General features: G+C 42.7%; 4 protein-coding genes across 10 annotated transcripts; 2 read left to right on the forward strand and 2 right to left on the reverse strand.

Moving 5' to 3' along the window:
• Nucleotides 1-2,827: 2,827 nt before the first annotated feature.
• Nucleotides 2,828-9,924, reverse strand: CRYGS (crystallin gamma S). 2 transcript variants are annotated; one of them, XM_030329362.1, is made up of 3 exons: nucleotides 8,644-9,924; nucleotides 3,628-3,870; nucleotides 2,828-3,190 (listed from the first exon to the last, which is right to left on the reverse strand). In XM_030329362.1, the coding sequence occupies exons 1-3, from the start codon at nucleotides 8,773-8,775 to the stop codon at nucleotides 2,918-2,920; spliced, it is 648 nt and encodes a 215-aa protein (XP_030185222.1). In that variant the 5' UTR covers nucleotides 8,776-9,924; the 3' UTR covers nucleotides 2,828-2,917. The 2 variants fall into 2 exon arrangements, with proteins under 2 accessions (XP_030185222.1, XP_030185224.1); XM_030329364.1 differs by having other exon boundaries at nucleotides 4,340-9,924.
• An 86-nt stretch (nucleotides 9,925-10,010) lies between these two features.
• TBCCD1 (TBCC domain containing 1) lies at nucleotides 10,011-31,333 on the reverse strand. Of its 6 annotated transcripts, none has more exons than XM_030329355.1 (9): nucleotides 31,102-31,333; nucleotides 29,451-29,588; nucleotides 26,015-26,393; nucleotides 22,284-22,439; nucleotides 17,987-18,353; nucleotides 15,698-15,884; nucleotides 15,052-15,549; nucleotides 13,830-13,980; nucleotides 10,011-11,422 (listed from the first exon to the last, which is right to left on the reverse strand). In XM_030329355.1, the coding sequence occupies exons 2-8, from the start codon at nucleotides 29,516-29,518 to the stop codon at nucleotides 13,851-13,853; spliced, it is 1,785 nt and encodes a 594-aa protein (XP_030185215.1). In that variant the 5' UTR covers nucleotides 29,519-29,588; nucleotides 31,102-31,333; the 3' UTR covers nucleotides 10,011-11,422; nucleotides 13,830-13,850. The 6 variants fall into 6 exon arrangements, with proteins under 6 accessions (XP_030185215.1, XP_030185216.1, XP_030185217.1 ...); XM_030329356.1 differs by lacking the exon at nucleotides 31,102-31,333 and adding an exon at nucleotides 26,897-27,054 and having other exon boundaries at nucleotides 29,451-29,569; XM_030329357.2 differs by lacking the exon at nucleotides 31,102-31,333 and adding an exon at nucleotides 26,897-27,054 and having other exon boundaries at nucleotides 29,329-29,569.
• Nucleotides 31,334-31,672: 339 nt separating this feature from the next.
• Nucleotides 31,673-54,285, forward strand: DNAJB11 (DnaJ heat shock protein family (Hsp40) member B11). Its single transcript, XM_030329832.2, has 10 exons — nucleotides 31,673-31,978; nucleotides 34,692-34,848; nucleotides 39,238-39,335; nucleotides 41,035-41,167; nucleotides 44,641-44,783; nucleotides 45,554-45,636; nucleotides 46,542-46,599; nucleotides 52,599-52,710; nucleotides 52,956-53,115; nucleotides 53,827-54,285. The coding sequence occupies exons 1-10, from the start codon at nucleotides 31,911-31,913 to the stop codon at nucleotides 53,889-53,891; spliced, it is 1,077 nt and encodes a 358-aa protein (XP_030185692.1). The 5' UTR covers nucleotides 31,673-31,910; the 3' UTR covers nucleotides 53,892-54,285.
• Nucleotides 54,286-70,475: 16,190 nt separating this feature from the next.
• On the forward strand, nucleotides 70,476-77,754 carry AHSG (alpha 2-HS glycoprotein). The gene is made up of 7 exons (XM_030330261.1): nucleotides 70,476-70,781; nucleotides 73,113-73,223; nucleotides 73,596-73,680; nucleotides 74,052-74,215; nucleotides 75,068-75,169; nucleotides 76,303-76,386; nucleotides 77,032-77,754. Exons 1-7 carry the CDS (start codon nucleotides 70,569-70,571, stop codon nucleotides 77,356-77,358), a joined length of 1,086 nt encoding a protein of 361 aa, XP_030186121.1. The 5' UTR covers nucleotides 70,476-70,568; the 3' UTR covers nucleotides 77,359-77,754.
• The last annotated feature ends 25,464 nt before the right edge of the window (nucleotides 77,755-103,218 follow it).

Here is a 103,218-nt window from a genome sequence, read left to right on the forward strand (position 1 = left end):
CACCAAGAGACAAGCAATGGAAGGAACAGGAGATATTCTGCCTAGAAATGAGAGTGTGGAGACAGACAGGAGGGATCTTTAAATACCTAAAGGGCTATCTTGGGAATGGAGAACTAGACGGAAAGCAGAACTGGGATCACAGGTTCAGAATTATAGGAAGCAGATTGACTCTATGTAAGCAACGTTTTCTGATATTCGGAGCTTTCCAACAAGCCAAGATCGGGTACTGGTGGTCCATAGGCTAAATCTGGCTGCAGACACATTTTGTCCGTTCACAGTGTCTTCTGAAAAATTGTACTTAAATGCCCTGCCATGGGACACATGTCTGCAAATACCAGAACCTGAGCCCTGTGCTCTTTGTCCCATGTCACTCAGGTGTAACTTGCCCTTCAAGTATTGGGTTGACTGATCTAGCAAAGACAAATACAGGATGCACAGTTAAATTTGAATTTTAGACCAATGACAGATACTTTTTTAGTATAACTACGTCCCATGCAATACTTGGGATATATTTGTGCTGTATTTATAGTTCGTTGTACCCCAATACTTGCGATTTACTAACACCATCCCATGTTCAATCTGGAAGCCTTACCCTGGAGTCCTTAAATAGGAGCCCCTGATGCTGCATTTTGAGGAAGTGGGTTCTATCTTTGGGAGATATTCAAAGACTTAGAGGAATGCTAGGGATGGAAACAGCCCTAAAATGGTCTAAATATGCCCTTGCCCTATTTTCTTGAGATCCCCTGTTTCACAGAGACAAAACAATAAAAGCTAGAGGGAGATAATAATTCTAAATAACAACCTGGGTGCTACTCTGGGTGTGCTTGGCAGGTGGGACTCTGGCTTGTGCTGTAACAGCAGAATGTTCTAGCAGAACTGGGATGGATTGATAGATAAAGACATAAAGTGTTTTTGACCTCAAATATCAACTGCTAGTCAAATTCTTAAGTGCAAGCCGATTGATGTGTGTGCAGCTGGGGAGAATGGTGGCAATCCCTTTCTGGATCAGGGCATGAGCCAAGAGGCGTCTAACATTCCCAAACGATAATTCTGTTTTCTCTGTCAAAAGCCATCTTCTATTTCTCTGAGACTGGGGTAAGTCATCCTGACACTTGTTTTCCTATCCTGCTGCCAGAACTGCTTTTCTGGTTGTTTTGAACAGACCGTGACCGACTCACCAGGGACTGGAACATGGCAGTGGTTGACATGAAAGCAGAAGCTGGCCCTCATGCACTGTTACCACAGCCTCAGTTTCCTCCGCAGAAAAGGAGGGGCAAGATCTCGGAGGTCATTTCCAGAAACCGGGCCGCTGAAAGTAAGAAGTCGGTAGTCTTTGGTCATCAGCTAGCCTTTCTGCATCCTCCTCCTGATCTCTAAAGAATCAGGATGTTTATGTTCAGTGGGACTTGAGCGAGCATTTGGTCCAACTCCCTCATTTTGGAGATAGAGCAGGTTCGCTTCATGGTGGGTGACCGGGTCCAGAGCTCTTTGTGCCTCAGTGGGTGGCCTCCCCTTCACCCTCTATGGTTCATCTTGTCTCCCTCCCTTACTGAAATTTCTCAAAGTCCCTCACTTGAAACTGAGAAAGTGACCAAAGCCACGGGAGGTTAACAAAACGAAAATCTTTGGGGGAACACTATGCGGTACCCACTAGTGTATAGACTGAAGTGCACACAAAGGCAGCATCGTCAGCACTTCTAACTTGGCCTTTTCTGGGAAGGCTCCCAGGAGACATGGGCCCCTACCCTCCCTTTTAAAGTTAGGCACGTCCAGAGCCTCCCCAGGTTCACTCAGATGCTCATGAAGTATCCCTAGTGACGCTGGGTTTCCTTAAACATCCTCTTCCTCAAGATTAAACAGATACAATCTCAGGGGTTACTCTAAGTGAGTAAAACTCAATAAAACTCCATTTCAACTATTGTAGTTGGGACAAATTATATTTCTTTTTACAGAAAGACTGAACTTGAAGTTGAGAAGTAGCTGATCCAGGAACCCCTGAATCTGAAGCAAGAGCCTTCAGGTGACTCATGACTCCACCATTTTCTAGTGATGGCTGTTTTCATTGTCGGTTCTCTCTCTTTTTTTTTTTTTTTTCTCTTAATATTTACTTTTGAGAGAGAGAGGGACAGAGGATTCTAAGTGGGCTCCATGCTGATAGCAGTGAGCCCATTGTGGGGCTTGAACCCATGAACTGTAAGATCATGACCTGAGCCAAAGTCAGATGCTCAGCTGACTGAGCCATCTAGCACCCATCAATGTCCATTCTTGATAGGTATTCTGTCTCCTCCATGAGACCTTCAGGGGACCCTGCCCTTTCCACCTCTTAGATTCCTCAAGGTCTTGTACTTCCATTATGCATACAGACCCCAGGCCAGCATGTGTTGAATGAATGAGTTGGAAATGAAGGGAAAGACTAGGAGCCGTGGAAACATCAATATCCTGGACCAAACTCTGATTTGGTCACCAGCTGGTGAACTTGGGCAAGCTTCTAGTTTCTCTAAGCCTCTCCATTCTTATTTGTAAAATGCAAATAAACCACCTCTCCTACAGGGCTGTTGTAAAAGAGAAAATGGAATAATGAAGGCACCCAAAAAGTAGTAGCTATGATTACCTGTTGAATCAACATAAAACTTAAGCAAGGAGAACCACCACGTGGCAGTCTGATTTTCTAACTTCTAATGCGGTCCCATTTTGTCTGGCGCAACGTCCCAGATTGGCAATCTGAAGGATGAGTTGCTTTGTGTGGCTGCCCTCTGTGGTGGGCACTATTTTGCCGGTCCCTGAGAGTGTCTAAGAAGAGGCATTACAATCAACAGTGGAATGCATGCCAATTGTTTTTATTAAGGATGTCTATTTGGATGACAAGGCCAGCCAGCAGGTGGCCCCCAGGAAACAGCTTGTGGCCCCATCCCTGTCATTACTCCACGATGCGGCGGAAAGACTGCACAGCTGGGGAAGCTGCACCCCAATCGATGGGCTTCCGGTACTCCTTCTTGTCCAGGAGGTACTGCCTGCCACGATAGTTGGGTAGCTCATAGAAAATCCAGGCACCCTCCAGCACCTTACTGGAGTGGACCTCCCGCATGTGAAACTGTTCCATAATGGAAGGGCAATCTTCAGTGGTTTCATACATCTGACCATTAAAATCTCCTTTCTCGAAGATCTGAATCTTATACTGGCCTCCACCAGACTGAAAAAAACGACACAGGAGGAAATAACAACAGTTATGGAAATCACTGACGGGTCAAGAACTCAGAGAACAGTTTGGTTCAGAACCCCCAATCGTGGAAGTTAAATGATCTGATCTCCTCTCCTTTTTTGGGTACTGTGAAAACAGCTGACGTTCAGTAAGAAAAACTTAAGGCCTTAACGTGCTCAGGAGGCAGAGAGAGTGCTCTGGAAATAATTAGCGGATTCAGTCTTGTGATAGACTGACCTAAGGTTTTATGTGAGCCTCAGCAGCTAACAAGAGAAAACACCCCATTAAGGGGTAGGAAAACTGTAAGAAAATGTAAAAAAAAAAAAAAACAAACAAAAAAAACGGGGCAGGGGGTTAGGGGAAAGAGAGATGGAGAGAGCCAGAGCAGGCCAGCAAGCGAGAGAGAGTGCAAGGGGGCCCAGGCTCACCAGATGAACAGCCCGGCAGGAGCTGAGGCGGTCGTTGAGGCCCATCCAGTGCTGGTATTCAGGGTACTCGCCCCGGGGTAAGATATACATGTACCCGGCGAAGTTGGGCCTCTCGTACACAGCCCAGGTGCCTCCTTCCACTCTGATGGAGTTGCAGCGACTCAGGTACATGTGGAAATCTGCGCAGTCGCAGTCACAGTCATAGTGGCGGCCTTGGAAATTTTTGTCTTCATAGAAAGTAATCTGAAGGATGGAGCGAACAAAGAGAAGAACTGAGGAGCTGGGGGCTTTACTCGTAAAAAAAAAATAAATAAATAAACAAAATAAAATAAAATAAAATAAAAATCAAGAACACATTGCCCGCTGTAGAAATCCCTTTGTCTTCAATTTTGAGGGGTAAAAGTATAGTTCTATCTCACCTCACAACATTTACCTTCTGGCAGACAATTGTAGTTGTCAACTGTAGGAATGAGAACTTTCTGAAGGCTTAAAATGAAGCAAAACAAGAGTGCTCTAAGAGAAGCCGGTAGTTTCAGACCCAAGTTCACTGCTTCCTCCTTTTTGTTCCCATAACTCACTGTACTTACCACATTAGAAGCTAAATTGCCCACTTATACATCTCTCTCCCATCAGACTCCTACCAGACTTCTTCCAGGGGCAAAGACCAAACCTTATTTAAGCTATGGACCCCTGGACCCAGCGCTTGACAAACCTTCAATAAACGTTTGAGGAAGACGAGTGAGTTCCAAATGCAGAAATTCATTAGGTGCCATGGAAGATAAAGAGAGAAAAATAAAACATAGACCTTAGCTTTAGAGCGTTTACTTTACATGAATATAGAGCATACACCTGACAATATTTTGTGTTCCGCACTATTATTTTTTTGCCAACAGGGTAGTTCCAAAGTAACACGATGGCAAGTCACAAACGTGGTTTGCTTCAAAGTCTTACCAAGTCTCTACCACAATCTTTGGGGTAAGCCTGAGACCTTGGATGGCCTGGCGGCACGCAGCCCTGAAAAACCGGAAATGATAAACCTGGCCTCTAGAGCTGCATCTCTCCAGTCGGCCTTATGACTTCCGGCAAGCTAGCTCTCTGGGCTCCAGCTTCACACTTGTCAGAGCTGAGGACCAGACTAGATGGAAAGCCCTGGCTGTGCAGTAAAACTTTTCTGTTTGCAACAGGAGAGGAGTCCCCAGCCACTCCTGGGGCTTCATGAAGCAGGTTCTGAAAACCACTAGACCAAATGGACTACAGAGTTTGTCCCCTCTTGTTCTATAATTCCACACTCCAAGATGAATGCAAGTTCAGAAGGGAAAGTGAAAGAAATCACAGGTGTCATGGAGTCAAGCACTTAATTTCCTAGAGTTACGCTGCCACCTCGTGGCTAATTTGCTTTATCGGCTTCAAAGGAGAAAATGTCAACCATTTTCATATGAAAGGAGTGGAGAGCCAGGTAGCCTTGAGAGGATTTTTGAGGTGAAGATTGAAAGATAAGTAGAGGGTTTCCAGGGGCAAAGAAGAAAGGATGGCCTGTTCAAAGGAATAAAGGAATATGGCCCATTATAGGGACAAGTGGTTCATCAAGCTCGGTGCATATGGACTATGTGGTGAAGTATTAATAGGAAATAAAGCCAGAAGACACAGACGGCATGCTGGAATCTCTTTGGTGATTATGTGCGAGACGTAAGGTAGTGGTTCGTGCGTGGAAACAGGTGGTTGCCGCGGGTATGTGAGAGATGGGGCAGGCCGACCAAAAGGCAACTGCTGTATAAAGGACATTGAGGAAACAGTCAAAAGAAACGTAGAATTTGGTGACTAATCAGGTGTAATGAATGAGGGAGAGGCAGACACCAAGAATGATTCGTAAAAGGGCATAAAACCTCATTGTTTTCTACCCCAGGTGAGCCTTCTAGATGTAGCCTACTGATGGGTACTTCCTTCCACCCTAATCCACGCTACTCTCTCCACTCTTCCACTCTTGTATTTCTCTCCACTCCTGTATTTCCTGTTCCCTACAAGCTTCCTGAGCCCTTCCCACCCCTAAATCATCTGCTTCATCTCCTTTCTTCCCCTTCCAAATATCTCTTCCAGCTCCATTTCCCATTTTAGCATAGCACAGAGCTGGAGACACACGGTACCCCAGTTTATAGATTAGAAAACAAAACTGCAGCACTAGCTACTAGCTCAGTGACCTTGGATAGGCCATTGAACATCACTCTAAAGCTCAGACTCTTCATTTGTAAAACTGGATCACAGTATCCTCTGCGGAGGGTTGTCCTGAGGTTCCATGGGAAAATGCCTATGAAGCACTTAGTGTAATCTGGCTCATAATCGCCAATAAACTTTTGCTACTGTTGGTACAGATGAAGAAGTTAAATGCCTTGCCTAAGGCCAATAGCTAGGTACAAGTTAGGTGCAGGCAAGGGAGTGGTTGGCAGTGCAAAGCTCCCGGTTAGTAACGTGTGATTCATTTTATCTTATCTCCCTTTGCGGTCTCCTGCCTGCACAGCTAGTTCTGTGCAACATACAGCACTTACTCTTTTAGTAAGGGAACAAGACTGATCCTGAGGCTGAGATGCTTTTCCCAAAGCCTGTGGAAAAATCTTTAGGAAAATCAAGGTAACTTCTCTAAAAAATAAAATAGATTCTATATTCCTTAATTCAGCCTTAATTCAATTTACCTTTGGTTTTTTGGTCAACTGTTTACCATAAAAGAGCCTTTGCAAGGGCTATGCTGTAGAAATAAAGTTAATATCACTTTTTCTTAGTTCAGTGTTTCCCACACTTAGTGCCCACTGCACATTTGCCTGGCTAACATCTATATTGAAAGGTGGAAAATACACGATGTTCTAGAAGGCAACCTTGCTGTCTACCCTCTGGCAGACTAGCCAACCATCCCAAGGCTGAAACAAAGTACAGTGTTGCCATGGAGCCTTTACTGAGCTCCAGAACCAAACTCTCCTTTCAGCGGGGGACCTTCCAAATCTCAGAGCCCAGAGAATGTTGTACTTCTACTCAATTTCCATTTGTAGAAGGACCATGACATCTACTGTATAGTCAGCTGAGATTCTTGGGCAAAAAAAATTTATAGAAAGGCTAAGAAATAGTGCAGGAGATTTCCCTTGAAATCATTACAAAATTCCTCTCCTTCCCGCTTAGTTCTTGAAAAGTAGCCTACCAATCCAATACAATAGAAAGAAAAATGCCACGTATTCCAAAGGTAACAAAACCAAACTTAGTACCATGCATTGTTTTTGCCAATCCCATAACTCTCTGATTAAACTTCTAGTAAGATGGAGGGAAAGGAAAATGCAATAGACAAAGGGTAAGAGATAACTTGCTCCTTTGGCCTAGCAAGCAAGTTAGTTAACCACGCGAACAGCCCAGCTACAAGAAATAAAAGAGAGCACACTAGTACTACTCTGGAAATCTTTGAAAACGGGGGATATATTCATCTAAGGGGGTCCAGTTGTAATAGTCTTACATCAAGGCACACGGATTTCTCTAAGGACTTCTAATTCTTTTCAATGGGATTTGCATGGCATACTTCCAAGAACCTCAGAGCACTAAAGACACGGTCTCATTTTTTCTCCCCAAATCTTTTAGATAACAAGTATGATTATTCTATTTTCCAAGTGGAAAAAAATCAGGCACTAACCAATTATGGAACGAGTTAACAGGTGCCTCCTGACATGACGTGATGGGAAATATTTGCTGTTGCCTATGTAACTTTCTGGCCAAAGATGATTAGTCTGAATCTAAACACGAGGAAACAATCAGGTAAATCCAGATCTCAGGACTTTGTACTAGACACCTGGTCTGGACTTAGAAAAATGTCAGTGTCTCAAACACCAACAAAAAGTAGAGTGACTGTTTCATACAAAAGAGGCTAAAGGAAAAAGTTTAAAGAAACATGGCAACCAAATGCAATGCACGGTCCTTGATTAGATCCTGTATCAGGGGAAAAGCCAGCCATGAAGCACATTTGGGGAAGCGACTGGGGGAAATGTGAATATAGTCTGAATATTTGGTATTTATGACAAGTTTGGGAGACAAGATGGTATTATGTTTATATAGGAGAATACCCTTGTTTTTGGAGAAACGTGACTAAGTACTTAGGGCAAAAGAATTAAGCCTGCTATTTATTGTCAAATGGTTTAGTACAAAGAGACAGAGAGACCAAATATAGCAAAATGCTAACAACTGGAGAATATAAGTAAGGGATATAGAAGTATTCATTCAACATTTCTTTTTCTTTCAAGATTCATCGGGTTTGAAACTTTTCAAAGTAACAAGTTGACGGGGGGTGCTGTGGAAATCAGGCACTGATGGCTTTGCCTTAGATTCACTGGTGAGCAGAAGAGCTAAAATAATAGAATGAAGGTAGATACCCTCATTTCTAAAGCCCTGCCTAAAAGATCGATTTCTGGTCCAACAACTGTGAATCAAACATTTTAGAGACAATTTTCCTAACGTAAATAAGCACTTTCTTTCAGGAAAGGGATAAAAATAACTGCTTGAATGAAAGGGATATATAGGATTTAATTCACTTGATTAGTCTTTTAGGACATCACTGATGGAGTCTAAATTTCACAGAGCGGACTTTTAACTGAACACTAAAAGTTTTCTACTCCGTGTACTCCTCTTATCAGTATGTCCTATTCCTGTGGAAATTCATAGAATAGGAGTTGCTGGAAGGCAGAAATCATGATGATATGAACACATTATATACCTGTACAATACTGAACATGGTAACACACATAGAGATAAACCCTTAATAAACTGTTGGGTAATTTTGCTACAGTAGAAAATATAATCATTTCTTAACCTTCTCTCCTATTCTCAACCTTTAAAACACTATCATACTTACCTTCAGGCATAGAAGCAAAAGTTTTTCTCCACATTTCTTTCGATGTATCATTAGGTACATTGGAAAAGAGGAAACATTCCAAAAGAAAGGAAACACTGGAAAAGAAAGTGGTAGGCTAAAAATCAGCATGACCGTTGACTTACCTTGGTTCCAGATTTAGACATTTTGGTGCATAGATTGGTTTCCCCAGTGCTGAAATCCGGAATAGCTACAGAGTTAGAGGCACAGAGACATTTATACTGGGCTGGTTTCAAATCAAACATTTGCTTAGTCATGAGAATAGGATCCAAAAATTGAGTCAGTCATTTAGAGGCTATTGATGGTTTCTAGAAAAACAATTGGGATTATGAAATAAAGGAAAGCTTCAGTACCCCTTCTAATGCTTACCAAGCCTTGCTGCATTATAGACTTTGCTGAGTCAAGGCACCAAAACCCAGCCAAAGTTTTCAAAATTAAAAACAAAAAAGTCCCTCTTACCTGGGCAATTTGGGGATTTCAAGGTGGCTGCTTGCTAGAAAATCAATGTCTTTTTTTTTTTTCCTCCAACAAAGCTTGCAGGAGTAAAGTCAAAAGGCCACCCTCTAATACTGAATAGAAGTAACACGTTCCAAAGCAACGAAATTTGATGACTACTAAAGGCAATGCATGATCTTGTGTTTGAAACTGTTACTACAATGGACATTTTTGGGATGATTAGCAAAAATTTTAATACAGACTATATATTGTGCCACTGTAAAATTTCCTGATTTCATTCCATTTAAGAATCTGTACTATGACAACATGGGAGAATGTCTCTTTTTAGGACATACAAGCTAATGTCTTCAGGAGTAAAGGTTTGAGATGTCTGCAACCTACTCTCAAATTGTTGAGCAAAAATACTACTGCTGTCTAGAGTGGCAAAGTGAATGTAGTAACACATTATCAAGTGGCAAATCTGGACAAGGGGTATGTGGGGAATCAGACTCGTGCAATTGTTCTTTAAGTTTGAAAATTTTTCGAGGCACGCACACGAGCTCTACTCCATAAGAAAGGGCTCTACAGTATACAGCCTGAGAGACAGAAAGCTACTGTGGAAATTATGATTCTGCAAAGGTTTAGCTAAGCCCAACCTGCCACCTGCTAGGTGGAATTTTTCTGCCATGATATCATATGGAGACCTGTTTAGAGAACATTTCTTGGCGACTATTACACCTCTGACTTTTAGAATGAGATTACCTTTTATGTAAATTCAAAGAAACAACAAATCAGTTCTCCATTTTCATTTTCCTGGTCAAGTATATTCTTCTCAAAAGCCCATCTTCCTCCTGTTTCTACTAATAAAGCTCACCAACAAATGGGATGCCCCAAGACATTATGGTCAATTCCAAAAATAGCAAATGTACCTTGACATGAAGATTATTGAGAAACAAATTATCAAGTTATGTGCTCAGCTTTCTGAATTTGATAAACTGGAAAGAAAGTATCTAATACCATGAATTTCATTAACCAATAATTTCCAAAACACACGTGCAAAACTCCAGTGTTTCTTTATTGAATTCTCTCTTGAATTCCATCTTAAAATAAAAACTATGAACCTCAATTAGAATTAACACACATTCTGAGGGTTAATTTCCACTTTAGAAAGAAAAGATCAAGCCCTTTTTAAATACTAGTTTAATGACCAGTGAGCATACGAAACCATGTTTATCAGCAGATTCACGTAATAATTTAATAATTATTTAATAATTTAATAATTATTTTCCTTTATCTTAAAGAATATAGCTTTCCCAATCAAATGTAAACTTTATTTTGATATCATATCAAAGAATGACATTGGGAATTGCAAGGGAGCAGAATGCATGACCCCAAAATGTGCTACTTTAGCATGTAGATTATTTGGAGCTGAAGGCAAACAAGACCCTGCAGGTTCAAGAAAAATTTTTCCTCTCCCTTAACTATCTAAAATAATTGAGACAGGGGGCCTGGCCCAGAACGGGAGCTACTACCAGAGAGAACTTTTAATCTAAATGACTCATCTGTAGGACAAGACAAACATCTAACCGCCACACATCTGCTCTTTTTATCCTGAGAAGTCCCCTTCCTCAGGCCCACATCCCACCCAGTCCTTAGCTCAGGGTGGCATAGTAGCCATAACCGCCTGACTTATTCCTGGGGCTCCTGTCCTTAGGAGGCTCCCATAGATGTGTAATTAGAATTGTTTTCCTCCTGTTAATATGTCTGATGTCAACTTAATTAGTCAACTAGCCAAAAGAACCTAGAAGGATGGAGGAAAAACTCTTTCCTCCCCCATAAAACCTTTTCTAAAATTGAAAGCAAAGCTCTATCTTTTTCTCAAAAGGAGAAAATTACTTTTTAGAGTTTGCTTATTGAAACTTGGAAGCACAAAATGAAAAATAGGGGTTTTACACAATTTCATTGCTTCATACTTTTAAGGACTAAAATATCTTTGTATAAAACTATCTCTGCTATACTTATACACCAACAAACTATACTTTCATTCCAATTATTTTTTAAAAGGAGTAGCAATTTCCTTTCAAATAGTTACACAGAACTATAAAACTCTTATTTAACTCTAGAAAGGATGAGACCCTTTCGTCATACAAATTAAAATGTGAAGTTTACTTGCAAATCTACACTCCATCACTTTAATATTAACGTAAATACGATGAAATTGCCTTCATCAACTCCTTCATTTTGGCAACACAAAGATGAGCTTCCTGATGTTCTATAAACAATGTTTATATGATGGAAGTTCATCTAAAATTCAACATAAGCAATAACATATGAGTGTGGAATGGAAATCAAGGAATGGTCTTAAATAGGAAGGAAAAAGCCCCAGTATCTCTTAAGCAGCAAGAGCATCTTCCCAGTTTAGTTTCAAGACATGTACCATCATCCATTCATCCTCCTGTTTCCAGAGCCCTGAAGATAACAAAAGAAAAATATTAATAACTTAATTTCCTGTTGCCTTTCTGCACATAAGAAAAAACTTGCATTTATAAAATCATACAAATCAAGGTCAGATGACAGTTTAGAGTGATAAGATACATAAGGTTTAAGGTTAATTATATTCTTCTGAGGGTCATATTAGTTCCTAATAGAAAAGACAATCATATACAAACATGAAAAAGTGGCTGTCTATAGGGATTAGTCTAAACTAAGATTTACCTTCTTCTTTCCAAAGGAAATGGGAATTTTATCAGATTTCCAATTCTTAATCTCAGCATTTATTAAATACTATAAAATTCTTTTTTTATAAAAAGTAATACTTCAAAATGCAAACAACATATAGACAATAAAGAGTAAGTTTTTGCAGTTTTGGAAAACAGTTCAGCAGTTCCTAAAAAGGTTAACCTATGACCTTGCAATTCTACTCCTAGGTATGTACCAGAGAACCGAAAACACACATGCACAAAAACACTTGTGCACAAAAGGAACACAGCACCATTCACAATAAACTTGAAAACAATTGAGAAGGGAAATGCCTCAAATCTCAGATCGAATGATGAACAGATAGACCTCACTGTGTTTATCTAGACACTGGAATATTATTCAGCCACAAAAAGGAATGACCTACTGACACATCCTACAACACAGATGACCCTAAGATCACGATGTTAAGTGAGAGATGCCAGGCACAGAGGTCACACGTTGTAGGATTCCATTTACAGGATATGTCCAGAGTTGACAAATCAAGAAACAAAAAGTAGCTTACTGGTTGCCAGGGACTGGAGAAGAGAGAAGATACTGGAGGTGGAGGAATAAGGAGTGCCTGTTAACGTGTACGGGGTCTATATTCACGGTGATGAAAATGTTCTGGATGAAAGTTGCACAAACTTGTGACTGTATTAATAAAAGCCACTGAATCCTTTACTTTAAAAAGGTGAATTTCACGGTATGTGAATTCTATATGAAAAAAAAAATTAAGAATGTTTTCTTTCACCCTAGACGTCTAGCCTTGTTCCTCAAAGACAACACTTTCAGTAATTTCTTTAAACCCTTTCAGAGGTTTTTAAGGCATGTAATTAGCACATAACCATGTGTGATAATCCCTTTCTTTTTTGAAAACACACAAGGCAATATTCTACTCCTCCTCTTCTGCCTTCACCGCTCCAACCCCCCAGTTTAGAGATGATTCAGTATCAGCACCCACAGATATACCTTTATTCTTTTTCTTTTTTTCCTTAAGTAAGTGCCATGCCCAGCTTGGAGCTCAATGTGGAACTTGAACTCACGACCCTGAGATCAAGACCTGAGCTGAGATCAAGAGTCGGACACTTAACTGACTGAGCCACCCAGGTGCCCTATACCTCATTCTTTTTAAAGATGCATTCTAGAACATGGATGAACCAATTCATTAGGCACCGGCCCTCTACTGGAAAGCATCTGGGTTGTTTTCCAGTCTGCAGCTATTTCAAACAATGCTGTAATGAACTTATTTTTAAAAAAGATCTTTACATAAATGAATGTATCTGTAAAATAAATTCTAATCAGTGAAATTGTTAAATTGGCAAATTCTAAGAAGTGAACTTGCCAAGTCAGAGATTGTGCGCATTTAGAATTTTTATTTTGTCAAACTATCCCCCCAAAAGTTTGCACAAATGTCCACGTTTTCCAGTGGTAAATGAAATGTCTTTCTAGTGTTGTATACCACCTTTGGATCCTTGTCAATCCAATAGAGGAAAAAACGTCTCTTAAATTACTTATAAGTAAAAGTGAGTATCTTTGTGTTTGTATTTTTCTGTGCACTATTTATTGACATCTTCCTTGTTTTTCTGTTATTAGTCTTTAAAAATACTTCAAAATAGAGAAAAGCAAACTAATCTCTATTTTAAAAAGAGTATTTTATATTTGGATTAAATTCAGTTCTGGTAAGTTTGTCTGTATCCACACTCCTTCAGTATTCAAATCTTCATTTGGATTAATTCTGGTAATTTATTAATGTTCATAGGTGCCACTAACAAAAATTCGCTGACTTAATTGATTTGTGTGTAGGGTGATGGGAAAGATGAAAGATGTGTTAGAAAGGTGAAAGAAAACAAAAGCTATGAATGGGGAAAGTAGTATCTTTGGAAGTACAACCTGTATTGGGCAAGAAGCAAAAAGAGTAAAACTTGCCCATTATATTTGCCCAGTATTCCATAGGCTCCACTTGGAATATTTTGGTTGGTCTTCTCACTGTAAAATGCAGTAAATATGGGTATGTCAAGTCTGTATATGCTGGTGGGAGTGATGGGGGAAAAGTGGCAGTGGCCAGTAACCTAATATTCTGTACAGTTTTTTGGCATGCTTCTAAGATTTTCCCAAGATAATTTGTTCTAATGCCCACCAGTGTTTCCACGTAGGAGTCTTATCCTGCTGCTTGTTTGGAGCCTGCGGCAGGGGGCACCAGACTGTCCAGCTGTTGGCGATGTCCTGTATTAATCAGCCACTCATAAAACTTGTTCTCCACGAGTACCTGGAACTGCTTCCTCTGATCCCTAAAAGTGCCGTCAAGAGCAAAAATAATGTAAGAACACTGGTTCACGTTCATTTTCCTCCAGGTGATTGTAAAACGCTTTAATGGGATAGACATTAAATTGTGTCTAGTTATCCAAATAACTGCTCTATTGAGTTCTGTACATTGGAGCACTACCACCACCAAAAAAAAAAAAAAAATATATATATATATATATATATATATATATATATATATATATAGGTCAGATACAATACATTATATATAAAAGTATTCTGCACACTCCTCAGCTTCTATCCAAATGGTGCTCATTCTTCCAGATCCAACACAAATTCTTACTTCTTCCATAAATCTTCCCTGACTACCCATGCCATGTTTTTTGAAACTATGTTAACCATACAGTGTGTCCCTGGCTTCCAGAGTTCAAAGACTAGTACCTTGAAATAAAATTTTGTGGTGAACATAATAAACCATAATCATCTACTATCACAGCATGTAATCTAAAAATAAGATATTTTAGCGCCCCAAGTTTAGGATGGTTATAATTCCAGAATAAAAGACAACATTTTAAATGGATGAAATTTAGCTTTGTTTTAAAACACTATACTTATTTTTCACATTTTACGGCAGATTAGGGAAAACTTTGACCAAAACTAGCATCAGTCCTTGGAGCAGCATTAGGAATCCACCCCTAGAGAGTCGGTCTGTGGTGGATGCCAGGAAATCTGATTTCTAGCAAGCCCCTTGGATGACCTTAACACACAGCCAAGGTTGAGAACCACCGATAGAGGGTAGAGAAGTAAATTAAAAACTAAGCCGATTCATTCAAGTATTGGATTATGTGGCATAGTCTATACATGACCTTTCATTTATAGAGTCCTTTATCTGTCAACAAACTTAAGCTTCTGAAAAGAAGCGAGTCTAATTCTTGGGCCTCTAAGTGCTCCCATCTCCCAACCAAACAGCCTGGAATAGGGACCTTAAAAGACACACTCTATCTTTCTGATTACTTTACCATGGCTGTAAACATGTACAGATTAATTTTCCCGTGGAATTTTATATAAGGCAAATTCTTCCTCTAGAAAACACTTACTTTGTCAAACGAGCCTCCTTCACAGTTTTCTGCCAGATTTGTATCTTCTGCTCTCTTTGACGCAGTGCTTTCTGATATGCATACGGAAGCCCCCCAGGTATCTCTGTCGTATCCCCTTCCATTTCAAAGGGGATAATAAATACATAGAATTCACAAGGTGGTAAGAGTCGGAAGACACTTGTGTCGCTGCTCTCTCTGCACACAATCATTGGATTATCCCAATAGTTAGGCACTGTAGCAAGGCCGGTCCTGGCCATGTGATCCTCCAGCATTGGATAATGGGTGTGAAAAGGGGCCAAAGTTACTGTCTGGTTTCCAGAGAGAATAAGTGGGCGTGTAGGCGTCAGAATGTGAAAGACGCAACCTGCCGTGGAAGAGATGGACAAACGGTGGCAGGCAGCAATGACTTTAATGTTGTCACAGCTATGGAGGTGAAGAGCAGTCTGTACGGGGCCCAAGACAAATGTGCTATTCCTGCACTTCTCAATGGTCACAGATCTGTAATGTGAAAAAAATCAGGTGAACTCCCCAGTGAGAATAAGTGAATACTGTGCTACAAAACTATTCTCTGATAGCAAAATCAGAGAACTAGGACAATCAGTCCTAGTCCAAAGAAAACGTCAGAATATCAGAACACTGTGCTTACCGTAGGGGAGACAGCAGATATATAAAAGATTCGTTGCAACGATGAATCTTTACGTGTGCCCCCACCAGAGTATCTGAGCTCTTGGCCAAGGTCTGCTTGTAAACCTGGCTCATCACCACCATGCGGTGCATCCTAGGGGCCACATGAGTATTACAAGCAATCTTAGCTCTTTTGGTCGTCCCTTCAACTATGTAAGAAAAATATAAATAAATGAGATAGTTTCAAATCAAAACAACCATATGAGGTTACATATGTCTATGTGTGTATACGGGTCTAAAATTAGATACATACAAGGTTTGGGAAAATGTTAGATCTGGGCTTTGGGTAGGGAGGTGTTTGCTATACTGTTCTCTATGTTTCTCAGTACGTTTGCGATATTTCATAATTTTTTGTCATAAAATTTTTTGAAACCTATAATCCATTCAAGATTGCCTACAGATCTAAGGTTTGTTTCATGTGTAACCATTCAAGTAATACACCTAAGTTCATATGGCCAGAAAGTGACAGAACTGGCCCGACTCAAATAACTCAAGTATCTTCTCCAAGTTGACTCAATTTATCATCCCAGTCCTGAAATAATCTCTTTAAATTGCCATAATACTAATTTCAATCCCCTCCTCAGCTACTTACCACAGTATTCCATGAATTCTATTTGGATTCAGGTCTTTAATCCCTAGATCATTAGTGACTGAGAGCATATTTTCCTCTCACACACAGTGCCTCACACACACGGACACTTAAAACATCTGTGCAGGGGTTACCCTCCTAACACAGTTTCACCATCGTGTGACTGGCTTCTCAGACTGTGCTTCCCTGCAAGCCATCAGGATACCCTTGTAGATAAACGAATACTGGCCAAATAGGAAGAGGTCACAGAAGTATGTGATTCTTCTTTTTTAAAAACAAAACAAAAAAACAACTTACTGCTTCCTTTTATTAAATAAGTAACACATGGTTATTGTAGAAAAATTTTAAATAGTGGCAAAAGAAGATAAAAATTATTTGTGATCCTGTTATCCACCACCATTAACATTTCGGTATAATCCTAAGAGATTAGCTATCCTCTTTTTCCTACTAGTGACTACTGCTAACATCTAAACAACTGCTTGAGCCTATATTCTTTTATCAACACCAAAAATTTATGTAGTATGTCCTATATATTTATGGCACCCTCAGACATCTGGAAGTCTTTGACCTCCTCTAGAGCAATAGCTTGGTTAGACACGGAATTCTTGGGTCACAATCTTTTCACTCAAGATTCTTTTTTTTTTTTTTTAATTTTTTTTTTTCAACGTTTATTTATTTTTGGGACAGAGAGAGACAGAGCATGAACGGGGGAGGGGCAGAGAGAGAGGGAGACACAGAATCGGAAACAGGCTCCAGGCTCTGAGCCATCAGCCCAGAGCCTGACGCGGGGCTCGAACTCACGGACTGCGAGATCGTGACCTGGCTGAAGTCGGACGCTTAACCGACTGCGCCACCCAGGCGCCCCACTCAAGATTCTGTATATGTTGCTCAATCGTTTTGTTTTTTTGGCATTATAAAAATTTGATACAAAACTCATTTTTTTAATTACATGGAGCCTATTTTTTCCTTTATCTTTGAAATTCAGAGATTGTGGGAGTATATTCTAGTTTTGGGGGTTTTTTTCACTAATTTTGCCTGCAATTTGCCTCAGTATAGGCACCTACTTCTTTTTAAACTTCCACCCGAACCCCCTTCTCTTAAAACTTCTACGTGGGCCAGAAGTCATACGGCACCCGAACCTATCCTGGACTGTCAGGAATAGGTATTTGATGTGACCAAGGCCAGGATTTTCTTTACTGTAACTTGAGTTTTCCAATTTAGAAAAATCTAATCTGTTTGTGTCTGTGTGCCTAGATAGGACCCCATCTCTACACCAACTGTCTGACGCTGTAACCGTGGAAAGGCCAAATGCTGCTGTGGTACATGGAAAACAGGAAAGCCTTAAGCAAAGGAGCATGTGAGAGGGCAAGGGAGAAAGAGTCTGAATAAAGAAGAGCAGAGAAAGAGAGGACTGACCCAAGTTGGAACTCCTGTTAACTGTAACCACAAAGATCCAGAATCACAAATCAACTCTCTGACTCTTGCTGCCTTGACAGGAAAAAGTCATAGACAAAAGAGAAATGTTCCCTTTTCTTCTCTCTTATAGTAGCAATATTTTTCAGGTCTTCTACAAAAGATGTAGGACTATTAATACACCAGAAAACACACACTTCCTTCACTTGTCATCCAATTTTTAATATAGATGAAAATACTGAAAAATACCTTGGTGAGCCCAAGCCAATTTCTTTCCAGACTTGAGGCAGGCAGATGTACCAAATGGATTCCCAGTCAAACAGGTTCTCAGCCAGGCTTCCAGCTTGTAGAAAGAAAAGGTCTTAGAGAGCCTTGAGAAGCCACTTTCTGCATGTAGTGGTTGCCACAGTGCAAGTTCATGAAGTGGATATATCTTCCTGGCTCCACTGACTGTACCTTCAATCAGAAAGCTGAGGGCCACAACAGCTTCTCGAGAGACGAGACTACTATGGGTCGAATGAAATGATGCAGTGAGTTGTTCTGGATCTAAAAGCAGCTCAAGGAGGTCTGACAGATGATCATAGACAAATGCTTGGTGACTGTAATCATTCCAGTTCTAAAAAATATCAAAATAAAGCACACTTAACAAAGAGATTCTACAAGACCTGTATTTTAATTGCTTTTTATTTATATTTTGCCTCATCTCCTAAAAAGCATTTAAGGTAGCAATGTACACCTCATAAAGATTTTTTAAATATATGTGATAGGTATAAACAGATTCTCTGCCTTCTTTGGCTAATTCAAAAGTAATACTAACAGCTAATCCTTAGTGTGTGCCAACCAGTAAGTGTTATACAAACCTTAACATATTTAATCCTAGCAACAATCTTGCAAAAGATGCCATTACCATGCGCACTTTACAAATAAGGAAATGGAGATAGAGAAAGGTTAAGAATCTTACCCAGGGTCACAGAGCTGGTAAATACTCTAGGTTTCAGATCTAACATTCGATGAAGCACTGGGTTTCCTTTTTTTAATTTACTTTTATTTGTCATTTTGTCTATTTGAGAGAGACAGCAGGGGAAGCGGCAGAGGGAAAGAGGGAAAATCTTAGGCAGAATCTTAACCTTAAGAATCTTAATCTGACTCAGGGCTCAATCCCAGGACCTGAGATAATGACCTGAGCTGAAACCAAAAGTTGGATGCTCAACCAACCGAGCCACCCAGGGGTCCCATGTTGGGTTTCTCTACTTACCTTCTCATACTACAGGAGGAACTTCAAATACCACTGGATGAAACAATGTAACTGATCTTACAGTAGCTAGATTTAAGACAAGTTATAACTTTTGGAATAAGCTTGGAGTTGGCAGATGTCTCAGTGACTTGGCTCATTCATTTGACAGATATTTTGTGAATATCTCTTATGTGGTATGAGCAGTGTTAACTGATGAATTATGCAAATTGGCTACGACATAGTCTTGTCCTCAAGGAACTCAGAGTCTATGTAGTGAAAAAACAATATAAGCGAGCAACTATTACACAGTGAGATAAGACCTAGGGCAGAGATCTGTGAAGACATGCTAGGAGCATGAGAGGAACAAGGAACTCCCCTTGGGGAAAAACAATCATTGTGGAGTGCTGTTTGAACAGATTCTTAATTCACGCAAACATATTTTTAAATAAGGCTTAGGCCTAGGGAACAGCATATGCAAAGACCCATAGGAATAAAATTACCTGCTGTGTTCAGAAAACTGGAAGTTCTGGGTGGGATTTAGGAAGCATGCTGGGAAGTGTCAGGTAAAGTTAAAATAGTAGGTAGGGACCAATCAGGAAAGGCCTGTAGGAAACCCTAATAAAACATCTGGGCTTTATTTTGTGTGCCAGGGACTTTAGGGCTATTTTCTAAATAGCTGTACCCTTTTTTCTTTTTAATAAATTCTCATTTGGATACCAAAGAACATGTTAGGGGCACTTGGATGGCTCAACTGGTTAGGCATCTGACTCTTGGTTTTGGCTCAGGTCACGACCTCATGGTTTGTGAGTTCAGGCCCTGCATCAAGCTCTGTGCTGACAACACGGAGCCTGCTTGGGATTCTCTCTCTCCCTCTCTCTCTGCCCCTCCCCCACTTGTGCCCATGCGTGTGTTCTCTTTCTCTCAAAATAAGTAAATAAATACTTAAAAATAAAAAAAAAAACACGTCAAAGCAGAGCTGTCACTCTTCATCTCTCTTATTGCATCCTCCTCACCCATCGTAGGCCCTGAGGTGGCCCCATGGAGCACAAGATGAAAACAGCAGTGACAATGATAATTCATTGATGGCAGCTTTGGCAGGAGACAGATATAATCCTTCTGCATTTAGAAAGTCCAGTGTAGTGGGTGGGGTGCAGATTAAAAGCAGAGTGACCAGGTAGGATCTAATTATGGAAGTCAAGGTCCCCCCACCTCCAAAATGTCATTATGGTCTATATAAGAGGAAGAGACAGAGTTTATATATATATATATATATATATATATATATATATACACATATATATTTAAAGATTTTATTTCTTAAGTAATCTCTATACCCAACATGGGGCTCGAACTCACAATCCTAACATCAAGAGTTGCATACTCCACTGACTGAGCTAGCCAGGTCTTCTGAAAAGGGACAGACTTTTAGAGTTATTTTGGAGGCAGACTCGGGAAGACTTGACAAATAACTAGGTACAGGTGCTGAGAGAGTGAGCATCTGAAGCTGGTGGTAACTTGAACTGGCATAGAGAATATACGTTGATTTAAGTAAAGGGAGATTTTACTGTAGGCACACGTGGTCATCTCCCAAACTGAAGTGTAGGTAGGCCTCATAACAACTGGAACTGGAAGGCTACCTTAAACCTGGTTCTTTCTCAGAGGCCGATGTCTCTACATGTCTGTTCCATTCTACTCTTTTTCTCTGATTACCTCAGTTTCTAATCCCTCATAACTCCAGGGCACTCATGAACATGGTGGCTATTCTGGTACCAATATCACTTGAGCCACCAGCTCAAGCACCCCTCACAGACTGGTAACTTCTTCAGTTCCTGGGGCTACTGATGGGGCCAGGTCATCATTTCCAATTAGACCAATTTCACATACATACCTATGAATGGGTTACTCTAGTCAAGGGTCCATCTCTGGTCTAATCAGTTGGGAAAGGTCATGCTATGGCACAAACTAAGTCACCATTTACTGGTGCTTACTATGAAACAAGTCTCATGCTATTATATTAGTGAATTCTCACAGCCATCCAGAAATGTGCAATATCATCCCCACTTATCGAAGAGAAGCCAAGGCCTAGAAAAGTTAACTAACTTGCCTAAAATCATGTGATACCAAGTGGCAGAGCCAATTTGAATACAGACTACAGATGGTTCAAAACACCGTCTCTATACGGTACCCACTCAACAGGAAATACATGTGGAAAGAGCAGACAATTATTGGTCTTTCTAATACATCTGGACTTGGGCATTCTGAAATTAAGGTATAGATAGGGCATCTGCGTGAAGAGGGGAATCTAAAATGCAGACAAACTCAGGAGTCATTGAGATATATAAAGTCATGGGAAGAGAAGAATTATGTTTAAAGAATATGTCTAGTGTGAGGGGGAAAAAAAAAAAAAAAGACTATGTCTAGTGAGAAGACAAAATGGCCCCAGGCAGAATCCGGGGGGAAAAGCAGCCTGTCGGGGCCAGGAGGGGAAGCTCATGAAGAAGAGTGAGAAGGAAGAATTAAAAGCAGAACCAGGAGGGAATAGCATCATGGAATATAAGGGCGGCCAGATTTACTCGAAAAAGATTATAAAAGTACCAAATATCAGAGAGGTTTTTGTTGTTGTTGTTTGCCTCAGAACAATTTGTGTGTGTGTGTGTGTGTGTGTGTGTGCCTCAGAACATTTTTAAGGAACCTGCGCATGGCAGCAATACTGAGGTCTATGTTTTCCTTAAAGTTCTTCAGAATACTTTTACATAAACGGGTAAAACCATTTCAGTTTTCCTTACAAAGACAGAAGAAATAACACAATTTCTAAAACTCACAACATGAGGCAGTTAAATTTAACTTCTAGGTCATCACATCATATAATATTACATAAGCATGCTAAGCTTAAGCATACTGAAGCACATCATTTAAATATATGAGAAGATATTTTTACAGAAGTTGTGTCAGTAGATCTCAACATACTTTGCAAACTCTACATCTTTTCATTTATCCTACCTTAGTCAAATAAGTAGATTCAAATTCATTGACATTTGCAAAACTGAGAATTCTAATGAGAGTACAGTGAATAGTTTGCCCAAAAATCATGCAATTTTTGGGTCACCAAAGGAGCAGAAATCACCTATTTCGACTAAGACTGAAAATATTTATTTTGTTTTATAATAAGGAAAAGAAATGAAAAAAGCAAAACAAAACAAGCATGCCAGCAAATGACTGGCTTATATAAGTAATCCTAACACAATTTTTAATGAAGACAAATCATCTTCCTCACAAATTCCCTTTCAGAGGAGACCAAAATTTAAACAGTACCTTATTATGGCAACTGGATTTTTCAGCCAAGTCAGGAGACTGAGATCTATTTCTGGGACTAGGCCACTCTTCTCCAATCAAAGATGTCCTCAGGGAAACCTTGTTTAACTGCTGTATATATAAGAAGAGCAGAAACTGTAGGGTGTCCACTGAAAGCTGTCCAAGAAGAAAAGAGATGATGAACACATGTCTTTAAACCACACCAGTCCAGGGACACCTGGATGGCTCATTTGGTTAAGTGTCTCTCTTTTTTTTTTTGATGTTTATTCATTTTTGAGAGAGAGAGAGCACACATGTGCGCATGAGCAGAGGGAAGGGCAGAGAGAGAGGGAGACACAGAATCTGAAGCAGGCTTCAGGCTCTGAACTGTCAGCACAGAGCCTAATGTGGGACTCGAACCCATAAACCAGGAGATCATGACCTGAGTCGAAGTCGGACGCTTAACTGACTGGGCCACCCAGGTGCCCCTAAGTGTCTGACTCTTGATTTTGGCTCAGGTCATGATCTCATGGTTCGTGAGATTGAGCCCCACATGGGGCTCTGCACTGACAGATTCTCTCTCTCCCCACCTCCCCTCTCTCTCTCCCCCCCCTCTCTCTCACAACCCCCCTCAAAATAAATGAATAAACTTAAAAGAAAATCACATCAGTCCGTATTCTACAACTAAGTAGACATAGTAAAATAAATTCACAACAGTTTGCCGATCTTAAGAACAAAAGTGTAGAAACTTGCTAGCATTTGATATGTAGGTCTCTGATACCCAGGAGTTCCTAAAATCAATTAAACTGAAGTCACCTCCCTTCTTGGAAAGCTATGTAGCATCTTTGGCTGTAGACATTCTCTCCCAAAATTGATGAAGTGGATAAGATGAAGTACATACTTTTAAAAAATATATTATTTCAAAAGTTTAAAATTATAATTAAAAAAAAGGAAACACTTTAGTCATTTGAATAAATAAATTAATGGAAGAAAGAAGAAGGAAATTTCACCAAAATTTGGAGGTTGGTCTAACCTAAGACTCACAGACTTATCAACAAAGTTTAGGGTATCAATGCAACACTTGAAATTGTATGTAATTTTTTGGTGTATGTACATTTTATAGGGGGGTAGGACTCATGTTTTCATCAAGTTCTTCAAAGAGTGTGTGACTTAAAAAAATATCACTGGTCTGATAGAGGTTTATAAATCATTTCGTATTTGAAAAAGGGTCTGGTTTGAAGCTCAGGACTTGAAGTTCATGATTATCCTCAGATATCCATTCCCATGCACATACAGGAGGCACACAAAAGTAACACATCTGGTACTATAGTTATAGTATAGCTGAAAATCACTCTACCTAAAAACTTAAAAACACAGAATCTCAGGATCACCTAGACCTACTCAGTCAACTGTCAATGGAACCCCATGAATCTACCTATTAAACGTTTACTTTCTTAATCAAATTTTTTGAGATAACTGTAGATTTGAGATTACATGCAGTTGTAAGGATAGAGAGACCCCGTGTACACTGTATTCAGTTCCCCATCTTGCAAAGCTATAATATAGTAGCACTACCAGGGGACTGACGTTGGTGCAGCCAAGTTACAGAACATTTCCATCAACACAAGGATCTTGCATGTTGCCCTTTTATAGCCACACTCACTCCCTACTTCCCCCTCCCACACCCACCCCTTCCTTAATCCCTGACAATCACTTATCTGTTCTCTATTTTTGTCATTTCAAGAATGTTATATAAATACAGTATGTAACCTTTGGGGACTGGCGTTTTTATGCTCAGCAAAATTCCTTGATTTTCTACATATGTCCATTGAATAATTATATGTTATCATTATTCCTTCATATACCTTCCTATTCAAGAGACTATAAGATCCTTGTCTTTTTCATTTTTCTATTCCTAGTAATTACCATAGCACATAGCACATAATAAGCACTCAAAAAATGTGGAGCTTCTTGAAGGTTTCATTCATCTCTGTATCCAGCATCCACTACTGTACCTCACACATAGTAGACACTCGATAAATGCTTAATTAACAAATAACTATACTGTTCTTTATCTCTTGGTTGCTTGCAACACTTTCTTTCAATTTCCAAAACCCTGTTTAGACATTACCACATGTGGCAGAGAGCGACTAGTACTAACTAAATATACCTTTGCTTTTCTTCTTGGGCACACGACTACATAGTATTTCCCAGCCTCTCTTGAAGTTAGACATGGTATAACCGAGTTATAGTCAATGGAATGTGGGTGGATTGACATACACTATTGACTCTCCCAAAAGAAATGGCAGTAAAAGACTCCGAGACCCTAGAGGACATGGCTGGGAAAAATTGTATCATGCCTGCAATTATTCATTTCCACATCCTCCGGGAGGCTTTTGGGTCTGATACATGGCCATAGGAGTTCTTTACCTCCTGTGAGGTAGTTTATCTCCCCAACTTCCTGATTTTAGACATGGACATATGACAAAGCTTTAGCCAATGGAATGAAAGTCACTGCAGTCTATGTCACATCAGAGCCAAAGTTTAAGAGGCATTGTGAGCTTTCTCCTGCTCTGCTGCTCTTCCCTTCTGTCCTAAGAATAGGCATGACCAACACAGAACATGTTTCTTCGGCCTGGGTCCCCAAATGAGGAGACACATAGAGCCAAGCCGTCACCTGGAAGAGAGGCCTAGCTAAAGTGCAAGCTGCACATAGAATAAGCAAGAAATAAATCTTTGTTACCGTAAGCCACTGGAATTTCATTTTTGTTTGTTTTTAACTGCAGCAAAGCTAATACAATTGTGGTTCCAAAAGACAGATGACTAGATCCCTGAGTTATTGCTTGGACAACAGCAGCCTACAGATCCATCCAACTGGATGCCCTGTGGTATACTGCTGCTTGAAGGAGAAATAAACTGTTAACTGTGCCAAGCCACAGAAATGCCAGGATTGCTTATTACTGTAACGAGCCTACTCTGATTAATATACTTTCTCTGCGAAGTCTTTCCTGATCACCGGAACTAATCACTCTCTTCCCTATTCTATTTCTGCCCTTTACGTTACACTTTTACTAGTGTACATTCTACACTATCAAATAGCACTTTTTCACACACCAACCTCCCCTACTACACTATGAGCTCCATGAGGGCAGAGATGCTATTCCAATCATCTCTGAATCCCAGCACATAGCAGATGCTTACTTAAAAACAGTCGGGTGCCCTGACTGTAATTTATCAATGGTTCATAAGCACTGACTCACCTTAAAATATTTTTAACTTTCTTTGAGAGAGATAGGGCATGCACGTGTTCAAGTCAGGGAGGGGCCGAGAGAGAGGGAGGGAAAGAGAATCCCAAGCAGGCTCCACACTGTCAGCGTGAGCCCAGTGCAGGGTCCGATCTCACAAACCATGAGATCATGACCTGAGCAGGAATCAAGAGGCAGATGCTTAACTGACTGAGCCACCCAGGTGCCCCTCACCTTAAAATATTTTTAAAGTCAATGAAACTATTTGCTTCTTTCATTTGCTGTGTTCTTGTAATGTTTTGGAAGTAGGTGAATAGGGATTGCTAAGTAAGAGCTAATTCATTAAATACCACCCAAATGGAACTGTTTAAAAAAAAAAAAAAAGGCACTTTGGGATCACAATGATCATTCACCTAAAACCACACACTGCACAGCTAGTACAAAACTTACAAATAGTTTCTTTCTCAAAACAATGAAACACACATACACATACATATACATCTATACCTGATTTCTTTGCTTTTCGACTTCATCCTCAGACATGCAGTTGGACAGAAGCTCGGACCATTCCAGGCGCTCTTCTGGTGTCTTCACTGCAAGACTATCAAATATTTCAAAGTAAAGCCACGCCAGATCCTTGGCCAACTGCAGCTTCCCACATGCAATGTGCCTCCACGTAGACCAGTACAGGCGTGGGTAAGCCCCCTCTGTGGCCCGGGTTCGCACATAGGTGGATATCTTCCTGAGATAGTGAAGACTGAACTTGGATGGAGGGGGGACTTGCAAGGCACCCACTATAAAGGGTTCTGCTTTCACCCAGAGGAGAACTCCGGACTGATCCATATTATCTCTAAGGACATCTGTGTGAAAAGACTTCTTGGCATACCTACGAAACAAAAGTTTTTTCACAAACCAAGTTGAACAAAACTCATTTATGCATTTTTTTTTATTTTTTTGTTTTGTTTCACTTACATGGCTTCTTTAAGGTGACCCCTCCCTTAACTATTTTAAGATGTACTAGGTCAGTTTAAAAAGCAGATCTAGTTCATCAACCAAGAGCAGAATTCTTGGTCAGATCTCACTCCAACCCATTTGAACAAGAAAAATTTTGTGATGAAACAAAATTATCTTCCTTGAATTGTTTGAAGTGGTTGTTTTAGGAAGAGTGTAAATGCATGAAGTATGAGTTCCTGCTCAGGAAAGGAAGAAATGAGTCATCTCTTCACAGGACATCTTTGCCTGCCCTGAGGGGGAATGGTAGTCAAAATAAGGGGGATAAAACTTCCAAGTCAAATCACTTACACATAGAGGATGGAAGGTTAAAATTTTGGATGTTAACTGACATATAGTTCAATATGAAGCACTAACATGAGGCAGATGAATACTCACACAAGCATAGGCTGCAAAAATAGATCATCTTTATTCTCTGTAACAGTGAACCCGTTCTGGCATATTCTTTGTGCTTAGTTCAGGTGCAGTGTTTTTAGATTTTGCTTGTTGGTTCTTGGTTTTAACAACAATATACAATTTTTATGGGATAGTTCTAGCTAAAAACAGAAGGGGAAGAAATCACCCACTGTCCCACCATCAAAGGGAAACTAGTTAACATACTCTTGTGTTTCCTTTCTATCTCTTTTTCTACACAGACGGGAGGTTAGTTTTTGAATTTTCAAATGTGCGGTAATACCATATATACAATTCTGTTATTTTAAAAGTTCATAGCACTCTAAATAAATGTACCCGCATGTATTCACCTGTTCTCCTATTTTCAGACATTAAGTAGGTTTAAAAGTTTTCACAAAAACAAGGCACGCAAAATACTGATCATTGTTGAAGCGGGGTGATGAGCACATGGGGGTTTATTTACCTATTCTACTTTTGTGTATGTTAAAATTTTCCACTATAAAAAAAAGCTTAAATGTAGGTGAAGGGTGAAGGGGATTAAGAGGTACAAAATTCCCAGTTATAAAATTAGTAAGTCACGAGGATAAAAAGTACAGCATGGGGAATCTAGTCAATCATACTGTACTCACTTTGGTGACAGATGACACCCACACTTGTGGTATTTTTGTAATGTATATAGTTGTCAAATCACTACGTTGTACGACTGAAACTAATACAATGTGTATCAACTATATGTCAATTAAAATAATGAAGAGTTTAAATGTTATAATTAATGCTATATTACTATCTTTCTGTGTATTTTCTGCACTATGATTATTTCTGGGAAATTTTTCAGATGTGCATTTGTGAAATGAAGTAAATGACATTTCTAAAGCTCCTGATACATATTCCCATTGCTTTCCAAGATGACTGTATCAAACTGTATCATCACTTGACCAAGGGGTACCACTTGACCATTGAGCAATCCTCAGCATTAAAAATATCACTTTAAAAAACCTTCCTTATACGACTGGTGGAAAATGTTTTATTGCTATAATTGTATTTTGCCTTTCATTCCAAAAAAGGCATGTGTCTTTGGGGAATTATCTGCTCCAAAAATAACTGACATCAGTCGAATGCTTAATACCTGCGAGGTAGCACGCTAAATATTTTTCATTTTCACCTCCTTTCGTTCTCTCAACCACCTGGAGATAATATGATTGTCCCCATTCTCAGATGAGAACACTGAGGCTTAGAGAAGTCAAGGGACTTACACTCTTAAGTTGGCACTGTTCTGGATCAGAATTCAAGTCTGTCTGACTTGAGAACCGTGTTATTCACAAATGTACTTTAGGAACCCAGTTTGGGAAGAATCTCCGAAAACGGGACTGGATCCAGGAGAGGATTACCAGAATGAGTGACCTTAGATGTGAGGCCACAAAGGGCCAGGTAAAGGAATGTGGGAGCATGAACCCGAAAGAAGGGGGTGAGAGGCTAAACGACAGCTGGCTTCATACAAGGGAATGGCTTAGCGTTGTTCTGAGTAAAAGAGATCGGAGTTAATGTGAGAAAGATCTCAGTTCGCCCCAAAACGGAAAGCGACTGCTCTGTGAGATACTGAACTCCTGTTCCTGACGTGTGCGACCAAACGCCAGGGTACGAACTCTCCATTTAACTGCGAGACTCCAGACGGCTAAATTCGTAAACAAACAAGGGCTCTGTGGCTCTCAAGAGCAGCCCCGGGGAGGGCTGGGGTTGGGTTTTTCAGGCGGGGACAGCGGCCTGAGACCACAGAGGTCCTCTGGGGGCTTCGCCGACACCTCCGATGTTGTCCGGGTTCGGGGCCGCACCAGCTCCCCGGCCGGACTCTGGGAACCGGGATGGCCCAGCCGACAGGCCCCGTAGCGGGCCCGAAACCGGGCCATCTCCAGGGCAGCCTCCCCACCCTCCCTCCCTGGCGCCGGCCCGCGCGCAGTTACCTGCGAAGGCACGGCCGCTCCGCCGCACCCTCCGCGTGCCGCCGCGCCCCGCTCACCCGGCCCAGCCCCTCGCCCGCCGCCTCCTCCACTGCGCAGGCGCCAGGCCTCGCACCACAGAGAACCGGAGGCCCACGCAGCTAGAGCGGCCGCCAGGTTCTCCCGCGGACTGAGAAAAACTCGGCTGAGGCCGAGAGTCCCCGGTGCTGGGACCTGGAGCCAGGCCTGGCCGCTTTCTGGTGCCGCGCCTCCCCACGCAGGGAAGTAGCAAGTTTTTTGTTGCTCCACCCAACCAAGGTCAGCCAGTAGCTGCTGGTAAGGTCAGCACGCTTTGATCAGTAATATAACAATGACAGTTTACGTTTGTAGTGTTTACTAGGGGCCGGCAATGTGTAAAGCACGTTTATGTGCTATTATCTCAGTCTTCCCAAGAGCCCTTCAAGTTAAGTACACTTGACTTACTGAGAAGTAAACTAGAGGTAAAAGAGGTCTAAGTAATAGACCCCTAAGGTCACACAGCAAGAGAGCTCCCAGGATAGAAACCCAGGCCGTCTGAAGCAACCCCCCAGGATTAGCTCCTTAACTTTGTTAGCTGTCCTGCCACGTTAGGGCCTTCACGAAGCTTTTTTGGATTGCACCCTACAGAAGACATCACTCCTTCCTCGAAGCCTCCACGTAATGATTTTTAGCCATTTCCTGGTTTCTTAGTTCGTTTATGGCCTCTATAGGTGTGGGAGATACAAAAGTAAATAAGGCGATAAAATGCAATTTAGTTTCTCTTTGATGTGGCCTCCCCTATTAGGCGTTTTCCTGAAAGCAGTAACCTTATCTTCCTCTTACCTCTATGGGTCAGGAGACAGAGGCTTTGGATTCAAACAGATCTGGGTGAGAATTCAAGCCGCACTTCTACCTTGAACAGATTCTGTCACCTCTTATGCCTTTGTTCCAACAGCAATGATTATTGAGCACAACTGTGTGTCTGGCACAGTGCTAGGCACTAGGACCACAGCAGTGAACAAAATAGATAAGATCCTTCCTTTTTTGGAGTGTATATTTTAATAGGGAGAATAGATAATATGTATTAAGGAAAAAATGGACAATTTCAGATATTAATAAGTGCTATGAATTTGGAGGGGGAGGTAGGGGGGTCAATGCTGAATTTGAGCTGAGGACTGAAGAATAAGCCATCATATGAAAATCGCAGTCGAAGCAACTTTTACTCTGTGGCAGGCTTCATTCTAAGGTGCTGTTCTATTCAGGTGTGAACAAAACAGTCCAGGTTCATGCTGTCTTGAAACTAGCATCCAGTTGTGTGAGTGTGGGGGATAGGGATGGAAAAAAATAGGATGGTGTAAGAGTAAGGGACTCAGTAGGGGCTGTTTTTGATTGGTTGGTCAAGGAAGTCTTCTCTGAAGTAGTGACATTCCAACAGATTTGAGTGGAAAAAGGAGTCACCCATGTTAAGAACTAAGGGAAGAGTGCTTCAGGCAGAGAGAAAAGCTAGAACAAAGGCCTTAGGGAGGAATAAGTTTGGTGTATTTAAAAAAGAAAAAAAACCAGTTTTGCTGGAACATGGTAAGGAGTATACTAGGTGCAGGTACAGATCATCTTAAGCTTTAAAAATTCTTTTTCTAGCTTTCTTGTGACATATACAGAGTTTTACAAGCTATCATAAAGAGTTGGGGTTTTATTTTAAATGCAGTGAAAAGCCATTCGGGGCTTTTGAGCAGGGTAAGGACAGGATCTGATATGTTTGTAAAATATCATGGGGATGGGGGTCAGGAGTGAACACGAGATACTAAAATATTAAGAGTGGAGGCAGGAAAACCACTTAGGAGGCCTTGCCAAGTGAGAGATGATGTGACTTGGCCCTGAGAGGTAGTGGAGATGTACAGGAGCGGAAAAGATTCAGGATACAGTTTCAAGGCAAAGATTTGGATAGGGGACACAAGGGGAGGAATCAAGGTAGACACCTACAATTTTGTCGTGAACAAGTAGGTGGTGGTGCAATTAATCAGATGAACAAAAGCAGGTGGGGCGAATCAAAGAGTTCTCATAAGTGTGATGATAGTTATTCGTTGCGTGTTTACTGTGCAAGACGCTGTGCTAGACGGTTTACAGCTTTTCTCCCTTTAAAGTTTCACAACATTGCCAGTAAAATGTTTTGCCTCAGGTTTGTAAAAATAAAGCTTAGGCTAGACTGGGGGGGGGGTATGGGAGGGGGGATGTTCTCACCGCTAAGAAGTGGTGGAAGCCGAATCCGAACCTAAGTATGTCTGCCTCCATAGCCTCTTCTCCGAGAAACCCAGGCAATTTTCTTCCGGGATTGTTCGAAGAGGGTAAATAAATTCTCCTAAGCAATTCGTCCGCCCTACGTTTGGCGTAGAGTAATTGTCTCCGCCCATTCCTCCAAAGTCCCTCTGCTCCCGCATCCAGCTCAAAGCTGTGCATGAATGAAATTCCGAGACTTGTAACCGAGGTAAACCCTCCCTCCCACAATTGGGCAGTGCTGCAGGAGGAACTTCGTGATTGGTGGAGAGTCCGAGGAGGCGGGCGGGGGGAATTCCTATACCTCGGGTGCCCTCGTTTGGCATCGTTTCGCCCCGACCTCCTTTTTACGTAGATTTCTACGACTCGCCGCTACCGGGCCTGAGCGGATTCCTGCGGCGGCGCGATCCTCTGACGTTTTCTCTTCTAATAGGCCCGGAGCTGCGGCTGCAATTCGGAAGCCTAACTGGCCGCCCGCGCCTCCTCGGAGGTGAAGTGTACTGCGCTGATTGGCTGCGAGGCGCCGGCCGCGTGTGATGTCCCGAGCAGCGATTGGCTCTCGCCTGCTAGGGGCTTCTCTCCCGGGGACTCGGGACTCCCGGGAAGTGGACTGGCAGGGGAGGGGGCGAGCTAGCTGTAGCTCCGGTCCGAGGAGGAGACCCCGGTGTGAGGCGGCCTCTCAGCGCCGGGTGGGCTGGTGAGCCGACTCGGCGGCGGCGGAGTCTGTAAGGAACGCGTGGGCTAGGGACCGGCACAGAGGCCGGCACAGAGAAACCATGGCCCCGCAGAACCTGGGCACCTTCTGCCTGTTGCTGCTGTACCTCCTCGGGGCCGTGATCGCCGGGTGAGGAACAGGCACCCGCGGGCACGGGGCCCGTGAGTCGGTCAGTCTTGGCTGGGGTAGAGGGAGCGTTGCCAGACTGAGGGAGTGGAGAGGGGCGTTGCTGAGGTGAGGCGGTGGGGGCAGAAGAATGGCTGGTGTGGGCCAGGCCAGCGGGATGGAGAGGAGAGCAGTGGGTGGCTCGAGTGAGAGGAGCTTAGGTCCAGAGGCCCTTAGAGCTAGAGTTGCCCAGAGGAGTGGGATTTGGATGCAGTGCCAGACACACTGTGGGGGTGGGGGTACTGCTGAGCTGGATGGAAAAGGGGACCATACAGTGTTGAGCCTGCATCGAGCCATTGGAGGGGCTGACATTAAAGTGGGTGGGTTATTTTGCGAGTCTGAGTGAAGACGTGAGAACAGGTAGGAAAGCCATGCTGGGACTAGAGGAAATTGGATTGAGGGAGCAAGGCAGACGCTTTGGAGAGTTCTTGAACTTCCCAGCTTCTTGAGATAATTGAACCTAAGCTGTCACCATGCCTCACTGTCTCTCTCCATGGTACATTCTTGAGAAGCTGAATAATCTTATGAGCGGGAAGAGCATTTCACCAACAGGTAGTGAGCTGGGATTCAAGACCACCCACCTCACTTACGAATTATGTGACTCTGAAGGAACCACCTAAATTCTTATCTGTAACATGAGGGTAATAAGGTTCCTCCTGTAGGAAGGGAATAGGAGCACCTGAACTCTTAAGGATCCTTCCATCCGTTTAGATCCATGATCTTACAAGCCTGGTGACCACGGGATATGATCTGCCAGGCTCGTATTTTAGAATGTGGGGAAATAGTAAAGTCTTAGCTTCTAACAATTCATAAGTTTCTCTAAATGGAGGAGGTGCTACTTAACAAAGCTTTAAAATTGAAACTGCTTGTTATTTCTTAAAAGTTTTTTTCCCCCGTGCACATCTGCTTAAACTTTGTCTTCTTTATCTTGTGAAACATTTCAAATTTCTTAAAAATTAACTTCTTCTAGGTAATGCTTGTTTTTCTTAGTATGTTTTTGTTAGTACTTAATTAAAGCAACACATACCCTAAGATATTTAAACAAATGTCAGTATGACTACTGTTAATTCTTTAGCTTTAAACATCAGCCTTTTATAAAGAAGTCTTTTGGGAACTGTAATATTGATGCTAAACTATGCCAGTCATCTTTTCCCTGATTTTTTCTGAGCTGTTACTTAGCCATTTTATATTATTATTATATTTATACTATTATATTGTTATTACATCACATTATTATTTTTGTATTATTCTAAGTGAGACGCATTCTTTAAACAGCTCTTTTGTTATTAATTTTAATGAACCTTTTGATTTAGTCCTTGTCTCAAGAGATGTCAGATGTTTGCAGATTTTTGGGAGGAGGCTAACGCATCTAACTTTCATGGAATCCCTTGGGAGTGACCATTTTACAAACTTCTACATGAAATGATTAAATGACTTTCCTAAAGTGGGACTAAGAGCTTATGGAATAATTTTCTCAGTGTGGTGGCTTATATCACCTGGCACCCCAATGCATTTTATCCCCACTATGTTTTAAAATCACCATCGCTGCTACATTAGTGTGTCCATTGTGAACAACTTTCCCATCCCCTTTGTTGAGAAATGCATTTTCAGAATAACTTTCGGTGGCTCAAGTGACTCTGCCAAAAGGAGTAGGTGTTTGTGAGCATGTTTATTCATTTCATTCAGTGTATATATATATACACACATATACATATATATGTACATACATATATATATATACAGTGTGTGTGTGTGTATATATATGTATATGTATATATATGTCTTCTATGGGCTACAGTCCCTGCCCTGAAAGTTTATTATACTCTGTTGTATCCATTGGCCCTTCTTGCAAAGATTCCTTTTGTAATTAATTTGGTTCAAGCATAGTCCCGTGCAAGGTGGTCAGTGGTCAGCCCTTATCTCCCACATACATATCATGCCATGTGTATATTTGTAGCTGCTGAGACTTACAGGCTCCTGTATGTGGGCTTCAGCAGCTGTCTATAATTAAGACTTGACCATGACAAACTAGTATAACTACTAACAATGACTGCAAGATTGATACTTCCGCTTTTAGCAAAAAAACACACAACTCATACATCCAAATAGATGTTATTCTTTCTTCAGGGCTCTTACTGGATTTTGGCTTAACCTCCATGTTAGCCTCTGAACTTAATTTCAGTCACTTCATGTTTAACATTTCAAACAAAGCTACTACTAGAACATTTATGCGATGTAATCTTGTAAAGAAAATCGCCCTTTGAGGTTGTCACTTGACCTTTGACAGCCAGAAGTCATTTAAAGTCACTAATAGAGGGAATGAAAAAGGAGAGTTAATTTGATTATACGGTTATTGGTTGAAAGTAACACATATGACCATAAATAATAGTTTTCTTGCCTGAAGATAGTTTTAAGAGAAGTGTACCACAGATGTTTTGAATAATTTCAGCAAAGTTCAAAATGTACGTAGGCTGTCATTGTGATTGCTTCAATGTATAAGAACTCGTTACAAATTCCGAGGTTTCTCTTTGTAGTCATTCTTTTTTTGTGCATCACGTGTATGTCTTCATTTTCCTACCTCTTCGCTCATTCACAGACCTAATGTAAAGGAAAAAAATTCACTTTGAAAAATGTAATGTATACTTCTTTAATGAAGTACCCTTTCCCTACTCCCCAGGCGAGATTTCTATAAGATCTTGGGGGTGCCTCGCAGTGCATCTATAAAAGACATTAAAAAGGCCTACAGGAAACTGGCCCTACAGCTTCACCCTGACCGGAACCCCGATGATCCTCGAGCTCAGGAGAAATTCCAGGATCTAGGTGCTGCTTATGAGGTGAGTCAGTAAAAAGGATGAAATAGGAATGAAACCTACAGTTACAGAAAAGACAGTGTAACACAGAGTAGCACTCCTTTCTTTCAGGTCACTTCTTTTTCAAAATAGACAATGGGTAAACGTAAAATCAGTGTTTGCTCTTATATTGTACATTAGCGTTAGCATACTGCCCTTTTCTGACTTTTCCCCAACAGTATTTGTTTTATTAAGGGGGGTAATGTTGAAAAAGATGAAAGAATGATTGATAGATTCAGGAGTAGACTGATCCTCAGTCGATCAGTTTGAGAGCTAGAGCCAGAAATAGAATCAAAATCTGAATGAAGATTGCAAATACACATGCCCACGTGGACCAGACACACAGCGTGCAGGGCGGTTATAAGATAAAACATGACCGTGGCTACTCTGCCTCCATGTTGGGATTCCCTATTAAGGGAACGATGAGGACTGTGACAAACTAAAGCCCTCTTGCCCCCTTTCAAGGGAAGCTGTTTTTCAACCCCAGCCAGTTTTTGCCATGTACAAATGGAAACATGGTGTTGCCATTTAAAAAAAAACATGGTGTTTTTATTTTAAATTAAATGAGAAGTCATTTAATTTTTCAGGAGAAGTGCTAATCCAGATTTGTATGTACTTCTTTTGACTGGAACATTTTTGTAACTAATTCGATTTAAAAATTTCTTTTTTGTGCCGATCAAACAAAACACAGCTACAGTTTGCAATTTGCAAACTAATCTGGAGAGGAAGACACTTTCAATATCATCTCGTTTAATCTACACTAGGTCACCATAAAATATAGAGCTGGGTATATTCTTATTTCCATTTTCTTTTTTTCATTTTTAATAACACTGAGGAATATTTGTTGAATGCTTAATAAATTATATACTATTTGAAAAATTTATACACAGATTCTTTCAACACTATGGTGAAAAAATCTTATAAATAAGTTCTGATAATCTTTTGTCTATTTAAATTAGGAATTAGCTCTTTTTTTTTTCTTTTTTTTTTTAATGTTTTTATTTATTTTTGAGACAGAGAGAGACAGAGCATGAGCAGGGGAGGGGCAGAGAGAGAGGGAGACACAGAATCCAAAGCAGGCTCCAGGTTCTGAGCTGTCAGCACAGAGCCTGACACGCTCTGGGGCTCGAACTCACGGACTGTGAGATCATGACCTGAGCTGAAGTCGGAGGCTTAACTGACTGAGCCACCTAGGTGCCCCAGGAGTTAGCTGTTTTTCATGTGCTGCAATTCACCTTTCCTCTAGAAATAGATTAAGAGATCAGGGTAGGGAGGGGTTCCAGGTTTAATGAGGTATAGTTGACAAAACTGTAAGATGTTTAAAGTGTATGTCATGATGATTTGATATATGTATATATTGTGAAAGGATTCGGCCCATGTAACTAGCACGTCTGGCACCTCACTTACTTGTCTCTTTTTATGGTGAGAACATTGAAATTCTGCTGTCTTGGCAGATTTCAGTTATACATTCCAGTGTCGTCATGCTAGTCACCATTGCTATTTTCTAGAAGGACACAGAAAAAAATAAACTCTGGAAGTTATGGAGCTAAAACTTTTGAATTCAAGTTAAATCCCTGGATAGTGAGAAGGCTGGAAACAAATCTGAAAAATACTTTAGTAGTCAGAAAAACCCAAAAGGAAGAGATCCCAAGGCCTAAATTAAAGAATCCACTGACCTGAAACAGTGACTTATACCTAGGGGAAACCTAGGCCTAATGGGGTCCCCCTTTTCCTGTTGATACCTTCAGGGATCCTATAGGACCAAAATTCCTAACCTGGAACCCACAAATAAACTTGAGAGCGTTGGTGGACTCTCTTAAATTAGGCAGAACATTTTGTTTCTTGCTGATAATATGGATTCCATATTTTGCACTGTATTTCCCATAAATATTCCCATTGTTTGCTAGGAACCCAATAATCCAAAATATTTTTTAGGGAAGCTGCTGCTAAGAATTTACCATGTTCTTTCAAGTCTACCATATTCTTTAGCTATGACCTAGGCAGGCTGTACATAAATCATTCATGAGATTGAAGATTATTTAACTCTAAGAACCTTTCTAGTCACTAGGTCTAATTTTCTTTTTTCTTTATATCATTCATTTGATTGCCTTTGGTCGGTAGATAAATTAGTGTTCACGAATCAAAATCCCAGTTAAGTTGAAGAGTCTTTTGTGAATAGAAATTTGTCTTCTCTACGGAACTGGGGTTACTGTTGGCATTTTAATTAGTTGAGACTCTAGGTTGGTTGGCCAGTCAACTAAGAACTTTTCTTTCTTTTGAAATTAAAATAGCTTCTAAGACCATGGAATAAAATTGCATTCCTTAGAAGACAACTGAGGAAGAAGTGAATTATAATAGATAACTTTAAGGGTAGTTTTTTGGGGAGGGTTATTACAGAGGCCTCTGCTGTCTGTAAAGAGACTGACTTTAAAATAGTTTTTGTTTGGGGGTTTTGAAATGGTGTTTCTTTTAGACCCATGTGTGGTATTCATTTCTTTGCAAGACCAGACCACAGTAGACTTGGAAGTAAAAATATTGAAACTGCAGATCACATGATGATAAGAATTTTGAGGTTTTGTGTTGTTGTTGTTTTTAAGTGAATTCTGCCCATTTCTACTTCCCTAAAGTAGCTTTTTTATTTTTATTTTTTCCTTTTGAGGATATTTACCAAATATTCCTTTCCATGTGGTCTATCATAATGCTTTTAGTCAAGTACTCTGGTCACTTTTGGACTAACCCATTTGTCTTTCCTTTTAAGAATGCTTTCTCTTGGGGCACCTGGGTAGCTCAGTCGGCTCAGGTCATGATCTCACAGTTCATGAGTTTGAGCCCCACATCAGGCTGTGTGCTGACAGCTCAGAGCCTGGAGCCTGCTTCAGATTCTGTGTCTCTCTCTCTCTCTCTCTCTCTCTGCCCTTCCCGTGCTCACGCTCTCTCTCTCTCTCTTTCTCTCTCTCAAAAATAAACATTAAGGGGCGCCTGGGTGGCTCAGTCGGTTAAGCGTCCGACGTCGGCTCAGGTCATGATCTCACAGTCCGTGAGTTCGAGCCCTGCGTCGGGCTCTGTGCTGACAGCTCAGAGCCTGGAGCCTGTTTCAGATTCTGTGTCTCCCTCTCTCTGACCCTCCACCATTCATGCTCTGTCTCTCTCTGTCTCAAAAATAAATAAATGTTAAAAAAAAAAATTAAAAAATAAACATTAAAAAAAGAAAAAAGAATGTTCTCTCTTATATACACAATCTCTTTTAACATTTAAGATAAATTTAGAAAGATAAAATATTTTAGTGGCTCCTTACACATCATTCAGCCCTGAGCCAGAAGTGTGTCCTGTTTATATATGCTAGTCAGGTCTTCCCTTTCTTTTGCTGAGTCAGCAAGCCCCATCTACTTCCAACCTCTTTTCCTGAGCCAGTCCAAGTATGGGTTTGAAATAACCCTTCAATCTGCTGTCTAAACAGAAGTTTTAAAATGACAAAGAAGGTATAAAGTTATTTAACTGTCAAAATTATATGTGTGCAAATACTTCAGATTTCTCTAAATAGATGGGAAGCTTTTTCTATCTCTCTCTCTTTCTTTTTTTTGGGGGGGGGCATGTTGAAAGCAAATTTGAAAGAGTATGGAAGCTTATTTAGTTTTTATATTCTTCAAATGGGTCCAATCTTTTCAAGCTGTGAAATTGACCTTGAGCAGTCTTCATAGAGCAGTGTTTTGTTTTGTTTTTTACTTTCTGTAATTCAAACTCAGAAGATTACAAACTTAAACATACACATGTCAGAGAGCATTCTTCCACAAATGGATTTCTAGATACCGCCCAAAATAGAAAAGGGAATGTGAAAATAGAGCAGGATAGACCCTTCTGAAGGGCCATTTGAGAGGGGTATATATGATATGGACATGTAGGTAGGACTGAGCAGATTTTCATGCTGTCCTGATTTACTGCTTCTATCACTAATGGCAATCTGTCATAGTCCCATCCTAATTTATGGTTCAGAGAGCTACTGCCTCATACAGGTTAACTGCACGAGCACAAGAATCACACTGAATGGGAAGTAACCCTGAGGAATTCATCTCCCCTCTTTCCTGTCACTGCCCTCACCTTCATAGCCACGTTGCTTATCTCATATGGTTTTTATGTGACTAGACGAATTTTGATAAATTAAAGACATGAGTTGAGCAATGTAGAAGTTCCAAAATGAACAGTGCATCAAAGAATTTAGTCTGCCAAAGAAAATGTAAACATGCCTTAATACATAGTGGAAACTGCATTCCACAAAAAGCTTGGACCCAGTATCAGAGTTTAAAAAAAAACATGAATGTACCTTCATCACATCTTGCCAACCCCTGATCTTTTCCTCCACTGGCTTTTGTCCCCCAGGTTCTGTCAGACAGTGAGAAAAGGAAACAATATGATACTTATGGTGAAGAGGGATTAAAAGATGGGCATCAGAGCTCCCATGGAGACATTTTTTCACAGTAAGTAATTTGCCCATCTGCAAAGTATTAGTGTCTGAGAATGGATCATTCGGTCATTGTTAAAGATGTATCCCTGTTGCCTGCTTCAGAAGCTTTTGATGAAGAGTACAGCTCAACTGATTCTTGACCACAAGGTCAATCATCCTCCTCCTTGTGGGAATATACTCTTCTGTTTTCATAAAGCTCTAGAAAATACAGGTTCCTGTCCAGCCAACTGAATCAGTCAAGTCACCCTTGACAATGTTGGGGGCACTGTATGTTGTCCCCTCGCTGTCTTAGAATCTGCAAACCATTAATGAACCGAAATTATTTCTTATGAGCAGAGAGAGAGCTAGAGATTTCTATTCCCATACCCAGAACTGCCTCTTTTTCATCCTATCAACAAGAGAGACAACTACAATAATCGGCATTGGTGGAAGGAATTAGAGTAGAGGCTTTTTGTCTCCTGTCGCACGTGGCTTTCCAGGAGTGCTGAATGGCTGGGATAATAAACACCTTTCCCTCCCACTCTTTGAACCCCTCTTTGTTGAGCATTTGAATTTTTGTGTGCCCTGATGATGCCATATAAGATCTTAATCTGGGGTTTCAAATCAAGGTATAAACAAAAAGATGTTTGAGTATGCTTTTCTATGGGGAGAGGGTTTATTGCTTTCTTTAGATTCTTAAAGGGTTTTGTGAACCCTTTCCCAAAGAAGGTAAGAATCACTGTTGCACACAATAGTCTCCCCCATCTAGTATTTGGGGGTGACAGTAGATTTTTCAGGACTTGTGTGGGTAATGTGGTTAGGAAATCCTTCTCTTCCCCAGGATTGATTTGGTTGTTTTAGCCTACTAGGAAGTGTCCCGTTCCCTTGACAATTAGAAGTGATACCTAGGGATGCCAGAAAGAGAGAAAACGCCATCTATACCACTGCCCCCCCTCCTCAATCCTCCCTCTCTGTTTTTGCTGAAGTTTCAGGGAATCTATTCACCAAGATTGGTTGGTGGGTGGGAAGTAGTTATCTAGCTGGCATCACTGTGCCAACATCTGAGGCTTCTTAACATCAAAAATTAACATTAAGATTAGAACACCTGCACATTTGAAGGTCATTGTATTAATTCAAAGTGATGCTTTAGTTACTTATAAAAACTGATTTTGATCTTGTAGAGATCAGAACGTCCTTTTTCTTAAGGTCCAGAATTGTACTAAGTCTGATGCTTTTTTAGTTTATTTAATTATGTACCCAAGAGTTTTGTACAGAACAGTAGCTTCTTTAATTAAAGCTAGTTTCTAAAAATTACACAAAGTGAACATTGCAAGTGTTCAAAATTACCAGTTGAGTCAGTATTACATGAGTTTATATGTACTATGCCCTTTCTCGATAAGTCCATTATATCTTGATATTCCTTGATATTAAAACAGATTAGTAGGTCATTGATTATGCCCAACTTTGAATTCATGGATGCACTGTATGCACCGCACCATATGTCTGGACAATATGTATTAAAAAGTAAAATTTTTCTGTGGGATATGGCAATACAGTTGTGTATGATGTATGACAAAAAATTGTGTGTGATGTATGACTCCAGTGTATTAAAAATGTCAGTTCTTATACAATATTATGTTGGTAGGACACAATATTGCATCAATGCGAAGAAAAATAATTGCAAGACATGAACTCTGATTTCTTTTCCTGATGATTTTTACACTTATCCACAGCTTCTTTGGAGATTTTGGTTTCATGTTTGGAGGAACCCCTCGTCAGCAAGACAGAAATATTCCAAGAGGAAGTGATATTATTGTAGATTTGGAAGTCACTTTGGAAGAAGTATATGCGGGAAATTTTGTGGAAGTAAGTTCCAACAACACAGCTATTCATATTAATTCCCAGAATTGTTCTTTTGACTAAAAGCAGGAAATCTCTGGGTACCTGCTCTGTCTTTCAGGGGTGGGGAGAGTGACCAGATGCACAGAATTGAGTTCATCATAATCCCATTGTTTCATGAGCTCCTCACCCAGCCCAAGAACTAAATACAGCAAGACCATGTCCGTCTACCTCCACGTACTTCCCTATTCCATCCCCCTGCCTCCCCTTCAGAGGGAGCTCCTGTCCTGTGTTCTGTCTTTATTGTTCCCTTGGCACTCCTGTTTGTTTGTTGTGTTACATGTACATGAATACCTGAGTAAGATATTGTTGTATTTTTATTGCTTGTGACTTCGTGTATGGTAGGATGCTATTTTTACAGTCTTTGGGACTGGCTTTTTTCACTATAGTGTCATCAAGATTTCTGCCTGTTGTTGCTGTAACATGTAATTCTGCTGAGTAGAATTTTATTGTGACCACATTGTATCAGTAGGCACGTAGGTTATTTCCAGTTTTTTTTTTCCACTTCCCAATAGTGCTTTTGTGAACATTCTTATACACACATCCAGGTACATGTGAGCAAGAATTTCTCTTGGGTGCATATATGTGAGCGTGGAATTGCTGGGTAATATGAACCAACGTTCATTTGTACAAGATAATTCCGTATTGTTTTCTCAATTGATTAGTACCAGCACTTCCGCCAGCCAATTATAAGAGATCCTGTAGATCGCCACCTCTCTAAAACCGTGAATTGTTAGGCTTCTCAATATTTGCCTGTCAAATGGGTAAAAATGCTACCTCATTACGCTCTTGATTTGCATGTTCTCAGCTAATTAGGATAAACACTTTCATGTGTTTGGTCTTTGTTGGCCATATGTGATAAAAATATAGCCTATCAGTTTGTAACTGGTGTGTTCATTATATCGAAGATTTGTTTAAATGAACAGAGGTAATTGATTTTAATGTGGCCAAATTTATCAGTCTTTTATGGTGAGTTTTTGTGTCTTGTGTAAGAAATTCTTCTCTGCCCTAAAATCAGAAAACGATTCACATAATATTTTCTACTAAAACTTCGGGATCTTTTAATTTGAGGTTATCTTTTTTTAGTCTTGGAAAATTTATCTCCATGTTTTCGGATATATAATCCTCTTTGTTGGCATTTCTGCCTCTATCTCCTAATTTTCTTATAAATATATAAGTGTATATATATATTATATGTACATATATAATAAATAAATATATATATATATATATATATATATATATATATATATTTTTAATTCTGCTTCTTTAGCCTTCCCTGCTTTCTTCTAGAAGAGTGCCTTATTTGGGACTTCCAGCTCATTACTTCAGTCTTTAGCTATATCCATCCTTAATAGTATCCCATTGCTGTGTTTTTATTTCAACTCGTATTTTTATACATAATATCGCTACTGGATTCTTACATTATTTCTTATTCTATTTCACTTTGCTGATGCCTTCCCTTATCTCCTTAAATATTACCATGCTTATTTAAATTCTGTCTTCTCTAATACATTTGCTTAAAATATATGTTTTATCCAGTTTGTTGTCTTTTCTGGGGGGTGGGAGGTGGAGGGCATGTAGTCAGACCGCTCAGGTGTCTAGATGGTTTTTTGACCTTTGAGCTCATACTCCCTCCGCCATGGGGATCAGCAACTTTCTTGCCCTGGGAGGGCATCTTGGGGCAAGCCCTTGCCTAGTGGTTCTAACTGTGTTTTATTTGTTTTCTGGGAGGGCTTTTCTCGGTCTTGTTTGCTGTCTGGGGTCTGTCAGTTTTGGAGGAGAGGGGGTCACCCAAACTCGTCCCAAGGCCGTTCAGGAGCAAGGCGACAGCAGAAAAGTCAACTGCTTTTCCCTGACACCTTCTCAGTGCCCCCTCTAGCCACCGCTGCCCTGAGATGCAGCCACCACGCTGCACACATACCGGTTCAGTACAGCCTTCTGTCTCTGAAGCTTTCTCACAAATTGTGTGTTATGATTATTGTTTCCTGGAATCGACGTCTTACAGTGTTTCCAGGATTTGGGAGGAGCCAGCTGGTAGCCCACGTATATGTACCAGCTCGACAAGAAGCATTTTCTTTAGTTGTGGCTTCTGCTCTGAAGAGTTGAAAAAAGAGGACTGGACAATTACAGAGGATGCAGTTGTCTCGTCATACTGTTGTTCAGGCTGAAGGGTGAGAGAAAGAGCAGTGAAAGTATTTGGGCCGTCTCTCCTTCAAAAGCAAGATGGGTTGTTGGGTTGGGAGAAAAGAGGTGAGCCTGATTAACCCCCATGTTCCCTGCAGACCTGTTGTCTGCAGACATCACCGATATATACTGTGTACATCGCTCTTTGCAGTTAGTGTGTCCCGAAACAAAAATCTATGTTGGTGACCTTGCTATTTAAACGACTCTGTGGAAAATTCTTTTTCTGGGAAAAATTACCTTGAGAGAGAGCATAGTAGTTAAAGCATGGACTCTGGAGCTAGACTGCCTGGTTTCGAACACTAGCTCTGCCATGTGCTAGTTATGTGACTTTGGTTGTGTTCCTGAACCTTTCTGTGCTTTCATTCCCTCCCCTGTACAACGGAGACAGTAACACTACCTGCCTCATGAGCTGGTTGTGAGGACTGGATGAGTTCATACATGTAAAAGCGTTGCTTGCCTTGTAGTATGTGCTATAAAGTGTCTGCTGTAATTGCTGTTACTGTTGTCATTTATTCTGCTGACCTGGGCTTTCATATATTTGTAGGCTTTAAGGGATTTTTCTCCCAAACATTTGTGTCATCCTGCTGCCTGAGCACATGCCTTGTGATTCGACGTTTGGCTAACTAAACAGGCAAACACAGGAATACGTTTCTTCACGTGTACTGCTTCCCACGTACCTTGAGCGATCGGCGTGTTTGATTGCAAGCAACTACAAAGAGATGATTATTGTGTCCCTTACATATTCAGTGTCTGAATTGAGATAACAGTGGGAAACAGCCCTGGATTGAGTTGCCTGAAACAAGGAAGTGTTTTCATTGGGTTTATCGTAGGTAATGGTATGGTGGCAGCTAATATCAGCTTTTGAAGGCTGTGGTTGTTCTTCAGGCTGTGGTTTTGCTTTGCACGGCTCAGATTTCAAGGATAGCAATTCTGTGAACTGCTTTAACTCAGCGGTGTTTTCTTGTGGCTCGGAAATGCCCATATCATACACGTTATTTTCTGGCCCTCTTCTGACTCCCCTCTCTCTTCTCCAGCTTCAGAATTCGAATCACTTAAACATCCGTTTGCTTCATTCCTGTGGGGGGTCTGATTTGTAAGTCCACAGAGACTTCTGTCAGCGTCGGGTCTCCCTGAGGGGTAGCTTGCCAGAGAAGAGGAAGTTCTGGTATGGGCGTGTGTGCAGCCCTGATCAGTTGAGGAAACCAGAGGCTTTTTTACAGAGAGAGAAGCTGACGTTGTTTATGTGTTTCTAGGTAGTTAGAAACAAACCTGTGGCAAGGCAGGCTCCTGGCAAACGAAAATGCAACTGCCGGCAGGAGATGCGGACTACCCAGCTGGGCCCGGGGCGCTTCCAAATGACCCAAGAGGTGGTCTGTGATGAATGCCCTAATGTCAAGTAAGTGGAGCGCTTTCTTTGTTCCACCAAGAGACACTCGAATCATGTCATTTGTCTAATAAAATGCTAATGGTCTAGATCTAGATTTTCCCCTATCTTTCCATACCCTTCTTTCACACGCTCTCAAGTTCTACCGAGGATGGAACAAAGACATGTACATTTTTATATTTTCCAAAAGTATTTCTTCTAAATATTGCCTTCTGTGTTTCTGAACTAATAAGCAGTACCCTTTATTTCTGAATATCCTCCTCAAATGTTAATGTTTCATTTTTCCCACTCAGAATATTAGAGCAGTCCTATATGTCTAGCTAACATTTCAGATTAGAGAAAGACTCTTTGCTGATTATGTTAGGAACACAACTATTTAATTAAACAGTATGATATATATATATCCTGGGATCCTGGGATCAGGAAAAATATCCAATAGGACAAACTTTGCTGCTGGTTCCTGATAAACATGACCATGTGGTTCCAGGTGCCCTTTATGTAAGTGAGTAGTTTACTCTGTTATTGATCACATGGCTCAAAGTAATCAGTCTACTGCAGGTTTCTTCGGAGGCAAGTTACAAGATTATGTAAGGTAGAGTAGCTTTGCCCTAGCTTTTGGCAAATAGAAGATGTAAATGGATCTCAGATGGCTTTGTCAACTAGAGGTACAGAACAGTCTTCCAAGAAATGTCTCTGATAGAACAGAAAAAAAATTAATTATGTGTATCTGGGGTTTGGTTTGTATTTTCATTTTTTTTCTTTCTAAATTCTCTTTGTCTCAGACTAGTGAATGAAGAACGAACGCTGGAGGTAGAAATAGAACCTGGGGTGAGAGATGGCATGGAGTATCCCTTTATTGGGGAAGGTGAGATGTTGATATTGATGTTTTACTGTCCTCACTTTCTATTCCCTGGGTGCTTGTGAATGCCTCCCACCCCCACCTCACACCCTATCCTAATGGCCACATAGTAAATGCACGTATCATGTCCCACAGTCTTTTGTCTGGTTTAAACCTTTCAGGACCTTCGTGGTTGTCCACGTTAAGCCATAGCATTACAGTTTATCTTTTGAATATAATGGCCAAAAGTTACCACTTAGTAACTTTTTATCTAGTAGCCTAAGTTACATCAAAATTTAAGGTGTCCAGGGGTGCTGGGTGGCTCAGTTGGTTGAGCATCCCAACTCTTGATTTCAACTCAGATCGTGATCTTAACAGTTTGTGAGACTGAGCCCCCACATCGGGCTTTGCACTGACAGCTTGGAACCTGCTTGGGATTCTCTCTTTCCCTCTCTCTGCCTCCCCTGCTTGTGCTCTCTCTCCCCATATAAATAAATAAACTTAAAAAAATCTGTTTAATAAATAAAGAAATAAATTAGAGTGTCCAGACCTTAATGGATTAATTTTAACTCAGCAATGAAAGATGTATAGCTCTACTTGACATTGATAAGATACTCTCAGACCTCCCCTTGAGGTTAAATTTAAAACTCCGAAAAAAAAAAAAAAGAAGCTTTAAGACTTCAGGTTCAAGAAATCAATGAATCTTTCTTTGTTTAGGAAACAGGTCAAGTTGTTTATTGCTGTGCCTGAGACACAGGTGATCTTTACTAATAATCTGAAACTTGATATAACCAGTTAGAGATACTGCTTTCATGGGTAGATTTGGTAGGCAACACCCAAGGTAATGGATTTAAAAAATTCTCTCAACTGCGGATAGATTTGCAGTGTTCAACTTGTGTGACTTACAACATGCCATCATCTCTTCTGATTAGGTGAGCCTCATGTGGATGGAGAGCCAGGAGACCTGCGGTTCCGAATCAAAGTTGTCAAGTACGTGATCTGATTTTGGAGTCCCTCTCTTTAGCCCCCGCTTTTCAGATGAGTTGGATTAGAGAATCTGGATAGCCACCAGGACATGGCTAGACTTTTTCCTCTGTTTCATGCACTTAAATGCCTTAATGATCATTTGTAACTCTACAACAATACTAAAAATTAGGGGTTGGGGCCTAGGATTGAGCCATTATATGTTTACTCACGACCTACAAATCCAAAAGATGTTGGGAGGAAAGAACTGATAAAACAAGTAAGGAGTTGTAAAAGAGAGGCAAATACAAGTGGTATTCAAGGAGACCTGAGATTTCGACTGAGGAAGCATGGCACCATACAAGATTGGAGGACTCTACATAGAAAGAACCTTCTATTACATGATATGCAGTTGTTCTTCAGCATGAAGTGCCGCTTATACAAGAATTTTGCCTGGGACTCAGGCTTTCTTGTTTATTATTTCTCTCTTGTTACCACTTTGTTTTTGTTTTTTGATGAAGGATTAATATCTTTATTTTTTTTTTTTAATTTAAATTTTAGTTAACATACAGTGCAATATTGGTTTCAGGAGTAGAATACAGTGATTCATCACTTGTATACAACACCCAGTGCTCATCCCAGCAAGTGCCCCCCTTAATGCCCATCACCCATGTAGCCCATCTCCCACCCAGCTCCCTCCATCGACCCTCAGTTTGTTCTCTATCATTAAGAATCTCTTGTGGTTTGTTTCCCTCTCTTCTCCTTTTTCCCTCCTTCCCATATGTTCATCTGTTTTGTTTCTTAAATTCCACACATGAGTGAAGTCATATGGTATTTGTCTTTCTCTGATTAACTTACTTTGCTTAGCATACTACATTCTGGCTCCATCCACATCATTGCAAATGGCAAGATTTCGTTCTTTTTGGTGGCTGAGTAATATTTGATTGTGTGTGTGTGTGTGTATTGGAAGGCAACTGAGCACACCTTCTGCCAGGACCTACTAAAGGAAAGAAAAACCTGTGGGAAAGTGTGTGACCTGTGAAGTGATGTATTGTCACATAGTTTATGTGACAAGTTATGAACTTGAGACCATTGTAAGCATGACCCCGACCTACCACCCTATTTTTACATACCCAAGTTCTAATAACTCTCAAATCCAGGGTTTTATTCAAACTCTGTTGAGGCATTTTACTAACTTCATTCCCTTTTTGAGACACTTTAGAATTTTCTAACGGAGTTTACTGTTATTTAAAAATTTCAAGTTCTTTTCCACAAATGCCACCAGCAGATTATAATTTTATCAACAACACTATCTCCTTTTAATGCCACCAGACTTAGATCTGCATCATTCATGGTATAAATTTTACTCTTACAATATAATTACCATCTCTCTCTTAAAATGAGATCAGGTTAGCAAATGATATAACAGCTTTGTTGTTGTTGTTCTTGTTGTTTTTTCAAGACAAAGGCAAGCTTCCCTAAGCTTGAATTTATAGTTATTAAAAAAGAAAATAAATTTTAAAAAAACACAAAAAAATAATATCGTGGGCAATAAAAAATTATTTTAAACAAAACAAACAAAAGTACACAGACACACAGACACACACACACACACACACACACACACACCTTCTTTATTCATCAGTTGATGGACATTTGGGCTCTCTCCATAGTTTGGCTATTGTTGATAGTGCTCCCTTAAACATTGGGAGCATGTACCCCTTCGAATCTGTGTTTTTGTATCCTTTGGTTAAATACCTAATAGTGCAATTGCTGAATCTTAGGGTAGTTCTATTTTTAGTTTGTTTTTTTTTTAATATGAAATTTGTGGTCAAATTGGTTTCCATACAACACCCAGTGCTCATTCTAACAGGTGCCCTCCTCAATACCCATCACCCACCCTCCCCTTCCTCCCACCCCCCATCAACCCTCAGTTTGTTCTCAGTTTTTAAGAGTTTCTTATGGTTTGGCTTCCTCCCTCTCTAACTTTTTTTTTTTTTTTTCTTCTTCCCCTCCCCCATGGTTTCTCAGGATCCACATAAGAGTGAAAACAATGCTATTGCTGGGTCATAGGGTAGATCTATTTTTAATTTTTTGAGGAACCTCCACACTGTTTTCCAGAGCGGCTGCACCAGTTTGCATTTCCACCAACAGTGCAAGAGGGTTCCCATTTCTCCACATCCTCTCCAGCATCATCTCCTGATTTGTTCATTTTAGCCACTCTCACTGGTGTGAGGTGGTATCTGAGTGTGGTTTTGATTTATATTTCCCTGATGAGGAGTGACGTTGAGCATCTTTTCATGTGCCTGTTGGCCATCTGGATGTCTTCTTTTTTAACGTTTATTTATTTTTGAGACAGAGAGAGACAGAGCTTTAACAGGGGAGGGTCAGAGAGAGAGGGAGACACAGAATCTGAAACAGGCTCCGGGCTCTGAACTGTCAGCACAGAGCCCAACGCGGGGCTCAAACTCACAGACCGCAAGATCATGACCTGAGCCGAAGTCGGACGCTTAACCTACTGAGCCACCCAGGCACCCCTGGATGTCTTCTTTAGAGAAGTGTCTGTTCATGTTTTCTGCCCATTTCTTCACTGGATTATTTGTTTTTTGGGTGTGGAGTTTGGTGAGTTCTTTATAGATTCTGGATACTAGCCCTTTGTCTGATATGTCATTTGCAAATATCTTATCCCATCCCATTGGTTGCCTTTTGGTTTTGTCGATTGTTTCCTTTGCAGTGCAGAAGCTTTTTATCTTCATGAGGTCCCAATAGTTCATTTTTGCTTTTAATTCCCTTGCCTTTGGAGATGTATCAAGTAAGAAATTGCTGCGGCTGAGGTCAGAGAGGTTTTTTCCTGCTTTCTCCTCTAGAGTTTTGATGGTTTCCTGTCTCACATTCAGGTCCTTTATCCATTTTGAGTTTATTTTTGTGAATGGTGTAAGAAAGTGGTCTAGTTTCATTCTTCTGCATGTTGCTGTCCGGTTCTCCCAGCACCATTTGTTAAAGAGACTGTCTTTTTTCCATTGGATATTCTTTCCTGCGTTGTCAAAGATTAGTTGGCCATCCTTTTTGTGGGTCCAATTCTGGAGTCTCTATTCTATTCCATTGGTCTATGTGTCTGTTTTTGTGCCAATACCATGCTGTCTTGATGATTACAGCTTTGTAGTAGAGGCTAAAGTCTGGGATTGTGATGCCTCCTGCTTTGGTCGTCTTCTTCAATTTTACTTTAGCTATTTGGGGTCTTTTGTGGTTCCATACAAATTTTAGGATTGCTTGTTCTAGCTTCGAGAAGAATGCTGGTGCAATTTTGATTGGGATTGCATTGACTGTGTAGATAGCTTTGGGTAGTATTGACAATTTAACAATATTTATTCTTCCAATCCATGAGCGCGGAATGTTTTTCCATTTCTTCATATCTTCTTCAATTTCCTTCATAAGCTTTCTATAGTTTTCAGCCTACAGATCTTTTACATCTTTGGTTAGGTTTATTCCTAGGTATTTTATGATTCTTGGTGCAAGTGTGAATAGGATCAGTTTCTTTATTTGTCTTTCTGTTGCTTCATTATTAGCGTATAAGAATGCAACTGATTTCTGTACATTGATTTTGTATCCCGCGACTTTGCTGAATTCATGTATCAGTTCTAGCAGACTTTTGGTGGAGTCTGTCAGATTTTCCATGTATAATATCATGTCATCTGCAAAGAGTGAAAGCTTGACTTCATCTTTGCCAATTTTGATGCCTTTGATTTCCTTTTGTTGTCTGATTGCTGATGCTAGAACTTCCAACACTATGTTAAACAACAGCGGTGAGCGTGTACATCCCTGTCGTGTTCCTGACCTCAGGGGGAAAGATCTCAGTATTTCCCCATTGAGGATGATATTAGCTGTGGGCTTTTCATAAATGGCTTTTATGATGTTTGAGTATGTTCCTTCTATCCCAACTTTCTTGAGGGTTTTTATTAAGAAAGATGCTGAATTTTATCAAATGCTTTTTCTGCATCGATTGACAGGATCATATGGTTCTTTTCTTTTATTAATGTGATGTATCACATTGATTGATTTGCGAATGTTGAACCAGCCCTGCAGCCCAGGAATGAATTCCACTTGATCATAGCGAATAATTCTTTTCATATGCTGTTGAATTCGATTTGCTAGTATCTTATTGAGAATTTTTACATCCATATTCATCAGGGATATTGGCCTGTAGTTCTTTTTTTTTTTTTTTTTTGCTGGGTTTCTGTCTGGTTTGGGAATCAAAGTAATGCTGGCTTCATAGAATGAGTCTGGAAGTTTTCCTTCCCTTTCTATGTTTCGGAACAGCTTGAGAACGATAGGTATTATCTCTGCTCTAAATGTCTGGTAGAATTCCCCAGGAAAGCTGTCTGGTCCTGGACTCTTATTTGTTGGGAGATTTTTGATAACTGATTTAATTTATTTGCTGGTTATGGGTCTGTTCAAGTTTTCTACTTCTTCCTGTTTGAGTTTTGGAAGTGTGTGGGTGCTTAGGAATTTGTCCATTTTTTCCAGGTTGTCCAGTTTGTTGGCATATAATTTTTTATAGTATTCCCTGATAATTGCTTGTATTTCTGAGGGATTGGTTGCAATAATTCCATTTTCATTCATGAATGTGGTAATTGCAGGGGATTTTAATACACCACTTACAGCAATGGATAGATCATCTAGACAGAATCAATAAAGAAATAAGGGCCCTGAATGATACATTGGATCAGATGGACTTGACAGATATATTTAGAACTCTGCATCCCAAAGCAACAGAATATACTTTCTTCTTGAGTACACATGGAACATTTTCCAAGATAGATCACATACTAGGTCACAAAACAGCCCTTCCTAAGTATAAAAGAATTGAGATCATACCATGCACACTTTCAGACCACAATGCTATAAAACTTGAAATCAACCACAGGAAAAAATCTGGAAAACCTCCAAAAAGCATGGAGGTTAAAGAACACCCTACTAAAAAATGAATGGGTCAACCAGGCAATTAGAGAAGAAATTAAAAAATATATGGAAACAAATGAAAATGAAAATACAACAATCCAAATGCTTTGGGATGCAGCAAAGGCAGTCCTGAGAGGAAAATACATTGCAATCCAGGCCTATCTCAAGAAACAAGAAAAATCCCAAATACAAAACCTAACAGCACACCTAAAGGAACTAGAAGCAGAACAGGAAAGACACCCCAAGCCCAGCAGAAGAAGACAAATAATAAAGATCAGAGCAGAAATAAACAATATAGAATCTAAAAAAATCTGTAGAGCAGATCAATGAAACCAAGAGTTGGTTTTTTGCAAAAATAAACAAAATTGATAAACCTCTAGCCAGGCTTATTTTTAGTTTCTTGAGGAGCCTCCATACTGTTTTCCAGAGCAGCTGCACCGGTTTTTATTCCCACCAACAATAGAAGAGTTTCTCCGCATCTTCACCAACACCCGTTGTTTCTTGTATTGTTAATTTTAGCCATTCTGACAGGTGTGAGGTGGTATCTCATCGTTGTTTTGATTTGTATTTTCCTGATGATGAGTGATATTGAGCATCTTTTCATGTGTCTGTTAGCCATCTGGATGTCTCCTTTGGAAAAGTGTCTGTTCATGTCTTCTGCCCATTTAATTCACTGGGTTGTTTATGTCTTGAGTGTTGAGTCTGATAGGTTTTGATCTGATAGATCTTCATCAGATAAGTCATTTGCAAATACAGTAAAACCTTGTTCTGGAAACATACTTGTAATCCAGAGCACTTGTATATCAAAGCGAATTTTCTGTAGTCTAATTACTCATAGTTTTACTTATGTGCTTTGCCTTCTGATGTTTCTAAGCTCCTTAAACATAGGATATAATAAATTTTACACAACTTTATATTTTTCAGTTAATACTATCCACAAAGGAATGTCTAGTAAATGCCTGTTGTTTCAAAGAGTGGTATTCATCCTCTCCCAAGATTTTTCTAAAAACCCTTTGAATGTTTTCCAAAGATGGAAGTCTTTTATTTTTGCCTTGTTCTGTTTTTAGGCACCCAATATTTGAAAGGAGAGGAGATGATTTATATACAAACGTGACAATCTCACTAGTCGAGTCTCTGGTGGGCTTTGATATGGATATTACTCACTTGGATGGCCACAAGGTAAACAGACCAGTTTCCTGCTTCCTCCATGTGCATGGTTTTGAGATTATGTGTTTGGTTTTTCTTTTTATGTGGAAAACCTATTTCTTTGGCTTTCAATGCCCTGATGACGGTTGCCTGTCCCTTTATCCTTGCTGCTGTGCTGAGCTGTGACGTGAACTCTGGGCACCAGTGCTCACTAGAAGCCGTGTGTCGTACTTCAAAAGTACCCATCCTACTCCAGCCCATTCCCTTTTGCTTTCTAGGTACATATTTCCCGGGATAAGATCACCAGACCAGGAGCCAAGCTATGGAAGAAAGGAGAAGGGCTCCCCAACTTTGACAACAACAACATTAAGGGCTCTTTGATAATCACTTTCGATGTAGATTTTCCAAAAGAACAGTTAACAGAGGAAGCAAGAGAAGGTGAGCGGTCTAATGAGAGAGAGAGTACGTGCGTATATGTGGTATATGAGTATGAGAACAGCGGTTAAAAAGGGGCAATAAAAACAAAACCCTCCAGTGACATCAGCATCAACCACTAACCCTACTGCAGACAGAACTAGGAACTGGACTTGACTTTCTGTAAAAGACATATTCAAAATTCTTCTGTCACTGTGTTAAAAAAAAAAAGGCTGGGTGTGCTGGGCTTTAAAACTTGGGGTGTCTGGACCAAACTGTAGAGGGAAGGATGAGGTATACATTAGAAGGGCTAGGGGCCTTAGGATGGTGTCTGCGATGGCTGATGAGGGAAGGGCCCAGTTGGTGTGTCCTAAATAATAAGAGGAAAGAGAACGGTGGAAGAGGTCAAAACTGAAAAGAAGACAAAGAGGAGGGAATGGAAGACAACTGAAGAGCTTTCTTTCCATTTTGATGGCCTCTTCTCACTTCTCATTTGGTAGGGTTTTGTGGGATTATGTGTGGTATGTGTGCTTAAGCACCAGAAAGTCATGAGGGGCTGTCTTGGACCTACATGTGCGTGTGGGGGGTGAAGGGTATCCACATGCAATGAACTTGAACAATTCAGATCCGTTGTTGTCATGTGGCCTTTTGTGAGCCTCTGCGTGAAACATGCTCTTCGAACTCTACAGAAGTGACATTTTTGTTGATGGAATCATTTGTTCCTTCTTTCTTCAGGTATCAAACAGCTACTGAAACAAGGATCAGTGCAGAAGGTATACAATGGACTGCAAGGATATTAAGAGTGAATAAAATTGGACTTTGTTTAACATAAGTGAATCAGCGATATTTATTATCAACAGGGGTTTTTGTGTGTGTGTGTGTTTTTGTTCTTATTTTCAATATGCAAGTTTGGCTTAATTTTTTTCTCCTGATGATTGTCATGAAATGAGCAAGAGGGTTTAAGAATTTGTCCATTTGTATTCAGAAAAGAATGACCAGCAAAAGGTTTAATAATACCTCTCCCTTTGGGGATTAATGTCTGGTGCTGCTGGCTGAGTTTCAAGAATTAAAGCTGCAAGAGGACTCCAGGAGCAAAAGAAACACAATATAAAGGGTTGGAGTTCATTGTTAGCTGTTTCATTCAAAATGCCAACTGGAGAAGTCTGTTTTTAAATACATTTTGTTGCTATTTTTTTCTTGACTCCTGTTTCTTGTTGGTTTAGCTACACTGTTGTCCTTCCATCCCATCTGGTCACTTTCCCTTGATCTACCCTGTGTCCCCCTGGGCTCCTGCGGGCTAGTCAGCTTGACCTCCCATCAGCCAAGATGGACCCACAAACCTGCAAAAAGGGTGGTAATGATCCAGTCCCCATACCCAATTAAACGCACACAGTATCTTCTAGAAAGGAGCTTGAAGAAACTGAGTAGAGACTGGGGTACAATTGTCCCTGAGAAAATACATTTCCTCTCATTTCATTCGGGAATAATCTGATATGGATACCTTACTGTTTAAAAGTACTTTTCACATACATAATCTCTGTTGACCTCATGATTAAAAAGCCTTTGGTTTGTGTTAGGAACGAGGATTACCATTGGCCCTAAAAAATGCGTGTGACCTGCAGATTACTTTTGCCTCCCCAGGTGGCCTCTGATTCAGTGGCACACGACTTGAGTAGACTTGGTTTTTGAATCTCCTTCGCTTTTCTGCAGCCCCGTCACACTACTTTCCATATGCTTGTGGACTGCACGGTTCCATAGAGTGGGACAATTTCTGTTGTGTGTGCGGAGCTGCCTTCCAGCCATCCGTGTCGTTCCAGAAGCACTCCCTCCTTTGTCTCTTCAGCAGCCAGTGATACTATTTGCTTTTGCGTTGCATTTTGCCCCCGATTTACAAAAATGAGCAGAAAAGGGGAAAAAAATGAAAACTTAATCAGCTCAGTACAGCTAACAAGGTGAGAAGCAGCAGCACACTTTGACAGGTACTATTTGGACCTGAGCACAACTCATGTTCACTTGTGAAGGAAAAGGACAAAGTTAAGAGGCTTATTTGAAATGCTGGAGATCTTAGAATTCAAATGAAACCACATAAATACATATAAAGTTTAGTGGACTTTTTGTACATTTGATGTTCATTATGTACTGGGTTGTACATTATGTTCATTATGTACTGGGTTGTCCTAGTTGAGCATTTTTTAGGAATAAACCAACATTTTACATTTTTAAAAATAACTTATTTATATTTTATTATTTTGTTATTAGTTATTTTAAAAAATGTTATTTTGAGATAGCGCAAGCAGAGGAGGGGCAGAGAGAGATGGGGAGAGAGAATCTCAAGCAGGCTCCGCATTGTCAGTGCAGAGCTCGACGCAGGGCTCAAACTCAAGAACTGTGGGATGGTGACCTGAGCTGAAATCAAGAGTCGGACTCAACCAACTGAGCCACTCAGGCACCGCTCCCTTACACTTCTTAGCTCAAGAGAACTCCTGATCGTTGTCTGCACTGGCTCATCCTCCTCTTTCTAAGATTTTTGCAAGAGTCAGTCACATGGTAAGAGCTAAAGTTACTAGTCTTGGCCTAAAAGACCCTATAGAGATTGAGTTCTTGCTACAAATAATGTTAATGGGGCCTTGTCACACCTGTTAATCCATGGTCCAGACAGCCATGATTTGAGAAGTTAAAGAATATTCTTTTATCATTTGACTCTGAGCTTTAGTTCACTTTAAGTGCTTTGTCTGAAGCACCCTGTAATGTGGAATGATTTGTATCAAAGTTTCACAGATTTTCTTGTTACAAACCGTTGGAGCAGAATGGTGGAGGTAGAGATGTGGGGAGATCTTAAAACCAGGCTCCAAAGCCCGAGCTTTTAGCACTATGGTATAAATTTTTCCCGACGTTAATGTCCCAAAATGTCCCTGAGACAGCTGGTTCCCTACCAAGTAGATAAGCGTCTGTCCAGGAACGTTGCAGGGAGGGTTCTTAGGCTTGGGAGATTGTAGCAATCATGTGTGCTGCCTTGAAACCAGAAGATTCTATGTATTACAGAGTTTCCAAGTGAAGAACACTGAAAACTGTCTTCTTAGTAAAAAATATTTATCGAGTGCTTACTATGGGCCAGGTTCTGTTCAAGTACTTTATACAGATGAGCTCATTAATACGAAAGAGAGACTGTGACCTTCAGTGTCCACATGAGGAAGCCGAGTTACATCTCACAGCTTCAAAGTGGTGGGGCCAGCATTTGAACCCAAGCAGTCAGCTCCAGCATGCAGAGAACTTGATCAAAGGGGATGCAAACCCAAACTGTCACAAAATACCACACTGAGTTTTTCATTTCTCTGGTGGCCTTTGAAGCACGAACTTTAGGGTCTGAAGTTTCAAGCACAGACCTTATCACTGTGGCTCACTTTCAGGAGGAACTGGCTTAGCAGTAGCCATGGGCTATCAGCCAGGGGCATGTCCCTGGGATTTTGGTGCAGCATCTGAATCCAGAGTGATCATGGAATGTCAGACTATCCGGCCAAACTCTGGCCAATTCCTAGAGTGCACAGATATCTTTTATTTAACTCTTGCTGTGGAAAGAGTTAAATTAATGACTTAGACTCAGGTCCAGGAAGAAGACACTTTGACTGATATGCCCCCACAGTTGCCCAGAAAGCAGTCTGTGAATCTAAGCAGTCTGCTCAAGTGTGATCGTGCTTCACCCCAAGTCTGCAGTTCTGAGTCCAAGTGTGGACTGCACAGTGAGACTTTGGATTCCCTGCCAATTAACAGCTCAGCTCTGTGACTCCAGACAAATAGCTTAACCTCTTTGAGCTTCAGTCTCCTCCCCTACCTCATATTACGACCATTAAACAACATGATGTATTTGAAACTTACCGCAGTACCTGCTATGTAGCAAGCGCTCTTTATTTTATTTTATTTTTTTTAATTTTTTTTTCAACGTTTATTTATTTTTGGGACAGAGAGAGACAGAGCATGAACGGGGGAGGGGCAGAGAGAGAAGGAGACACAGAATCGGAAACAGGCTCCAGGCTCCGAGCCATCAGCCCGGAGCCTGACGCGGGGCTCGAACTCACAGACCGCGAGATCGTGACCTGGCTGAAGTCGGACGCTTAACCGACTGCGCCACCCAGGCGCCCCACAAGCGCTCTTTAAATAGTAGTTATTGCTAGGAGCTGAACGTGTCCTCCCCCCAAAAATTCATCAGTTTTAGACCTAATCCCTAGTATGATGGTATTCAGAGGTGGGGCCCTTGGGAGATAATTAGGTCATGAAGGTGGAGCTCTCAGGAATGGAATTAGTGCCCTTATAAGAAGACACGAGAGAGAGACGATCCCTCCACCACAAGAGGACACAACGAGAGGACAGCCATCTGCAAATCAGGAAGCACACCCACACCAGACACTGGATCTGCCAGCACCTTGATCTTGAACTTCCCAACCTTTAGAACTGTGAGCAATAAATGTTTGTTGTTTAAAGCGTCAGTCTATGGTAATTTGTTATAGCTGCCTAAGCTGACTAAAAGTTTTTATTGCTGTTCTGTAATATATGTGATTGAACTGTTTTTGAAGCAATTTGCATTTCTGGTAAAACACATATATATATTTTTAAGTTTATTTATTTATCTTGAGAGAGAGAAACCCTGCACAAGCAGGGAAGGGGCAGAGAGAGAGAGAGAGAGAGAAAGAATCCCAAGAAGGCTCCCTGCTGCCAGCACAGAGTCCGACATGGGGCTTGGGCTCACGAACCGTGAGATCATGACCTGGGCCGAAATCAGAGTCAGATGCTTGACTGACTGAGCCACCCAGGTGCCCCAAACATCATATTTTTGGAACGCTAACAGGTTGTCTGTCCCCAGTGTCCAACAGGGTGAAACATTCATTGACCTGCACATGTGTGGATTTCTGGCCTTGTGACAACCCTCTCCCCCCACATACACCCACTTTGGAAAAAAACCAAACAGGGCAACTGCCGAAGGATTTCTGCAGAGACCAAATGGAAACTGTCACTACTTTCTCAGTTGGCTCCAGGCACAGAAAGACCGGAATGTGCCAGGAGGACATGTACTAAATATGAAAAGGGGAGAAAGGGAAAAGCGAAGCAGCCCCAGAAACCCCTTAGTCTCAGGCGAACCAGTATGGTCGGTCGCCCTAAGGTCCAGCATTGAAGGGGCATCTTGCACAGAAGCAAGCCCTATGGCCCATGTCATTTATGTCACGGGCCAGTGCAGAAGGGGCTGGGAGGGCTAGAGCCAGGCTGCATCCTGAGAATGTTCCCTGAAGAAGGAATCCATGAGAAATGTGCATAGAGGCCCAGAGGAGCAGGGCCAAGGTGCAACTATTACAGCGTGGGCAAGGGCAAGGGCAGACCTTGGGATGCCACTCCCAGGTCTGTTCAAGATGGTCATGCATCTGAAAACAACATTCCACCTTGGACGATTATATAGGGAGACAGGGAGAAAGTTATTTTCTTTGGTAAAAGTTATATATTCACCTGAGCTATGACATTGAAGATAAAGGAATTATGGCATATACCAATGATATGATTAAATTGTAAACTTTGTGAACTTCTCTGTCTTTCATGTCACAGTTTTCCATTTCTTTTAATAAATAACTTTATCCATTTATGCTAAGAATATAGGCCACTTTTTTTTTTAATATTTTTATTTATTTTTGAGACAGAGAGAGATAGAGCATGAGCAGGGGAGGGGCAGAGAGAGAGGGAGACACAGAATCCGAAGCAGACTCCAGGCTCCGGGCTGTCAGCACAGAGCCCAACGCAGGGCTCGAACCCACGACCTGTAAGATCGTGACCTGAGCTGAAGTCGGATGCCTGACCACCCAGGCGTCCCGAATATAGGCCACTTCTATGGTGCCGGGCTTACAGTCATCTAAAAATCTCTTTTATATTATTTTTTCTGGTTGTATGTTGGTGCAATTCTCCCCCTTTTGTTTGCTTTCTTCTCTTTCTATTTCTGTTTGTCTGGTTTTTGTTTGTTTGTTGTGGGGCTATTTGTTTTGTGGTCTGGAGCCAGGCATCTTCTTAAGACGTATATTAACGGTAATAAAATGCGTTAGCTGTTTCTGTGAATAGTGAGTGGTATTGTGTTGAGAATTGCCGCCTACTTCGTCTACTGACAGCAAGCCAGCGAGCTGGTCTCAGAGGCCCAGTCACACCCCGAGTTTGCAGACGCAGTTTACAAAGACCCTTCAGAGGGAAAGCCCAGGACCCGCAAGGCTTCTTTATTTCCACGGGAGGGCGCTGTGGCACTTCCTGAGGACTAAGGGGTTGCCTGCGAAAATTTGGACTGATGGCCGCCAGGTTTCCAGTTGGTTCGAGGGTCTTTTTAGCTCTCGGCCCGGCCCCAACTGACCCCCAGGCAGGGGCCCTGTGTGCTCTTGTGAAGCCTGGGAAAAGCCCACTGGTGTCTGGTGTAGAGAGGGAGTGGGCAAAATTACTTTGAGGGAGACAAAGAGCTGGATTGTGGAAGACTTCACGGACTTAATTTGGTGTAAAAACAATGAGGGCTAATTGCAGACTTTGTCAAAGGGAAACTGGAGAGGAAAACATTATTGATTACACATTTATTAAGCGGCTACGGTATACATGAGCTTTGGAGGCCCTGGGAACCCAGTGATGGCCAGGGGCCAGCCGCTGCAGAAGGAGCCCAGCCAGTGCAGGGTGGGGGTGCAGACTTGTTCCCTCCACAACACCCCCACGGACCCCTCAGCTCGGACTCTTTGCCAACACAGAGCTGAAGGGAGGCTTGCCAATCTAGTAGGGTATGGGCACGCAAGGAAGCACCTTGGGTCACCCCTGGTCCAGCGTTGGTTGAAGACGGTCCCGGTTCATGGGAAGACCCTTCCTAATGACATAATGACGCGCTGGATCCAGCGTGGAGCCATTTCCTCCACTCCTGGAGCATGGCCTCCATCACTGTCCCCCTCCCCATCCACACACCTTCTTTGGAGACGTTATGGTGGGCCTCTCCTGTGTGTGGCCCAGAACCAGACCCTGCCACTGCCTTTCATGGCACAAAAACTACCCCCTCAGCATCATGGCTATTCTCCTCACCCCAGCAGGGAAACTGGCCCCGGGGCGTTAGTGACACCATCAGAGCATTGGAGAGGAGGTAGAACTGAGGCCTGCAGGCACGTGTGGGTTACACTGCCACTCAGGGGCCGTTAGACCCCCTACCCTGCACCCTCCTGCTGTGCCTCAGGGTATGTGGTCAATAACTTTTCCCTGGACTTGTCTTTGAGCTCACGGACAGAGGACATATTGAATAACAAGCTGACTTTAGACCTACATTTTATTACATCAGAAAGTAAATCAACCTTGAACTGTTAGTTTTGGATTTTATACAAAGAGATAATGCTGCCACCCTCTCTCTCTCTCCAATCTCCCAAATTACGTGTGGTCTCTGTTGGTTTATACTTTCTGGGGTAACTGTTTCCTATTCCTTCTTAAATGCGATGCTCCCAAATTGCTTTCGTTGAACGTCACGTTCTCTGTTCTTGTCTCCAAGTATACCCTCTATTAGCGATTTACAGTGAGCGGACATTGTTTTCTAACAGTGATCGAACGGGGGCACGTGGGTGACTCGGTTGGTTAAACATCCAACTCTTGATTTCAGCTCAGGTCACAATCTCACAGTTTGTGAGTTCAAGCCCTGCATCGGGCTCTGAGCTGACAGTGAGGACTCCTTGGGATTCTCTCTCTCTCCCTCTCTCTCTGCCCCTCCCAGCTCGCTCTCTCTCTCTCTCTCTCTCTCCAAATAAATAAACATTAAAAGATTTAAAAAAAAAAAAAGAACAATGATCAAATGACATAGGTTCAATGAGAGCAGTACCGCCTGCCCCCAGGCACTGCTGGCCCTCGTCCTGGCACCCCTAACTGCTGGACACTGCCCTCTCCCGTCTCAGCGATGGTTGTGGGGCACCTAGGGCCACAGTGACTTCTGTGCAGACAGTGGAGGAAGATCTCTTTGCTCTTCTGTGTTACAGGCTGTCAACAGGCATCAAAACAGAAATGCTTGAACTTCCTGAGGTCTTCTGAGGACAGCCTGTCTTCAGTTCTTTCTCATAATAGGGCTTAGATAATGAGTTCAAAGCAGGGCAAGGCAGGAGACAAATCTAAGTAACAGACAATATTTTATTGTTCCCTTTGACCACGGGGGAGGCTTTAGTACCAGGCAGGCCTTCCAGGCTGGGCTCTATTCCAGGGAGGTGGGTTCTGCCCCCGAAGGCCCCCCACCCCCTCTTGCAAATGGTGTCCTGGTGTCTGTCCAGCAGTCTTCAGACACACAGCAACACTGCCTAGGAGGAGGTCGAGGCTCTGGGACCACACAAAACCTCCTAGCTAGCTATGTAGCTCTGTCCCATTTAACTTAAGAGGGGAAGCTCCAACTTTTATTTTTTTCCCAACTTTTAGAAACCACGCGACATTTGTATTGGAAAAGAAAAATCAAAATCATACATACATACACATATGAAAAATTAAAGCATGTTGACCAAGCAGCGAACTTTAGTACTTATGCAAATCAAGTTGCAATACAACAGAATGTATATTGGCATTGTCATTCACGATCCATGTTTAACAGAAATTAAGTTTCAAATGCAAATTTTAGGACAGTAAGCTCGAGGAAGAGACTGTGAGATGTTCAAAAGAAAATTACATTTTTCCTCGAATGTTGTCCTTCATCCATGTCACCAGGGTATGACTATAGGTAATTTTCTAAGTGCCAACACCTGCTGGACCATTCTAGGCTTCTGGGTGGGGCAACCCACCACTATGGAATGAAATGGGGGGCCCATGGCCACGTGGGGTAGTGGGCAGAGGACAAGATGCGGACCCTGGTGAGAATTCAGCCTCCAACATCTGCCTGCTATGCAAATCCCTACACAGAATTTGCATTTAAAAGACAGAGAGGAGGTACTTAAGGGGATTCCAGATGGAATTTTTTCCTGGTCTATATTTGATCTATTATTTTACTTAAGTATTTTTTAATGTTTCTTTATTTTGAGAGAAACAGAGTGTGAGCGGGGGTGGGGAGAGCAGAAAGAGAGGGAGAGAAAGAATCCCAAGCACTGACAGTGCAGAGCCTGATGCAGGGCTTGAACCCACAAACCGTAGGATCATAACCTGAGCTGAAATCAAGAGTTGGATGCTCAACCAACTGAACCACCCAGACGCCCCTTATTTAAGTATTTTTATTTTTATTTCAATAGCCATACTTCTCAATTAAGAATTTCTATATGATGGGGCACCTGGGCAGCTTAGTCAGTTGAGGTCTGACTCTTGACTTCAGCCCAGCTTATGATTCCAGGGTCGTGGGATCAAGCCCTGCATCTGGCTCTGTGCTGAGCGTGGAGCCTGCTTAAGATTCTCTCTCTCTCTCTCTCTCTCTCTGCCTCTCTCCCCTGCTCAAGTGCACTCTCCCTCTCTCCAAAACAAAAAAAAAATTATACAATTTTTTTAAATTTTAAAAAGAGCCCCCATTTATTGATAGTTCACTGTGTACCACCCGAGGTGGAGAATTTGCAAATGTTCTCACTAAATCCTTAGCACATATCTACTAGCCAGGTTTTATTGCCCATATTTCACAGATGAAGAAACTAAGGCATAGCAAGATGAAATCTCTAGTTAGCTCACATAGCTAATAAATAGTGGCACCAGGGGTCAGTTCTGACTCCGAGTGCGGGGCTCCTACTCATGCTAAGCTGCTCCCATTCCTTCCTCCCTACCCATCCTGTCCCTCTCCATCTTACTTACCCTTACCTTCCTGCTAATATGCATCCTCACGCTGCCTCAGTCTCCATTACAATCTGAGTCCTGGAGGCTCAATTGTTGCTTAATGTGCTGAATGATGTGGCTGCCTGTTGCACAATCCCGGCATGGAAAGAGAAAAGTGCCCACATTACCTGCCCTGGCCCTGTGATTGGCACCCTCTCTATTTCAAGCTGTCGCCTTCTAATGTTCTAACAATAACACCAGAAGCAACGACGTTCCACATCCCTACATGTTTTCTAGAGATCACGTAACAAGTAGTGAAGACATGCTACCAGCTGAGAGCCTTGTTAGATTCAAGACGAATGGAGACTTGGTCCCCTCTTACTGGTCTTCCACTAACTAGCCTCATACATTTTCCCTCTCCACTTTTAAGAAGTCTAATCAAGGCAATCTATGGAGAAGAATATTCTCTCTGTTTTTTAGTCTCATTGTAACTCCTTTTGAGAGTCCAGGTAAGTCTTTGGAAACCAGGAGAAATCCTCCTGTCCTATGAGTGGCAAGTGGCCTATGTCACTATCTACTAATTCCTGAATTGCCCTTCACCTGTGCATGTACAAGTTTGCCTCCACTCAGATCGCTGTGACCCCCCAGTGACAAGATGATTCATCCTATTTCTAACCACTGGTGCCAGACTTGCCTATTCAATAAGATGATGAGGTGGTCGCAAAACTAAGACACCTGAGAAGTACCTGAAGAAAGAAATAACAGAGGTCAGAGAAGGGTAGCATGATACAACATGGATGTCCCTAAATACCTACAGCCCAACATATAGAGCAGAGAATTGACTTAGGCTATGTAGATCTTGAGGGGGAGAATCTGGGCCCATTTGTGAGGTTACAAGGTAGGCAGGTCTTGACTCGATATGAAGGAAAGAGTGATTTAGCAATAGAATGGACTGCCAGCATGGTGGAGAGATTCCTGTATGTAAATGTCTTCACGTAAACACCACACACACTGGAGGGGGGCCTCTGAGCTGAGTGGGAAGTTGCCCTAGTGCCTCTCAGACAGCAATCGTGCATAGGGGCCCAATCTACGCCGGGCAGGAGGCAGGTCCTAGGGACACGAGATTAAAAATAACATAGACACTGTTGTCCCATGAGACCCTTTCCAATTCGGGGCATTGTGTTCCTGTGGATTTAACGTCAGCTGAGGGCAGGAACCACAGCTTACACTTTTCTTGTGTGTTTATAATAACCAACATACAGCCAGACCCAATGTGACCATCTGAGGACAATCCTCCTTCTTGTCTGAAAGTGCCACTCACCTTGTTTTGAAGACATCAAAAGTTGATGACAGAGACCAGCAGGACAGATGGATGTGATTTTCTGCATTGACTCTCATGCTCCTGGAAAACATTTAACCAGAAATAATGTAATGACTTACCTTTTATTTACCTTCTAAACCTGAAGTCAAGATAATTTCAACACCCACTGAGTCATCGCTAAAGTCAATAGGTCAAAGTCTCCTCTGCAAAATTGATTTCCAGATATTTTCCACTGACTGAAATTATGTGAATAAACTAATTTATTTATTCTTTTAATTGTTAACCAAGCTCAATACATTTTTCTATTTTTTCACCTTTCTTCAACTATAGCACACAGCCATGTTTTCTATTATTAAGAATAATGATTTGCTCACTTAAAGGCAATGCACAGCAGTCAACCTTCTCAGCTTTCTTTGGGCCCTCTGGTCTTTTGGTTTGGGGTTAATAGAGAAAAAAATGATTGGGCTAAATCTAGGCTCCATCGCTGTGTGATGTGGTCAAGTTGCAGAACCTCTCTGAGCCTGTAAAGGAGGAAAGATGAGAATAGTAAAGCTCCAGTGGAGTTATGAAGAAAACACAGCGATTTCCACAGAATAAGGAGTCGCTAACATGAGCTCTGGTGGTGACATTTTCCTGAGGAGGAGCTATTCCAGCCTCAGAAAGCCCGATCTCCCCATTCTTTCTTTAACCCTGTGGTGGTTCTAGCTTTTGCGAGACTGGACGTTTGCGTGGGTGTCAAGGCCACAGGGAATGGTAAGAACGGTAGGAAGTTTTCCCTCAAACAAAAGATAGTTTCTTTTGTGATCATGAAAAGCTAACCCCAAGGATTACTGTGTTCTTGAGGCAGATTTCACACAGAGCATCACCAGCCAGAACGATTAAAGAACTTTCCTTGAAAGAGTAGAAAGATTTCTGTCCTGGGTTTAGATAAGGCCTCTTCTCCAGGGCTGGGACTAAAGTGTGACACAGGAGAGGCCTAGGGTACAACACTGAAGGAGATGCAACCCTGAGGATGAGCGACTCCTTAAATTTTCCACCTTCACCCTGGCCCTTGCCCCGCCCTAGTCCAGGATTACTCTTCCCCCATCGATCCCCTCAAATGCAGTTTCTCTTTGGGGTTTAGATCTGCAGATCCAGGTCATGGTTATGGGTGAAGCTTGTGGAACTCTTTCCCCACCCAAAGAAAGGGAGTAATTAATCACCGCTGGTCGCTGTGACTTAATTTTTGCCACGCTGAGTTCAGCCCCACATCTCCCAATTTTAGTGTGTTGGCACTGAGTGCAAAGGGCTTTTTCCAAATTATTTCCAGGGCAACTGGTGCTAAGTTACCTTCACAGAAAACCCGATTGGTCCTTGGAGCAAGGGTAGTTTGTATTCCATTGACCGATGTTTTGGATTGGAGAAATAAATTCCAATCTGTCGTCACAAGACAAACATTATGATGATTTTGTATAATAATCTAGAGTTCTTAGCTGATGAGACGTTGCTGGGCCACGTGAGTCAAGGTGAGCTGCTTTACAGCAGATGGTGTCTTCTCATCACTCTACATCCAGGCACCTGACATCACAGATATTGGGTGTTCGATAAACGTTTGTTCCATGCCCATGTGAATGAAGAAACACCAGGCTTACCAGAAATTAATACTCGGCCTTCTCTGGGCCAAGGCCCTTTAAGTACCAAAAAAGGGCAGAGCCAGAAATCCAGCCCAGCAATTAAAGCACCAACCCCTGCCACTTCCTCCCTGCGAAAACCAATTGTCCCTCTGCCTGCCGCTGATGTACACTTGTCGTGTTCTGTTTCGTGAGAGAACGGGTTGCTAGCTCTCACCTCAGTTCTCAAAGCGTGACTCGGTATTACACCCCCTTCTAGTTCTATCCTTCCCCTCTGAGGCCTGTGTCTGTTGGCAGGGCCCCGACACAGGCAAACCCCGGCAACTCTGACCCCATGATCCTTCTTCTTGTCTTGGCTCTTGATTGGTAACTATAAATGCAATATCTGCCTTGGAATAGTTCAAACGCATCACTGCCCTGGTGGGGAGCCCTACTAACAACTGCAGAGGACCTGGTGCCATTTTCAGCTGCCATCTTGAGAACCCTGCCATCAGCCACACGGGGGCTCCATCCAGCAAGCTCTGCCCAGCGCCCTGCTGCCATGTCAGGCAGGCTGTTGACCCTCTACTGGCCCTTAGGCTCTCGGGCCCGTTCTCCTCAACCAGCTTTCGCAAACCTCTGATAACCTCAGCACACTCAGACATGGCTTAAATGGAAAGAGTATTGTCTTAGTACAGTGATGTGGGCCTTACAGATAAATGCACAGATAAGTAGTTAAAACAATGAGACGAATGACCAGAAAGTGGGGTAAATGCCCATCCCCAATTGGCATGCAAAAAAGTTGGAGCCAGGTGGATGAAACGAACCCAAGATCACTTATAAGTGCATGCACCTGGCATGTGAAAACCTTCCCAAGTTTGAAATTTGTGCCATGAGACACAGTGAATACCTGTAGCCCTCCCTTTGACACCCTTGGCTACAAATTTCTTAGAAAACATATGAAGATATCATCTATTTTCATTTTCATTTTCATTGTCAGTAGGTAAATGGCAACACTTCTATCTAAGGAAATTGAAAAAAAAATTCAGGGACCATTTTATTCGGCTTGACTCTAAAGTATTTCAGTTTGTAAGCACTGGGGCGCCTGGGGGGCTCAGTTGGTTGAGCATCCGACTTCGGCTCAGGTTATGATCTCATGGTTCGTGGGTTCGAGCCCCGCATCAAGCTCTGTGCTGACAGCTAGGGGCCTGGAGCCTGTTTCCGATTCTGTGTCTCCCTCGCTCTCTGCCCCTCCCCGACTCGCGCTCTGTCTCCCTCTGTCTCAAAAATAAATAAACGTTAAAAAAAATTTTAAAGTATTTCAGTGTGTAAGTATTAGACATATGGAGTAGCTGAGATAAAACCAAAGATACTCATAAAATACATTTAAAAAGGGTTCTGATGATTTTTCCCATTGCTGAGTTCCTGTAAAAGTCAGCATGGAAACAGTAGCCGAGGAAACGAGACAACACCCGACCTGACCTACCAGTCCAATGGTGGAGATATAAATCGGCATGGTCTTTCTAGTAGGCAATTTGGGCAGAAAAACCGAGAGCTTTAAAATTGTCCAAATTATTTGAACCAGTGATTTCACTGGTTAAGAATCCATCCTGCAAAAAGAACTAGAAAGCCAAAGATTCCTAAATAAAATGTTCATTGCAGCTTTCTCTGCGATAGTAATCAACTGAGAACAAAGTAAAAAAATACCCAACAATAAGCGAATGGTTACACTGTGATACACACGATAGAATCACAGGCACTCATTATGTTTTCTAAGTGTGTTTAATGACGTGGGAATATATTCAAATTGTGATGTTAAATGAAAAAAATGAAGATAAAGTTTCATATGCACTATGATCTATATTATATTATTATATATAAAATAATTACATATAATTCTTGGCATAGAAAAAAAGAGACAAGATGGAAATGCCCCGAAACATTGCCACTGTTAAAAAAGAAAGAAAGAAAAAGAAACATTGAGCTATGTATCTCTGGATGATGAGATTATGGATAGTTTTGATAGGATTGATAGGGTGCTAGGTGAGATATTAATTGCTCTTTTTTTTTTTTTAAATTATTTTTTTAACATTTATTTATTTTTGACACAGAGACAGAGCATGAATGGGGGAGGGTCAGAGAAAGAGGGAGACACAGATTCTGAAACAGGCTCCAGGCTCTGAGCTGTCAGCACAGAGCCCGACGCGGTGCTCGAACTCACGGACCGTGAGATCATGACCTGAGCTGAAGCCGGTGCTCAACCGACTAAGCCACCCAGGCGCCCTTAATTGCTCTTTATTACATGCTTTCTTTTTCTACCATCAGTGAACCGAACCCATCCCTAGTGCTTTCGAAATTGTCACCCATGGAAGATATAAGAACCAAGATACCAAAAGAAGTGCTCCAAATGCAAGAAAAAATGATCAAACTGAACATTTTTTTTTCTCCCTCCTCCCCACCCTCAGGTTGGGATGAGAGCTGAACCACCCCCGAACAGCATGGAAATCCCAAATCAGAGACCCTGAACTTCAGGGGTGGGAGTCAGGGAAGGGGTGCATGGGTAGCACAGGGAGACATCACAGCACGGAAGGAGTCTCCTGCCTAGCAGGATGGCACCAGAGCAGTTGATGGGGCCATGACTGCAGTATCTAGATGGATGGGCTTAAAGGAAGCCTCGGGAAGCCCGCTACACCCTGGGTGGCCTCAATAGCCAAATTTTCCAAAGCTTAAAGAAGGGGGTAGTACTTAGCTGAGAAAAGGCCTCTGGTTTAGGAAGGGTCCCAGGGCTGAGACAAAGGGACGCCTGATCACAGGATGCAGGAGGGACATCTTGTTAAGGACGAGATGAGGCCAGCAGGACATTAGCTAGCTCGTGGGTGGACAGGCCAGCTGGCTGTGCCTGAGGACCAGATGAGATGGGTCACCTGGCCGAAGGGGCCAGCGCAGACCCTTACAGCACAGGCAAAGGCGGACGCCTCTCTCTGCCCTTAACTAAAGGGTAATGCCTAAGTCTCCCCCTCCCCACTCAGGCTTCCTTCTAACCCCGGGGGGCCAGAAGCAGCATAAGGGGCAAACCTAAATGGGACTGGGCTGCAACTAAGCAGCCGAGAAATAAGGCCACCTATAACTGACTGGGTTAAATTTCACAAAAGGGGGCTCAGACTCAGAAATTCCAGTGTGTGTGGGGGGGGGGGATACATTTAGATTTTATACACTCGAGCTTCTGACATACGAACTACGTACTCACTGCATATATTTTTCTGACTTCCCAGTTTTTAGTGATGGCCGCATTTTGTATCTTAAAAGATTATTTAAAAGAAAAGCACTGCGCCCACACAGAGGTGCTCATGAGTCAAAGCCCTGAAGGAAATAGGGCAGAAGGTGGATGAAAGGTCACCCTTGGTCCTGAGGATCAACTTGCCAGATGACCAGAGGTTGTGTTGTGTCTCTAAGAGCCAGGATGCCGCTCTCAGAGAGAACGTGGAGTCCCGACCACAGCTTCTGAGCGTTTGTCATGAAGATTCTACAGGATGGTGTGAGCACTTGGGAGGGAGTGTGCCAACAGTCCTTACGGTTGCCTTCTTGGCCATGTCATATATCCCCCTTACTTACCTCCAAGCTCCCAGAAAATTGATATGGATAAGCTTCCTTGTAGAAGGTCTCCTTCTTACCCCCCCCCCCCGCCGCCCAAGAAAATGAAGTGTTGTTCTCTGAAACACTACTCAGACAACTGGGTAAATCTGTCTACCACATAATGGTGACCTCTAAACATGTGAAGAACAGGTAGGTCTTCATGTTAGGGCTTCTTTGCTCCAGGCTAAACCCAGCCAGGTCTCTCTGCGATATTTTCCCACCCTCCACTGGGATTGGCAAGGGCCACTTATGAGCAGGGCCTGGAACCCACACTGTGGCCCTGGGCTCTGGCCGTCAGGACCTTAATTCAGCTAAGGCTGTGAAGGGCATCATGGAAGTGTTTGTATTCTTAGCTGCCCCCAAAGCAGCTCAGCCTGCAGCGTGGGACTCAAGCCCAGAGTTTGGCCAAGGGAGTTTCTGTTAGACCAGGGCTCCCCTCCGCGCACTTGTGAACTGGCCGAGGTGCCAATGGCATCCAGCTACCCAGGGCCCAGGCCGTGCGTTCTGAAAGGGCAGCCCACCCCGCCCTGCCGCAGGGAACCCTCCTCTCACCCCTGTTCCACACTTCAGGCAGAAATCTTTCCCTTCCTCCCTTCTTTTCTTCAAGGACCTTACCCAAGGTCTCAGCATCTCCCAAAGCTCTCCCTGCTCACTCTGGATCACCTGTATCTTTGCTACATCTGTGGGCCTCGTTCTCCCTCCAGGAGGAGATAAGTCTCTTTCATATTAGACGACTTTATCACTTTGCTGCCGGGCCCTACTTTCCCCTCACGGGCCCCATGCCATGCTCAGATCTCAGTAGAGGGCACTTCCTCTGCTGAACCCACAGTACTTCAGGGCTGGCTGTGCCGGCCCCTCCTCACCTTGCCTTGGTGCACACCTCCTCTCCTCTGTGTTCCAAGCTGACTCCGGAGCATCTCCCCACCCCCTTCCACCTGCCCCCAGCAGCATTGACTTTGGCAGATTTCTTGGGGACCAGAGATGTCCTAACCTGTTTGCTTTTCCGGGGCTGATGTTTGCAAGGGTTTACTTGGAACCAGAACAGAAATCATCCCACGTCCTTATGCAATTCCCCCGGCAGGTTCTGACAGATAAATAAAGCCTTTGGCCCTCCATTGGTCTACTTTTCAGAGCAGAGCCCCTGGGTTGGTCCTGAGGCTTCCAGCCATCTGCCCACCTGCTAGGGTCCCTCTGGAGCAGCCATGAAGTCCCTCGCCCTGCTCCTTTGCCTTGCTCAGCTCTGGGGCTGCCATGCTGCCCCGCATATACCAGGTCTGGTTTATAGGGAACTGGACTGTGATGACCCAGAAACAGAGCAAGCAGCCCTGGTGGCCGTGGACTACATAAATAACAACGTTCTTCAGGGCTACAAGCACACCTTGAACCAGATTGACAAAGTGAAGGTGTGGCCTCGGGTAAGTGAGCCTTCTGTGTCTGAGCCGAAAGAACCCATGTGTGGAGCTCAGCTGGGTGTCTCAAAGATCACATCTCCCAACACAATGAAACTGCAGAGGGTCAAACTCTCTGATTTCTTCTCAGGAGTGAGGGAGGGGGCAAGTGGGGGAGCGAGACATTCTGAGCTGTGGTCATGGGTCTCAGAGGGTGCTGGATGGGGGTGAGGAGGTGTGTGGGACAAGAAGGGCTTCGAGGAATATTTTGAACAGCACAGGTAGAAAGTGCGGCTTGCTAGAAAACTCTATGCACAAGATGCAGGATTCTGGCCGATTGGAAATCACTTCTCTTTCTTTGCTTCCGTTTCTCTGGATGAAGACTGAGAATGAATGAAACTAGCATTTGACAGCCATCTACTGTGCGCCAGGCCCCTTCCCATACACGATCTCCTTACTCCCTCCCAGCCCCCAGTCCTGTGTGGTAGGTATTGTCCTTGTCTTACATGAGAGAAACCCGAGCCTCTGACATTAGGGCATTTTGTTGTTGTTCAGGATCATATAACTTGCAAACATTGGGCTGGGATTTGATTCTGAACCCATGTTCCTTCCTCTACACGAGTTACCTCCCAAAGAGAGGTGCCCACCTCTCAGAAAGAAATCTTGGCACGAATGGCGTTTACCTCTTCACAAGCTAGACAAGTAACTGATGCAGTCTGAAGCCAGTGACAATAAAGATTAAGCTGGAAAATATGGCTTGTGGAAGAGTCGAGAGATTTGGGGCAATGGGGAAAAGGTATATGTCTACTGCCTATTTTGAATTAGATTTTATATCTGATGAAGGGTGATTCTTGCAGCAAACAATTGAATACAAGCCTTTCATGGGCAGGAACCAGTGTCACGTGCCATGAGAGATATTAAGCTGAACCATAAGAAATTTCTACTTTTGTATATTAAAACCAGTCAAATATTGGCATTTTAATGGTTCAACCTAACATAAAAGTGAGAAAGTTTTTCTTTTGAGCTCAAACACGAAAGATATTTACAAGATATTTACAACCCAAAGGAGGGAATAAGGTACAAGATATTTACAACCCAAGATATTTACAAGGTATTTACAACCTACAAGATATTTACAACCCAAAGGAGGGAATAAGGTAAGTATCTGGATGTCGGGACTAACCTCTGATCTCACGGTGGGACAAATATTAGACATCAGGATGGATTTTAGGAGGGCTGCAACTGTACTGACGCCCAGTGGTGGTTCAGAGGAAACACCCACGAGGTCAGGGGAAATAACACACAACATAAGCATTTGAGGGAAAAGTAAGGAACGGAGGTTGCAATCTTCACTAAAGGCAGAGCTTGACAGGTGCTTTCCTAGAGAAACCCAGGAGTACCTGCTTCTATTTCTGCAGCTGTGAGTGTCTTCAGGACGTTTAATTTGGGCACATCTGCACATCATAAAACACAGCTTCTCCTTGGCAAAGAGATCCCTAGGTTTCAGGTAGTAGCGAGTCAGGCAGAACTAAATGAGAGGCAATCAGAGCTGGGCTAAAAGAAAAAAAAAAACATACTTGTATATTCTGGATTTTCCAGCCTTTGCAGAAAGGATACAGAAACAGATGAACTGGCAAGAATAACCACAAGGAGTTTCAGGGCTCCCCTATCTGCCTTCCTTGCTATTCCTTCTAGACGTAACAGCAACTCACAGCTTCCGCAGTCTCAGAGGGAGGCTAGCGCTTCCCCTTCGTCTCCAGCAGGGGGCAGTAGAGGGAAGCAACTAGGCAAGCCCCATGACAAACCGCCAAGGACAATTTTTCCTTTAGGAAGGAAAAGAAAATGGAGAAGGAGGGAAATTAGATGATGAGAGGGAAAGCAGAAAGAAGCAGAGGGAGGGATGGAGCAGATACAGGAGAGACCATAAAGGTAAGATATTATCCTACACCACCTTACTTTATCACTTGATTGAGAAAAAACGAAAGCTGATTTTTTTTTTTCAAAGCGCCGATCGAAGCGTGAAATTTTCAAAGTGAAGTATCAGTCAGTGCTCCCGTTTAGCTTCCAAGTAGAGCTCAGGGTGATGACTGTGGTTCCATCAACCCGTCCAAGGCCACGGTCCCTTCTTCCTTGCAAACACCGTCTGAGCTCGCGCAGCCGACAGAAGTAGACCTGAGAAGCCCTGGTCCCTGTCCTGCCCACAGGCCAGGTCAGAGCTCGGTGGAGGTGCAGACTAACAGTAGCAATGACCTGTCCCTCGCCTCTCCAACAGGCGTTACTTCCAGCCCGCTGGGTGCTCACGCTCTCGCCCGCGCAACGGGATCAGGCCGCTCACTGCTTCATTCTGTGTCTCCACAGCGGCCAATGGGGGAGGTGTTTGAGCTCGAAATAGACACGCTGGAAACCACGTGCTACATACGGGACCCCACCCCCGTGGCAAACTGCACCGTGAGACAACTGACGGAGCATGTGAGTGCCCCGTTTAGAGTGATTGCAGGTGGTGCCCCAGCCAGGTCCCTGGTGGTTCTGCAAAGTGCAGGCCCCGTGTTGCCCAGCTCCCCAGCCTGCCTTCATGGCTAGCCAGCGTGCAGTCGCTAAAATTACCATTGGATGCTGCCTTCTCTGGGGCTGAGTCTTACAACAGTTGAGCCCTCTTGTTGTAGCCCTTCCCCCACACCAGTGAACACCGTATGTCAGTGTCACCGGGTCAAGGTGATTTCATGAGGCTCATCTTTGACAACCACGTCTGAGGGAGCGCCCCGCACCCCAGCCCCGGGATCCCAGTGGAAAATGAAAGGCCAGCCCTCCTTCTGAGGCTTCACTGTGGGTTTATTTCTCCAGGCTGTGGAAGGGGACTGTGATTTCCAGGTGCTGAAACAGGATGGCCAGTTTACCGTGTTGTTTGCAAAATGTGATTCCAGTCCAGGTAGAGATGATGATGATGATTATTGTTCTTATTTTTACCTTGTGGAGTGAGGAAAGGACCTGCGTTGTTTTCAGTGTAACTAGTTTGGGCTTCCTTGTTGGTGAGGAAAAGAAGGGGCCAAATCTCCCGGGATCTGGAATTGTAAAACTGTTTTTTTAAGGAGCTGTTGTCACTGGAGGTGGAAATTGCCCCTTGGCGAGAGGGGCTCCTGCCGAAATGTCAGCATGACAGGAGCCACCTGAAGGTTTAGTAAGAAGCAGAGAAAACACCTGAAGCCATTTGGAGCATGTCCTAGGCCTTGCAAAATAAGCAGAGCTGGGGTGAACGCTGTGGAGAATTACAACCCAGATTCGATTTCTCTCTGGGCGTAGACTCTGCGGAGGACGTGCGCAAGGTGTGCCCACAGTGCCCCCTGCTGGCCCCGCTGAACGACACCAAGGTAGTGCACGCAGTAGAGGTTGCCCTGACCGCGTTCAACACTCAGAGCAATGGCTCCTATTTTCAGCTTGTGGAAGTCTCCCGGGCTCAACTTGTGGTAAGACTGAGGCCCTCGGACAGACGGGGCGGTTTGGTGGCACTTGGGGAATGTAGGTGGTGAAACAGCGGGGAGGGACGGAGCAGGTGCAGAGGCAGTGACAGGAAGGCAAGGTGGGTGGTGAGAAAAAGGGAAGAAAGTATCCTTAGGAGTATGAGCGATATGAGGACGCCGGGTGTCCCGAGGACCCAAAGAACCCTCGGTACGTCACCCCTGCTGAGTCACTCTGACAGCCGCTGTCTGCCCTGGCTTCCTCAGTACTAGCTATAACACCAGGGCTCGCTGTGCAGCGAGTGGGAGTTTCGACATTATCCAGAAGCGCTCGCTCTAAATTCCCAGGGCGCCACGTCTTTATCACGCCTCGCCACCCATCAGCCACGGCCCTCTCCTAGTTGAGGCTTAGAAAGGTGGGCATGCAGTGGCAGGATCCCACAATGCCCTTTGAATCACTGAAACACACCGAACCGCACAGTGGACCGCTCAGCACACCGGAGCGCCACAGAATTCTGGTATTTGAGAAATGGGGCCTCCCGGCTGCCAGCGGCGGCATCCTTGGCAATACATGACAGGTATAGGTGGGGAGGCTAATTAATCGGGATCCGTGGTTCTCCCAACACCCCCACCCCAAACTACACCAAATAGCGTTATTTTATCAGTGTGAGCGTCCCAGGGTAACCGCCCTGGGTAAGCCACCGGGGCCATGTTTCCCGGCCACGCGGTGGAGTCCACGCGAATGTTGTTCCCGGGAGTGTGCAACAACACAGCCCTGGCTGCTTCCCTCCGGCCTCTCCTTCCCTGCCTTTTCTGGTTGAGTCACGTGGCCTCACATGCATTTTCATTTGTTCCCATCAGCCTCTTCCGCCTTCCACGTACGTGGAGTTTGCGGTGGCTGCCACTGACTGTGTTGCTGCAGAGGTCACGGATCCAGCTAAGTGCAACCTGCTGGCAGAAAAGGTGAGCAGGCCGGGGGCCCGGGGATGGCCGAACTGGTTGTAGCACAGAGGATCCTCGGAGCAATTGGTGTTGGGGGGCTGGGGAGCAAGAGGTCACAGTGAAGAATACCCTCTCCCTGGGGGGCTGGGTCATGCCAGGCCCTCCTCTGTAACGTGGCCTTCCCCCTCACGGGCTGTCACCAAGTCATCTCACCCACTGGAGGTCCCTGGAGGTAGGAGAAAGGCAGAGGCTGTTTCCTAATGAGGCTGGGTCATGCCCGGCTGCCAGGAGTGTGTTGTAGATTTTCTAGATACACCTCTGATATGAAACCTTTCAAGTCCACAGTGCGGTAATGTCCACGTCTAGGAATTTATCCTAAAGAGATCACCAGAAATGTTTGCCAGGAATAGACCTAATAAGATGATTCATCACGGATTCAAAATGACCCCCAAAAGACTCAAATGTCCAACAGGAGGGGATCATGGAACAACATGTAAATAGAAAATTATACAGATCTTTAAAAAATACGTTTTAAAAGAATAATGAATGATAGAAGAAAATGTTATTATAGTGAGTGAAAAACGGGAGACAAAATGGCGTAGTCACAATGATCCTAATTTTTTTAAGTTTATTTATTTATTTTGAGAGAGAAAGAGAGAGAGAGTGGAGGAAGGACAGAGAGAGAGAGAGGGAGAGAGAATCCCAAGCGTTGACTGTGCAGGGCCTGACGCAGGGCTCAATCCCACGAACTGTGAGATCATGACCTGGGCGGAAATCAAGAGTCAGATGCTTAACCGACTGAGCCATTCAGGCGCTTCACAATGATCCTAATTTTTAAGTGATTTTTTAATATATTTAAAAATAAGAAGGGAATACATATATGTTAACAGAAGTTCTCCTGGGTCACCACTCCTTCTGGGATTATGGGTGATCTCTTACAATCTCAGAGCATACCTGTATTTCCAACCTTCTGCTTAGAGTTACATACTGCCTATCTTCTAGAGACAGAAACTAGAATACTTCAGGGGAAAAAATGTTAAAGGATTAAGCATTTAGTTTTTTCCCCTCTGACTTGTTGGAGTGTCAGTGAAACTTTGGGGGAGAAAATCCGCTTTTTAAACCAGTTCCAATAGCTTCTCTCTTTCTGTGGGCAGCAATATGGCTTCTGTAAGGCAACACTCACTGAGAAGGTGGGTGGGGAAGATGTTGCAGTGACCTGCACCATGTTCCAGACACAGGTAAGGGCATCATGGATATACCTGCCCTCATCTTCAGAATACAGTGATGCCTTAACAGTTACGCAGTGTGTTAGTAATTACAGGGCATTTGCTACCCTGCCCTTCTGAGCCCCACAGTATAAGTAGCTGTGGGGTATATGTAATCATCAACAAATAGAAGCGTGTTTTAGCCATGCCTCCCCCTCCCAGGAGCTAGTGGCTGCAGGGTAGAGCCCATCCTGGGGAGCGGTTGACAAGTGAGCCTTTCTATTTGCAGGGGGTGGGGGTGGTATTCTGAGCGGCACAGAACAGGTGGCCAGATATGCCTGGAAGCTCCCAGTGGCTGCAGGTGTAGATGATAAGGAGGGGGACACCGCTGGGAAAAGCTATAAGGCAGGATGCTTTTGCTTGTGGGGTGGATGTGTGAGTCCACTGATCCCAAGATAATTGGTGAGAAAGGGGCTACCAGAGGCCAGTTACCCCTCCCTTGTGGCTCTGATGACAATCCTTTGCACCTAGGTAGTTCTTTTTTTTTTTTTTTGCCAGATTCCTTGCAAATGAAAATTATTACTTTGAGAGAATTGGGTGGGATTCCATCCAAAAGCGTGGGGGGCCTTGCTTGGGAGGAGAAAGGTAGCTAACATGTAGAAATGGTCCCCTCTCCAGCCTGTGCTCCTGCAACCCCAACCAGATGGCACTGAAGCGTCCCCCGTGGCAGACTCAGCTGTACCTGCACCTTCTCCGGCTGACCCGCCTGCAGCTGCCCTGGTGGTGGGACCTGTGGTGGTGGCAGCCCCCCAGGCACCCCTGCCGGGACACCGGGCCCACTACGACTTGCGCCATGCCTTCATGGGTGTGGCCTCAGTGGAGTCAGCCTCAGGAGAAGCAGTCCACGTGGGCAAAGTACCCAATGTGGCGCAGCCTAGCGTTCCTGTCGCTGCTGGTCCAGTGGTCCGTCCTTGCCCAGGGAGAATCAGACACTTCAAGATCTAGATGTCAGAGATGAAAAGATTTGGCCCAGGAACATAGCCACCATTATTGTCCAAGTCTGGGTATGGGTGGGGCCTCGTTTGCTATCAAAGCAGGTGCTACACTGGTCTAGATGAATATCAAGTCTTCAATCCCAACTCCTCTTCATTTTTCAGAGGATGGAAGTGGGGGCGGGGGGAAGGGGGTGGTGGCAGTTCTGTGTCATGGAAGGTATAAGGCTGGCAACTTGATCGTCATTGTTTTGACGCTCGGCCGCTACCATTGTGTTCTCTGTCTTCTTTGACCTCACAAAAATGGTTGGAACTGTGACTTTGAGAGGTGCTCTTGTCAGCCTAATATTAGCTTATAAATAAAAGTGACTGAAGGACCTTCCTTATTAGAGAAGGTTCTAAGCTGAAATGTGGTCATGATTATTGCCTATTCCCTCCAGGCTCACATGTGTGGTCTGTCTTCAAAACAAACACATCACGAATGTCCCTAAGCAAAATCAAAATGAAAACAGAAATAAAATGGAACAAAAATCAGCCGTATTACTTGCGCAAGAAAAATGATGAGACCAGGATCTGCTCACAGGTCATAGAACGTGCTCATTTCCTTATGAGAAAATCATTCTTTTCATTTCATAAGAGTCAGAAAATGTTGCTAAAGGAGGACCCAAGGCCTGAACTTTGTACAAACCAACTATTGGTTTTCCCCAATATCCAGGTAAGGGGTGGTCTGCAATTAACACAGGAGCCTCACTTTAAACATATCTCTTCATTATTATTATTTTTTTTTTTTTTGAGAGAGAGAGAGAGAGAGAAGGAGAAAGCACACACAAGCAGGGGAAGGACAGGGAGAGAGAGACACAAGCACACAAGCACACACAAGCAGGAGGAAGGACGGGGAGAGAGAGAATCTTAAGCAGGCTCCATGCTGAGCACAGAGCTTGACATGAGGCTCAATCTCATGACTGAGATCATGACCTGACCCGAAATCAAGAGTCAGACGCTTAACCAACTGAGCCACCCAGGCTCCCCTATCTCTTCATTTATGTTTAAAATAACTGTTGATGGTACTGTATCCACTTCATTCTGTGATAGAGGACTGGTCTTTCGAGCCAATCCATTCTAAGACTTCAAGTTAAAGCTCTGGTTTATAGTATGAATACAGGAGGGATACCTGGACAGGTAAATCCAGTGAATGTTTGTAGATACTATCCAAGTGCTCAGATTGCATAAAGGAATTAACAGTGCATATAACAGAATGGTGTCTAGACAATTTCAACGTTTTGTCTACCACCATTAGGTGGTTCTGCACCGCCTAAATAATAGGCCCATCCAGACAGAATTTTAAAGGGGAGATTATACTTCAATAAAAGGTGCTAAGGACAAAAAAACAAACAGTTGAGTTGCTTCCCTTGAACCAGGAGACTGGATCAAGGGCTGATACCATATTACTCTTGCCTAGAGGTTTTGCCAATATTCCAGTAACCAGAAGGAATGGCCAGGAAGGCAGGAAAACCACTACGTATTTCAGAAGCCTGGGAAGATGAGGAAGGTATGGTCAACTGGGCTGAATGCTGCAGAAAGAGCAACACGAATGAGGACTGAGAAAAATCCACAGGTTAGTTGATGATTTGGAGGTCATGGTGACCCCTGGCAGATGTGGTTTCATTAGGAGGATGAGTGTCAAAGCCTGCCTTCAGAGGGTTGACTGGTGGGATATGATCAGGAAATAGAGGGGCACGTGCATTCTCCTCTTTCAAGCAGGTTGATGGTGAAGAGTGGGAGAGATAGGATGTAATCCAAAAATATAACTGGGTCGAGGGAAGATTTCCTTTTCAGGAATGAGGATTTTTAAGCATATTTAGGGCACACTACGGGAAGACAGGGAAGAAGAAAGACAGAGGAGATGATGGGGCAGGGTGCCAGGAGAGAGATTTAGTAGAGAGCTGGGAACAGGAGGGTTTGAACAAGTCTGCCAAGGAGTCTGGTCCTTCCTTAAGGGAGCTTGCAAGAGGATCCTGAAAAGGACTCATGCGCTTTCCACCCTTGCTACACAGGTATTGCTCTGAGGGAGCACACGGAGAACTAGTGTTTTCCAGGGCAGGTGGTTGATACCCAACCCAGCATAAGTGAAAGGGGAATGTTACTGCGCTGGGTGCTAGGAATTCAGATGGATGAGTCCTACCTAGGGCACGGCCGGGTCCAGTGGTTCAGAAGATACCATCTCTCCCCCGCCTCCATGACGCTTTCAGTCATAGCTGGGATGGCCCCTGTCAGCCTCACATCTACAACAGCATCAGTGCCTAAGCCTGAAGAAAGAGAGAGGGCTAAAGGAGGAACTCTTCGGGGGAATAGTAGGCACAAAGGCCTAGAGGCAGGAAATAGGTCGATGTGGCCCTGGATGAGAAAGGAGGCTGGACTGAAACAGTTAAGAGGAGGAAGAGGGCTTTAGAAGATGAGGGTGAAGAAGTGGATGGGGCCAGATCATGAACAGCTTTGAAGTCCCCAGAAGGAGTTGGGGTGTTGTTGTCAGTGCAATGGGAAACCACTTAAGGTTTGAAGTAAGGCAGTGACATAATCTGATTTATGTTAGAAGATCCCCCAGGCTCTGTGGACCTCAACCCAGAGATGGGTGAGGTGGAGCTGAGGGGTGTCACCTTTCCCCCAGAGGGACATTTGGAAGTCAGTGGAGGCATTCACCTGGGGTGCTACCTGACAGAGGCCAAGGATGCTACACATTCTGAAATGGACAGGTCAGCCCCAATAATGAATCATGTTGTTAGATGCTGTAGGGAAAAATAGATCGTAGCTAGGACAGAGCAGCCACAGGATAGGGAAGGACTGGAGCTTTCCAGGGCAGAAATAAGTGTGTACCTTAATGTAAGGTGGTGGACAGGAGAGGTGAAACTAGGATATAATTTTCGGGTAGAAATCCTTGGAGCGCCTCATGGATTTGATGTGGGGGTAAGAAAGGGGGTGTGTGAAAGATAACTCCTGGATCTGTGGCTTTGCAAACTGGGTAGATGGTGGTGCCATTCACTGAGGCAGAGGGAACTGGTTCATTTCATGTGAGTTACCTCCTCTCTATGCTTTCCTCTCTGTCTTGAAATTGTGCCCTTGATTTCTTTGTGTCAGGCTAATAATGCCTCAGTCTCATGGCTCTCAAGGAAGCAGTGAATCTGACAGACCTGAGTGACCTGGGCCAAGCTGCCTTACCTTTCACCCATCATTGTTCTCGTCCTACAACCAGGTGTATACAGCAGCCTGGCAGGGTGATAGGATTCAATGAGATGCTAGAAGTATATGCTTAGAGCCTTCTTGACATGTTCTAGGTTCTCAGTAAGTGTCCTCCCTCTCTGCTTCCTCTTGCCCTTCCTCTGAATTTGGTGGCTTCAGAAGACTATGTTCTTGACCTTCTCTTAAATGTGTACTATCCCCTTGGCAAGTCTCATGATTTTAAACTCTCAGTCTTGCATAGGTAACATCTCACTTTACAGCTCCAGTACAGGTCTCTTTTTTGAATTCCAACATTGCACTTCCAAATGTCTCCAGGATTTCCTCACTTGAATTTATCAGGAACAATTTCCTATGTGATTTATTTTATCTAACAGATGCATACCTGAAGATTCAGCGTTACTGAAAACGTGCATATTCCAGAAAAAATTTCTTCGCAAAAATAAACATAATTTAGAGAGGATGAGTTATGGAGCTGTTAAGTCTCCTGCCCTGATAGCACATTTCTTGCATTAATGATGCTGTCTATAGTCTCTCTTTATATATCATCTTTAATAAGTTGCAGAGTGCTCACTTCTAAATTAATAGCACTACATGTGTCTCCCTTCCTTGCCTTCTTGGTGGCTTTTTAATCACATCTAACTCATGTTCCAAGGTTATTGAATTTCAGGTATACTTTTCAGTACTGTGCCACTACCACCAATTGACAATATTTGGCGAGGGTTAGGATGATAGTAAGATTGAGAGCCATAATAATGGCAAACATTAGAATAATTGACTAGCAGTCATCAAAATCACCCATCAAGGTATTGAGGAGGGCACCTTTTGGGATGAGCACTGGGTGTTGTATGGAAACCAATTTGACAATAAATTTCATATATTGAAAAAAAAATCACCCATCAAAATTTTGCTGCTCATGAAAAAAAGGGTGCGTCCCATGATATTGACAAAGGGTGCTAGGTATCTCTTCCATGGGGCAGTCATAGGGCAATGTCATAAACAAGGTTTACCGGTACTTACTTTAAAAATACTCAATCTTTGGCTAATTTTTAAAATTTGAGGAATTCAAGTTGTTTCCAATTTTGTGTATAAGGTGAGGCTTTATTGCTAATATCCCACTCTTTAAAATTTGCATGCCTTGGGGTGCCTGGGTTACGCATCCAACTTCAGCTCAGGTCATGATCTTGCAGTTCGTGGGTTCGAGCCCCACGTCAGGCTCTGTGCTGACAGCTCAGAGCCTGGAGCCTCCTTCGGATTCTGTGTCTCCCTCTCTCTCTGCCCCTCCCCTGCTCATGCTCTGTCTCTCTCTCTCAAAAATAAATAAACATTAAAAATTTTTTTTATTTGCATGGCTCAAGATCATACAACATGACTATCATAAAATATAACTATTTTGTATGTGCAAACCTCAACTGGCCTATTTATCTTCCAAACTGACTCCCATCCCTGAATCTTTCCCTTTTTGGTTCGTAATACCCGGTCACCCAACATTTAAAATTTTATTCATCACAGGGTAAATTCTATTGTTTTAGTCTCTAAGACTTAATGCAAGAATATGTAGCCTATATAATATAGCATTTTTCCATTGCTTCTCAGTTAATTGTTTGCATAAAATATTGCTGGTACCAGCATATACTGCCCTTCCAGCCTCTAGCCCTTTCCCTACCCCCCGACCCAGGTCCCCAAACCCCCAAGCACCACTAGGAAAATGTGAAATACATGCTGATGTACTAGCATTCCTGTCACTAGAGACAGAGAGAAAACATGAAATGTCCGTTCAGTAGGTGGTGACCCTGACCCTCCTTTCATGGCCTTCCAGAGTTGAGAGTGTTTGCAGCATTTATCACAGCATTATTTGAAAGAGCAAAAATTGTAAACAACATAAATTTTGGGGAGTGATGACTGACTAAATTTCGTTACATCCATTCCGTGGACTGCTACACAGAAATTTAAAATCACGTTACAGAAACGTAGCAATTCAAATAGGAAAATATTCAGAATATATTTTCAAATGACAAGGTCCTAATATAAGCATATTCATATACACACACACACCCAGGCATGAAAACTACGCTGCACAGATAGGAAAATACTAAAATATTGATAGTGATTTATATCTGAGTTGTGAAATAATGAGGAGTTGTTTGTCTTTATTGTATTAATAATTTTCTGTATTTCCTAAACTTTCTATAATGCTCATGTATTAGTTTTATGGAAAAAGATTTTTATTTTGTTTGCTTAGAATGGGAGTTATTAACAAACGTCTTCTATGGTCAGATAGTAAAAGTTTTAGGCTTCATGAGCCCATATGGTGTCTCTCTCACCTCCTTGATATGGTGTCTCCCTCACCTCCTTGATATGGTGTCTCCCTCACCTCCTTGACTCCGCTGTTGTAGCAAGAAGTAGCCATGGACGATACATAAACACATGGGTAGGACTGTGTCCCAGTAAAGCTTTATTTACAAAGTTAACAGTGAGCTGCATCTGGCCTTCAGGTAGTAGTTTGTCAAAGTGTCCTAGAACAGTGGAAATAAGGAGAAATGGAGTTGGGAGGAAAATGGTGGTCATAGAGCAAGGTGGTTCTGTGTGGAGTTGGATACTGGTCTCTGGAGTAAGAGTGGTCAAGTAAGAAAGAAGCTAGAGTGTTGCCATAGGGATGATGCATTTGTCTGAACAACAGCAGAGGGAAGATGCAGGGCAGATGTGTAAGCCTGGAGCGAAACACTTTACAGCTGAGAGGGAGTGACCAGAAGGTCAGAAGAGGGCAGTGACCGGAAGGGGAGGCTGATACAACCATGTGTCATGGCCCTCAAAGAAACAGGTTTTATGCAAGCATAGAGGCCTAAACGTCTTGGAAATAGCACTGTCAAATGGGGAGGGAGCCAGTGTTACTAGGTGTCAGCATCTGGTCAAAAGTTCTTAGGGAGAAGTTGTATCTTGGGGGAAAGCCAAGCTTGGGTTGAGCCCAGGAAATGACTAGGTTAATAAGATGGGCAGGTTTATTAACGAGGGAAAGGGGTTTCAGAAGGCACAGCAGAAAGAAAGATTTGGGCAAAAGAGGGATGCTTGGTGGTATATCAGTTTGCAGGCGAGGACAAAGAGAACACGAAGAAGAGGAAGGACGCTGGTGAGAGAGGACAGAGCAAAAGGGGTTTTGCTGGAAGCATGTGCAGCCTGCAGGGATTTATGTAGGGAATGAGTAGGCAGAAGCCTGTGTGGATTGTAGTTTGGTGATTCAAGGGCAGCCAATGGGATTAATTCATTCCCGGGCCCTCAATACAGGAAACAACAGTAACCTCTGCAGGATGCGAGGCCTTTTCCTAACTAGGTCTCATCATACCCCCTTCCCCCAGTGTCACCTTACCCAAAGTCATTCATGATGACATTGCCGTTGACGTTGCGTTGGTCCCCACTTAGAAGAGCCCAGATGTAACTGGACTGGGCAGTAATGTTTTTCTCATCTCTAGCGCATCCTCCATTGTATTCCTTTTTATGTTTTTCACCTCCTCTTGGTGCATTGCCTGGAGGAAGAGTGCAACGAGTAAACAAAAAAAGAATGACTTCCTCCTAACTGATCTCTCCAGCTCTTCTCCTTCCAGCTGCCTCCTACTGGGCTGCCAGATGCACAAGGCCCAGATCATGGTACTATCCTACAAAGGGAGGATTCATACGATCACAGGTCTCCTAAGTAGGGGGTCGAACCCCAGGGAGTGCACAAGATAAATCACTGGCTTGTGGGGGGAAAGCACCAGAAATCCATTTCTCCAGTTTTTAATATTTTACTATATTTGTTGGCTGCATACATCTGATCATGTGACAATGAGTTTTCCTCTTAAAAAATAGCCTTTGGGTACCTGGGTGGCTTAGTCAGTTAAGTATCTGACTTCGGCTCCAGTCATGAGCTCATGGTTCATGGGTTCGAGCCCCATGTTGGACTTTATGCTGACAGCTCAGAGCCTGGAACCTGCTTCGGATTCTGTGTCTCCCTCTCTCTCTGCCCCACCCCTGCTTGTGCTCTGTCTCTGTCTGTCTCTCAAAAATGAACAAATGTTAAAAAAAAATTTTTTTTTAATAACTAAATAAATAAATAAAAATAGCCTTTATGTTTTGGAGCAATTTTAGGGTCACAGCAAGACGGAGCAGGAAGTACAGAAATTTTTCACATACCTCTGTCCTGCGCAGGCACATCCTCCCCCGTTATCAACACCCCTGACTAGACTGTTATGTTTGCTATCATCAATGAACCTACATCGGCACATTGTTATCACCCCAGTCCACAGTTCATAGTAGGGTTCACTCTTGGTGTCCTACATTCTGTAGGTTTGGACATATGTATAATGACAAGTGTCTACCATTATGGTATCATACAGAGAAGTCCTAAAAGTTCCTCTGTGCTCTGACTCATCATCCCTCTCCCTACTGCATCCCCTGGCACCACTGATCTTTTTACCATCTCCAAATGTCATATTATTGGAATCATACAGTATGTAGCCTTTTCGCATGGCCTTTCTTCACTTCATAATATGCAGGTACACTTCCTCCGTGTTTTTTTTAGGCTTGGTGCCTCAGTTTCTTTTGGTGCTGAGTAATATTCCGTTTCTGGATGTATCACAGTTTATTTGTCCATTCACCAGTGGAAGGACATCTTGGTTGCTTCCAAGTTCTGGAAATTGTGAAGAAAGCTGCTATAAAGATCCATGTGCAGGTTTTTGTGTGGACATAAGTTTTTCATTTCATTTGGGTAAATACCAAGGAACACAACTACTGGATTATTTGTATGGTAAGAGGATGTTGAGTTTTGTAAGAAACTGCGAAACTGTCTTCCAAAATGACTGCCGTTTTGCATTCCCACCAGGAATGAATGAACACGCCTTTTGCTCTACACTCTCACTAGCATTTGGAGTTGTCAATAGTTTGGATTTGGGCCATTCCCAGAGGGGTGTAGTAGTGTCTCATTGTTGATTTAATTTGCTTTTCCCTGATGACATATGATGTGAAGCACCTTTTTGTGTGCTTACTTGACATCTGTATCTCTTCTTTGTTGAGGTTCAGGTCTTTTATCCATTTTTAAATCATGTTGCTTATTTGATTGTTGAGGGTTTTTTTTAACTTTATTTATTTTGAGAGAGAGAGAGAGAGAGAGAGTGGGGGAGGGGCAGAGGGAGGGAGGGAGAGAGAGGAACCCAAGCAGGCTCCACACTGTCAGTGTAGAGCCGACTCAGGGCTCAATCTCATGCACCGTGAGATCATGACCTGCGCCGAAACCAAGAGTCAGACACTTAACCCACTGAGCCACCCAGGCGCCCCAAAAAGAAATCTATTTTTATTTTTACTTACAAAGAAAGAAATTAAGCTTTGCTAATATTTAACATATTAATTATTGATATAAACATATGTACTAAATAGTCATATGCATATTGGGGATGCATATTCAAACCGTTTGTTACTAATAGGGTGCATGATTTAAAAAGTAAAAATCCCTACTACATGGAATAAAGTCTAGATTCCTTACCTTAGCATTCAAGTCCTTACAAAATCGGCTCCCACCCCTTCTATATCCTGTCTCCTGTACAGACTATGCTCTAACCAGATTCAGCTACTAGATCTCGTCTGAACACGCCCTGGGATTTCTTGTTCATGTGCACCTCACGCCTGTCTTCTCCCCAACGCCCCCAAACCATATGTGTACGTGCTATTCCAAGACCCATCTCAAATACCCTCTTCTTCAAAAAGCCTTCCCTAAGCCCCAGCTGTAAAACCCCGCCCTTTTCTGGACCTGTTTTATGGCACAGAGCCCTTTCTATTCTATTTTGTGGCCATTCGTTTGCATGTCTCAGATTGTCTGGTTCATTTTAATTCACCCCCTTATTCTTTAGCCTGCATAGAACATTGCCTTGTTCTTAGAAAGGCTCAAATAAAATCTTTGTTGAGATGAGACATGGTAAGTGACATCACTTCCCTCCCACGTCTTGACCCTCAACAGACTGAGACTCCCAGTTTCCAGATAAAATAAATGTTCTCAAGTGAAAGTTCCCTCCATTTCCCTCTGGTACATCTCCAGAGTTGCCTGTTCTTACCTCCTCTCTTGCTCAGAGTAAATGTCTTTCCCCTCTCTCAAGCTCCTCTGCCCACCCAATCCCCAGGTCCCTGTCCCTGATTACTGTCCTTCCTGGCATCTTTTCTCTCCCAACATCAGCCTCACCCTTTCCACTGACCACAAATACTTTCAGATAATCCCCATCCTAAAAACCTACTCCCTTCTCTCAAGCCACTTCCCTATCCCTCCCCTTCCCTTTTACCACCAAACCTCCTTTTAACAAATGCTTACTTACATTTTTTTTTTTAATGTAGGGGTACCTGGGTGGCTCAGTCGGTTAAGCATCTGGCTTTGGCTCAGGTCATGATCTCACAGTGTGAGTTCGAGCCCCGCATCGGGCTCTGTGCTGACAGCTCAGAGCCTGGAGCCTGCTTCAGATTCTATGTCTCCCTCTCTCTCTGCCCCTCCCCCACTCATACTCTGTCTCTCTTTCTCCCCCCCCAAAAAATATTTAAAATGTTACACGTTCACTAAAGAAAATTTGGAAAATACTGGGAAACTGAAAGAGTAAAAATAATGTCTCCTGTATATAGTCCTGTATCTCAGATACAGATACTATTAACATTTTCCTGTACTATGTTCATACTATCCACTCCACGCAGAGGTGCTTTATAAACACCATGTGATTACCCTGTAGTTGCAGTGGTCTAGCCAGTCTTTGTAATTTAACATTGTAACATAAACATTTTTCTTTGTTACCACGTTTTTTCTGTGTCATAGGGTTCACAGATGTAATTTGTAATAACTAAGTCAGTAGTTCAGCAAATGGATTTACCATAGTTTACTTAATCCTTCTCTCTCCTTGAACACTTAGGTGGTTTCCACCCTTTCACAGTTATAAGCGGCCTGGCAATAAACATTAGTATGCATAAAATCTTCCAATATTTATGAATACTTTCTAAGGGTAGAGTTTTAGAAGTAGAATACTCCAAAATATGATTATTTTAAGGTTACTGACATTTATTGCCGAGTTGTTTTCCAAATAGATTTTACCCATCTGCACCCCCAAGACACGAGAGCGCCCACTTACTGAACTTTTGCCATCACTCACCATGATCGCTGTTTCTCCCTCAAAGTGCTAACTTATATCTGCCTTAGTTAATAAAAGATAATTTATTATATTCCTATCAAGTCTCAATCCACTATACTTTGACTATACTATTGGTGTGAACCAATAGAATGAAATTACTCTGGAAAAGAAGTTGCCAACATCCTCCTTATTTGCCAAAACCACTGATGCCCTGGTTTGCTTTTCCTTCTTTCACTGTTTAATCTGTGTGTGAGGTTGTCATCTGCCTCCCATTTAGAGTTTGTCTTCTGTCTCCATCTCCTCGAGCCATCTCCAAAGTGTTAGCACCCCTGGGACTTTTCTCTCAACTCTTCCTATCTTGTATGCTCTGCCTGGCGAGTTCATCCACAGGGTCAAGTGACTGAGTGGCCTTATTCCAAGGTTTCCCACTTCTGCTCTCTTTCTAACCTCTCCTCTCTAATGGGCCTGTACCATCACAAACATACTCAAATCTTTCCCACTTTTTAAAAAGCTCATTCTCAATCCTGTATTCCTCTTTCTCATATGTTGCTTTTTTTTCCCTATGTACAGCCAAGCCTTTAAAGACAATGGTCCTGTCTCAACTTCTTGAACTCCTGTCTATTATTTTACTGAAACGTGGCTTTCACCCCCATCACCCCACTGAAACTGCCATCAACAATGGGTGCCAGGGACCTCCTGGGTGCTGAATCCAGTGGACACATATTTAGCCCTTTATTTGGTTTAAGCTCTTAATGGCATCTGATCCTCTGACCCCCTTTCTTTTCTGAATTTAATTCTCCCTTATTGATGGAATCCAGCTTTCCCCTCTGTGGCTTCTCAGTCTCAGACTTCTGTGTTATTTTTTTGTTTGTTTTGTTTTGTCTTCAGTTCATCTTCCTCTGCTCGTTCCCTAAATATTAGTGTTTCCAGAATTCCAACCCAATTCTTATCTTATTACCTTATCTGCCTTCCCAGAGTGAGCTCACCCACTCCCATGGTTTTACCTTCTATGGGGTTCTGATGATGGTACTGTTCATCCCCCACAAGCTGCAGGCATGTATCCAACACCTATTACAAATCTGTCTCTACTTAGAGACTTGTCAAGCCTTCCCAATTTAGCAGTCCCAAACGCAGGTCTCCAGTCCTCCCTCCCCAACCCCCCCCCATCCAAAATCCCTCCACACAGTCACCTCACCTGAAACCTCTGGGCTCATTCCTGACCCCCTTCCCTTCCCTCCTCCTCACTGCCATATTTGTTGGGTTGCCAAGTCTTGATTTCCTACGTCTTTAATATAGCTTAGACCCATCCCTTCTCCTCTGTGTGCACTGTCACTTCTGTCTCTACAGCAGTGTCATCTCCAATAGATCTCTTTTTGTTCATGATTGTATCGGTTCAGCCAGAGGAGCAGAGCCAGTGGGAGGTATTACAGGGAATTGGTTTGTGCAGTTATGTCCCCCCTTCTTGTGGGGGCTGAATAAACAGTCCATGCAAGACTGTGTTCATATCTGCTCCTGGAGCCTGAAGTCCACAGGGCAGGTGTTCAAGAATAGATCAATTGTCAAATGGGGGGATGGGAAGCAGGATGGAACCCACAAGCATGAACCCCATTACGATAGATGGACATCCAAGTCTATTCTTTTGCCTCTGATGGTGACACAGGTATCCTGAAGAAGCTGGATCACTGCTACCTTGAATGATCTTTATGAGAACCAAGTTCTTAAAACCCTTTTAAATTAGGAAATGCCTTAATCCAGTAATTCCATTTCTAGGCATTTGTACTAAGAAAATAATTAAGGGTGTGAACAAAGATTTACTCACAAGAATGTTAATTGTAGCATGTATATAACAGCAGCAAATTGGAAACAATCTGCATATCCATCAAAGAGAATTGGTTTGAATAATAGAATCAACTGCCAATGTTAAAAATTAAGTTGTGCAAATGGGCTTATTTGTACGTTAAAATGTTCATGATCTATTACTGGACTTCAAAAGCAAGCTACAATATAGTAACTCAGTATTATATTATCTGTCTATAAAATGTGTATTCTATGTATATAGAAGAAAATCTAGAAAGATATCCATCAACTATTAGCATGCAGTAGGATATTGTCATCTTTTTAACTTTTCGCTCTTTTAAATTCCTCTATAGTGCACATGAATTGCTTTGTTCATATTCTTTTGATGAGAAAAGGGTTTAAATAACTTGTGAGTTCTCTAAGCCCTTGACTCAACTCCATTAAAAGGCATAAATGCATTTGAGCCAAAAAAAAAAAAAAAAAAAAAGGAAGAGGAGAAAGAGGAGGAGGAGATGGAGACAAAGGAGAAAGATGAGAAGAAGAAGGAGAGGAAAGAGAAGAAGAAGGAAAAGAAGGAGAAGGAGAAGGAAGAGAAGGAGACGAAGGAAGAGAAGAACCAAGTATTAAGACTTTAAATTGGCAGAGCATGCATCCACATGCATGATCTCATTTAGTCTTGGGAAATATACATGTTGTCCCCATTTTTAGTGAAGAGAGAACTGAGTATAGGAGAAAATAGATTGTACCTGTGCCCCAAATCATGCAGCTATCATGCAGCTAGTGACAGATTCCATCCAACAGACCTACCCAACTATAAGCCCTGGGCCTTTCTACCATACTGCCCAGCAGAGGCCCCACTTGGGAGCACCCATCCCTGAAGCCAGTGACCACACTGAAGGTTGAAAATGAAATTGCTCCAGAGGTCCTTGTCCTTTGATAAAAGCCCATCAGAGGCCAGGGGACCTTGCATTAACAGAAGCTGGATTGAAGCTGTGGGGGTGTATATTGGTTTTTCCCTGTAGTTAACGGATTAATATTCTGAGTATTTACTCAACCAGATTCATGATGAAGGAGAACAACAAACACCACCCACTCACTGAGGAAAGCACTGGGTTGGAGGGTTTGGGATTCAATTCCTGGCTGGATACATGATCTTGGGAAAGTCATCTAATTTCTCAGGATTGTGGTATGCCATTGAAAGAGAATGGTGGGTAGCCTGCTCAATATCTGAGAACACTTCAATTCTGTGAGATATATATATATATATATATATATATATATATATACATATATATATATATATATATATATATATATAAAATTATCACACAACATGTAGGAAGGTCATCTTCTTACAGGAAGGGAGACAAGAACAAACATTTCCAGTGTGTCTTAAAGACCCCAGTTTATTTTCAGGAGGAGGAAACTGGTTCTTTAAAAAAAGTTACAGGGACAATTTCTTAAGCTTTTGAGCAGCTTCCTGCATAGAACTTCATACGCTTTCTTCCTCTCCCCACCCTTTCCTTGTTCTTTTTAAGAATCTGTGATTGTGATAGCTTCGAAGTTTTCAAGGAAAGTAGTGAAGGACAAATTAATGCTTTTGCTGCCAGAGTGGCAAAGGGCTAACACATCTTTTTCCTCTGATGGTCCCACCGAAGTCTCTGCCCAGCTCAGCTACACATCCTTTAGCCTGGTTGAGGGCATGCAAGACAGAGCCTTGAAAGGGACATACCTCAAGGCTAATTAATTATTTACTTATTTCCCAGAAATAAACTCTGAGTTCTGCAGACTATTGTCTCCTCCCAGGGATCTCTAACATCCTCTATATTCTCTATATGCTTTGAGGACCTGGATCCTGAGAGCTCATCGGTACTGCCAGAATCCCCCAAGATTTCTCAGCTGCATTTTGAAAGAGAAGGAAACTTAACCAAGTCTTTGAACACTGCAAAATGGCAAGGTGATGCTCATAATTTAAAAAGAAAGAAAACGACTTCAGAAATGTTGTTCCCCGTTCAGTCCCTAGCTAGAAGGTATTGGTGCAGTGGAGAAGGGGTGGGAAATGTAAAAAAAAAAAAAAAAAAAAAGTGGACCAGCTCCCTCCAGATTCAGGGTAGAAGTTTTCAGTCTTCCCTCCTTCTCTGCTAACCCATCCCTGTATTCTCATCCCTCTTCCCTGCTGTCTTCTCTGCCCCCTCTCTCCCACCCACCCTTACTCTCACAGCACCAACAGGAACTGCTCAGTTGAGCGAGTTCATGGTAATTACCAGCAAGGGGCATAATTGAGGTGTTCCATCCTGGAGGACAGAACCTTCCTCCCTGCCTCCAATGTGGTGCTGAGATAGCTGGCTGCCTGTCCTCCTCTGTGCTCCCATAGCATTGTGTCATCATGTGTGAGAGACAGACAGACACACAGAGACAGACGGAGGGAGTCAGTCTTCATTAGGTGCAGATTCTGGATTTGCGAGTCCACCTACTTGCTAATCCTCATTTGTACCCCCAAATCCATACCCATCCTATTTTCAGGGTCACCCCTCGGCGTGTGCACAGTGATGAACAAGCTGGGTCTCCTGAGGCAGCTGGAGGTCCTGGCTGATGTCAGACAAGGTGACTGCTCCTTGGTGCTGCTCTCGTGCTGTAACCCAGTGTACTCTTCACCGTCTATTTAGTGCCCCGTTTTTCACAATGTTGTGCTTTTTGTTGATTCTGCTGCTTGACACGGCCCCCGAGCATAGTGCCGGTGTGCTGTGTAGTGTTCCTAAGAACAAGAAGGCCAGAAATGCATGTGTTAGGTAAGCATCATGCAGGCAGGAGTCATCGTGTCCATGAGTGCAATGTTAGTGAACTAAGTGTATATGAAATAAGACGTCTTTAAACAGAAATCTGTGAAAACAAGGTTATGTATTATTGATCAGTTGATGAAAATGTTGTGACCAGAGGCTTACTGGCCACACACACACACACACACACACGAGGTACTGTATTTTCTCCTTACAAATGTCTGTTCTCCTATAGGCTATGTGTGCTTTAGGGATTGCGCCTCTCTCTTATTCACATCTCCCTCTCCCCTGCTATTTAGTACCTGGACTAAACTCCTCAGGAGGAGTTTGATGAATGAAGCATAAATGACCATCTTCTAAAGCTGTTTGAACCACACTGGAGAATCCCCAGTTCACTGGACCCCTCCCACAGGCCTGAATCCCCGTGTGGGTAGTTTCCGTAAGGTGATTCACATGGGAGGCATCGAGATAAATTCATTTGTAACATAACCAAATGAATAAAGCCAATACCACCTTCATTGTTTTAATTTTGTGCCCTGTATACTGCCATGGCACAGATTAATTATGGCATGAGAAAGCCTGGGTTCTCTTGGCCTCACTGGCCCTGGGAGAGTAAACACTGTCAACTTACATATACGATGGGATGGCATCGTGTAAAGAATGAGTCCTTCTTACAAAAGAATGAGTCTTTTTCCGTAGAAAATTATAGAAATGAAGTAGGACTCTGACATCCAGTCTGTAAAATCCCAACAGAGGTAGTATGAACATTCTGTCCTTGACTCCTGCCCTAAACTCAGGCCTGGTGGTCTTATCGACCCTTGGGGCTTCTACTACCAACTCCAAGAGGCTATCTTTCAGTGCTCTCGCTCAGTTGGCAAACTCGGAGCAGTTGCCGTCTGGCAAATGTCACCTGGATATCCTGCCAGCATATTTAACCCAACATTTATTCCAAAATTCAGCTCCTCATCACTTTCCCATCTTTCCATCGAAGCTATTCTTCCTTCTGGTACATCTTGTCTTTGGCAGTCCTTCCTCATGTTCTCCCCAGATCACACCTCTGCAGCCATTTCTGGCCCTCCTTCGCCCTTGTCTCCATCGGCTGCTGGCTAAGGCCCTTCACACAGCCTGCACGTTGAATGAATGAACAAACTAAGGGAATCGGTGACTCAGTCCTAGGTTCAAACTGTTGAAACCTTTCCTCCTCGGTGGTATCAGGATCTAAAGAGCATGAGGTAGAGATTATCAGAAGCAATGGTAAGGAGGAAGGCTCAGGGCCCAAGGCTGGTCAGCACAAGCAACATCGGGCTTCTTGACCCAGGGCTCCAGAACTGGCGCAGGGATCCCTTGTGTGGCAAGTGACTTGGTAGAAAAATGCACATAAGCAAGCGTGCAGTGCTGGTGGGAGTGTGACCTGGGCACCTTGGGAATCCACGTGTAATGCTGTTGTTGGGAATGTTGTCTCAAGGTACAAGACTTCAGTCGTCTCGTTGGGAGAGCGCTTGGGTTTCCTGTTACTTAGTGCTTAGTCAGCTACGGCTGCTCTCATAAATACCAGAGACTGAGTGGTTTAAACAGCAGGAGCTCACTTCTCACAGTTCTGCATGCCAGACACCCAAGATCAGGGTTCGAGCGCAGTTGGATTCTTGAGGAGGACTCTCCCTGGTTTGTAGACACTCCCCTCCTGGTTGCATCCTCCCATGACTGAGAGAGTGAGAGAACTCTGGTCTCTTAAACCTCTTCGAAGGGCACCAATCCCATCTTGAAGGCTACACCCCATGATGTCATCCAAACCCAATCACCTCCACAGTCCCTACCTCCAAACACTCCTGTTGCTGCTCAAGTTGGGGATTAGGGCCTTAGTATATGGATTTTGAAGGGACACACACCTTCAGTCCACAGCCTCTGGGCATTTATGCTAAGGACAGTAACTTCCTGCTTTCTAGTCATTACTTGGTATTTGTGTAGTTAGCAAATTTTAATCTTTATTGTATTTCTTGCCTTCAAAATTGCAGAAGAATTACAAAGTACCATATGCCCTTTGTCCAGATTTACCAACTGTTGGTATTTCGTTATTTTGATTTTTTTTTTTTTTTGATGTTTCTCTCTCTCTGCCCCCGACCCCGCCTCAACACAATCTAAAAACTTCAGGTCTGTTTTCTAAGAACAAGCACATTTTCTCACATAATCATAGCATAGTTCTCAAATTCAGAAAACTTAACAGATACAAACGATTATATAACTTACAGTCCATATGCACAAAATTGCTATGTCAGTGGAATTCTTTAGAGCAATCTTTCCTCCTTATCCCGAGATTCAGTCCAAGGTCACATTGGAAGCACACATTGCAGTTAGTTCTAACTTTTTAAAATTATTTTTATTATATTTTATTAAATAATCTCTATACCCAACGTGGGGCTCAAACTCACAACTCCTAGATCAAGAGTTGCATGTTCCACTAACTGAGCCAGCCAGGCACACCAGCTATAAATTCTTTTTAATCTCCTTTAGTCTAGAACAGTTCTTGAGGCTTTCTTTGTGTTTCCCGAATTGTCATTTTGGAAGAGTACAAGCTAGTTGTTCTATAGAATGCCCTCCAGGTTTGGGTTTACCTAATCTTTGCTCACAATAGAGTTAGTTTATGCTTTCCCCTTCCCCCAGGAATACCAGAGAAGGGATGTTGTGTCCTCAGTGTATCACATCAGAAAACATGTAGTATCTACTGGTCCCATTATTGGGGATGTCAATTCTGATCCCTCGGTTAAGGTGATGTCTTCCACGTTTCCCTGCTATATAATTATAATTTCCCCTTATAATTAATAAGTAGCTTATTAATTAATAAGTAGTCTGTAGGGAGATACTTTAAGATTGTATGGATAATCTATTCCATGTAAAAATTTTCACTTGATAGTTTAATATACACTGATGTTTCTCCCCTCAGTTCATTATTGCAACAATGGTTACCATGTTGATTTTCCGACCCCATGGTTTCATCTATTTTTAGTCATTGGCATTTTATTGTAAACAAAAGTTTCACCTTTTTCCTTATTTAGTTAGTACTAGTATGGGATCTCTATTTCATTCCGTAGATTGTAATTCACTACCCTCATTATTTGTTGTAACGCTCAGGTAGTGCCAGATTTCTTGCAAGTGCCTTCTTTTCAGAGGCAGTCTGTCATTCTTGGAGGGCTTCCTTACTTTTCCACTTTCCCTGGGATCAACCATTACTTTGAGGAGCTTTGCTTGCTCCTAGTGGGGAATACTACTTAGAAAGCAAGACCCGAGCACTGCATGGGCTGAGTGCTCTCGCTTCCAGGACTTCACAATGGATGAAGTTGCAAAGAATAGTCATTTCATTGGGTCTTGCACTCATGCAGTGTAGCTTGCACTCATGCAGTCTACATAAAATTATGAATTTCGGGCCTCCTGGGCGGCTCAGTCAGTTAAGCGTCCAACTTCCGCTTAGGTCATGATCTTGCAGTTTGTGAGTTCAAGCCCCACGTCAAGCTCTGTGCTGACTTGAGCCTGGAGCCTGCTTCTGATTCTGTGTCTCCCTCTGTCTGTGCCCCTCCCCACTTGTGCTCTGTCTCTTTCTCTCTCTCAAAAATAAGTAAACATTAAAAAAAATCAAAAAAATAAAATTATGAAATTTGTACTGCTCCCTCTATCACGGATCCAAACTCAGAAGGTTCCTTGTCTTTCCCTATTCTCACTCTCCTCCTGGGGGAGAACACTTGTTGCCAAACAGCAAAACATTTGCTCAATACTGAAACACACAAAATAGTTTCAGGAACTGCTACATCCATTCTGTTAAGGAAAACCAAACCTACTAAGTAAAGTTCAAGATTTGTCTGTGTTTCTTTTTTCTTTACACTAATGATATGTAATTAAAGAATTGTGTTCAAAAGTTACTTGGATTTCTCCACTTTTCCCCTTTCACTGTGTCTGGTATTCATTTGAAACACAGGTGCATGTGTTTCAATTTGTACTCATTTTTCGATTTTCGTTTTCTGCCCCCAGCTTTATTGAATTAATTTTATTGTTTGGAATAATTAAAACATTAGCATGATTCAAAAAGTCAAACTCTACAAAAAGGAATATTTAGAAAACGGTACTGGCAATTTTGAGTAATTTATTTTTTGCCTCATTATATTTAAAATTCTCTTTTAATTATGACCAGATATGTCTCTCTTCAATAGGATTTGGTGAACACCCTGGAACACCCCTCCTTCTTGTTCCACTCAACTTTAGCCACCCTATATCCCTTTTCTTTTCAGCTTCATCGAGATGTAATTGACATATAGCCTTATGGTAACGTAAGGTATACAATCTGATGACTTGGTATTTGTGTATATTTAGAAATGATCACCACAATAAGGTTAGTTAGCACATCCATTGCCTCACATACTTACCTGTGGGTTTTTTGTTTTTTCCTTTTGGTGGGGGGCATTGGGTTGGTGAGAACATTCAAGATCTACTCTCTTGGGGCGCCTGGGTGGCTCAGACAGTTAAGCGGCCAACTTCGGCTCAGGTCATGATCTCTTGGTCCGTGAGTTCGAGCCCTGAGTCGGGCTCTGTGCTGACAGCTCAGAGCCTGGAGCCTGTTTCAGATTCTGTGTCTCCCTCTCTCTGACCCTCCCCTGTTCATGCTCTGTCTCTCCCTGTCTCAAAAATAAATAAAACGTTAAAAAAATTTAAAAAAAAAGATCTACTCTCTTAACTTTAAGCACATAATACGGTATCATTGACTAGAGTCACCATGCTATACATTAGATCCTCAGAATTTATTCATCTTATAACTAGAAGTTCATACTCTTCGATCACCTTTGCTCGTTTTTCCCACCCTCAAACCCATATCCTTTTATTTTTTCATCAGAATCTCCTTTACCTCAACCATTCAAGCCAAATCCAGAAAACAAACAACTGAATCATAGCTAAGCTTCCACTGAAATAAAATGTGCCAGAGCGGCCGCCCCTCCATGAGAATGTGTCCTGTGGTCAAGTTCTGGTTCTGTTAATCTGGCAGGTGTTACCACACATGGGATACCGGAAAGGGCACATGATTTGGGGTGACACAGTCATCAGATAGGGATAGAAAGATCTTCCAACAGAGTCTGAGGATGGAGTGTAAGACCTGCCCCTCAACAGTGCTGGCATGAACCAAGCACTCAGCGGTATCAATGCCCATTCCCTTCTTTGGTGAGAATGTGAGTGGTCCTGGTCAGGGTGGAGTCTGCAGTCAAGCCATCCACGGGGAGTGAGACCCATGAGAACCAGCACTTCTGGGTAAAGGAAGCCATCTGCAGAGTGGCCGCACCCTCCGAGCTGGCTTGTAAAGGTGTTGGTGAGGTAATTTGGGAAGTCCCAGGTCCGAGCAAGGTGCTGGGCAGCTCCTCAGAGAGAAACTGTGCCTAATTAAAGATGAGCCTTCTGCCCCCAGCTCTAATTCTGGAACCAGGGTGTGTGCTTGGCAGTGGAAGCCAGCTAATGAAGGCTGCGGCTCAGCCAAGTGTATGGTTGCCTAGTATTCTGAAGTGACAATGAGGTCTGTTCGCAGGATACAAAAGGGTGATCAGAGGGGAGAAACTTGTCAGTGTTGGTCCAGCCTGCTGGGGAGATGCTGGAAAGGCATCCCTCTCCAGTGTAAATTAACCAGTGGGCTTCTGGTTTTTACATAAGCTGCTTGTGCGTAGGGTCAGTGTGGGTCAGCCCCTAGGTCTCAGTGACTCTGGATCCTTAGGCAAGCCTGAATGTGTGATCTGCTCTGTTGACACGTGCTTGACATCTCTTCATAAACCAGCACTGCTCCCTCCAACCTCATTCACAACCGTGAGTAGGAGATACGGGTTTGGAGATCCTACCTGTGTTCCCTGAGGGTGCCTTCTTACCTTTTAGAATCTCCTTGGTGAGGAGCGCCTGGGTGGCTCAGTTGGTTAAGCATCTGACTCTTAATTTCAGCTCAGATCGTGATCTCACAGTTCATGAGATGGAACGCCAAGTTGGGCTCTGCAGTGTCAGTACAGAGCCTGCTTGGGACTCTCTCTCTCTTCCTCTCTCTCTGCCTGCCCCCGGTCTCTCTAAATACATAAATAAATTAAAAAAAAAATCTCTTTGGTGAGGTGTTGAAGGAAAACTGTATGCCAGGCACTTTATTTGTGTGTTGGAACCCACCTGACCCTCTACATCCCTCCTGTGGATTAACCGTGGCCTCAATTTATCAGTGAGGAGGTTGAGATTCAGAGAGGGGGAGGAACCCCTCTTTGGCCACACATCTGATGAATGGTAGAGCTGGGATTCCAACCCAGGCTTGTTTGGGCCCAGATGTCCTCTTGGCTACAACACCATAGGGGTTCTTAGAAGACATCTCACTCATGACACTGTAAGGCAGATTTGCCCTAAGAATATTTTTGATACTGGGAAACGTACCCCAAACATTCTGAATTTTTTTTCAAACATTACCTAAATATGATTGATAAAAGTAAGGGAGGGGAAGATGCTCCCGATGTAGGGTTCTTTGGGAGCTGGACTGCTAAAAGGTAGCTCGAGGCTATTGGGTGGGGTGGTGGGGCAAATACCATTCAGTCTATGGAGGAGACGGCTGGAAAGACAAGGAAGACAAACTATGTAACTCACATTTTATTTTTATTTATTTTTTCAATATATGAAGTTTATTGTCAAATTGGTTTCCATACAACACCCAGTGCTCGTCCCAAAAGGTGCCCTCCTCAGTACCCATCACCCACCCTCCCCCCCCTCCCACCCCCCATCAACCCTCAGTTTGTTCTCAGTTTTTAAGAGTCTCTTATGCTTTGGCTCTCTTCCACTCTAACCTCTTTTTTTTTTTTTCTTCCCCTCCCCCATGGGTTTCTGTTAAGTTTCTCAGGATCCACATAAGAGTGAAACCATATGGTATCTGTCTTTCTCTGCATGGCTTATTGTGGTTTATATACACAATGGAGTACTACGTGGCAATGTAACTCACATTTTAAAATTTTTACTGATTCCTGCTCCCACTTCCTGGGGCTCCCTTCATGCCTTGTCTATCAGGAGTACTTTTCTTCATTCTCCCCGCCCCAGACAGAATGTTACCTCCCCCGAGAAGCCTTTCTTGACTTCCCCAGCAGAGCTAGTCTCTCCCCCTGTTCCTCTCCTAGTATCCACTCAAGAGGGCTTTCCTTTCTGAAGCTATATTGGCTAGATGCAAACCCTAACCGCAAGGCTTTGGGCAACCCACTACATCTGTCTCTTCCTCAGTTTTCCTTGTCTGAATAATGAGAATAATAGTAGCACCTACCGCCCTGGGTTGGTCGTGGACTTTAAGTGACAGAAGGAATGCACACTGCTTAGCACAGGGCTGGGCACATACCGAGAACTCATTAGTGTCGTCTATTATTTATAATGCTGGGCATTGGCAGGATACGGAATATGCTGGAAGGATATTCCAGGCCCTCTCAAGCCAAGATTGGTACCTGTCTTTCTAACTCCCCAGAGACCCAATTCCATGCACCACGCCTCTCCCAGCTCTGCAGCAAATAATGTCCTGCCTGTCTGACTGCTTCCTGCTCCAGAACAACAATCCTGAATCACACCTGTGTTGGGAGGCGGGCGGATGAGGAGTCCTGGTACCGGCCCCTCCTGGCTCAAGGCAAATCAGCCCTGCTTAGAACCTGACTCACCTGTTTCTCCTAATCTGGCCTACTTGCTGGTGACTCTGTTCAGGTGGATCTGGAAAAGGCGGCCAGCAGAGTCGAGTGGGATCCGCACTGAATGAGAGGAGGTGGGGACACAAGGAACTTCACGGCACTGCGAGCAGACGTTGTCCCCCCGCGCCCTAAGTGCCAGTGCTTGACAGACACCTTGCTCACACTTCCCTGTCCCTTCCCAGTCCCAGCCTGAGGACAGCCTCAGGAGGTGGATGATCCAGCCGCCTTCCTTTGACAGGGAAGAGCGTGTATGGCCGCATCACGTGGCCACATCGGACCACTGGGCACCTTAAATGAGGTATGCTGCAGTGTGGAACCAAGAGGGAAATTTATCTCCTTGCTCACTGTTGTATTCATTTCAGATTCAAATGATAACGTCTGGACCTCATTGGGTGAAGCAAAATATTAACATTAATTTTATCGGTTTCTTTTTACTTTTTAAACGTGGCCATTAGAAAATTTAAACTGCCATGTGTGAGTGGGGTTGTGTCTGCGGAGAAGCACTGGATTAGGCGATTGCCCTAAACCAGAGCCGAGATGCAGAGCCAGGCGGAAGGTGTGCACAGCCTTGCCTTTCACTCTTAAGCTGCAACCAAACTTCTCCGCTGACACTAAACTCGTCCCCACACGCGATGGAGACCAAACACAAATATACCTGGGCGGGGGGGCGGCTCCTGGGGACACCAAACACGTTCCCCTCTTTCTCCAAGTGGGTGCAACGTTGTGTGAGCGTGCGCACGCGTGCACTGGGCGTGGGGCTGTTTCGCGGAGAAAGGAACTAAATGCTACGCGCACGCAGTGTCTGCGTGTCCCGGGCCCCCCACCGTGCAAAAGGCAGAGGTGGAACTGAAGCCCAGGTCTGTCTGACTCCAAAGACAGACTCTTCCCCGCTGTAAAATCCTAATCTGAAAGCCTCCCTCCAGTCTTGTTTTTTTTTTTCTCTTGCAACAAACTACCTCTGATATGTGTATGGGTTTTTCTTAACAGAAAGTTTAAGATGATATTTATGTTTTGCAGTTTCGATCAGTAGTAACTTCCTGAACCCCAGGCAGAAGCTGAAAGAAACAAAGCAAGAGTGCTGACCAGGGTATTACTGGCTTTCCAGCCCACCTCCCAATCATTAGCTGTCTTTTCTTTATTGTTTTATGCATGTGCACATAAGTTTATTCTTTTAATTCTTTTAAGTTTTTAATTCCAGTTAAAATACAGTGTAATATTAGTTTCAGGTGTACAATGTAGTAATTCAACACTTCCATACGTCACCTGTGCCGTCCTTAATCCCCATCACCTATTTCACCTCCCCCCTTCCCTCTGGTAACCATCTCTGTAATTAAGAGTCTGTTTCTCGGTTTGTCTCTATTTTTTTCTCTTTGCTTGCTTGTTTCTTAAATTCCATATATGAGTGTAATCATATGGCATTTGTCTTTCTCTGACTTATTTTGCTTAGCATTATATGCTTTAGCTCTATCCGTGTTGTTGCAAATGGCAAGATTCCGTGCTTTTTTAAGGCTGAGTAATATTTCACATATATGTATCTTTGTGTGTGTGTGTGTGTGTGTGTGTGTGTGCCCCACAACTTTTTTATACATTCATCAGTTGATGGACACTTGGGCTATTGTATCTTGGCTATTGTAAATAATGCTACTATAAACATAGGTAGGGGTACATGTATTCCTTTGAATTGGTGTTCCCGTATTCTTTGGGTAAATACCCAGTAGTGTGATTGCTGAATCACAAGGTAGTTCTATTATTAACTTTTTGAGAAACCTCCATACTGTTTTCCACAATGGCTGTACCAGTTTGCATTCCCAACAACGGTGCATGAGGGTTCCTTTTTCTCCACATCCTTGCCAACACCTGTTGATTCTTGTGTTGTTGATTTTAGCCATTCTGACAGGTTTGAGGTGATTTTGATTTGCATTACCCTGATGATGGGTGATGTTGAACATCTTGTCATGTGTCTTGTGGCCACCTGTATATTTTCTTTGGAGAAATGTCTATTCATATCTTCTGCCCATTTTTTAATTGGATTATTTGTTTTGGGAGTGTTGAGTTTTTTTAAGTTCTTTGTATATTTTGGATACTAAGCCTTTATTGGATATGTCATTTGCAAATATATTCCCCCATTCTGTAAGTTGCCTTTTAGTTTTGTTGATTGTTTCCTTTGCTGTGCAGAAGCTTTTTATTTTGATGAAGTTTCAATAGTTTGTTTTTGCTTTTGTTTCCCTTGCCTCAGGAGACGTATCTAAAAAGGAGCTGCTACAGCCGATGTCAAAGAAGTTACTGCCTGTGTTCTCTTCTAGGATTTTTATGGTTTCAAGTCTCACATTTAGTTCTTTAATCCACTTTGAATTTATTTTTGTGTATTGTATAAGACAGTGGCCCAGTTTCATTCTTTTGCATGTAGCTGTCCAGTTTTCCCAACACCATTTGTTGAAGAGAGTGTCCTTTCCCCATTGGTTATTCTTTCCTGCTTTGTTGAAGATTAATTGACCATATAATTGTGAGTTTATTTCTGGGTTTTCCATTCTGTTCCATTGACCTCTGTATATTTTACGCCAGTACCATACTATTTCAATTACTACAGTTTTGTACTATAACTTGAAGTCCAGAATTGTGATGCCTCCAGCTTTGCTTTTCTTTTTCAAGGTTGTTTTGGCTATTTAGGGTCTTTTGTGGTTCCATATGAATTTTAGGATTGTTTGTTATAGCTCTGTGAAGAATGCTTCTGGTATTTTGATTGGAATTGCATGAAATGTGTAGATTGCTTTGGGTGCTATAGCCATTTTAACAATATTTGTTCTTCCAACCCCCTGAGCATGAAATGTCTTTCCATTTTTCTACATCTTCAATTTCTTTCATCAATGCTTATAGTTTTCAGAGTATAGGTCTTTCAGCTCTTTGGTTAGGTTTATTCCTAGGTATCTTATTATTTTTTATGCAATTGTAAATAAGATTGTTTTCTTAATTTCTCTTTCTACTGCTTCATTATTGGTATAGAAATGCAGCAGATTTCTGTACATTGATTTTGTATCCTGCAACTGTACTGAATTTAACAGTTCTAGCAGTTTTTTGGTCAAGTCTTTTGGGGTTTTCTACATAGAGTATCATGTCATCTGCAAATAGTGAAAGTTTTACCTCTTCCTTACTGATTTGGATTCCTTTTATTTCTTTTTGTTGTCTGATTGCTGTGGCTGGGACTTCCAGTATTATGTTGAGTAAAAGTGGTGAGAGTAGACAT

The sequence above is a fragment of the Lynx canadensis genome, chromosome C2 (assembly GCF_007474595.2).
Source record: "Lynx canadensis isolate LIC74 chromosome C2, mLynCan4.pri.v2, whole genome shotgun sequence".
In the NCBI taxonomy this organism is placed as follows: Eukaryota; Metazoa; Chordata; class Mammalia; order Carnivora; family Felidae; genus Lynx; species Lynx canadensis.

Bases quoted from the DNA above. Each gene is read 5' to 3' on its own strand.
- CRYGS (XM_030329362.1), bottom strand. From the start codon at position 8,775: ATGACTAAGCAAATGTTTGATTTGAAACCAGCCCAGTATAAATGTCTC. The intron at 3,871-8,643 runs GTAAGTCAACGG...TCCATCCTTCAG, and splicing joins TGTCTAAATCTGGAACCAAG to ATTACTTTCTATGAAGACAA. The intron at 3,191-3,627 runs GTGAGCCTGGGC...CGTTTTTTTCAG, and splicing joins CCTGCCGGGCTGTTCATCTG to TCTGGTGGAGGCCAGTATAA.
- TBCCD1 (XM_030329355.1), bottom strand. From the start codon at position 29,518: ATGTCTTCTGTAGGGTGCAATCCAAAAAAGCTTCGTGAAGGCCCTAAC. The intron at 18,354-22,283 runs GTACTGTTTAAA...GATATTTTTTAG, and splicing joins AATCCAGTTGCCATAATAAG to AACTGGAATGATTACAGTCA. The intron at 13,981-15,051 runs GTAAGTGTTTTC...CGGCACTTTTAG, and splicing joins AAGGAGGCTCGTTTGACAAA to GGATCAGAGGAAGCAGTTCC.
- DNAJB11 (XM_030329832.2), top strand. From the start codon at position 31,911: ATGGCCCCGCAGAACCTGGGCACCTTCTGCCTGTTGCTGCTGTACCTC. The intron at 41,168-44,640 runs GTAAGTTCCAAC...ATGTGTTTCTAG, and splicing joins ATGCGGGAAATTTTGTGGAA to GTAGTTAGAAACAAACCTGT. The intron at 44,784-45,553 runs GTAAGTGGAGCG...TCTTTGTCTCAG, and splicing joins GATGAATGCCCTAATGTCAA to ACTAGTGAATGAAGAACGAA.
- AHSG (XM_030330261.1), top strand. From the start codon at position 70,569: ATGAAGTCCCTCGCCCTGCTCCTTTGCCTTGCTCAGCTCTGGGGCTGC. The intron at 73,224-73,595 runs GTGAGTGCCCCG...TTATTTCTCCAG, and splicing joins TGAGACAACTGACGGAGCAT to GCTGTGGAAGGGGACTGTGA. The intron at 76,387-77,031 runs GTAAGGGCATCA...TCCCCTCTCCAG, and splicing joins GCACCATGTTCCAGACACAG to CCTGTGCTCCTGCAACCCCA.